The following is a 144179-nucleotide window of genomic DNA, read 5'->3' on the forward strand; positions in this document are numbered from 1 at the left end:
ATGACTTTCTTTGTTCCTGGTGACCATAGAACCATATCCGGTCTGAGGTTGGTGGGAACAATATCCGGAAAAGTTAATCTCTGGTTGAGATCTACCTCCAGCCTCCAGTCTCCTGCCTGGCCGATAATTCCGGATGACCTCTCAGATCTGGATGTCCTTGTTTCACCTTCCCTCACAAACCTAATCTGCGTATGCTTGGACCTTGGTTGACTTGACCTGACGCTCTTCCGTTCATTCTCCAAAATATCAGCCAGCTCCCTAAGGACTTGGTTGTGGCGCCACGTATGATTAATGTGATAAGGCCACATGACAGGAGGTGAGTATGTGCTGGAGAGTTCCTCTCTGTCCACACAGAGGGCAGTCTGGTGTTTCCACAAGGTCCTATCTATGGAGATTTGCTGGTGTTGGTAGCACATCATACACAGATCGGAGGAGAAAATACAGTTGGAACTGCGGGTACTTCCAGATTTCTGGAAATGTACTATGACCTTTCGATATTATCACCAAGTGTTGTTAGGAAGCGACCGGAAATTGATGTTTGTTATCTATCAATTTATTCTTTGTTCTCAATTATATGTAATTACTATTGTTACTTGAAATGTGAAAAAAATCAAATAATGTAAACGTATCAATACTTTAACATTTTCTTGTATCCATATTTCGACTTTCATGAAGTCGCCATTTTAAAAATACCAGAAATGGAATCAAATGATTAATATAATTTACACTTATATGTAAGTTGTGTCTGATAAAAACGACACATGATTTTTATGAAAATGCCGTCTTAAACGAATCATATGCGTTTTTGTAATGACTACTGTACTGTTCAACTGTAAATAAGGCATCCATCTTGAAATTACCGGAAGTAGGTACTTTTTCAGTGGCTACCGGTTTAAATCTAATTTTGAATGTCGTGGCTAGTCTACTCAAATGACAATTTTTACGTTTTTATCAAAACTATCAGACTGTTATTCTGTTATTTCTCTAAGTTTCGCCTACAAAAAAATGGCGGCCATCTTAAAAAAACGGAAGTAGGCATATTTTGCAATGGCTCCCAATTTTAATGTTATTTTGGTAGTCTTGGCTAAAAACATGCCAAGCTCAATGCGTTCATTAAAATGTTCAGCGTTCTTTTCCATTACTTTTCATATTTTCGCCTATTCAATCGGCGTCCATCTTTGAATTACCGGAAGTAGGTTCATTTTTCAATGGCTCCCGCTTTTAATATTATTTTGATAGTAATGGCTACTAACATGCAAAATTTCATGTTTTTATTGAGATGTGCAGCATGTTATTTCATAACTTTGTTAAGTTTTACCTATGAAAATGACGGCCATCTTGAAAAACAATCAGAAGTAGACACAATTCGCGATGTCTCCCGATTTTAATCTGATTTTGGTATTCTTTTGGTAGATTTTGCTGTGAAACAGCAATCATAGGTACGCTAAGCAAGCCTTAGCACATCAAAATAATAATAATAATCCGCAACGAAAATAAAATGCTGTTTTATTAGCTCACCTGGCCCGAAGGGCCGGTGAGCTTATGTCATGGCGCGGCGTCCGTCGTCCGTCCGTCGTCCGTTCGTCCGTCTGTCCGTCAACATTTCCTTTAAATCGCTACTAGTCATAGAGTTCTGCATGGATTGTAACCAAATTTGGCCACAAGCATCCTTGGGGGAAGGGGAACAGAACTTATATAAATTTTGGCTCTGACCCCCAGGGGGCAGGAGGGGCGGGGCCCAATAGGGGAAATAGAGGTAAATCCTATAAATCGCTACTTGTCCTAGAGTTCTGCATGGATTGTAACCAAATTTGGCCACAAGCATCCTTGGGGGAGGGGGAACAGAACTTGTATAAATTTTGGCTCTGACCCCCAGGGGGCAGGAGGGGCGGGGCCCAATAGGGGAAATAGAGGTAAATCCTATAAATCGCTACATGTCCTAGAGTTCTGCATGGATTGTAACCAAATTTGGCCCCAAGCATCCTTGGGGGAGGGGGAACAGAACTTGTATAAATTTTGGCTCTGACCCCCGGGGGCAGGAGGGGCGGCGCCCAATAGGGGAAATAGAGGTGAATCCTTTAAAACGCTACTTGTCCTAGAGTTCTGCATGGATTGTAGCCAAAATTAGCCACAAACAACCTTGGGGGAAGGGGAACAGAACTTGTATAAATTTTGGCTCTGATCCCCCAGGGGCAAGAGGGGCGGGGCCCAATAGGGGAAATAGAGGTGAATCCTTTAAAACGCTACTTGTCCTAGAGTTCTGCATGGATTGTAACCAAAATTAGCCACAAACATCCTTGGGGGAAGAGGAACAGAACTTGTATAAATTTTGGCTCTGATCCACCAGGGGCAAGAGGGGCGGGGCCCAATAGTGGAAATAGAGGTAAATCCTTTAAATCGCTACTAGTCTTAGAGTTCTGCATGGAATGTAACCAAATTTGGCCAGAAACATCTTTGGGGTATAAGAACTGTGTTTGTATAAATTTTGGCTCTGGTTCCGGGGGGCAGGAGGGGCGGGGCCCAATAGGGGAATTATAGGTAATTCCTATAAATCGGTACTTGTCCTAGAGTTCTGCATGGATTGTAACCAAATTTGGTCAGAAACATTCTTTGGGGTAGGAGAACAGAACTTGTATAAATTTTGGCTCTGACCCTCCGGGGGCAGGAGGGGGGGGGGGGGGGGGTGGCGCCCAATAGGGGAAATAGAGGTGAATCCTTTAAATCGCTACTAGTCTTAGAGTTCTGCATGGAATGTAACCAAATTTGGCCAGAAACATCCTTGGGAGAATAAGAACTGTGTTTGTATAAATTTTGGCTCTGGTTCCGGGGGGCAGGAGGGGCGGGGCCCAATAGGTGAATTATAGGTAATTCCTATAAATCGGTACTTGTCCTAGAGTTTGGCATGGAATGTAACCAAATTTGGCCACAAACATCTTTTTTGAAAGGGGAACAGAACTTGTATAAATTTTGGCTCTGGCCCCCCTGGGGGCAGAACGGGTGGGGCCCAATAGGGGAAATAGAGGTAAATCCTATAAATCGCTACTTGTCCTAGAGTTTTGCTTGGATTGTGACCAAATTTGGCCATAAACATCCTTGGGGGAAGGGGAACAGAACTTGTATAAATTTTGGCTCTGACCCCCTGGGGGCAGGAGGGGTGGGGCCCAATAGGGGATTTAGAGGTTAATATTAAAATTCCTTCAGAAAAGAAACAATGAACCTGTATTCAGAAAATTACTTGGCATTACAAACCAGGTGAGCGATACAGGCCCTCTGGGCCTCTTGTTACGTTCACACCCTTATTGAAGTTATAAAATAATAAAACACACATGTGCAATAATTGTCACAACGATGATAGATGTTAACAATTGCGCAATCAGCGATGCTTTCCAATTTTTATTGAGAACAATTTCGTTCTGATCTTGGTTCAGATGTTGTGGTTTCCCGAAAATCACACACAACGCCTTCTTAATTTATTCCTCCGTAGTAGATTTTCTTAGTTTATCTATCTAGTTGAATGGTACAAAATTGATGCTATAAATGATGATTTATTATATTTGTTTTAATGATCTATACAAAAATATTATTTAAATGTGTTTGCAAATTTTTTTATTTGGGTGATCTAGAGATGAACATCATTGCTATTTGGCCTTTCATTCCAGAAATTTTTTATTTATAGCTATTGCTAGCTACCTTTTAATTAGTATCAAACAATTGCATATAGAAATTATACATGAGGTGTCAATCTCTAGTCAACAATAATTCCATCTTTCTTTTTTTTCTGAAAACATGTACGGCTGTAACACTGCTATATTACAGTAATAAACAGAAACTATAGATGTGAAAGCTCGAGTTGCCTCCCTTCAAACATCATTACTATTTATATACATTACCGTAGTGAATGTGCACTGCATAGCACTTGCTGGTCGACTTGTTCAAGCCGTTGTTTAAACAAACATACACAACATATTTGCAGCAATGTTTCATAACATCAAAGGATTGTTGTAATAGGTAACCAAATTATGACTTTATATTTGACAAAAGTATCTGGCCATGATTTATAAGTCGCATGCAAGCAGCCATGTTAGCCTTTTTAACAAGGAAATTACGACATAATCAGAAAACCGTAAAATTTCTTTCGTTATTAAATGGATATTAATTAACTTATTTTCTATTCTTTTAAAGAGACATTGATGGAATTGATAATTTCAGTAATTAATTTGTGTACGTGTATATAGAATTGATTAATTACTGACATGTATTAAACGAAAGTGGCACTCATATTTTTACCAGATTTGTTGATTTAATAAATCTACTTATTTCAGAAATAAGAAATTTTGATATATAAAATACATTACACTCATTTCAGGAAAAAAATAATTTATGGTGGTTGATCTTTTTTACGGAGGCATGTGTAATACACGCCTGCCATCATGGACAGTGGCGTAGGAAGATGAAACGTCATGGGGGGGCAAAGGTCCTCAATATTTTGTAACTCCCCCCCCCCCCCCGCCACACCTACAGGAGGAGATCAATTCAACTCCCAACCATATAATATATGCTTTATGTACATTTTTCATGTATCACTAAATTTAATCCTTGTACACATTTATAGACAGTGGGGTCGCTAAAAGGAAATTAACGAATACGCAAATTGGCCGAATTAGCGTGTGAGCGTCGAAGGCGCGAGATTTTGGTGTTTTATTAGGGGTCTGAGGGTGCCCCCCGGGATGAGTTTTATGTATATATATATTTTGATGATTTTGCGATCGCCCGACAGCGCGAGATTTTGGTGTTTGGGGGGTCCGGGGGTCTCCCCCGGGAAAAAATTACGATTTAGAATGGCTGAGATGAGTTTTACGATGCATTTTGATGAATTTGCGAGCGCCCAAAGGCGTGAGAATTTGGTGTTAGGGGGGGTCGGGGGTCTCCCCCGGCAAAAAAAATACGATTTAGAATGGCTGAGATGAGTTTTACGATAAAGTTTAATGATTATAAAGCATTCTTAACATGGTAATTTTTCGATTTAAAGCTACCTGCACTTAGAAATGATAATTGTGTCGTCATAACATTATGCAACCCTACTCGATCTGAAATATACCGGCTTCACACCATCGGCACATTGTTGTGTAACATAAAAAAATGAATTAATTGTCTCGCTAAGACATATAAACAAATTGATCTTTTAAGAGACATATTTTTTTAATAGCACATAGAATCCCTTGATGGACATTATCAGTCTAGTTTGTGTGTATTGAATTTCACTATTTAAGGTTTGACATTATGCGCTTGAACGTTTTAGGAAATGCGCCGCGCAGCGGAAAATTTTCTAGAATGAAGTACGAAAAATGCGTAGGAGGACCCTTTTTTCTTTCAAATAAACATTTTTAGAAAATTTCAGTCGGCGAAAATGGGGGGGGGGGGGGGGGGGCAAAAAGACATGTTTGCCCCCCGCTTCCTACGCCCCTGATGGAATCACTCTGGTTTTCTTTGATCACCGGAACACTATACCTTGGTAATCCTATCGACAGTTTCCGGAACTACGGGAGATAACTTTACACTGTATTGCAACGTACGTTGTGCATTATACAGCAGTCAGAGGTTCTCCGTTTATCACATGTTTCAGTCACATTCATGTTTCAGTCACATTATAATTTCCCACTTAATTACTTCAGACTTATTTTTAATGTTACAATAAGGTATTAATTATTCTCACCGAAAGTGTGTCTCAATATCGGTACTTATACTAGTGAATACGCTGCACCTGTTAGCGTTACTTACCTACGGCAGACTAACCGCGAATCTAACAGTAATTGCATATAAACTTGTTTGTAATTAAAAACAATTCAACTGACAATAAATGCCTTTTCAATTACAGGTATTTAATCGAATATTGCTAGGCCTATCCACTTATATTTTATAAAAATGAACTAGAATTCCCCCAAACTGATGAACATGTCAACAAGAACAGTCCATACAAAGGGAGACAACTGTTACAAACTCTGTCGACGCACTATAATGCAAAGTGTTACTATATAAAACTCCGAATAAATTACCGAGAAGATCACACATGGGATCACTGCTTCACTCATGTCACAGGGCCATGTATAGTCTCTATATGAAAAAATAGTCAGAAATACGTATAATTAACACAAGGGATTCATCGATCGCTTGCCAGAAATCTGACCTATTTTTTTCTAACTCGGTAACTTCACAGTCAATCGTCACCTACCTACGTATCTACATGTATAACACCGATACCTTCATAAAGGTTCAATCTTTTCATCCATACCAGTATTCACACGTTTCTCTACAATTTTTCTCTACAATTTGTAATACTACTTTAATCGGGACGTGCATTGCTCATTTCGTGCCATTTTGATTCGGGTCGCCAGCGACCTTGACACTTTTCGGAGCTTGTGGCGCCACAGGAGCATACCCTAATAGCGTCACAGGAGCATACCCTAATGCAATATATCCCAGAGTTCATTGCGGTCCCCACATTCATCTCTGTAAACGGCCGTCTGTTGACCTCGGATCACAGAATATTACGTCATTGCATTGCGCCCCCTGTATGTATGACGGTCATAATGATTTTTTTGAAACAGCGGATGTCGTATGCAAATCGTGACTATTTACTTACGAGTAAATCTAGTGCATCCGCAAAATAATCCATTCTTGTTTGGCTTGCTATTGAATGGTCAAATTATATTATGTAAGAACTGACAGTCGTTCACAGGAAAATGGTACAAAACTTACTTACAATTATATTAAAGAATCTAGTATGAGTCCGAAATACGTTTTTCAAGAATCTTGAAATTTCGCTGGACCATTTACAGAGGTGAAATTGTGGGGACCGCAATGCACCCTGGGAGCTATTGACCCTAATGGCGCCACAGGAGCATATCCTAATGGCGCCACAGGAGCATACCCTAATGACAACACAGGAGCATACCCTAATGGCACCACAGGAGCATACCCTAATAGCACCACAGGAGCATACTCTAATAGCGCCACAGGAGCATACCCTAATGGCGCCACAGGAGCATACCCTAATGGCGCCACAGGAGCATACCCTAATGGCGCCACAGGAGCATACCCTAATGGCGCAACAGGAGCATACCCTTATGGCACCACAGGAGCATACCCTAATGGCGCCACATGAGCATACCCTAATGGCGCCACATGAGCATACCCTAATGGCGCCACAGAAGCATACCCTAATGGCGCCACAGGGGCATACTCTAATGGCACCACAGGAGCATGCCCTAATGGCGCCATCGGAGCATACCCTTATGGCGCCAAAGGAGCATACCCTAATGGCGCCACAGGAACATACCCTAATGGCTCCACAGGAGCCTACCCTAGTGGCGCCTAGTGAACATATCCTAATGGCGTCACATGAGCATACCCTAATAGCGCCACAGGAACATACCCTAATGGCACCACAGGAGCATACCCTAATGGCGCCACAGGAGCGTACCCTAATGGCACCACAGGAGGGTATCCTAATGGCGCCAGTAGAGGGTATCCAAATGGCACCAGAAGGGTACCCTTAAAATTTACTAGGACGGAACCCAAGTAACTATGGATCTACGATAAATACGAATTACCTCAATTAGGAGGAAGGCGTTAGGGCTAACCTTGTACTTAATATATTTTTGTACATAAATATTCATTAAAAATGTCATTTGAAATATACATATGTATGAATTATTTAATCTTAGAAATGTGGTTGAGGTATTCGAACAAGTATTTATAACTACTTACAAAGTTGATCTGGATCAATTTGATGGTGTTTTATTTTATTTGTAATAATTACTGTGTGCCACTACTAAATCGATTCAATAAGAATCGTATAAACCTAGAATTACATTTTCCTATTCCACAATAACAAGCAGAAACAGCTATTTCATTTTTTTCTGACAGAAGGAAGGATTGAAAAGAGGAAAAAAACTAACAGGAGATAAAGAAAATCAATAAAATACATAAGATACGTGATGGTGCTGACAAAAGGATACATCTTTATTGGAGATATAGTAATACATTGATTAATGTACATTATTGGTGGGTGAGATATAGTAATACATTAATTAATGTACATTATTTGTGGGGGAGATATAGAAATACATTAATTAATGTACTTTATTGGTGGGTGAGATATAGTAATACATTGATAAATGAACATTATTGATGGGTGAGATATAGTAATACATTGATTAATGTACATTATTGGTGGGTGAGATATAGTAATACACTATTAATGTACATTATTGGTGGGTGAGATATAATAATACATTGATTGATGTACAATATTGATGGGTGAGATATAGTAATACATTGATTAATGTACTTTATTGAACCTAGTCGAGATATAGTAATACATTGATTAATGTACAATATTGATGGGTGAGATATAGTAATACATTGATTAATGTACAATATTGGTGGGTGAGATATAGTAATACATTGATTAATGTACAATATTGATGGGTGAGATATAGTAATACATTGATTAATGTACAATATTGATGGGTGAGATATAGTAATACATTGATTAATGTACATTATTGGTGGGTGAGATATAGTAATACATTGATTAATGTACAATATTGATGGGTGAGATATAGTAATACATTGATTAATGTACAATATTGGTGGGTGAGATATAGTAATACATAAAAAATGTACACTATTGGTGGGTGAGATATAGTAATACATTGATTAATGTACATTATTGGTGGGTGAGATATAGTAATACACTATTAATGTACATTATCGGTGGGTGAGATATAGTAATACATTGATTAATATACATTATTGGTGGGTGAGATATAGTAATACATCGATTAATATACATTATTGGTCGGTGAGATATAGTAATACACTATTAATGTACACTATTGGTGGGTGAGATATAGTAATACATAAAAAATGTACACTATTGGTGGGTGAGATATAGTAATACATTGATTAATGTACATTATTGGTGGGTGAGATATAGCAATACATCGATTAATATACATTATTGGTCGGTGAGATATAGTAATACATTGATAAATAAACATTATTGATGGGTGAGATATAGTAATACATTGATTAATGTACATTATTGGTGGGTGAGATATAGTAATACATTAATTAATGTACATTATTGGTGGGTGAGATATAGTAATACACTATTAATGTACATTATTGGTGGGTGAGATATAGTAATACATTGATTAATGTAACTTATTGGTCGGTGAGGTATAGTAATACATTGATTATGTACATTATTGGTGGGTGAGATATAGTAATACACTATTAATGTACATTATTGGTCGGTGAAATATAGTAATACACTATTAATGTACATTATTGGTGGGTAAGATATAGTAATACACTATTAATGTACAATATTGGTGGGTGAGATATAGTAATACATAAAAAATGTACACTATTGGTGGGTGAGATATAGTAATACATTGATTAATGTACAATATTGATGGGTGAGATATAGTAATACATTGATTAATGTACATTATTGATGGGTGAGAAATAGTTATACATTGATTAATGTACTTTATTGGTAGTCGAGATATAGTAATACATTAATCAATGTACATTATTGATGGGTGAGATATAAGAATACATTGATTAATGAACATTATTGATGGGTGAGATATAAGAATACATTGATTAATGAACATTATTGCTCGGGAGATATAGTAATACATTGATTAATGTACTTTATTGGTAGTCGAGATATAGTAATACATTAATCAATGTACATTATTGATGGGTGAGATATAAGAATACATTGATTAATGAACATTATTGCTCGGGAGATATAGTAATACATTTAAGCAATGATGTCACTAATTTTTTAACTTCATCTGGGTATGAAAGAATTTTTTTTTGCAAACTCTGTGAATCCGCGTGCAGACTACCTGATAATATCAGATGTGTTTAAACGTACGATTCCATTGATTTTCCGATGTACGCAACGTTGACGTCTTATACATTTATATATGTACATTGATTAGTGTACATTATTCACTGAATTATTTACTGAATAAAGAACCATGTAGTTGTAAGTGGCATTCATACTGAATTGCTTGTAGTCTGTTTAAAGTTTGCAAACTTGCGTCCAATCCCACCACATATATAACATACATATAAATGTAAAATAAAATATGTTAGAATAAAAATATTGTTTTCTTCTCCATTTTCTAATTGTGTAAATTTATAAACCCTTTGTGATAAACTTGATATGTTTGTTTGATATGTTTCCTATTAACACCTAGGGTCATGTAAGGAAGACATTCCATGTATGTGGTGTGTAGCGTGTATAAAGTACGTGTTGCGTGTTTTGAGAGACTGCGGTATATTCAGGATATGTCTTCTTGTATACAGGAACTCTTGCCTTTTTTACAGTGCTTTATCGCTGACGCATGCCAACGAGGACACCAAGCAACACATCCCACCCAGTCACATTATACTGACAACCAGTCGTCCCACTCCCTTAACTGAAACTACCACTTTTATAGACTTTGGTGTGTCTCGGTCAGGGGACAGAACCCAGAGCCTACCCCCAAAGAGGAGAACGTTCATACTAAAGGCCAAAATGAGGTAAGTCAAGGGAGACGTTAGGAAGAAGAGATACGATGATATACTAATTTAGTCGCTGGTATGTATATACCTTCTCCCGGTTAGGTTTACGTTGTTTAGGTTTAACCGAGTTGTTTTATGTACATCGCTATGCGTGTAATTCAGAGACTTCCGGGTTTATTTTGTTAGCCGCCGTGGTATTTCATTATAACACTTCGAAAATATAATGCATGTAATTCATAGCTTTCAAAAACCATCAAAGCTTTCAAAAACCATCAAAGATATTTTCTGTGTTGATTATGTTGTGAATGAAAGCTTTTACAACCTCACGATGAATATCAGGTTACCTATAACTGCGCACGCGCAGAAACGATTTATTTTTAATATAACACTATGCAACTGCGTAAATTGTAAGTTGCGGGCCAGTCTACAGTACCTGAAGAGTGTTCTGAAGGGTATTTTTCTCCACATTTGGGAATTAACATGGCATCGAATGTTAACACTGGAATTGGCATATTGGCCTTAATACTACTAGCTTTACACGCATTATCTATAGGAACACCAAGCTGGTTTGTTCTTTATTCTGATGGGAATATCCTCCTGCGAGTTGGACTGTTCGCTGTCTGTCTAACGGATGAGGGGGAATGCTTGTCCTACTTCTCCGTTGTGTTTAAGGAGGGTAGCGCATCGTGTAAGTACACCTGTACCCGCTCTTAAATAATGATATATTTAAAAGCCGAACAAAAATATTTAAATCGTCATTTACCATACTCAACAATAGAAAAAAAATATTAAAATACATGAATTTATAAATAAAAAATTGTAATCGCTGTGTTTGAAATAAATGATTTGGCAGCATCCCATCAAACAAGTGACATGTACATCATGGCTACCCGTACTTTATTTCAAATGCCGTCCCAGTATTCATATACATTTAGCTTTGCTATGTTTTTAGGACTTATTGACAGCTCCTTGTGAAAGCAGCAATTAGATTGGCCAGAACGTGACCCCAAATGGAATGCAGTTAAATGCTTCTGTATTTTGATAAGACCGAAAAACACATGTATTTATCAAAACAAAATACTTATATCACAAAAAGCTTAGACTAGGGTTAATTGAAAATTCTCAACTCATTTTGGGACATTCATTAGCTTGATAATGAACTTAATCCATCATGCCAAACAAACGAATAACACACTTTTTCGAAGGCTTTCATATAAATGTTAATGATTCAATCCAATTTAATTTTCGTACGTTACTTTGGCGATATTCGATCATAATTGTTGGTTTATTTCTGTTCCAGTTGAATACTTTGCCTATATTGGATTAAACATCATAGCTGGGATCTGTAACCTGGTATTTTTCATCCGGTGTATCTATCACGAATGCTCTACTCCACCGCGTTATGAACGTCAGTTCATCACTCGTCAGGCCACTATTTGGTTTTTCGCTGGTAACTATCTTATTTTATCACATAATCCGAGCGATATTCAGTGATTTCGCCCATGTAATATTTTTGCAGAAGTCACTAGTATAATATGTCCTTACCATAGATTTCATTGCAGCATGCCACTGAAGACACCAAACAAGTACACCCACTGAGTCACATTATATTGACAACGGCCGAACTAGTCGATCCACTTTCTTTAACGGCCATGGACCATAACCAGAAGCCTTCCACACATGGATGAGCTCTCAACTAAAGTGAGGAGGTGTCAAAGAAGCTTTATGAAAAGACAAAATACTATTTAGTTGTGTTTTTCGATCACACAATGGCGCAACAGTTACAATTATAATGCCCTACCTGCATGGCCATTGTGTTAAAGATCTGAAAGACATTGCATCATATTCGACCACACTAATTTTTGCAAAGCATTCAGTAACATTTCATTATTTATCAAAGACAATTACCAAGTGTAATGTGTCTCTACTTTTTTTTTTTAACAGCCGGGTTGCTCATCGCTGCAGTGGTTTGGACTTTTATATCGCTGGTAGCTGGTGACGAAAAACTGAAATCAGTCGACACACCTTCTTCCATGTCATTTGAGCCCGGATATTCTTTCCATATCGCATGGGTTACCGGAAGTGGTTATTTTATTTTCGCCATCTTCCTTGTCACCTATGCCAGGCGTTTGGCTGCTTCCGAGACACCGGATTTTCTGGTAACTGGCACCACCCGGGGTATTGTGCTGCAGACTGGAAATCAACCATTCAACAATACAGGAAACCCTCAGACCGCCGCATTGGGACACCCCATCCCTCCACCGGAGTACCCTAAAACCCTCACTGGAGGGTATCCTAGTGGCGCCACAGAAGGGTATCCTAATGGCGCCACAGGAGGATACACTCAACATGCATCAAAAGCGCGCTCAAACGATTACAGATTGCCACAAGACGATCCTTCATACACGTACAACCAATAGGCAGGTCATATCACTGGTCTGTTGTTTTGGTTATATATAACATCCAAAGATATATTTGATGCAAGTGTTCGAACAACTTACAATTATTTACAAAATTTTGTTGAACCTTGCATACATTGTGGATGAAATAATCAACATATTATAGTTCTTTTACAGTAGTTCATAGTACTGTTTTTTTAAGTAAACAGGAGAGACTTTGCGGAGAGCTCCTTAACCCTTATACAATCATAACCAGGCAAAATATATATATATAGTAGGACTTTTTTTACCAGTTACCGATACCATTCTCTGATATCACACAGATGCATGAATTTCACTAAAGCGATGGTGACTCTTTATTAAAGTTTGAAACCAGAATGCAATGTACAAATAATAATAAAAATAATAATAATTGACTTTATTTTCATTCGATTCCACATTGAGTCAAAGACTCTTTTCACATGTGGTCGAACATATAAAATGTACAGTATTTAAAAATTGAGTTTCAATAAATGTTTTCCCGTAAATGTTGTTATTGTATCACTTGGCTGATATGACTTTGAAACAACTGGATACGGTATCTGAAGTCTGCCTTTGTCGAGGTAGAGCAACGCTTCTTTGTTCAAAACTTTTAAAATAATGGTTAGCGATCTGTTATGCAGAATATACTGTTTATAAATAACTTGAACTGATATATTTGTATAATGGATATTAATCTTGTAGGTTATGGGACTCAATATATACCACTGTAAGGACAGTAGCGGGTGTATTCAGTCAATAGATATCGCGACTGTGACATCTGGCATGGAGTACATCACTAAAATTTATGTGATCAAAGCTGGGCCCACTTGTTCAAACGGTGATTAGGCTAATCACAGTTTAACGATAATTTTCAAATCGAGATAAAATAATTTCTGGTTATACAAATTTTACGAAATTTTATAGGAATCTCAAGAACTCCATCCTTTACTTGCTTGCTGAGTTTAGTTAATCACAAATGTTGCAGTAAATGAAACATGAACATTTCTCTAATCATGTGATTAAGCTAATCATGCTTTGAACAACTGTACAATTGTAATGTAAGGCGTTACGTGGGGTGAAATGTAAGCTTTGGGTGTAAACCTAACGACACGGTCCATGTCCTCCAAGGCTAGGAAACCAGGAAGTTCGGGTGAAATGGAAAACCCCTACCATCCCAAAAATTGTATCTGTCTGTGACGATATCATGAACAAAAGAAACAAAAAAGGTATTTTAGCTGTGCTGAATTATTTCAAAATAACCCATCATGAATGTCTTTTAAAAGAGATAAACATATCGTCTCATGCCATAGATACGTACAAAAGCGTCATAGGAAAACATTGTAGAATCTGTTCAAAAAAAGGCAATTACTTTTTTTGGTAAGACACATGTTTTAAAATGTTTATAACTCCTCTCTAATATATTCCATGTCACATCCATAAGATTGCGCTATAATTTGATGTTCGTTCCTCAACTCAGTTCAGATTGGTTGTCTATAGCGCCTTTGCTAGGGGCTGCGGTGGCCGAGTGGTTAAGATGTCTCGGCATATTACCACAAGCCCTCCACCTCTGGGATGCGGGTTCGAATCCCATGTGGGGCAGTTGCCAGGCACTGACCGCTGGTTTTTCTCCGGGTTCTCCGGCTTTCCTCCACCAACAAACCTGGCTCGTCCTTATATGACCCTGGCTGTTAATAGGACGTTAAACTAATAAAACCACGCGTTCAAAGAGCTACTGAAAATATATCGCAACATCCCCAAACCGCAATTCCATCGCATTTAAAGTGGAAACCATTGTCTACCGATCGTGTAAAAGGTAAACTCCTCACTACATCATAGTCTAGGAAAGCTATATTTTAAGGGAGTGGGACGACTTGTTCGCCAGTTACAAGTATAAAGTGACTGATGGACTATGCTTTAGTGAGATGGCACTACAAAAAGATCAAGAGTTCTATCTTCCCGCTGTAATGCATTGCATTTTTGTGACATGTATGTGAATATACCCCGACATTGAGCAGGTTTTGATACGCTTTTTAACTTTTTTCATTTTTTTTTTTTTTTTTTTAATTTTATGTAAATTACTTCTCTCCAATTGTCTTCCATTCTGGCATTTTCCTCTCTCAAACACTAGAAATTATAGAGCTTTTTATTCTTATTAATGAGAAGGGGTAAGAAAAGAAGAAGAAAGAATGAGAAAGGTGAAGGAGGTAAAGAGAAATAAGTGTATGTTGAGGAAAGGTGGCTTAAGAGGTAAAGAGAAATAAGTGTATGTTGAGGAATGGTGGCTTAAGAGGTAAAGAGAAATAAGTGTATGTTGAGGAATGGTGGCTTAAGAGGTAAAGAGAAATAAGTGTATGTTGAGGAAAGGTGGCTTAAGAGGTAAAGAGAAATAAGTGTATGTTGAGGAATGGTGGCTTAAGAGGTAAAGAGAAATAAGTGTATGTTGAGGAAAGGTGGCTTAAGAGGTAAAGAGAAATAAGTGTCTGTTGAGGAATGGTGGCTTAAGAGGTAAAGAGAAATAAGTGTATGTTGAGGAAAGGTGGCTTAAGAGGTAAAGAGAAATAAGTGTATGTTGAGGAAAGGTGGCTTAAGAGGTAAAGAGAAATAAGTGTATGTTGAGGAAAGGTGGCTTAAGAGGTAAAGAGAAATAAGTGTATGTTGAGGAAAGGTGGCTTAAGAGGTAAAGAGAAATAAGTGTATGTTGAGGAAAGGTGGCTTAAGAGGTAAAGAGAAATAAGTGTATGTTGAGGAAAGGTGGCTTAAGAGGTAAAGAGAAATAAGTGTATGTTGAGGAAGGTGGCTTAAGAGGTAAAGAGAAATAAGTGTATGTTGAGGAAAGGTGGCTTAAGAGGTAAAGAGAAATAAGTGTATGTTGAGGAAAGGTGGCTTAAGAGGTAAAGAGAAATAAGTGTATGTTGAGGAAAGGTGGCTTAAGAGGTAAAGAGAAATAAGTGTATGTTGAGGAAAGGTGGCTTAAGAGGTAAAGAGAAATAAGTGTATGTTGAGGAAAGGTGGCTTAAGAGGTAAAGAGAAATAAGTGTATGTTGAGGAATGGTGGCTTAAGAGGTAAAGAGAAATAAGTGTATGTTGAGGAAAGGTGGCTTAAGAGGTAAAGAGAAATAAGTGTATGTTGAGGAATGGTGGCTTAAGAGGTAAAGAGAAATAAGTGTATGTAGAGGAATGGTGGCTTAAGAGGTAAAGAGAAATAAGTGTATGTTGAGGAAAGGTGGCTTAAGAGGTAAAGAGAAATAAGTGTATGTTGAGGAAAGGTGGCTTAAGAGGTAAAGAGAAATAAGTGTATGTTGAGGAAAGGTGGCTTAAGAGGTAAAGAGAAATAAGTGTATGTTGAGGAAAGGTGGCTTAAGAGGTAAAGAGAAATAAGTGTATGTTGAGGAATGGTGGCTTAAGAGGTTAAGAGAAATAAGTGTATGTTGAGGAAAGGTGGCTTAAGAGGTAAAGAGAAATAAGTGTATGTTGAGGAAAGGTGGCTTAAGAGGTAAAGAGAAATAAGTGTATGTTGAGGAAAGGTGGCTTAAGAGGTAAAGAGAAATAAGTGTATGTTGAGGAAAGGTGGCTTAAGAGGTAAAGAGAAATAAGTGTATGTTGAGGAATGGTGGCTTAAGAGGTAAAGAGAAATAAGTGTATGTTGAGGAAAGGTGGCTTAAGAGGTAAAGAGAAATAAGTGTATGTTGAGGAAAGGTGGCTTAAGAGGTAAAGAGAAATAAGTGTATGTTGAGGAAAGGTGGCTTAAGAGGTAAAGAGAAATAAGTGTATGTAGAGGAAAGGTGGCTTAAGAGGAACAATTAAACACATTCTAACCCGACTACTGCTTCAGTATACATTTCTACAATGAATTCCAGTTGAATCAATTTTTAAAAGAAAACTTGTATTTTTTTTCTTTGCTATAAGTGTTTGTTTGATTAATAACATGAAATGAAAGTACATCTGAGACATGCATGGATAATCCTTAAATGACATGCCAAACCAACCAATCAACAGCTTAGTTTCCCTACCGACTATAAGGGCACCGCCTGACTACACCGCAGCTTATAAACATGGTGATGTCTACTTCTGTTTAGCGTTTCACATTCATGAAGTGGAACGCCTTGTTTGGCTATTGTCAGTATAATGTGAAACGCGGGGTATGCTTCATACTGTGTGCATGTACATCACAAACCATCGACATGCGTGCCATATTCTAGAGTGAAGTCCGTCATCAAAGGACTATACCTGTTAGTACGTTAAACCAAATTAGCCATTAACCAGAACCAAGCTACTTCATCCCGTGGCGTTAACCACTAGACCATTGTATCATTGAATACTGGAAAAATCCGAACCAAACTATCCCGTCACGTAAACCACTAGACCATTGTATCAGTGAATACTAGAAAAATCCGAACCAAACTATCCAGTCACGTTAACCACTAGGCCATTGTATCAGTGAATACTGGAAACATCCGAACCAAACTAACCAGTCACGTTAACCACTACACCATTGTATCAGTGAATACTGGAAAAATCCGAACCAAATTATCCCGTCATGTTAACCACTACACCATTGTATCAGTGAATACTGGAAAAATCCGAACCAAACTATCCCGTCACGTTAACCACTACACCATTGTATCAGTGAATACTGGAAAAATCCTAACCAAACTATCCTGTCACGTTAACCACTAGACCATTGTATCAGTGAATACTGGAAAAAACCGCACCAAATTATCCAGTCACGTTAACCACTACACCAGTGTATCAGTGAATACTGGAAAAATCCGAACCAAACTATCCCGTCACGTTAACCACTAGACCATTATATCAGTGAATACCGGAAAAATCTTAACCAAACTATCCCGTCACGTTAACCACTACACCAGTGTATCAGTGAATACTGGAAAAATCCGAACCAAACTATCCCGTCACGTTAACCACTAGACCATTATATCAGTGAATACCGGAAAAATCTTAACCAAACTATCCCGTCACGTTAACCACTACACCAGTGTATCAGTGAATACTGGAAAAATCCGAACCAAACTATCCCGTCACGTTAACCACTAGACCATTATATCAGTGAATACCGGAAAAATCTTAACCAAACTATCCCGTCACGTTAACCACTAGACCATTGTATCAGTGAATACTGGAAAAATCCGAACCAAACTATCCCGTCACGTTAACCACTAGACCATTATATCAGTGAATACCGGAAAAATCTTAACCAAACTATCCCGTCACGTTAACCACTAGACCATTGTATCAGTGAATACTGGAAAAATCCGAACCAAACTATCCCGTCACGTTAACCACTAGACCATTGTATCAGTGAATACTGGAAAAATCCGAACTTAACTATCCCGTCACGTGAACCACTAGACCATTGTATCAGTGAATACTGGAAAAATCCGAACCAAACTATCCCGTCACGTTAACCACTAGACCATTATATCAGTGAATACTGGAAAAATCCGAACCAAACTATCCCGTCACGTTAACCACTAGACCATTATATCAGTGAATACTGGAAAAAACCGAACCAAACTATCCCCTCACGTTAACCACTAGACCATTATATCAGTGAATACTGGAAAAATCCGAACCAAACTATCCAGTCATGTTCACCACTAGACCATTGTATCAGTGAATACTGGAAAAATCCGAACCAAACTATCCCGTCACGTTAACCACTACACCATTGTATCAGTGAATACTGGAAAAACAGATACGATCATTTAGGATAATAATGCTAATCTGCATGCATTGCTGTATAGAGATTGAATAGTGTTTTGATTGCGTTAAAGGTGGTATGAACGCAATGGGATACAGACATATTCAATGTAGCGCGTTAGCGCTACATGTAGAATATGTCTGTATCCAATTGCGTTCATACCATCTTTAACACAATCAAAATACTGTTCAATCTATATTTTTACATAAATAAATCCACTTTTACGTCAAATTTAAAACGGTGATGGTTGCTAAGTTGGGTAACTACGGTAGTCAGGATGACCGAAGATATAGTTCCTATTGTTGAATGTTATAGCTGCAGTTTGGTTTGAAATACAAAAATGACACTTTTCAATTATTTTCAAAATACATCTTTTTTTTCAATTTGATAATATATCAATAATGTCCAATTCGAATAAAAATTGAGATAACCAATGCGGAACGACTACCGGTATGCATCGTTGTCAAGGTAGTGAGGCGGTTCGGAGTGGAGCGAGCCGCCATATTTGATTTTCAACCGAGGAAAGTTACTGTGATATAGCCAATTGATGGTATGACCGTTGAGCTGCTGAATGCTTGTCATGTATGTATCGGTCTAAGAACGCGATTTAGACTAAATTCTTCATAGTCATTACTTTTATTTTATTGTACGGAGGATAGACAAGTGTTTGCCTGTGTGTAGGCCTATTTTGAATGCAAAGACGGGGCTATTTAAAACTGATGATACTGTTTCGGATAGGTTACCTGTAATGTTTTTGTTTTGGAAACGTATACACTGTATATGATCTGTTCACCTATTGTTCGCTTAGACGCTCCCAGAATTGTTCACCGACAATCAGATGTTCTGTACACACATACATGTAGGCCTACATCTGACGTAACTATGGGATTCCCCGAACATTCCTGAGGAAAGCCCCCCGGTTGTAGCCCCGACCAGCGATTCATTTTGTAGTTTATTACCGTTACAATGCTTGATCACATCTTTTGTTTTGATGTAAAATACATATTTAATTGGATCTAATAAAAACTCCTTATTGTTCTTTTGAAATCCGTCAACTTATTACGCAAAAATCTTATCGAAGCGTGAACTAGAAGTAGTCCGAACCTGCACTGCGTTTGTATTCATACGTAGTTTCGATTACGCTAATATATTTACATATGCCCCTATATAGTCAATGGGAGGGGAGTTGCGTTCAAATTAGCGTAAACGCAACGACGTATGAATACAAACCCAGAGTAGGATCGGACTACTTCTAGTTCACGCTTCGGTAAGATTTTGCGTCATATGATAATCTAAATAAACTTTAATTACTTAATATACATTTTACCTTTTCATAGATGACAGATTTGCCTTGAATTAATAATAAACTAAAAAACGATTTCGGTCTTCTATTTGTCTCGAGACTGATCCTTAGGCGGTACAGACAATATCATGCTCGTCATTAGCCTACTCGGTTGGCCTACTGCATGAAGTGTAAACAAAGTTTCCTCGTTGTCGGATTCAAAATAATATTAAAGAGTTGTTATTAGATCCAATTAAAATGTATTTGACATCAAAACAGAATAGATTCTATGTGTTCAAGCATTGTAACGGTAATAGACAACAAAATGAATCGCTGGTCGAGGCTACAACCGGGGGCTTTCCTCAGGAATGTTTGAGGGATTCCACAGTTACGTCAGTCACACACCATGCAAACACTTGCCTGTCATCCGTACAATAAAATAAAAGTCGTGACAATGAAGAATTTAGTCTATATCGCGTACGTAGACCGATACATACATTACAAACATTCAGCAGCTCAACAGTCATACCATTTGATCAAAAGGCTATTTCACAGATACTTTCCTCGGTTGAAAATCAAATATGGCGGCTCGCTCCACTTCGGGCCGCATCACTACCCTGACAACGATACCGGTAGTCGTTCCGCCTCGGTTATCTCAATTTTTATTCGAAATGGACATTATTGATACATTATCAAATTAAAAAAAAATATATATTAAAAAATAATTCAAGGTGTCATTGTTATATTTCAAATCAAACTGCACCTATAACATTCAACAATCGGAACTATATCTTCGGTCATCCTGACTACCGTAGTTACCCAACTTAGCAACCATCGCCGTTTTAAATTTGACGTAAAAGTAGACGTATTTATGTAAATATAAAGATTGAACAGTGTTTTGATTGCGTTAAAGGTGTGGTATGAACGCAATGGGATACAGACATATTCTACATGTAGCGCTAACGCGCTACATTGAATATGTCTGTATCCCATTGCGTTCATACCACCTTTAACGCAATCAAAACACTGTTCAATCTCTATTTGAACGCAACTCCCCTCCCGTTGACTATACAGGGGCATATGTAAATATATAAATGTAAACACTAGTAGTCGGGGCAGACCCGGATACGGTTAATGATGCATAAAATGTTTGTTTACGTCGGCTGGTTACTCCGTACTTTAATGTATTCAGTCAAAGATCGAACATGTTATTTTAGTCGAGTTGTTCACTTCCTTGTAGACCAGCTTTACTTCGTTTTACAGAAATTGTATTTATGTTGAGATCTGTAATCATCCCACGAAGAAGGTCAATCCTACGTGTAACCTAAACCACATTAGGTGATTTAAATCGTCTATAAGAAAACGCATCCTAAAATTGAAGAGATGCTATGTTAGATTGGATTTTAAAACTTACTTGAATATAGATCATTTATTTCTGGTTGACCTGACTAGTTTAATTAGTGTGCACTTTAGTATATATGTTAGATATATAAATCTATATCGGTGAATCCTTAAGTTCGTCCTCATATACATTTAGTCCTAATATACTCTCAAGTATTCCGATTTTTTGGGTGTGAGTATGAAGTTAATAAGTATCACACATATAGCATAGGTCAGTTTGTTGGAATGGATCTAATAGAGTTGCTTCCCTTGTAACAGCAATAAAATATTATTTCGTGCATGGAATCATTACAACCATAAACGATATTAGTTATAACGAAATAGGTCTAAAAATGGCTTCATACAATTATTTTCTGTTTCATTTTGATGCAAAATTGCGAAACCAAGTGACTCTTGTTCAACTGCAGTGCGATATTTTGTTAAACTATTTAATAAGATATGATTATAGATTTAATAAGATATGATTATAGATTTAATAAGATATGATTATAGATTTAATAAGATATAGGATTATAGATTTAATAAGATATGATTATAGATTTAATAAGATATATGATTATAGATTTAATAAGATATGATTATAGATTTAATAAGATATGATTATAGATTTAATAAGATATATGATTATAGATTTAATAAGATATGATTATAGATTTAATAAGATATGATTATAGAAAACTTGTTCACTTTTACAGTAGATACTAAATAACACTCATACGTTGTTTCTCATACCTTTTACAAAGTAGACCGTATGTCAGCCTAGTTTACATTGGTGTTTTAGGTTTATCGTCTTTTAACATATGATCATACCTACCTGTTGTAGACGTTATTTCAGACAGTGGATTTTTTCTTTCAATTCACTTATGTATCTAAATCAAATTTACAAACAGCCAGCATATTTGGTCGGTATAGTCAAGTTTCCGCATTAAACAGAGTTGTCTTACAAGAAGGAAATTACTATTACGACTGAATATGTATAAGAATCCTATTTAGATAAGCTGTGCTCCATTGTGAATCGAAAATATTTGCTCGGCCAATCAGGTCTAATATACGAAAGTCCGTGTACGTTGGTCAACAATAGTCACCAGATAAAACAAATCAGATATAGGAGAAAATTACTTACCTCGTCCAGAACTCAAAACCTTTCTCCAAATGTGAGGCATGTTAAGGGAGACGTTATGGAAAAAAGGAAAGATAAAATTCTACATACAGACGCCTTTCTGTTTGTGAAGCTTCAAACTTACATAATAATGATTCAAATTCGACTTGTTCCCTGTTTGGTAATGATCCTAAATGTATACTGTAGTTTTTCAATTGAGCGAAATGTTATAAATACTGACAACAATTTAATATGAGATAATAATTATAAGTACTAAAGGAAAAATGTGTGTATTAACAAGGTTTTCGAGAAGTATTGTGCCGAACTCAGATTGTAACTCGGTAAATCAAAGTATACATGTATACATCAAATCCATGGAGCATACAACGGTTTTTTGTTGTATGAAACATTAATGAAGTTTCAGACAGAAGTCAGAGATCGAAGCTCTCATTAGTACGGAGTACTATTGGCGATCGATTGTATCGTGCTAGTCAGCAATACACTCGTCGGTATTAATAAACCGGGTGAACTGTTGGAAGTAGGTTAACAAAACTAAACGAATTATTACTATTTTAACAAGAGGCCCATGGGCCTTAACGGTCACCTGAGTTAAAATATATAATGAAACAAATAATGAAACAAATTAAAGACATAAACACTATAAGCTGGGCCATGAAGTTGGTCAGTGATTTATAAATTTGACCTTTTTAGACTATGAAGAGTATTTGCTTCCATCAAACCTGTGAACTTAGAGGCATTTTTTGAAATTTAAATCAATTTGACCCTGTTTGGTCCTGCCCCTCTGGTCCCCCAGGGGGTCATCGAGGACGGATATGGATGTTAAAATGCTATATCTTAGGCTAATAATTCTAATCAAGTTTGAATAATTTCCTATGAAAATTGGGCAAATAATGTTCACAAATATGTTTTTCCTATATAAACTAAAGTAAACTTGACCCCTCCCCAGGGGGTAACGTGAGACCCCAAGGTCATATAATTCACAGTTTTTTATAAAACACCTGAAGACCTTTCCATCTATAATTATTTGATTCTACTATATCCAGAATTTTAGAAGATTTTTGAAGTTTTAGCCTATTTGACCCTTTTTTAGCCCCGCCCCTCTGCCCCCAGGGGGTCGGCCAGGACCAATGTGGATATGATATTAAAATGCTATCTCAGGCTAATGATTCTAACCAAGTTTGACTAATTTCCTATGAAAATTGAGCAAAAAATGCTCATTAATGTGTTTTTCCTATATAAACTATAGTAAACTTGACCCCCTCCCCAAGGGTAAACAGGAGACCCCAGGGTCATATAGTTTACAATTTTTATAAACAAACTTTAAGACCTTTTCATCTATAAAGTGTATTTGATTATACCATTTCCAGAATTTTAAAAGAATATTTTTGAAGTTTTAACCTATTTGACCTTTTTTGGCCCCACCCCTCTGCCTCCAGGGGGTCGGCCTGGACGAATATGGATATGATATTAAAATGCTACCTCAGGCTAATAATTCTAACCAAGCTTGACTCGTTTCCAATGAAAATTGACCAAATAATGCGCAAAAATGTGTTTTCTCAATATAAAGTATAGTAAACTTAACCCCCTCCCCAGGGGGAAACTAGAGACCCCAGGGTCATATAATTCACATTTTTTGTAAAGGACCTTAAGACCTTTCTATCTATGAAGAGTATTTGATTCTACCACATCTGTGAGTAGAGAAGAAGATTTTTGAAATTTTATTCAATTTTACCTCTTTTGGCCCCTCCCACAGCCCCCTGGGGTGTGGGGACCATATAATTCACAATTTTGATTGGCCTTATGCCTTAGAAGGTTTGCGCAAAATTTCATTGAAATTGCTTCAGCAGTTTTGGAGAAGAAGTCGAACATGTAAATTGTTTACGGACATACGACGGACGACGCACGACGACGGACAAAAGGCGATTAGAATAGGTCACTTGAGACTTCGTCTCAGGTGACCTAATAACCGATGAAGTTTTGCTTTTTTCCGTCTTTGCAAAGTACATAGTTAGCTCCCTTGCGGGTAGGTATCGATTGTTACATAATTATTTCGTGACCATAGTTCGCGTCGTTTTCTCTTTACGAATGTCGTTACGTCATATAATGGGTAGCGGAGGTGTTAGTAGACCGCTGTTAAGTTCTCTCAAGTGTCGAAATAGAATTCTGTATATTAAGCCCATTGCATGATCGTAGTTTTCTCTTCTTACCGTCTCATATTGACAATGTAAATGTTTCAGCCGAAGTGATCGTCCCCCCTGTAAGACCCGACACTTATACGAGACACGTCAGTATTAGTGTGTTTTGTTTGTTTGTTTGATTGATTAATTAACGTCCTATTATATATATATATAACAGCTATTGTCATGTAAGGACGGCCTCCTATGTATGCGGTGTGTTGCGTGTATGTTGTGCGAGGTGCATGTTTTGGGAGACTGCGGTATATTCCTGTTGTGTCTTCTTGTATAGTGGAACTATACTTGCCCTTTTTATAGTGCTATATCACTGAAGCATGCCGCCGAAGACACCAAGCAACACACTCCACCCAGTCACATTATACTGACAACGGGCGAACCAGTCGTCCCACTCCCTGTATGCTGAGCGCTAAGCAGGAGCAGAAACTACCATTTATATAGACTTTGTTGTGTCTCGGCCAGGGGACAGAACCCCGAGCCTTCCTCACAGAGGCGAACGCTCAACTCAAGGCCAAAAGTGAGGCGGTGCCAAGGGAGGCATTAGGAAAGATGAAGTCCCTTATGAAAGAAGAGAAAAGATAATATTCTAAATTTAGTCGCCTTTTACGATCATGCAATAGGGGCAGCAGGTACAATGCTAACGCCCTACCTGTGAGGTTGCCTTGAAGATAAGACGTTAGAATTGAAACTGCTACCCCATTGTATTCGTAAAGGGCGATTAAATCTGATAGGCCTATCTTATCTTTTCTTTCTTCCTTACGTCTCCTTTGGCACCAACTCATTTTGGCCTTCTGTTAAGCACTTAGTCCGCTAAACCTGCCTATATTATTAGGCTTTTTTATTTATTGTTTTTTTGCCTAATATATATTAGGCAAAAAAAAAAAAATAAAAAAAATAAATAAAAAAGCCTAATAATATAGACAGGTTTAGCGGACTATTTAGCACTATGAGGAAGACTATGAGCTCTGTCCCCTGGCCGAGATACACTATAGTCTTTACAAGTGGTAGTTTCTGTGAAGCGCTCAACAAGTGAGTTGGACGACTTGTTCGCCCGTTGTCAGAATACTGTAAGCGGGTAATATGTGTTGCTTCGTGTCTTCGGCGACATGCCTCCGTGATTTAGCATTAGAAAATGACAATAATCTTCTATTGATGGTGGCATGGTTAAGTGGGAAATACAGAGGGTAACTGGTTTCCTTAGCACAGCCTCATACAACACAGGGGTGAGCGAAGGCCAAGTGTGAGATGGTGTCAAGGAACACGTTAGTAAAATAGGGAAAAAAAGAAATGATAGGATCCCAAATTTAGTCCCCTTTTACGATCATGCAAGAAGGACAGCAGTTTCAGTTCTAACACTTAATACTGTAGTTATTAATAAATTGGCATTCGCGCTGAAGTGAAGCATAATCAAACCATTTAGTACACATTTTTCGTATTTATTTTATATAATGCTTTATAATATAGGTTATAGATAATTATTAAAAATAATCTAGCACACATATATAATATATATTTTTCTGACACTCTTCTGTTTAACTCTAAGGCAGTGGTTTGGAGCCCAATATAATTGTTCCAGGAGGACAGTTAGTTAATAAGATCAAAAGGTAAAACGTATACAGTTATACATTTTGTCTGACTGTAGGTAGGGCGTTAGAATTGTACCTTCTGCCCCTATGGCTCGTAAAAGGCGATTAAATTTAGGATCTTATCTTTTCTCTTCTTCCTTATTATCCCCCGCCCAACGAAGTTGGCGGGGGATATACAAATGGGTTCCGTCCGTCCGTCTCTCCGTCCGTCCGTACGAATGGTTTCCGGAGCATAACTCTAAAACCAGTAGAGATATTTCCATGAAACTTCATAGACATATTGTTCTTATGGTCTGGTAGTGCCTTTTGCTATTTTTAGGTTTTCATTTTTTGCACTTTTTCCGTAACCATGGAAACATTGCTGAATATATCATATTTTTGTACCAGGTTCATTTCCGCAGCATAACTGGAAAACCGGTTGAGATATATGCACGGAACTCCATAGGCACATCAGTCTTATGGTCTTATAGTGCCTTTTGCTATTTTTAGGTTTTCACTTTTTGTACTTTTTTCTGTAACCATGGAAACATTGCTGAAAATGGCAGATTTTTGCGTAAGAATCGTTTCCGGAGCACAACTCTAAAACCAGCAGAAATATTTCCTTGAAATTTCATAGACACATTGTTCTTATGGTCTAGTAGTGCCTTTTGCTATTTTTAGGTTTTCACTTTTTGTGGGTTTTTTTCTGTAACCATAGAAACATTGCTGAAAATATCATATTTTTGTCGCAGGTTCCTTTCCGGAGCATTGGCCCTGCAGGTAGGGCGTTAGAATTGTACCTGCTGCCCCTATTGCATGATCGTAAAAGGCGACTAAATTTAGGATCTTATCTTTTCTCTTCTTCCTAAACTGACTTTATCTTTCCTAATGCCTCCCTTGGCACCGCCTCACTTTTGGCCTTGAGTTGAGCGTTCGCCCCTGTGAGGAAGGCTCTGGGTTCTGTCCCCTGGCCGAGACACACCAAAGTCTTTAAAAGTGGTAGTTTCTGCTCCTGCTTAGCGTTCAGCATACAGGGAGTGGGACGACTGGTTCGCCCGTTGTCAGTATAATGTGACCGGGTGGGGTGTGTTGCTTGGTGTCTTCGGCGGCATGCTTCAGTGATATAGCACTATAAAAAAGGGCAACAGTTCCACTATACAAGAAGACACAACACGAACATACCGCAGTCTCCCAGTACACTCACCTCGCACAACATACACGCAACACACCGCATACATGGGAGGCCGTCCTTACATGACCATAGCTGTTAATAGGACGTTAATTAATCAAACAAACAAACAAACAATTTCCGGAGCATAACTCTAAAACCAGGCTATTTCCACTTCATAGACACATTCATTTTATGGTCTAGTAGTACCTTTTGCTATTTTTAGGTTTTCATTTTTTGTACTTTTTCCTGTTTTTTTTTTCATACACATAAGTCTCCACAATCAAACTTACTTCAGCTTTGATATCTCCATTGGCGGGGGATCTGAATGACTATGTCCTTGTTGACTTTAGTCTTCCTAACGTCTCCCTTGACACCGTCTCACTTTTTGCCTTCTGTTGAGTGCTCGCACTGTGAGGAAGGCTCTGGGTTTCTTTCCCCTGGCTGAGACACACCATAGTCTTTAAAAGTGGTAGTTTCTGCCACTGCTTAGCACTCAGCATACCGGGAGCTCGAGTATGACGGCTATTTCGCCCGTTGTCAGTATAATGTGACCGGGTGGGGTGTGTTGCTTGGTGTCACCGGCAGCATGCTTCAGTGATATAGCACTATAAAGAGGGTAAGAGTTTTACTATACAAGAAGACACATACCACAGTCTCCCAAAACATGCACCTCGCACTACACACACGCTACACACCGCATACATGTGAGGCCGTCCTTACATGACCCTGGCTGTTGATAGGGCGTTAAAATTCATCAATTAAAAGTATACATTTTGTCTTCTCACTGTGTATGGAAAATAATGTGGGAATAAATAGCATATATGTAATCCATTTTGTTTTTTCTCCCTTCTACCATTTTGTTTCGATCTTTTCTCGGATCGAAAAAGGATTTATCATTAAGAATAAAAAAAGTAACAAAAGTGATATACCTAAAGACGATATTTTCGTATCAAGGAGGACAAATGATGATCGGAGGATACCGGTGTTTTGCTGTAGATCCTTATACATGGATTGGATTAGGTTCTGGAGGCTATTCACTCTGATTGGACACTCTGGTACATAGGTATGATCTCAGTCGGTCACTTATATCATCACCATGAATTATTCAATGGTAAGGGACACTGATGAATGACCCCCTAAAGGTATGCTATTGGAAATCATAACATCCAAATTGTAAACACAGCATCCACACTGACCATTCCCGGCATTACTGACCGAATGTTTATATTAAGTGAAAACCTGTATATCTGGAGGGCCCACTGTAATTCATCAAGATTTGGTGTAGTAATATCTACATAAATGGATGTGAGTCTTGTTTTTGACACCATGTTAGTTCGCGCGAGAAAATTAACATTGTAGTTGAATGAACCATTTTGGTTATGAAACTTATGAAAAAAAACTTATAAATGTCTGGATAATTGAAAATAAACTGAAAAAAAGCTATTGAAAAACATTAAAATTTTGTTATCTTTTCAATTTTTATTGGGACTATTTTTATCACTTTGGACTTGGCTGTTGAGGTTAAATGGTCGAAGCGGGAAATGTTCACTCGCGTCTAAATTATGTTTTACTTTGAACTAGAAAGTAAAATGTAAATATAACAATTAAAGGATTGTTAGATTGCATTTATTGGAGATGTAAATGCAGTGGCCCTGCAGGTAGGGCGTTAGAATTGTACCTGCTGCCCCTATTGCATGATCGTAAAAGGCGACTAAATTTAGGATCTTATCTTTTCTCTTCTTCCTAACTGACTTTATCTTTCCTAATGCCTCCCTTGACACCACCTCACTTTTGGCCTTGAGTTGAGCGTTCGCCCCTGTGAGGAAAGCTCTGGGTTCTGTCCCCTGGCCGAGACACACCAAAGTCTATAAAAGTGGTAGTTTCTGCTCCTGCTTAGCGTTCAGCATACAGGGAGTGGGACGACTGGTTCGCCCGTTGTCAGTATAATGTGACCGGGTGGGGTGTGTTGCTTGGTGTCTTCGGCGGCATGCTTCAGTGATATAGCACTATAAAAAGGGCAACAGTTCCACTATACAAGAAGACACAACACGAACATACCGCAGTCTCCCAGTACACTCACCTCGCACAACATACACGTAACACACCGCATACATGGGAGGCCGTCCTTACATGACCATAGCTGTTAATAGGACGTTAATAAATCAAACAAACAAACAAAAAATGTAAATGCAGTCTAACAATCCTTTAATTGTTAAATGAGTAGGAATGCTAACTGGACAGCGCCAAATTTAATGAAGCCGCTCGTTAATTATTTGGCTTTTAATGCCACTTTTAAGACGTTCAATGTTTATTTATACATTCGATTACAATTTCTAATGAAATCCCGAGAGAGTATCAATCTATAAGAATTCAAACCGTTGAGACGAAACAGCCATCTTCCTTGATCACTGGCATAATAATAGTGACGTAACAATGATAATGACGTCATAATAAGCGTATGTAAGTTCACAAAAATGAAAGCCAACTGTGCTAGGTAATATCTCACAGTGGGACTGCTATGGAAATGTAGATGTAGAGGGTGATTATAAAGTCTGTGTTTGTTCATCGTGTCTTTAGATTTATTATGCGCTATACTTATATTTGAAACTGTAAATGTCATTTGCCCAAAACTAAAAAAAAAAAAAAAAAAAAAAAAAAAAATACCATGTGAAAGGAGCTCTTACTGACGATGACAGTGTAATTTGTCTCTGACATGTATCTGCTTTAATTGTCTTAAACGTGTTGTCGCATGATGACAGAATTTGAAAATATTTCACGAATATAAAATGGACATGCTTTTCAGATTTGTTTTTCTCTCAGAATTTTCGCGCTGTACCTTGTGCTTGAGTAACAGGAAAATTACCTTTGTAGCACTTGTCGAGTATTTGATTGTGAATTTGCTGATCGATCTTAGGAATCAGAGTCATTCCGTAACAAAGATTCAAACTGATCCAAACATCAGTGACGAAGGAATGCTGGTTATCGTTGTTGTGTACCCGTTTTATCGAGATTTGAAGTTGGTCAACACAGCACTTATCCGAAGGGGAAGGGGCGTAATACAAATCGTTAGGGACACCAGTAAACACCCTCTAACATCCTGACGGCCCTTTACCCGTGACCGGTACACCACGTTATCAGTAGTGTTCTCCTATATCCCGGGGAATATCACACGTACCTTACCTATATACTTAGCAATATACATGTACTTACAGTTCATAAAACGGGTTCAAGGTCAAAGATGCATTGTCTATTATACATGACATGATGACTATAAATACAACGTTATGATTGCGAACAATCAGATTATATTCTGGTAATATCTATATTTCTTTCTTATGCTTCAATTCACTATAATTCAATTTTGCTTGTTACGAGCATTTTCATTGGCTTAAAAATTTACTTTATCAGCCCATAAAGGAAAAAATGGCGTCGCCGTTTGTAACGTCGCTTCTGATTGGCTGATGAGATGACGGCGTAATAATTTCATAGACAAAAGAGTCCCAAAATAAATTTTAAATGTTGAAGAGATTAGCTTTAGTAAATTGAATTATAAGGATTAATTTGAATAGATTTTTTATGTTATGGTTTATTAGAGTACACTAAGATTTTTGTGTTATATCTCCATAACATAAAAAATCTATTCAAGTTAATCCTTAAATAAACTGATTATTTCCGACGTGGTCTATACTTTTGTTAAAATCCTAATCTTATTCGTTGCTTCTAATGGATGAAGACAAGAATCGAAACTTAACCATGTACGTGGTATTACCTGTGCAATATCCATGTATAACATTTTGCTGGAATTAAATTATTCCATAAAGATAGGACATGAGGGCACTCATTAAAAAACACACATTTTATTATTTTGTTCCTGGGCTAACAATTAAACCAAGACATTTATGCTGTGATAGTTGGACATATGTAACACCTGTCGGTGTACGTTGTAGACATGTGGTGGTATGTAATCTATGTAAGACATATACCTACCCATCAGGTCCGATATCTAATTAACTTTCCTATCTCAAATGTACATATTAACCTACAGAGGTCATCACGGAGCCAGGTCATGCCGGATATGATAGTAATAAAAGCCCCTCTCGGGTACACTTCGTATATAATTAGTAGAACCTGAATACACCGGACTAACTCGGAACATGACGATACACTGTTACACCGATAATCTGAAAAGCTAACTTACACAATGACACTTGGCAAAGATACTTTATTAACTACTCTCTAATCTGATGTAATATAGAATTTAACAGTTTCATGATCTGAACTCTGATCCAGACACAGGGGAAACCCGATCAGTGTCGAATCCTATATGTAATGTATACAGTTATATATGCAATAATATATAATAAATTAAGTTTAAGTCGTCACCTAGGCACTGTCTTATGTTTGTGTCGGAGATGCATTTGCCTATGTAAAGCATATAGTACAGCGTTACCGTTTATTACGCCATGCTAGGCATGTGCTGCAGTATTTCATTGAAGGAGCACTATGTTACAAATCTGAATTGCCACGAATGCTAATAACGTGAATGCACCGTACATAAAAACTAGCTATTGCTATTTCAATAGCTATGAAAATTGGCGTAAAAAGGAGCCTATATGCTGTTGCTGAAAAAAACCCATTAATTTTGAAATTAATTTATTTTCTGATAATTACATGTATGTATATTTTGAAATATTCTATAAACATGATTTTATTGTGAAATATAAAAAGGTCTTCATACATTAACTATTAACGTCAAGCTGTAAGAGCAATATTGTAATAATATTCAATATACTCGACATAATATGGACAATACAGAATAAGAAGGGTAATAAATATCCGCATAGATCTCCCGTTCAACATGTAAGGTAGCAGGTAGCTCTGAAATTGAGATATACCTAGGTAAGGGCTGTCAAAATATTCTACATTCCCTATCAGAGTCGTAAATCTGCTGTATCTGCCAACACAATTTAAGGCCCGGGGCTAGTGTCTACATTTTAACAGTTACCTAGTCGTTACTGCAGGCCAATTCGTCACCTGTGTTTTATCACATTTTCCGCTCAGACAATAGACAAAGTTTTGTATAGTTTATGCATTACGTTGTGAACTTATACTATATAACGATAACATCACCCTAAGGAGTATACTTAGCTAGGACATATGCATATCGCAGAAATTTTAGGATTAGAATCACGATGTTCAACATTCCATAACATGTCATGTACTTTGATGCAAAATCCTAATTAACATAGGAAACGAATATTTCACATGTGGACAATATAAGGTTGTAAAGCTATGAAACACAATTTAAAATGCAAAGAATGTTTAAAAATGTGACGTACAAATATTTGAACAATGAAACTTTGTTTTGTGATGCAACATACATGTACCAATATTTCATTTGAATTTGGAACATGTCATATAAAGTGATGTAGAAATATAATCTCCAAAACACCAGTTTAGATGAAATCTTAGTATTTTTAGAAATTCGTTATTTATTGCAGGACAGACATAAATGTTTTATACCATCAATAAATTATTTGTCTCTTTCCCCATTCATTCATTGTTCAGTGGTCCAATGTATTGGGTCCCAGCTATATACGACACGGAGGAATGACATCAATCATATAGAAGTCATTACCTTCACCACACATTCCTATTATTATTCATTAATTATTAATAGGTTTGAATAGCTTGTTAATGAGCAAAGGTTATAAGTCGTTGTGGTATGGAAATATGTCTATAGTGATGACAACGCTAAACTAACGACATGCCTCAATTGTTGGGATAATAGAAAACATTTACGATCCCAAATACATGTGACATAATGGCGAAGATGTATGTGTACATTTCAGGAGATCAAAAAGAAGTTAAAATTTGATTTTCGTTTTTTTTTTTATTCGTGAACAAGTTCTAGATATCTTTCGGGATCCCACATGATTTCCCGACAATGTTCCCGTAATTTAAACGATGCTGTCACTAGTTTGATTATACTTTTTATAGGAGATTGTAGGAGTCTGTAACCGTAAGGTTTATAATTGTTATATATTTACGATTTACCTATTGTTACACACACGGTACACCTATTTACTTCCGTTAGACACAGAATCTGGTTCGTCTCCTTCTATTACAGCTTGAACGGAAATATCTTTCGAAAGTTCGTTTTCAATATCTGGATCCAATATGGCTGCATTTCCGGAGAAAGGTCCGTTGAGTTCAGATGAATCTGATCTGTCGCGAACGTCTTTCGGAACCTCATATATGGAGTCATTGTTTGTATTGGAATGTTCACTTATTGGCAATTGTTCTGTTTGACATTCGGAATCCCTTCTGACGTCCGAACTTCCGGTAGATCCGTTCGAACTTGCAATACTACTTGTAGATGAAATAGTTTTACGATTGTTGTTGGTCGAATTATAGTTTTTGTATTGTTTCTTAGGAATAGACGATTCTGCAGCTTTCTCGATATCTTTTGTTTGCTGTTTTCTGCTTTCTCTTGAGACTTTAGTTTTACTCATCTGCCACTCTTTGTACGCGATCTGAAAAGCACGTGACAAAACTAACGCCATAGCCTTGGCCTTTTCCTTACTACTACACAGCACAGCGTGGCAGATGAGACTCGGCGAGGAATCATCCTTACATATCCACGTAAAGATCCGCTCATTTAAAACACAATCCGCGTTACAGAACGAGATGTTTTCAATGTCGAATAACCTATCATGTGCCCCCTTACCCTTTTTGTCCAGATCTGCCATGACGATACCACTCGTGTTTATCTGTATTGTAGTACGTTTTAGAGACTTCTCCTCCCCGGCATTGTCCCATAGTTTCTGTACAGGTATATTTGTGCATCCTTTCCCTGTAGCCACGAATGTTTCTGTACACCCGATGTACCGCACCTTGAACACAGGATCTTTCTCCGTTATTTTAGCCCTCACCTTTAAAGAGCTAAACATTGTGGCACATTTAGTATGCACGACTTCTCTCCCAACACTGTGAAGCTTGGTGAATCTCACTGTGTGTTTGTTAACGCACCGTAACACAAACTAAATCCATCACATATGTCTCCCAACCTCTGCTGTTAAACCGTTACAAATACAATATGTTATTGGCTGCATCCAATACTAATATACCTCTTAGAAATCATTTTCCATCCTTTGTCGGTACTGTAATGTGTATGAAAAATAGTAAGATTTTACCATAAACAACACGTTGTCTGTATAAATCCTATGACCAGAGCCGGACTCAGCGGAAAGTGTTGTAGTTATTCCATGACTAGGTACCAGGTTTTAGCACCCACTCTTCGGAACTGTGCAGATAAGATAATATTAAAGCCACCAGAGGATAACAGAATGTGATACAATGACAGACCACGGTCCATATATCTACACACACTTCACTCATCACAGCCAGAGGAAATCGATTTCAAGTCAGCAGTATGTCACGTGACATGTTATCTCGCTCTCCGTCCATACCTGTAGGTCTTAACAGGTAAGACCTATACTTATACAGGTGAGACAATATGAGCCTTGGTCTAACTTAATTGCACTTTAGGGGAGGGCAATGGTGTAGAAGGCTTTACACAGGCGTATACTTTATTGGCCCTGACCTACCATGTTAAAGGGAATACTTTTCCACCAGCTTAGATCAATATATCATTTAGATTATTTTTAAACCTTTTGCCTCTAATTAAATCTTAAGATAAATCGAGTTTTCATCTCGATTTTATGTACAGTATTTTGGTGTGGCTTGTTTTCTTTCTACAAAACACCAAATCAGACGAGGGATGATTGAAAAAATCAACAGCATCATGATCATGCATGGAGACTACATTTTAGGTCTCAGACTCCTTGGCGACACCGGTACCGTCCTACCCTAGGCGCAATCAGATGGCGCTACTAGACATATATATATCAGAAGCATTGCAGTCGTTTATAGAAACCAACTTTTATGTTTATAAATATATATGTATAAGTGCATGCTATGTTTTAAAAGTTATCATAACATTTATTCAAATTAATACCTATAATTTTATTTTATTCTGTTACAAAGACTGATTTTACTGATCGACTGACTTGTCGATGAGCTAATCTGAGAATAAGCAATTCATCATTATGATATTACTTACATCGACTATTCTGTATATTGATCAGTTAAACACAATATTTCATTACATATCTTTTTATAATTTAAATGTATTTCAGTACAAAAATATTTGTTGTTAACATACTTATGAAAACTTGATGATTAATGACAATTTGTTTTGACAACAAGCCAAGGTTGTTATTAATTGGTTTTCTGATTGGTATAGCGTAGGTAGGTGACTTCTACACGTTTGTGATCTTAAACAAACCTACATGTCACAGTGACAACCTCCACCACAATGACGCAGGTTCACATTGACGTAACTATATGTTTCTAGTAGGCGGTGCTTAACCACAAGAGTGTTTAGACATCAATGACAAATAAATAAAAATGAAAATAAAAACACAGGGAATAAGCAGTTGGAAACTAAAAAACGATATACACAATCATTGATCCGTATTAAGAATTCGATAAAAGTATCGGATAGTTCTCCGGGACAGAAAATAACCGACAACTGCATTCACCTTTAGATTATTGTATTATCACTACATCTCTTGAAACTTTTACTACCCAAGAAAAACAATGAGTGTGGAGACATTACACGTTCAATAATATTATCTAATTTACCTTTACTTAAGATGAACCACAATGACTAAGTGGTTTAAAACTTAACATGTACTTTCATATTGTCACATGCCATTATCTGTAGGTTGCTAGTTCGAAACCCTCATTGGGTAATTTCCATACGCTGAACATATTTTTTTCTCTGGGAACTCCGGAATTCATCAACTTAAACTAAAACGTCCATAAATAATACTGACTGTAACAAGGACGCAAAACCAAATAAACAAAAATCCTAATGCTCTAATATTGGTATTATTCCCCTAGTCCTGTTTATCTATGGAAATGACCATAAAATAGTTCCTTATGAGCCTTACCCATACGACTAATCAGCTATTGACACTTAACAAAACCTACAGCAGCTCTAGAGCCTCTAATACAGCTTTACTGTCTAGTGACGTTATAAGAGGCTGATTGTGTATAAAAATAGAAACGAAGGATCCTATTAGTCCTTGTTAAGGCCGATGTTACTATAAATAACCAGGTGACTTATAAATCATCGTCACTGGTATTGTGCGATGATTAGTTTTATTTTGACGAATAAACCTTTATATTATGATCACAAAGAGACAATACAGCAAAGATAGACATAGGGTAAACTAAGTGATATTCTGCATGTCTATTAAAATCAATGTAATGATGCAGTGCAACGGAAGTCATTTAATCGATTGTTAGTTAGCGCATTTCTACATATATATACGTCTAACTGCTTGAAACACAATTTGCAATGTTGCTTAGAGCAGCAAGATATGCAAAAATATCGCCTTCTTCGGAAACACATATTAAATATAATGCATCATTACCACCACCTCCCGAAACTAAAAGGAAATCATTTTATAACTACAAACGTATCCATAACCAGAGTTCTGCATGGCCTATATATACTTATAGTTTTTCAAATGGAGGCTATTGCCTGCCATAATCCGATAATCAAAAACACCGACATTTGAGACATCATCTTTTTCTTACCGGGTTTTCATTCTTTCTGAAATGCTCCAAACTGCTGACAATGAAGGCTCTGGGAAAACGTCCTCTGGTTGAGACACATTCATAGTAATTGTATTTACTGGTCTTACGTTATAAGAATTAAAAGAGTGGAACGACTAGTTTGTCCATGTCTTTGTCAATATGTTTCAGTGAGTTAGTTTTATAAAATATTCAGTTTGATGAATTATGTTTACGTCTTATCAAAAGCCAGGGTCATTTCTTCCATGTGTTGTGTGTGTGACGTGCGCATTATACAGACAACTGACAAACCACTCCCGTGTATGCTGAGAGCTATGACAGAGCAAAATATTAATACCTGTTTACCTTTTCAGATTATAGTATGTCTCGGCCAGGGGGGCAGAAAAGAGTCTTCTTCACGATAGTTCAACTGAAGGCCAAAATGACTGGAAGAAGAGAAACGTTAAGATCCTACGAATCGGTATCGATTGCTGCAGTAGGCAAAGCATTCATCTTCAAATTAATTTAGAATACTCCCATTCTTAATGGTTTCAGTGATATATCACTATACAAATGGTACACATTTCACTATACAAGAAGACAACACGAATATACCGCAGTCTCCCAAAGTATGCATTACACACTTCAATACACACCGCATACAATGCAGGCCGTTCTTATATGAGTCTGACTTAGTAGAACGTAATTTTTAATCAATCAAACAAACAATGCTGGAATCTGTTTAAAGAAATAGAGACATATCCATGGATTGTTTGGTGAGTGCTAAACTATTCATCAACAAACTGTTTCCAAGTACCCTGACTATCATACTAAAACAGTGCAATGTATTTGTGAATACGGTTATTTTATCAATATGTCTGTTTTCTTATTTCTATATACACATGAGATCGTGCATGAGAAATGCTAATAAAACACAGTTTTATTGACGGTCTGGGTCGTTATTGTATCATATAGACAGTGTTGTATGCATATACAAATGGGACAAACTGATGGATTTGTTCAGAAAACGGGTATCACGATCTATAACTCATGGCCATTCAAATATCATATCAGACTTACTACAAAGTTCAAATATGTTTTCAACAAATTATGCTATGGGTTGTGATTTTTGTAGCAAATCGGGGTTTATCCCTAATTAAGATAGTATTCCCTGTTTAAACCAGTGATATTTTGTAAGCCTAAAACACTTCTTTGATAGATTACACAGAACGAAATCGTTAGCAAAAGTGTGTATTATTGTATAATTTGCAAAATATGCGAAATAATGACCACTTCAGGAAAAAAGGTCCATAGAATTTGGAATATATTTCTGATAACACATAATCAACAGGGAACAATACCGTAACAGCTATGGAATAATGTTGCTGATCTGGATGATGTTTTACAAAAGTAGTGATAAAATAATATTGGTTACTACATAAAATACTTGCCCAAGATCGATGACGTGCCGGGATAACGTTTTCATATATATGGACAGTAACCACAGACTTAAAGAAACTACGCTAGTAAAAAAAATTATATTAAAATATAGCTGATTTATAGTGAAATATCAAAAACCCAGAGATAGATGATATCGAACCGACAGAGATTATTAGTTTGACAGTAGATACGTTCTGTACGTACACATATATAATTAGTTTGAGGCTATGGCAGTAGATACGTTCTGTACGTACACACCTGTCACATGGGATATCTTGTTGGTTATTCTTCATGAGACGTGTGATCGATAAGGTGCGTGTTTGATTACTCAGTAGAACATCTTTATCTTTATAAACACAAGGTCACGTATCAACATTAGTCTTTGGGCATTGTTCCTTTTTTCTCAAGAATAATTCAATAATTGATTCACTCGATATACACAATTACTTAGTATCTGTAAAAAGATACTTTGTTGAAACAGATGTAAAGTTATATATAAATATCTATCATATCTATGTAATTTATAATTTAATATTCGCTTAACAAAGAAAATCCTTATACCATTGTATAATCTTTAGTAGATTATTTGACTTGTGTTGTTCTCGTTATTTAATATTGGAATGAGAAAATCAGCCACATTCTGCCTTATTTATTAGAAATTGATTGAGATGTTCCATAACAAAGTGACAGCAAAGAACTAATTGCCACAACCATTAATTTTAAGTATTACTGAATATCAATATCACGGGGTGTGACTATTAATTGTATTTGATACTTGCATATATTTCTTCGTATCAGTTGTGTGTGTTAATTAAACCCCTTTATCGTAAATCATCATCCAATAGCATTAAAAGCAGATTAGTACTTTTATTTGTCTTCCTGTTCATGCGTGTAAAGATAAATTAGACTTTTCATGAAACTATTATACCCTTTTTTGAATCAAAAGTGAAATACACTGTGACATAGCTTCACAAACTTAACATGCTTTTTATCAACGAAAAATAGAAACATATTTGACAAATTACAAGATATTATCTATCGATAGTGGGATTATTTACAACGCATACAATGAAGTAGAATACAAAATTCAATATCATTTACCTTCGATATCCCAATACATTGAGTCTAGCTAGTCTAAAAAACCCTTAAGCAGATAGTCTTTATTTAGCAGCATCAACAACTTTTTCATGACATTTTGATGATGCTCATAATGCCTGGAGTAAATGTTAACCTGTGGCCTTCACACAATGCATATTGTACATAGACATAGTTAGCTTACAAAACCCAGACTATCATACTTCGCGGCCTATAAGCATATCAGAACTTATTTGTTTTATTTGTTTTATTTATTACATTGTACAAGCTTAGCTTAATAACATCTCGTGAGTAACACGCTGGACCTTGTTAAGTTCATGGTTTATTTTCCATTTCGTTACTAAACATGTTAAAGTAAAAGTTTGATTGCAGCTAACGTCCTGACCGTTTCTTTGACTGAATATGATCATTTGAATGTACGAGTAAATCGTAGAATGTGATCGCTATTGATCTGTTTGTTTCACTGAACTGATACCATCCCCGGTATGAATAATTGTTTATCGTACATGTGATAATTATACTTCTATGGAGATATCAGTCATTTGGACGAACGTCAGGGGATATAAATCACCTCTCTATCGTATATGTATACATGGCGTATTTATATATACAAGTGTCCAACGCGCAGGGCACTTCGATATTCCTGTTATTTAAAAAAAAGATCAATAAAGCCTACATGATAAATGATAATATTCAAACGCATTTCCTCTTAATAACGGGAATAAATGTTTTCAACTACATGGTAAAATCATATTATGAAAATATATAATAATCATTCCCACATTACCTAAATAAGGAGATATATCCTTCCCAGTATAGCTCCACTATAATATTATAACACATTACATAAATAAAAAGATACATCCTTCCCAGTATAGCTCCACTATGATAATGTACCACATTACATAAATAAGAAGATACATCCTTCCAAGTATAGCTCCACTATAATATTATAACACATTACATAAATAAAGAGATACATCCTTCCCAGTATAGCTCCACTATAATATTGTGCCACATTACATAAATAAAGAGATACATCCTTTCCAGTATAGCTCCACTATAATATTGTGCCACATTACATAAATAAAGAGATACATCCTTTCCAGTATAGCTCCACTATAACAATGTACCACATTATATAAATAAGGAGATACAACCTTCCCAGTGTACATGTAGCTCCACTATAATAATGTACCACATTACATAAATTAAGAGATTTATCATTCCTAGTATAGCTCCACTATCATATTGTACCACATTACATAAATAAAAAGATACATCCTTCCTATTATAGCTCCACTATAATAATGTACCACATTACCTAAATAAGAAGATATATCCTTCCTGGTATAGCACAACTATAATAATGTTCCACCCTACATAAATAAATAGATACATTCTTCCTAGTATAGTTGCACTATAATAATGTACCCCATTACATAAATAAGGAGATATATCCTTCCTAGTATAGCTCCACTATAATAATGCACCACATTACATAAATAAGGAGATATATCATTCCCAGTATAGCTCCACTATAATAATGTACCACATTACATAAATAAGGAGATATATCCTTCCCAGTATAGCTCCACTATAATAATGCACCACATTACATAAATAAGGAGATATATCCTTCCTAGTATAGCTCCACTATAATAATGTACCACATTACATAAATAAGGAGATATATCATTCTTAGTATAGCTCCACTATAAAAATGTAGTGTAATGTAGAAAAAAAGCCGATCCGATGTCGAGATTAGATATGCTGACCACCATCGTCTTAATTTTGCTTTTTCCAACTTTGAAAGAACAAAATCTTATAAGAATTGCTGAAAATACTGGTTCATTTAAATTTATATAGATTTAGGCTACCTTTCCATAAATATTTATATGTTTTGCTTCAAAAAGTTTTTCTGTTTAAGGAACTTAGCATATTTGACGAATTATTTTTTTATTTTGCTGTTATTGGTCAAACAGTTCCACAATTTTAAAAATGTTAATCAAACTTTTTGAAAAAATATTTGTGACTTTATGGTTTATATTCGAATAAATGAGAACGTTGTCACTACACTAAACCGGTTCAACGCTATTTCTCACCTTAACGTTAGGTTACCAATGTCAAATGGTGTTTGATTGAAATTTTTCTTTCGCTTTCTTCATATAATCACTAGTTTTAAGTAAGATTTGCAATTGTATTAAAGTGTAAGATAAAGTGACCGAAACATACAAAAAATGTATAATATATGTTTAAATATATATAATCAGCATAATTTCGTTTCTCTAAATATAGATTCTAATGACAGCGAGGTTTCATTTATAAATACTATAGAAATATTCCAAGTAGTCAGATGACGTTAACTAGGTCAACATACCCTACGATAATAAACGTTTAGCATAAAAGAACATCATGTTTACTGTAGATACTAAAGCTGCTCCTGTAAATATCTTATCATCTCACAAAGAACTTTATTGGAGAAGGGTTTAAAACTATGTTTACACACGATCGCTTGTTGCTATACAAAATAAAGCGGAATGTTGTAACAGCACGTCCGCTGTAGTCACAGTGAGACCTTAAATCTTGAATAACCGTCGTCATTTTATTAACAGATGACAATGCTGTTTAGCTTGAAGACAAAGGGAATAAGAGGAACATACTTATACATGGATGTTGTTACATGAACGAATAACAGAAAGGAGAAACCAGCAGCTAAATTCAAAACACAATTTAATTATATATACAATATTATACAGAGATGGTTTACAATATCTAGAGTAATTGGTGGTGGTACAAGAGTAATACGATGATTTAAAGTGTTACTTATCTGTATGCGAATGTCCTGGTATAATCCTTGATCCTTCTAGGTTTCAAATTAACAATAATCACAAATCCACAAGGAAATTGAATGTCCACCGATGATTTGTAAAGTTCCAGGCAATATGAATAAATCCACACAAAGTGTTGTAATAATCCACAGATAAAGTCACAATAGCTCTCCCAATAGAATCTTATATGGCGCTGTACAATTCTTGATATGTCTTATTACAGGTCTCATTACAGTTCTGATTAGCCTTGGACAGCTGGAGTATATATAGCTAAACCGTAATTCAAGAATATTGGAGAACCTTCTACTTCTAGAAATATCTAACTAAAAACAGTAAACAAGTAAACACACATAACTTTCTGGAAATAGATCATTCTAGATATCTACTTAAAATCAACATGTTTACAAACATATTTGTTTATACATGATTATATTCTAGAAAGTTCTATAACCTAAATCAATGATATGACCTTCATAGGATGTATTGATAAAAAAAAGCTATAGGAGTTATCTCCCTTATCTCATAACTACATGTATTTAGTGTCATACATAACACACCCCTCCTTAAAGAAAAGAAAGTTTTCTTGAAAAGGAAACTTTCTTGACATATCAAGTAATATTTAAATCCTTGATAAAGCATCAGCTAGAATATTGTCTTTCCCTTTGATATGTTTGATGTCAAGATTGTATTCTTGCAAAGTCAAACTCCACCTGAGAATTCTTTGGTTTTTGTTTTTCATTTTCCCAATGAATGTCAAAGGGTTGTGGTCGGTGAAGACCAACACAGGCACAACTGTAGTGCAGAGATACACATCAAATTGGTTCAAGGCCAAAATCAACGCTAAACATTCTTTCTCAATGGTGGAATAATTTCTCTGGTGTTTGTCAAACTTTTTCGAGAAATAACAAATTGGATGGTCAATTTTTTCAGCACCTTCTTGCATCAAAACAGCACCAACACCTACATCACTGGCGTCAACAAACAGTTTAAACTGTTTATTAAAATCTGGAGCAGTCAGAACTGGTGAGTTTGATAATATGGCTTTCAATTTCTCAAAGGCAGACTTACATTCGTCTGACCAGACAAATTTGACATTTTTCTTTAACAAAGCAGTAAGTGGAGCTGCTATAACAGAGAAATTTTGACAAAAATTTTCTGTAGTATCCAGCCATACCAAGAAATCTCATCAGCTCTCTCTTGCCTCCAGGAGTTGGAAAATCTATAATTGATTCTACTTTGGCCTGAACAGGTTTAACCTGCCCCTGTCCTACAACATGGCCTAAAAATTCAACAGTTGCATGACAAAATTCACATTTCAATAAGTTTACAGTCAATTTCATGGTAGTGAGTCTTTCGAAGAATTCACGAATCCCGCGTAGATGGTCTTCCCACGTGTCGTGGTAGTTGATGACGTCATCGATGTATCCATCACAGCCTTCCAGGTCTGATATCACGCTGTTAAGAAGACGTTGAAATGTTGCCGGGGCATTCTTCATACCAAACGGCATAACTTTATACTGGTACAAACCTTGTGAGGTTACAAATGCCGACACTTCTTTAGCTCTTTCTGTTAATGGCACCTGCCAATACCCTTTCAACAGGTCAAACTTGCTTACGTACTTGGCTTTGCCAACTTTGTCAATACACGAGTCAATCCTTGGAATTGGATAAGAGTCTGTTTTACTGACAGAGTTTACTTTTCTGAAGTCAGTACAGAACCGGTATGTCTTGTCTGGCTTTGGTACCAGAACACATGGAGAGCTCCATTCACTTTTGCTTGGTTCAATAATATCATTGTCCAACATGTATTGAATTTCTTTCTTTAAGTGTTCTTCTTTCAAAGGATTGACACGGTAAGGATGTTGCTTGACAGGTGGCGCATCACCTACATCCACGTCATGATAGATAGCATCTGTTTTGCCTGGTGTATCCGGAAACAAATGTTTAAACTCAAGTATCAAATCTTTCAGTTCATTGCGTTCCTTTTCTGATAGATGACATAGTTTCTTGTCCAAGTTCGCGAGCACATCTGAGTTCCGTAACTTAACACCACAGTCTAAACCTACATCTTGTACACCACCATCTAAGTCTAATTTACAAATATCAGCTGTACTTTCACTTTGTGATGGTACAGAGGCCAAAGTAGCAATAGGTTGAGAGGTCTTGCTCTCTTCTCTATCTACATATTTCTTAAGCATATTAACATGACATAATTGAGTTTTCTTGCGCCTCCCTGGAGTTTGTACAATGTAGTTAACATCATCGACCTTTTTCTCAACAACATAAGGTCCAAAATATCTAGCTTGCAAAGGCTGACCCGGTATGGGTAATAGAGCCAAAATTTTGTCACCTGGATCAAAACTCCTTGCACGGGCATCTTTATCATACCATGTTTTCATTTTGGTTTGAGTAAGGGCCAAATTTTCTTTTGCCAGTTCACATGCCCTTGTCAACCTTTGCTTAAAGTTAGACACATACTCTAAGAGATTCACTTTAGAATCTTCGTCCAAAATTTTGTCTTTCAAAATTTTCAAAGGACCACGTACAGTATGTCCAAACACAAGTTCAAATGGACTGAAACCAAGAGATTCTTGTACAGATTCTCTAACGCCAAACAACAACATGTGTATGCCTTCGTCCCAATCTCTTTTGTTTTCAAAACAATAAGATCTCATCATATTCTTCAATGTCTGATGAAAACGTTCTAAAGCACCCTGAGACTCTGGATGATAAGCACTAGACTTATACTGCTTGATCTGGAGCTGGTACATGACTTGTTGAAAAATACCAGACATGAAATTTGAACCTTGGTCCGATTGGACAGCTTTTGGAAGACCAACCAATGTAAAGAATTTAACCAAAGCCTTGACTATGTTAGGGGCTTTAATATTCCTGAGTGGAATGGCTTCAGGAAAGCGTGTGGAAGCACACATAATAGTTAAAAGATACTCATTCCCAGACTTAGTTTTGGGTAGAGGACCTACACAGTCTATAATGACTCTACTAAATGGTTCCTCAAATGCTGGAATGGGGTGCAAAGGTGCAACAGGGATTTTCTGATTAGGTTTCCCTACCACCTGACAAGTATGACAAGACCTACAAAAATCAGCCACATCCCGTTTCAACTTGGGCCAAAAGAAGTGATCTAAGATCCTGTTATAAGTCTTGGTCACACCTAGATGCCCTGCCATAGGTACGTCATGAGACAAACTTAGAATATCTTGCCTATACCTCGGTGGGACAACTATTTGATTGACAACCTTCCAGTCTTCCTCGGGGGAGACACATCAGGGGGGCGCCACTTGCGCATCAACACACCTGACTGACGGAAGTAACAAACCGGGACTTTCTCAGCCTCTTCCTCACTCAAAGCCCGATTACACAATAAGGAGATTTCAGGATCTTTCTCCTGTTCTACTATAAGCTCCTCTCTAGACAAAGATGATTTACTCATCATGTCAGACAAAGAAGTACCCTTGTTAGGAACAACTCTATTACTATCAAAGTCTACAGGATTGCTCAAAAGATCACACTTGCTCCCGACATCCTCTATATCATGAGCCAAGAAAGTGTCACCTAACCCTGGACTATAATGATCCTCAACTACTGCAACATCAGAAACCTTCTTACTCATTGAACGAGTTACAGCACAAGAAGGGAAAATACCAGGAAATTCCTGTTGAATAGACTCAGCATCATCTGTTTTATCAAGGATACTGGACACTAAGGGATCTACCCTAACTTTCTCTCCAGCCAAGTCATTGCCTAAAATGAGCGACACGCCCTCTATGGGAAGTTCCGGTCTAACACCAATGGTGACAGGCCCAGTAACCAAGTCTGACTTTAAATAAACACAATGGAGAGGCACATTAACAAAACCTAACTCTACACCTTGAAGCAAAACACTACTACCAGATGAGGTCTCCTCAGACAAAGGCACTACGCCATCTAATATCAAAGAATGAGAAGCCCCAGTATCTCGCAAAATCTTCACAGGTTTCAAGTTGGTAATATCACTAGTAAGTGAAAAAAAAACCTTCAGAAATGAAGGGAGAGTACTTCTCCAAGACACTATCAGACTCTGAGCTCTTAATCTCAACAGACACTTTAGAATCTTCCACAATATCACTAAGTTTCTGACTAGGCTTTGACATAGCTAACACAGAAGGAACTGACTGTTTACGCCTTTGCTCCTTACGCTGGAGAGAATAACATTCAGACATAGTATGCCCTACTTTCTTGCAGTAATTACAAACAGGACCAGAAGGAGACCCCACACCTGCCCTATGATCTGTTTTAGAATCAGACTTAGTCTTATCACCTAATTTAGGTTTGTCGTTAGAAGGGCCACTAAAGGTTGGGTTCCTAGGCTGACCAAATTTACTAGTACCTGTGGTACTGTTTTTGTCTTGAGAACTGTTTTTTAACAAATGAGCCTTTGTGGGTGAGAGCGTAATCATCAGCCATTGTAGCTGCTTCACTAAGTGTTTCAACTTTTCTCTCATCTAAATGAGTTTTTATGTTTGTGTGGACACAACGTTTAAACTCCTCTATCAACAATAATTGCCTCAATTTACCGAAATCGTCATCAATTTCTTTAGAATCACACCACCTATTAAATAATTGTTCCTTTTCTCTGGCAAATTCTACATGAGTTTGTTCATCTCTCTTTCTTGAGTTTCGAAATTTCTGGCGGTAAGCCTCAGGAACTAACTCATAAGCTTTCAAAATAGCTTTCTTGACTACTTGGTAATTTGAAATATCATCAACAGATAAAGAAGAATAAATGTCTCTAGCTTTACCAATCAAGACACTCTGAAGAAGCATTGTAAGCTTATCTTCAGGCCATTTCATACTATCAGCTATTTTCTCAAAATGTAGAAAATACTTGTCAACTTCTTTCTCTTGAAAAGGAGGAACTAACCTAATATTTCTACTGACATCAAAACCTCTGTTTCCTTGTAAACCCCTAAAAGTTGGATTACTTGAACCGTCTTGAGAAGCTAGCTCTAATTCTTTAATTCTAAGTTCTGTTTCAGCTTGAATTTTCTGCTTCTCTAGTTCTAACATCTGATCTCTCTCGATCTCTTTTTCTTTTAATTTTCTTTCCATTTCTTTTTCTCTTAACTCTCTTTCTTTGTCTATTTCTTTTTCTCTTAACTCCTTTTCTATTTCTCTTTCTCTCATTTCTTTCTCTATTTGTTTCATTTTCATTTCATTCTCTATTTGTTTCATTTTCATTTCATGTTCAAGTTCCATTTGTCTAATTTGGATTTCTGAAGTGACTGTTTCCTCTATACTATCTAATGCACTAGAGTCAAATTTGCCATTGTCAACAAAATATCTTATAATTACATTCCTAATTTCAGCTTTCCTCAAATTAGTTTTGATAGTAAGGCCTAAATGTTTACCCAATAATAGTAAATCCTTCTTACTAACTTGCAAAAGAACTTCCAGGGATGGCGCTTTAACAAACTGTTCTACCTGCATAGTAGTCATATTTATCTAGCTGTTGGTTTCAAATGTAAACTCAAAGTTTGTACACAAATTTTGAAAATTTCTTAATTAATTTTTCAAAGTTAGATTTCACAAATTGAATATCGATCCCGGACACGAGCCCCCAATTTCTGTTACATGAACGAATAACAGAAAGGAGAAACCAGCAGCTAAATTCAAAACACAATTTAATTATATATACAATATTATACAGAGATGGTTTACAATATCTAGAGTAATTGGTGGTGGTACAAGAGTAATACGATGATTTAAAGTGTTACTTATCTGTATGCGAATGTCCTGGTATAATCCTTGATCCTTCTAGGTTTCAAATTAACAATAATCACAAATCCACAAGGAAATTGAATGTCCACCGATGATTTGTAAAGTTCCAGGCAATATGAATAAATCCACACAAAGTGTTGTAATAATCCACAGATAAAGTCACAATAGCTCTCCCAATAGAATCTTATATGGCGCTGTACAATTCTTGATATGTCTTATTACAGGTCTCATTACAGTTCTGATTAGCCTTGGACAGCTGGAGTATATATAGCTAAACCCTAATTCAAGAATATTGGAGAACCTTCTACTTCTAGAAATATCTAACTAAAAACAGTAAACAAGTAAACACACATAACTTTCTGGAAATAGATCATTCTAGATCTCTACTTAAAATCAACATGTTTACAAACATATTTGTTTATACATGATTATATTCTAGAAAGTTCTATAACCTAAATCAATGATATGACCTTCATAGGATGTATTGATAAAAAAAGCTATAGGAGTTATCTCCCTTATCTCATAACTACATGTATTTAGTGTCATACATAACAATGTTGGTTTTGATTTTCCTGTTTTTTTTCTTTTTTTGTGTGTGTTTGTTTTATTTCATGCCACTATGTTAAAGCTAGAATATGTCGTATTTATAAAGCTTGTATAAGTTATGTTATTGGTATTCAACTGTGCTTCATATTTTGAATTTATTTTATAAATATTATCTTAAGTTTAAACACTACAAAATATCTTGAAAACATATGTATGTGCAATGCTGAGTATATCATATTCCGTCTCATTATATTACAGAGATAGTTGTGTTGGTTGTGATTGTGACACCATGTGATTGCGAGCGTAGATAACGACATGAATTTCGCTCTCAAAATAAATGGTCAGAATGAATACCTAGCTACCCGCAAGAGAAGTAAATCGGTACTATGCAAAGACCGAAGAGCTGCTTCGTTCAAACATATCGTGTGAAACATAGACCCATTCAATGATTTTAACAACTGTAAAATTCATGGAATGGAAAAACAATTGAATAAAAAAGTTATCAAATCGTCCAATAGTGCTCATAACTCATATTAACGTCGCTCTTTCTGTGGAATATTGCACACTCCCAACAAACGTGCATGCAGACGATTTCAAGGCAACGTTATTTTACATTTCATTAAACTTTTCTCAATTCACTATCATACAGTTATACCAAACATAATGTCGAAAACATTTCGAGACAAATTCTTACCGAACATGAAATACAAGAAATTAAATTGTGTCTCATGCATGAATAAGTTGTTTGAAAGATGTATCTTTTATTGCGTGCGTCAATCACAACGGCTACATCTGAATAAATATGAACATATTAGGACTAGGTTACAGTTATTCCCTTACAATGCAGATTATGATTATCATTGGAGAAATGGGATTCTTTATTACAAACTTTGAAATGTATAATGTGTAATCAGAACAATAACTTAAACTGGACTGGTCAAAATGTACACACTGTATAAAGTTAAAAGTATTAAGTATTATCATAACGATAGAATTTGAGATTTCGCTCACAGTTCTGTCTTAAAATATACAAAACACAAGGTAAGACGCGCTGTGATTATCTCTTAAGGATCTGCTCTAGTGAGGTTTCAGTCTCATTGAAGCCTCGTTTCAACATTAATCAAACAGTTTTTGTCTCAATTTGTAGCAAGATGTCATAAAGAAAATTTGTCAAAAATTAATCTTCTATTGCGAGTAGATTTTTTATTCACAAAAATTAAAACATGACCAATTTGACTGCCATTTTAAAAAGGTACATTTCTTACGCTTTGCATGGAAATGAAATTTCACCTATTTTCATTTGAATATTTTGTTGCGATATTTAGCTAAATTTAGCTAAAAATTATTTTTGAAGTTAATAAGATAAAAATGAAGCAAGCCTTCAGTGTGGAATTATTACCATTTTTTTACATTGAGTGAAGATGCTGAAAAATAACAAATTTTGTCATGGGACAAGCACACTGACCCTCTATGTTTATGACGATTTTAGAAACAGCAACTGTGTTTCCTTTAAAATGCAAAAATTTAGAAAAAGTAAGTCATCAGAATTTTTTCTGTTAAGTGTTGAATCGGTCAAAAAATGTGAAAAACAAGGTATTTTCTTTTTCAGAATTCATGGGGTAGGGGTAACATATACAGCTGTTCTGAGCAAAAATATTGGGTTGACTGTATGATATTATTATTTCCTTAAAGGAACAACTGATTTTGTCAATACTCATACGTATTAGACAACCAATTTTGTAAAATATTGCTGTAATTTGTCGTGTTTGTGGTCAAAACAGTGAAATTCCATTGAAATCACAATTTACGTCAAATAACTATCTTTGAATTATAATAGTCAAAATCAAGCAGATAGCATAACAAACTCTTTTCTAAATTAAAAGGAAAGTTGAAGGATTTTTCTAACAGATGGTTCATTTTGGTTTTGAATAGTTACACAGAAGATCAAATCATAAACGTTATATGTGCCAGAACTAGGTGAACATTTTAATATGTTATTTTTATCCCTACAAAACAATACGTATCCCTTGGGTACATTGTTAATGAGTTGAATACTCCTTACAAATATTATATCGGTTCATTGTAGATATTTCAGTGACAGTTCGGTGATAACCACAATAGTTCTCAAAGGGGATTAGACAACCGGTACTTTAGTTTGTACGTCGACTTTATCAGACACAACAGTTGGAGTTGGCTGACTTGTGTTTCTACTTGACATCCCACCCTCCCAACCATGTAATATAATTTGTCTTATAAAGAAAATGTGTTGCTTGACAATGGTAAAGCTCATTTACATATAATGTAATGTATCATCAAACGTATGCTTAACGTTTTAGGAAGAGAGATAACTCGAACGGAAACACAATACAGTTCGAGTTCGAATCGCAGTGGCGATTTTCTTTCTTTCTTTCTTTTTAATTATAAATAGGAAATCAATGATTTTTTCAAGTATTTACAATTGTTTGCTAGTAATAAAAATATTTTTTAATGAATTTTGATTATTTTCTCATTGTGTTTATCGATTTATTAATGAATTATGACAATAGCTGGGTGGGTTTTTGCAGAAACTGTTTTTAAATCTACTTAAAAAATCAACACTTTAAGGTAGCAATCTCAAGTGAAAAAAAAAGGAAATTTGAATTATTTTTTTTCAAAGCAGCCTGTAATTTTGGTTTCTTACAGTGACACTAAAGATCGCATCTTCAACGTTATATTTTTTTATTTAATTTTATATATTTAACGAGGATTACAACTTTATACTTCAACGTTATGTGCCGTAATTAGATGAGAATGTTGATATGTTATTTTCTTCTACAGTAATTTATTGAAATTGAAATATGCTAAGAAAACCATTCACAATCACAGACAAAAATGCATCATGTCTGATAAACATTATTTACAACACATATTTCTATTTGTTTTCTTTCCTTGTTTCATGATAGATATTAACGCAATTTACCTCGTGCTGCATTGGGTTTATCATCTAAGCCAAGTAAGAGGTTAATCCTTATATTTACAATATTTTCATTCAACAATAAAATCAACGAAAACTTCAGATACAATCATTTACCTGTGTTATTCGCCGTCAAAATTATACTTCCGTCATGTTGATCCATGCACAACAGCAATTTAAAAAGTGCGCCGTTGACTGACAACTTAATCCCGCCCTTTTTCCATAACATCACAAAAATAGTTATCATATTTCAGTTATTTTATTCATGTCAAATAGAAATAATTCATTAAATAAATGTATTTTATTGTATGTAACTGATTGTCTCGTACATGTGTTATTTGTAAAGATTGGTAAGTGATTTTGTAGAATGTCAAAGGTAGTCCGCAAATGTTTACATGTATTTATACCCACCGAATCTGGTCGCGTTTTGCACTAAAGTTATTGGGAAATAAATAGATTTCCACCAACATAGTTTATCGATACAGAAACAGTGGTAATTGTAAGTATTATCATTTGAATTACAGGAATTATGCATTTTTTTCTGAAAACTTTTCGCAACAAATACATATATATACTTATGTACACATCCAACGCCTACGTCTTTGGCATACGTTCTCGCATTCCCCCATGGTCGGATGAGTAGTCTCCCTTACCTCGCCCAATTTTACTACATTGCGTACATTAATCAGACTATAAATCATCATGTATCTAAATGGTTACAAAATTAAAGATATTAACAACAACAAAAAAATAAAAAAAATAATGAAAACATTTCTCTGTATCTTTGATCCTTCTTATGTAGAAAACAACACTCTTTTTTCAATGACAATAGCTGGTGTTAATTCATGGATATTTCAGCAATGTTTAATAATTAACTGTCCAGGTAATTGCATGACTCTGTGCCAACGGGATGTTAAGATCAACGATCTCGATTACCTGAAAAAAGAAATAGATTAAGGAAGATAAAAACACGGTTGTCAGCTCTGTTCAGAGTCGTGTTAATGTGTTAGGATCATTAACTACTATAGTAACTTTACACATAATTATTGTCGCGCGTTATCTCCCCTCTCAATTTAGGGGTTAGATCAATCCTAAAAGCTTGTCCAAACCGATTATTGTCTTATCCGATCCCGGTCTATTCCGGTATGATTTTTATGTCATTATCCATCGAAATTGATAGTAAGAAAAATTGTCTTTGGAAGTCTGGCTTTACCGGGTATATTCTGAATTTGCATATTACAGAGTTATCTGCACTTGCGGGTAGGTACTGATTGTGACGTCATGTGTTTAAGAGCATACCGTCATATGTTTCAGAGAAATCAATACCTACCCGCAAGGGAGCTAACTCTGTAATATGTAAAGACAGAATATGCTGGTCCCGGTAACAACCGGTTTAGACATGTTACACTGTTTATTATAAAGGTTATCGCTAAAATATACACGTGTACTGTATTAAAGTTATACCGATGTTTATAGTCCCTGTTCTTACCGTATTTCCAGAACAACGGCTTATAGGATTAAAATTGATAATTCAGACTTATCGAAGTGTTAGGATTGAACTTTAAAATTTGCACGAATCACCTTAAAACTTGATTTTGTGAAAATTGAAATGTTCAGAACCCTTCACAGGTGAATTACTTTTTACAGAAATACAGTGATGATAATAGCACATTCATACATAAATATGAAATCGTATTCATGTTTTTTATAAATGATCGTTAGGGATTTGGAATTCTTAATGATTCTCTTCGCTGGTACACTTGGGAATGAATTCCGAGGATATGATACTTTTTTGTATTTTCTAGTTTTCACTGGTGATTTTTAGAGTGAGTATTAAAAATACGCACAGATAACTTCTAATTCTCCGATAAGTATTACCCATCAAATACTTTCAAAAATGCTCACAAAACTGTACTTACGGGCAACCTAAACCTGACTTGACCCGCCGGAAGTTTTGTTCCGTCGATATAAAAATCTCCGGGGATGGAAAATAAACCATACAGTTCTATTGTACCAATCCGCAGGGTTCGAGCCGCTGGGTATCCATTATGTACCACATTCATATTAAGACGTTCTCCCTATAGAAAAGACAAATATATATATTTCATTTATATATCCATTATTTTATATGTATTTAATTACGCACACAAGTATGCAAACAAGCAATTCTTTATACCCCGATGAAATTCAAATGCTCAGACATCAATAGTTATATAATAATTAATGTTTAAGACCTCTTAATTAGATCAATATTGTTTATTTTATTACAAAGGGTAGTAATTTAATGTTTGTTAGATGTACATAACTTAGATGAAGAAACTACAACAAGGCCATGGGTTTCGTTATAGAGAATTATATTTAAATAGCGATTTTATTTCTGGATGTGTATACAGTAATACAGAAAATAAGAAATATAAATATTGGATACCTTACTAGCGTTGAAATGTACCATAAGGTACTCTCCTTTATTGAATGTATCTGTAAAATAATGATATCTGTATTAGCAATAATAGAATTATGAATGTATTTCATTGGTTAAACAACCTTGATGTTGATAGCTTTAAATATTTTTGTTATATTCCAGAGTTCCATAATCGTGAAACTGCGATAGTTAGCACTTCATATAGAATTTTAGAACATTTAAAATTCTAACAATTTTGTTTTTAGTTAAGACGATATTTTATAGTACATTTGGTGGGTGATTGTTCATTCACTGGCTTACAGTTCTAGTTCTGTTTCCTTCCCTAATTGAAGTGATTGTCTGGTATATATACTGGGGGTGGGGGTGTTAGTCAACCATTGGCTTACAGTCCAGCTTCTAGTTCTGTTTACCTCCCATTTGTCAGTATAACATACGAAACAATACATAACGTGACTATTACTGTAATGCGTTTTTAATTAGCGGGGTCCATATGCCGCAGTTTTAGAAACGGAACCGGTTCGCGGGAACCTAATATAGCGTACACTAATTCATCTGATGAAGTATTTACAAAACAATAAAGTTGTAATGGTGGAAATATCATAATCACTATCTTTGCAATCCAATTTGAGTAACACCGCGAATAGAATATACATTTAACAAAGCCTTGACAATGGTATATCGCGTTAATGTTCTTTTGCTTGTATAGCAAATATAACAGCGAATATAGCAAAAATAAACCACCCGCTACATTTAGTTTAATTAACTGATATGATACTTTAAACCTTTACATACAGATCTCTGCTATCTGATTTGTATATCGCTTCTACCTTCTGATTCCCCGTCGTCCCAGAACAGTTGTCCGTCAGCTCTCAGGGCATTGTCAAAATACACAGCTAACACAAAGTCATTACGGCGGCTGAAAATGGCAGGGATAAATATTTATGAAAGTATTTTTTATGATTGACATCATATTGACTCTGAGTTCATATCTTTTTATTTCTTTTTAGATATCATTTAATAGCAATTCTCTATAACAAATAGACATTTGCACTATATACGTTCTCATCCAAACAGTCACAAATAAGTTTTGTAAATGGAAAGCATAGCCCTTTAAAAATAAGACAATAACATAATTTTTTATTGGTGCTTTGTCGGGATGAGATTTCCGATTGATGATGATACTGTATTGAAATAACTATAATATAATTTTTATTGTCTTAATTAAAAGTTTGAAATTGAGTTGTAACAGAAAAAAACATACCTGTAAAACGTTGAGTTGGCCGGTTCCTGCATAGGGATCACGTGACCTCCTCTCATATGGAGATTGATGGTATTGAGAGGGGCATCAAGTGTATTAATCGCTCCAGGACTACCTATCTCTTCTCCCTGGTAAACCAGATACAATGTAGATGTAATACTGATTCTCGCTGATAAGTCAAATAGATGTAAAACTGATTCTCGCTGATAAGTCAGAAAGACGTAAAACTGATTCTCCCTGATAAGTCAGATAGATGTTAAACTGAATTTCGCAATTCATAAGTCAGATAAGATAGATTTATTACTGATTCTCGCTGATAAGTCAGATAGATGTAAAACTGATTCTCCCTGATAAGTCAGATAGATGTAAAACTGATTCTCGCTGATAAGTCAGATAGATGTAAAACTGATTCTCCCTGATAAGTCAGATAGATGTAATATTGATTCTCCCTGATAAGTCAGATAGATGTAATACTGATTCTCCCTGATACGTCAGATAGATGTAAACCTGATTCTCCCTGATAAGTCAGATAGATGTAAAACTGATTCTCCCTGATAAGTCAGATAGATGTAAAACTGATTCTCCCTGATAAGTCAGATAGATGTAATACTGATTCTCCCTGATAAGTCAGATAGATGTAAAACTGATTCTCCCTGATAAGTCAGATAGATGTAAAACTGATTCTTCCTGATAAGTCAGATAGATGTTAAACTGATTCTCGCTGATAAGTCAGATAAATGTAAAACTAATTTTCGCTGATACGTCAGATAGAGGTAAAACTGATTATCCCTGATAAGTCAGATAAATGTAAAACTAATTTTCGCTGATACGTCAGATAGATGTAAAACTGATTCTCCCTGATAAGTCAGATAGATGTAATACTGATTCTCCCCGATAAGTCAGATAGATGTAAAACTGATTCTCCCGTAGAGTCAGATAGATGTAATATTGATTCTCCCTGATAAGTCAGATAGATGTAAAACTGATTCTCCCTGATAAGTCAGATAGATGTAATACTGATTCTCGCTGATAAGTCAGATATATGTAATACTGATTCTTCCTGATAAGTCGGATAGATGTAAAACTGATTCTACCTGATAAGTCAGATAGATGTAAAACTGATTCTCTCTGATAAGGCATATAGATGTAATACTGATTCTCGCTGATAGGTTACATAGATGTAATACTGAGTGGTGCTGCGCTTATTCTAGTACAACGCTTTCATATAGTTCTACCCCTTTAAAGTTCCAACAATCATAATGAATGTAACCGTACTTTCTTTTAACTTTATACTACATTGAGGAAAGTGTAGAAGGAAGACATTCATAACTTGATGAAATAGAATATAGGGAGGTCGTTCATAGGTACTAGTAATGAGTGGTTTGTCGACAATTTACTTACGTTCTGATAAGAGAACCATCGTCCCTCAGGAAAATAACCATCTACAGTGGTTTTACTCTGCAAATATAAGCATAATGTATATACATTCAACATTATCTATCTCGTGATTATTTAACAATGATAAAAAGCATAGCATATTAAATGTTGTTAATAAGCAAATAAGAATTTAGCATTTAGTGTGACAAAATAAACATAATTCATGTACATGGAGTAATTCATAGTCTATAAGTTAACCTATACCTCCTCCATCACGGGGGTCACCATAAAGGCAGGTCCTATCAAAAACTGGCGGTCAATGGTCCAAGTATTCCTGTCTTCTGGAAACCTGCAAAATTAGGAAAGGCAACTACATTAAAATTAAATGGTGGTTTGCTTATACAGTTGAACTTGAATAACACACATAACCCATAATAACACATTTTGCCCTTCCAAAAAGAAACATTCAATAACATTTTTATGTGATCCTTTGAACATTTTTTTTTTACTTACCAGATCAGTTTTGGCCCTGCTGGTAGGGCGTTAGAATTGTACCTGCTGCCCCTATTGCATGACCGTAAAAGGCGACTAAATTTAGGATCTTATCTTTTCTCTTCTTCCTAATAACTTTATCTTTCCTAATGCCTCCCTTGGCACCGCCTCACTTTTTGGCCTAGAGTTGAGCGTTCGCCCATGTGAGGAAGGCTATTGGTTCTTTCCCCTGGCGGCCGAGACACACCAAAGTCTATAAAAGTGGTAGTTTCTGCTCCTGCTTAGCGCTCAGCAAACAGGGAGTGGGACGACTGGTTCGCCCGTTGTCAGTATAATGTGACCGGGTGGGGTGTGTTGCTTGGTATCTTCGGCGGCATACTTCAGTGATATAGCACTATAAAAAGGGCAACAGTTCCACTATACAAGAAGACACAACATGAATATACCCAGTCTCCCAAAACATGCACCACGCACATGGGAGGCCGTCCTTACATGACCATAGCTGTTAATAGGACGTTAATTAATCAAACAAACAAACAAACAAAAAACCAGATCAGTTCAATAAAGTTGCATAACAGAAAGCTAAAACTCTTTCGGAATTAAGGATTTTTCCGATAATTAATCTCCTGGACACACGCATAAATATTTCTATTTGTTTTACAGTAACATAATGCGTACTCGAACATTAGAGGTCGTGCCACCATCTTGCCATACTGATTTGCCTCGTGGAACTGTGTGTAGTAATACGGTAGTAACTTGTAACGTATCAACAGAAAGTGACGTGCAATCTGGGCAAAAGCTTCATCAAACGAGGCGGGATCCTGGTCCTGTGATAGGAGGAAAACCAGAAAATTCGTGACCTTCTAATTCAGAACTTTTTGTATAAAATTATTTGTTTATTTATTTTATAATTATAATTGATAAAATCGTCAAATCGCTATTGATCTAATGGAAAGTGCCAAAATTCAGTAAATGTTTTAGACAACTATGAGAAAATATCTTATGATTTCTTCGACTCTGATGATGAACATTATAAGATACTCACACGGAAGAATCTGCCATTATCATCTGCCCGAGCGTTATGGTTTCGGGAAAATGGATAGAACGCTCCTACTTGCATCCAACGAAGACACAACTCGTAATTTGTTTCAAAGTAGAATCCACAAATATCAGCACCGATCTATTTGTTGACAAGTGGTAGATATATATAATGATAAAAAGTTGTTAGATAACAAAATTGAAGTGAGAATAATCAAGGAAAATGATATAATACAAAGTATGTTTTGCACAATGAAAAGCGTAACAAAAATGGTAAATGCTTAATGAGAGACTAAATATTAACACTTAGATATGTTCAGATATTCAAGTATAAAAAATCTAGTGTACATTAATATGCAAAAACAATTCGTTTATAAAATAATGCAATGTTTTGTATTTAAGAGGTATGTTATACCATTACCTACCATTGAGAATCCAAACATGCTGAACTCCAGCATCCCTATAACAGGACAAAATACAAGTTTAAGGAAATGTAATGAACATTGTGATAGTGTTTTATAGAAATAAAATGAACTAGTTAGATAGTTAACCAGTGGTTCATCCTGATATTGCTTTCATTACAGATATCGCCAAAGCGTACAGCAAAATAAATTCATGCCTCAACATGCATGTACTCTTTTGAAATGTTAAATGCAACATGAATTCATTTCATATAAACGTCGAAACATTTTCGAATAATAGATTTTGTTCCAAATTAAAATTAGTAGTTTAATTAACCCATATAATAATTTTAATCTTTATATAAATGTAACTGGTGTTTGACGACTTTTATTCCATTCTATTTTATCACATTATTAATCTTTATAAAGGTATGTTGCTTTTCACTTTCAATTACCGTTATCCAAAAAATTAAAACAAAGCAAACATAAATCAACATTCGCAATTTGGATTCATGAAGTAGAAAAAAAGACAGCGGAATCACGCTTAAATCGAAAAAAATACATGCAGTCGAGAAATGGTACAATTACGTCATTTCCATACCTACGATAGACCAGGGGAGTTGTCTCCATTGGCTCTGATTATCCCCCAGCCAGTGCGCCGCGTAGTGAGAGGTCCCCGGGTAGGAGGACCGAGTCACGATAAAGGGGCGTTTACCGGGTAACACGTCTCTCAGGGCACTGTAAATTATATATACATATAAAAATAACGATATTAATGAATATTAATGGTCTAGTGACAGGAACACACTGCCTGGTGCCAAGATATTAATTAAACTAAGCCAGAAAGACAATTAAAACATAATGCCTTGAAATAGGAGTTATCAATAAATAGTGTGTTATATAATCAAAAGTCTTGTAGATATGGATATAATTATTAGAAATCCTAGCATATAATTTTTATTGTCAGATTTAACATTTGATTAAAATGAAGGATACATAGCATAAGCACTAAAGGGCGATGTTTGTTTTATTTACCATCCATATTGTATTTATATCTAAAATAATTGCAATCTAAAACTTTTATTGTTAAATGTATGCAAACGTTTTTTTATCAATTTGAATAAATTATTCAATGACAATCATCTGGGATCCTTTTTTTACCGTTCAAAATTGATTGTCATTAATAATGTGTTCAAATTGATAAAATATCAAGTTTGGCCGTTTTCCTCTTACTTACGCATGCGTAGACATAGCGTGTGAGTGCCCATATAGACTATGGACTTGGTAGTGATCTCCCCAGTATTGTTTGGCGTCCATACACACTGTCTTCCTGTATAGGTCTCCAGTATCTCCTTGTAAAATATCTGTATGACAACGAAGAACATCAAAATAAAATAACTCTTTCGTGTGAATATAACCGGAATCACTGCCTTACACCGTTTTCTAAGCAAAACATAAAATATGTGTATTTATTAATTGATGACATACAGAAATACTAAGATGTCAATGTACATTTTTCTTTAATGCAACATTAGAATCATAGTGTCTATCAGTGGAGAGTGGATCAAAGGAGGATACAAATGTTAACACCTGTTGAGATTGGTATATACATTATATGATAAAAATCATTTTAAAATTAACAGTCTTAGCTTGAGGCTCCAAGTGCCTCAAATCTGTAATTTGTATTGTTCACAACTGGTCTTGCAGGTTTCATAATCCGTTATGTTTATTTCAGAAGGCAATAATCAGCATTTACAAGCTACTAGGAGGTCAAAATAAATACGAAAGATTCCAAATAGATATTGAACAGTGTTTTGATTGCGTTACAGGTGGTATGAACACAATGGGATACAGACATATATACAGATATATATGGGGCTAATGTAAATATATTCATTTGTATCATATCCGTTTTTCTTATGTAATAACTACCCGTAGTGCATTATATAACTTATCATTAATTAAAAACTTACTTGGCATAAATGGAGGGTTGTTCCACTTATTTTGTGCGCATTGCATACTTTCTGGTAGATTTGGATCATCAAAACTGAAGCTTGCTGGTTCATTCATATCCTAGAAAAGACACCGTGATAATAAAACTAAAGTTCGTATAAACACAAATCCACTGAAGTGTTGTAGCAATTGTAATTAAGCTCTTTAAAAGAAACAGTGTAGAAAATTTTAGGCCATAATATTTTGGAAAATCAATTTAATCTATTAAACTAAATTTTATTTAATGATGAAGGCTAGCGTTGAAACCCTACATAAAATCACAATGATACTCACAATCCAAAGACCGTCTACCGATACGCTTTCGTTGTTCCGGAAATATCGAATCCATTTGGCATACCAAGATGCTGTATTCGGATTTGTGAAGTCTGGGAATACTGTTCTACCAGGCCAGACCTGAAATTACCAAATATGGATGTTAAGTTGTCATTAGCTGTCGTTATTTGAATAACATATACATATTTTATAATTAATTGCCGTTGACAATAGAACAAATAGCAGGTTCGTTGAAACAACATAGTTACCTAGTTGGTCCGCCTCTGTATGTCAGGGGATAAAAATGCACATGTATTATAACAATGTAAACCACAATATGGACAATATGGTCATGAAGACAGGACATGTTCTATTAAAAAATGGAGAAAACCCGCTCCGTACATGAAAATGGCGTGATATGTTAAACACATATCCCGTTGCTTGTTTTCTGCGTAGTAAGGCCAGCATAGTCTCTGAAAATACCTCTGAAATGCAAGTCTTACAGAAATTGATGACGTCACGAGGTTACATTGGTTTGTAGCCAACTAATACAGACTCAGTCGACATAAGTGTATAGGAATCAGATGAACATTTTTGCACACGTAGAGAAAACACTTTACACTACCTCTCCCTCGAAGTCCTGTTGTCCGTCCGATTTCTTGACGTATATACCAGCTGCCTTCCCGTCCTCGTACATGTTATAGGCTTTGCTATTATTAGCGGCCTCAGCGACGATCTGTTCGTCATTCCCTATACCAGGATCCTATATAACACATTGGTAATCTGACATGATAATAAATTACAAACGAATTATTCCTTTACATTTTTCTTTCGTTAATACGTAGAATGACAATAGCATCAAAAATTATTATTTGGAACTTTTGTATAATATGGCTTTAGGAGGAATACAGCATAAATCCGTTCTGAGGTTTCAGTTTACCATAGTGGTAAACACTATATTTTTGAAAATATGACATATTCATGTCAACTCTTCATCGTCTTTATTTCATCTGATTAAGATTAACATAATTATCTTATATTGTTTCTTTAGATGATAAAGCTAATTCAGTGCTAACCACGATGACGATATATTTCTTCCCTATCGAGTGGAGATAATCCACAAAACTCGGCAGCTCTTTGAAGGTCGCCTTGTCTACTGTGAAGACAAATTTCTTGTACATATAGTCGATATCTCCCCACTGTACGTCCTGTAGGGAAAACCAAAGCAAACAAGGATGTCATTTTCCTATGGGTTCTGTTTGTTAAAAAGATACATACAAATAATATACAATAACTAAACATTGATTCCGCCTTCGGCCCTCGCTGAAGGTTTTTGCGGTAAATTTTAGTTAATATTTTTGTTCTTTACCTTCCATATTTTTTTTATTAACTCTATGTCATGTGGCTACGTTTTTTACCTATTTCTTGATAAAGGTACAGATTTGTTTGGCAATCTATTTTGTCTTTATGGTTAGGAATATTTCACTGCCCGTCACTGATATATAATAGTCACTTTCCTGTAGAATGCCTGCTAGGAAGTCCCTAATGACTACGCTCTCCACCTATATCATTATATCAGTATTTATTGGAAATATGAAACCAGGTGTTTCCGAAGAATACGCCCAAGCTACATTTATGTCTCAATTTCAAATAAAATCACACATGAGTAGTTACTTACTTGGGGAATGCCTGCTAATAGATTCCTACTGACCACGTTCTCCACCTCGGTAAGATTCTTGTAGCCCCACCTACACAAGTGGAACCCTAGTGACCAATAAGGGGGCATTATTGGTCTCCCCACAGCCTGAAATACCGGAGTTACATTACTGAAACATGGTACTTTTATTGACATTGACATCAATATTGGTTCCACGACAATTTAGACTGAAATGTTAAAATGATTCCACTGAACTCAGTGAACATTAGATAATCAAAAGTGAACCACGCCACTAAGAATAGGTTGAACTTGAGCTGTACGCTTACCATTTAAATGCTTGAATTGAACAAAACCGCTCAAGACTATATCTTCATAATAACCATTGCCCATTTACGATGACGTCCAATACTCCCTTTACCTCTGTATACTGCTGAACGGCTTGTTGGGGTGACGGGCCCATGAACACGTAGAAATCCAGACTCCCGCCGAGTGTTTTGTAGGTTACGGCAGGGAACGGTTCAGGCTGGAGTACCACATCTAAAGCACAGGAACAGTGATGTATACAGACAATAGATTACAAATTTAAAAAGCAAAACCTAACACATGAATTGATTCTTCTAGCAGTTTATGTGACTAAACATCTTACCTCCTTTTTGACTTCGGTTTGTAATTCATGTGTTGCTTTCTGAAAGATTTGGTTTTCAATGGACGCAACCATATGTGATACCTATTTTTGAGTTCCAATTTTCACGCTAACAAGCTTCACTTGTGTTGCGATTTGAGTCAAATAACATTAAATTGGTAAATAACAGTTACCTACCCATCCCGTGACTATTCCTCAGGAACACCATGGAGGCCTTGCTGTCGTCCTCCAGGTTCATGTAAACAGGGTAGGCGCCGTACATGTTTATTCCTTCGTCCTAGAAAAAAACCCCATCATGATATCACTGATGACTTAAACAATCCATCTATTGCCAATACGGCATCAATCAATGTAACAGAAAATGGTTACTGTGTTGATGAGAATGAGCACAGTCGCTGATACATGGACAATGCAACACAATGTTGTTATGTAAATATATGTTAAGTCTTTTTAAGCATCATTCCCAATTGTTGGGTTTATGGAGTCGTAAACAGAAACGGAAGGACAAACAAAAATGACCGTCCGTTTTTTGTCTGTGACTAAATACACGCAAAATATATTGAGAATAATACAGTTGGTTTAATTTGATTAACTCAGTGAGGTACTAAATTTACTTTTCGTGTTTTTACTTATTTCTACAATAAAACAAATCCAGTTGTGGCGCATTCAAAGCGAATAATTTAGTTTTGCCAACCTAAAACTACTAACTAATAGAAATTGATGTAACAAATAAAATGAAATATTCAATTATAAATATTGGTGGTAAAAACGACACAAGAAAGAATATGTAATTAAGAACGCGTAGAGAATTAACATTTCTACGTCCCAAAACATGTTTTTCAATCCACTGCAGTAAATGCTAAAATGAGTTTTGCATACGTAGTTTAAGCGTCCAACTGGTACGATATATCTTTACTAAGGTGCTCTACTATAGACTTACGACAGGAGCTACATCTCTAGTAAATATCGGCCACGTCCTCCAGTTCATATCATGTTTAAATCGTCTGTGTTGATGTTCACCGAATCCGTACACATTGGCGGAAGGAAGGCGGGTAGAAATCTGTACAAACTGATCTGTGAAGATCAGACCCGGAACGGAAGTATCAAATCTGAAATTTAAAAAAAAACCACACAAATACTGACTGCAATATATTTTTTGATAGCAAGAAGTCAATTAAATCCTTGCTGCCTTTACCGTTGTGAATTTGAATATATTGCATCTTACCAGTATGGGAAATACGTACACTACAGCACCAGTCGACTTTCGGGTCACAACTACTCCGAAGACCGGTGACGTCACAAATTTTACGTCATATTGTTTGCTGTTACTTCCGGTCGGCATGTTTATATGGACAGCTTCATCTGGTATTTCCCAGGAATCGTTGGCGGCGAACTGTGGAGAGACAGAGCATGCATATAACACAATAAACGTCAAGGTACCTTCACATTTTGATAATAGGTTGGAAACGCGGTTTGAATATATATACACAACCCGAAACTTAACACTGCTTCAGACGACATAGTCCATTGTTATCTAATATACTTTCAATTAGACTTGGTCAATTTAATTTTACGTTACAATCAGTTGGTCATCAACAGGGACGATTTGACTTATGCGTTTTATAAAAATGATTAATATTTTAGGTTTGATGGCATATTAGTTAAGTCAAGTGTTAGATTATAGCTTTTTTACGGTTGATGCTTGCTAATTTCCAACAATTTCAAATTAACAGATTAGCGTATGGTCGTCGTCACCTAGTTATCCGGATTTAGATTGCGGTAGGTTTTTTTTAAAATGTATATTGTTGTCTGCAGCAACGACGAAATGTAGTTGGCAAAATGAAAAAACCGCAAGTCGTTAATAAAACTAATATTACTTACACTGACAACTTTCCATGATGATGATATGTCTAAAACTTAATCTAAATACATAAACAATGCGCTTCTTTACACTACTTAATGTGAAATGTACATCGACAATTATTCATAATAAATGTATTAAATTGTTTTTGTTTTTTAAAGTTAAACCACCTCAGATTTTTCATTGTGTTCAATTTCGTATTTTAATGAACTTTTGACAAAATCCCGGCATATGAGAAAGAATGGTCAGAGATCTCCTGGCCAATCACGTGATTTTGGTCAGGTTCTCCAGTTTTATCAAAACTTATCAACCTTTGTTCCGATTTTGTTTCTTGTCAAGTTGCTTTCACGAGTATAAAATTGTATCGTAAGAGCCTTTACATATTTTGATAGATGTGGTAAGAAATCAATGTTGTTTTTTATTTTGGATTATTGTCTGTAACAACGAATAAATGTAGCTGTCAGTATAATGAAATCGGACTCCTGTAGTAAATTGTATACACGAGTATGGAAGCAACCTTGTTACATGGCAACACAAACATATACAAACACAACGGTTATAAGCTTGAAGATACTTATATTTGGAACACCGCAATATATTTGTCAAACTTCGTTTTCAGCGTTTCACACAATGTTTATACCTTATCTACAGAAAAAACGCGGTTACTGCGTAAAAGCAAATGCTGTGTATCAGCATCGCAATTCAAGTTCATAGGAACATTTGTGTCTTTTGTGAGACTCTTGGATTTGTGTTTTTAATTGGGGAATAAATGTCACTTCATTGTATTTATATGCTGTATGTGATCTTTTCTGGTCGATATCTATGATAATATAAACAAACTCCACTTTTACCTTTACACATGTTTGTTTTAATTTCAACTAAAAGTTGTTTTCGTCTTATATGGGTCTTAAGACTTATCCCTAGGCGGAACAGACAATATCATGCTCGTCAAAAAATTTCTAAAGAACAATTAAGCATTGTTGTTATTAGATCTTACTTAAAAGTGTATTTGAAAATTAGAGCAGAATATTTTTTTCAAGTATTAATAAGCAATCAACTATGGGTGTTACCGAGAATGTTGGTGAATTCAATTCCGTATTCACCTTCGGCGAAACATAAACTCAGTGGTGGAGGGATTCCCAACGATTGAGAGAATTATTTGACATGTAAGCGTTATCTGAAAGTTACAGTATAGTTGTTATATTTTTAATCAAACGCCAGCAATAGCGTTCAGTAAGTCGAAATATATCTTCTTCGTCATCCTGGCTAACGCTGTTACACGACTCCCGTTTTTTTGAAAGTCGAACATGACAGACAGACAGACAGACATTGTTTTTAATGCGTTAAATGTGTTATGACAACAATTGGATACAGATGTATAAACAATGAAATCAATCCATACATATGATTATACTTACATGTATTCTCAGCATGTTATCCCCTGACATGTACACATTCACTTTGATTTGTTGACGGACCTCCATCCCATACATGTGAGTTATTCTTCCCGCCCTTTGAAGAGTAGCAGATCGCTGACTGGCTGACTGTGTATCGTTACTTACTAACATGTATCCAGTATTACGACCAAACACACAAGACGGCACGCGCGGTTGGCCAGATTCTAACCACGCACAACTGAAAAAATGAAACAATGAAATCAGCTCCCTTTCTTAAGCTAACTTTATGATGTTAAAATTTTATTGCTAGTTCATTATGATCACAATATTTAATGTTAATTTGGCGAATAAACAGATCAAGTCAACATCAAATTGCTGTCCAAACAAGTCATAAAGTGACAATATAAATGTTAAAATAGACATATTATACGTAGGGATTTATAAGACTTTATCATCGATGGAAATAATCACAGAAATAATTATATGACGTGGGTTATCTGTTAAATACATATTTTCAAAGTCTTTCTTCCACCAGTTAACTAGTAATTAACTTACCCATTACTTTCGCATTCCGAGCGGCCGTACTTCCTCTCGGGGTAGCACGCCACGACAGCTTCTGTCCGCGGATCTGACACCGGCAACGCCGTCGATGATGGTCTCATTACATTTTTAGTAGGTTCATTTGACGTCACATCTATTACGTCATTATCAATGTCGTTTGTTTGTTTCACATACGTTACAATTGAGACAACCAATCCGGCGATTGCTATGACACCAACAATAAACACTGCGCATGACAGACATCGACTGGAACCATGTGACTTCTGCTTACTCTCTGCCGGCATTTTGTTGTTGAAGCGTTAACTAGAGACAATAAAGAGAAGAATAGGCCGATACAATATCACACAAGTCACACAAACATATATTAGAATAATATAATACAATTATGAAAGCAGTTTCATAAAAAGTAATGTTCTTCTCATTCGAAAGTCCAGTCCTAAATTTTTAGCATACGGTAATTTAACATAGGAATTTAGACATAATTTCTGTATTTCTTCCATTGTTTTCAGGAAGATCAATACAAAATGTGAAACGTCTTATAAGCTTTCTGAATGAATATTATTATCATTTGAGTGATAACCTATATGGACAGTATGAAATCAAAACAAAATCATGATGTTTTCGATGATCGAAACATTTTCCCCCACATAAGGAATGCATTAAAATAATCTGTAGTTTCTTTTTTTTCAAACCAAATATTTACTTTTCTATACATATGTTTATCATAGACAATACTTAGATTATATTTTATATCTACTGATAACAAATAGAAAATTCGGATTAGAAATTTCAAATCTTCTTTAATTCTAAGATGATTTTATTTTGTATTTTCATATTCTATACTCAGATGCAATTGCAGAATTAAAAACACACTTACCTTAGTACAAACGTCATGCTACCACTCTTGGTCGACCCAAACTGCCGTTATAATGCGTTTGTCACATGACGCTTTCACGGGATTCCTGTGACTCCAATGTCTTAGAAATGTCTGAGAGATACCCTGGTCACAGAGGTAGTATAAACCAGTCAGTATATTTACCCTTGGTAAACGGGGACAGTACGTACCGTCATACTATCCCCTAGATAGATTTCCCTCAGATCTGCTCCACATAGATCTACCTTATGTAATATGTGATAAAGCCGGTATTAGGGATGTAACATCAATTCAACTCTTGATGGAATGAGCATATACATTATGATTTATGGCTGTAACTCCCGCCATGAGATTAGCTTATTTGCGTATCACCATGGTGCACTTTTACATTGTAGCTAGTTACAAAATATTACATAGCCTGCCACCAAACATCCAAGAAATAATTTATGACTGCGATTTAAATATGTTTACTTTCCTGGACAAACAAAAACCACACAGGTTATACAAAACATAGAACTGCAAATATTATACAGTTAGATGTCTAATAATACATGTAAAATATGCTGGGAACCAACACAGTACCGACTCCTCACCCTGACTTGGGCAGACCAGTGGATGAAGTCATCATTCTACTAGCGTAACATACATAGATGCATAGCCAATACTGAACACGTCGCTATTTTATGTTGCTCGCTTTTAAAAAACACTGATTGAAAGTAAATTAAATTAAAACTTGATGCAAGGCAGCATATGTTAGAGACATTGTATAAAATAACTCACACCACTAATGGTTATATACAGCTGCCACAAACACACAGGTGTACGTGTTACTGTGCACGGTAAATCGCTAGCTTTTTTTATTAGAAGATAATTTATATCCAATGTTTAATAAATCCTTTAGGATGACAAGCAAAAAATAATACAACTAAAGCGGAATATCTTGAGAACGTTAAATTCTCGTTTTATTGATCAAAATGCAACTGATAGTAGAGAAAGTTGTATTGGGAAATCAATGTATCATCGTGTTGTTCTTCATGCGTATAGGAACATTTATTTACGCCACACACAACATTCAGGAAGACTGCCCTTAAATAACTGTGACTGTTTACACGACGCTAAGCTCAAATCTTAGGGTCCATCTATTTACTTGTAGTGTCTGACGTGCTCTTTCTGTACTAAAACTATGTTCATTAAGGTCGACAGTGACATTTGTGGGATTCCATAACTATCCAGGCCTAACTATCCTTACTCAGTTAGATATTACGTAATTGATTTTGATGTGTAGGTATTGTAACTGTTAAGATTTTACCTTTACTAGTTCCAGTTAAAATTCTCAAGTATATTACGACAAACAGATGTGGTTGATTTTGACGAACCTAACCGTATTGTTACACAGTTAGATACCACATAAATGTTCTGTACATCAATACGACATGCATTTGAAGTCATAAATTGAAGCGACTTACACTAATTAGAAAAGTATCTCTAGTCATAACTATTTTCTATCAGAAATGCTTACTGTTTACTTACAACATATTGTGTAATTGTCTGGTTTAGTTTGGTAACATTTTAACGTCCTAGTTACAGTCAGGGTCATTCAAGGACGACCTCCTGTATGTACAATGGTTTGAGTTCTGTTAATGCTCTGCTTTGGATGTTGTGTCTCCACGTAAAGGTGGAACTTTTGCCTCTTTTATAGCCTGAAGTGTCCACAAAGATGTCCACTTTGATTGCAATAGACACATTGAAAGATGACTTCCCACGTATTTGTGCTTAATTTTGTTTTATTTTTCTATCCATAGGGTCTCTATAAACAACCAATAATGTAACTAAAGTTACTCTTTTGGTATCTGCACAACTGTAATAATGTACGCAAGGAAACACATTTGAATTATTTGAATAGATAAAGTTTCAGGATAACTAGCATGTACTTTGCGAGGACAAATCTTGAAGATTGATTTGTAAATGAATACTAGTTTTGTAATCTGGAGATCCACTGTTGAGGGTATTAGTAAGTACATGTGTTTATACAAGACAAGTTACGCCTACAACTATGACATGTCCAAATCCAAGTTAAAGAAATCGATAATAAACCGATGGATTATCTTCAGATATGCAGACTTTATAACTTTTTAGAAAACTGACCCTTACGAAAATATAAGAATTTACTAATTAATTTTGCTGGTGCACCTTTGATTTTTAAACCCGTGCTTAATACATGTATTGAGTACGTCCAGTTAATGAAGTTATCTCCCTTAGCCCGTATGTTTGTAATATACAGTCTAAATTCGATACGTTTACATTGGTTTTCAATAAACACACCATACATTAATATCACATCAAACGTGGTTGGAATTGAAATGATGTAATACTTGAAACACATGCCCCCACCTGGGGTCGATGAGGTAACATACGTGCATTCCTGAATAATATTAATAGTGCATACACACGGATATATTAATGAAGAAATGTATGTATACCAGTTGGGGGTAAACATTCTTAGGAAACAAAGTCTGTGTTGAAATTTCACCAGGTGTGGTGACATACCTGTATAGCGTGATTCAGTCCATCAGGTAGATCGCTAAACAGGATGGCTTTACATTAAATCGTCCATACACAACTATAGAAGTAACACTCGCTTAACAATCAATATTAACTCTAATATTCTTATTTTACTCATTTTTGACAAACATATCAAAATAGACTTAACAATCAATATTAACTCTAATATTCGTATTATACTCATTTTTGACAAACATATCAACATAGACTTAACAATCAATATTAACTCTAATATTCGTATTATACTCATTTTTGACAAACATATCAAAATAGACTTAACAATCAATATTAACTCTAATATTCGTATTATACTCATTTTTGACAAACAAACATGAATCAAAATAGCACTCGCTTAAATAACATTATCAACTCTAATATTCGTATCTTACCCAAAAGCATATTAAGATAGTACTCATTTAAATATCAACTTTGATAACTGTTAAATGCTACTACCTGTTTGTCAAACCAATGTAGGTTAGAAAGTCTTTATTATCACATATGATGCAATCCTTACTCATTCAGATTGTAGTCTAAACTAAATGTTACAGAGACCAACATATTTAACCGTTGTACCCAGATACCCGGATTCAACTGCTATAAATCAAGAAGGAAAGTTTCATATAACTACACCGGGATACACATCATCCGTATTAGACAAGTTCTGTCTTTGACAAGTTATGCTGAATACCGTTACAGTATGAGTTTATTCAGGTTCACCTAAATATTAAATACCACATGATACATGGTGTTAAAGTTTCATCAAGTTTGCTTGATAATCGTGTAACTAAAATATTTTACAGACGCTCATGAAATATATTTACCACAAGACCAACAGTTTGCACGCTGAACTAACAGGGTATGTACATGTACATATGTAGGTACACATCGCAGTCATATGGACTTACAACACACTGGTTTTCCTTGAACATTTTCATAACTAGTTTGTTAAAGAATTTAACTACATATTAATGCTATTGGAAATGCAGTGTAATGTGGTTGTGTATGATCGTGTAGGATTGTGTATGATCTTGTTAGCATGCGGTGTCCAGATAATATGACCATCTCATTGTGTGACCAGCAGTAAGCTTCAGTTAACACTAAGACATAGACAATGGCGTTCCACGCTGTTACGACCAGAAAATCGTCAATCACGCTATCGAAAACAGGTTGTCAGTACTGTTAACAACGTAAAAATACTGTCAATTTAAGCCCCCATCCAATTGATTGTAAAAGACAACTAAAGGATTTGGGATTTAAGTTTTTTCTCTTCCTAACTGAATATACCACAAAACACACTGCAAAAAGGAGATGCCGATTTTAACACGCATGGCTGTTGATATGACTTCAAGACCAATAATTGGACCAATCCACCACGAGTGCAAATGTTACAGTTTTATTTAATTAAAATTGCCGTGTGAATGAATAGAACCAATATATTCAGTTGTATATGGCGACCAAAATCGTCCATTTTATCAAACATGGACGATTTGCTGTCATACTATAAATATACCCACACCTGGTCTTTGTCTTGTTATAAAAGCTCCGTGATATATGTCTGGCCGTCACGAAACGCGTGGTAAAACTCATCACTGAAAACCAGGCAGAAAATTCCCTAATTCAAATTCATTACACCAAGATCATTGCATAATCGATTTTGTCATCCATGAAATCTTTATCTAACCACCTAACCACCAAAGGCACAGTGACTGTGGTCATCTAGGATGCTCCCTACACACATACTGAACGGGATGTATTAGTCTGTGTAATGACTGTGAACGCCAGTGTGTCGTGTGGTGATTGAGTTGCAATTTATGACATATGTTTAAGTATCATCTAACCTTCAGTTAATCATAAACATATTTAAGAACATTCAAGAATTCAACAACATTTTACAAACTAAAGTATTTATATTGGAAAGAATGTATGTACGGTTCTCTTCCAAAAAGTGAAAAACTTTTATTTTTTTTTTCAATTTGATGAAACGGAGTTGAATTATGTTTAAAAATATTTCATTACCTCAACTAAACCGGAACCTTAAGGTGCATTGTAATACAGTTTATACACTATAAATAATACACTACTGCATATGTGAATTGTTCTTATAATAAATCACCTTTGTTCCGAGGGTTTATTATTAAACTCAAACTGATAGTTGTTTAGTATTCTTGTGAACGACACGGAATACATTATGAAGATTATCCAAGCGTATGTTAAACAAAAGAATAATGTTTTCTTTCTTTCATATTTTGCTAATTTCAGTACATGTAACAAATGCTAAACGGAACGTTATTGAAATGATTTAACAACTCTAACGGTATTTTCTATAAGTATTTTATTATAAAATGTACAAAAGATTGCAGTGCGCCTGCGCACTGACAATGATTTATTTACAGGATTACATATAAGAAAAACACAGTTGCACTCGCTTTCATACAAAGTATTTATTTTCATTTGAATTGTTTTACAGCCAAATTATATCCAACTGGCATTCAATAATTAAACGCAAAAAAAACATAAAAAATGAATAGATTTGTTTAACAAAGATTAAGTTAATATAGGTACATGTTCTGTTCATGAAACATAAATATATATATATGTTACAAAATACCCAACATTGATTGGGTATCGACTGGTGGAAAGGAAACATGTATTTACATGTCTATAAACACATATGTCATGCTGTAGATTATATCATATGAACAGCATGAGTTGGACGCTGTAAGTCCTGTTATTCTAATGATAAGATGAGACATTGTTGAGTTGTGGTCTCTGTGTCATCTAATTGATCCAAATGTATACAATTTTCAATGTCATGTTAGGATGACGTGGCTTAAAACCAGAATAAACGACATAAACAATATTGAAGATGACCACTGATTAACTTCCACAGTTATGTTTATAGCACAATGTATAGACTGGAATGCGTAAGTAAACTTCACAAACATCATGCACCCAATTATAAATAATTTTTAAACTTTAAATAAATTTAGACATCACACCATATGAAGCTTAAACCATCCTCAATACTCCAGGGTTTACTATCAAAAAAAGTAATATCCACTTCTAGACTATCTCGCTGTAAAATTGAAGGCACCACCAAAAGACACTTGTAATTTTTATGTACATCAAAGCAACTGTATAGCGGTAAACTTTGGTTGACTGTGTTGCTTTGAAAGAATGTCACAGCAGGCCTTTGATTGGTCAGTTAATTTCTTCTGAACTGCCTCCAGTTTTACTTTGCGATAGTCCAGCGTGCATATAAAGTCAGTGATAGTAACCCCTAGACTATCTAGAATAAACTTAAATTAGCCCTTATGACTTATATGAGTTTGAAAACCGGTGTCAACTGATATCAACCACGAAATAAAATAATCATAAACGATGAGGTTGTATAATGATTTATATCGCTAGGTAAAGTGTGACACATGAAGTCACACAGACAGTTCATCCAATTCATTATCAAATTATAACACAACTATCCCACAGACGTTGGTTGGCACTATATGGATAGACGTGATTGAGCTAGATTTCCTGGGAACGACATGGAAACTTCAATCACACACACACTGATACAACCCCAGCCCTTAAAAATGCTAATCACTTTTTATCATCCATGATAATTCAAAATGAACTATCCTATCTTTACAATAAGGACAGTTCAAATGTGTTTTCAGGGGGTGGATGGATTTTTCAACACGTGATGTGTTATCGTTGTGAAACAACAATGATAGGTCTATGTTAACAATGGTAACAGGTAGAAACCATTCCTCTCTTTAATTCCTGAACTCTCTCCCATACACAATTCCTTAGTACACATCACTCTTTCATATTCGATACGAATAACATTGTATGATTTAATTTATGATGTGATATTTACACATTTACAAGTACAAGATAAAATGATGATAAGAATGAGCTGGTTCTGTATACTCCATATATTACCACAGTATGGTACCTTATTGATATATCTAGTACTATCCGTCCACTTGAAACCTTCATCAAATGCAATCTGGCATCGGCCAGTATAATGCATTATATGCATTGAGCCGAATCTTATAGATAAATTTCCAAATATCTGGAACATCTATTTTATTTAAAAGAAACATAATATTTGCTTTTTCTAATTAATTGTTCTCTTCAAACGGGGGATTCATCAATGGTAGATTTTAACATCATCATAAATAACGTATACCGTATAGCCGATTGTGTTCGCGAAATGACGCAAGAAGTATTGAGAAATGGTTAAATGATATATACATTCAATCGTGCTAAATAGCAATTTTCTCGTGTAGTAAAATAACCGGCTATATGGTAACTTTGATTTATACGATCTACACGACACGCATCGACATAATGCATGCAAATATCCAACATATATCTGAAGTATCTGGGATAGCAATCCCTATTGTTTTGACTCGGTGGAGAGTATATATATGGCACGTTTCTGCAGGACTCCGTCATTCTACTGTCTAAGGAATGATAATCAGTCAATGAAGTACAGGTTTCTATACGATCGGGACGACCTGCATCCAATCTTTAATTAATCCTCAGGATTAGGAGATACACTATCAATTACTCATCTCAAATCTGTAATAACACCACCATGCAGGTATGTGCACCGATCCCACAGGGCCATCCAGGAGACTGGCTGTCAGTGTAGAACTCTATTTGATAGAATCCATTCTACAGCTGAACGAATCTCCTTCCGCAGATCGATTCCAGTCTATTTCCTGTCCATCAGCCTTGGGCTGATCGCGCATTTGGGACTTTTTCGGTCACTGAGGAGACCTTGGCATGACCTCACTCAAGGTCACGTGATTGTCAAAGAGAGGTATACCATTCATGTCAGTATCAATTTCATAAAATTAGGCTAAATATCGTCACCAATACACACGCCAGTACACTTAGTGGTTTAATATTTGATAAATTAGCACTGTTATGGTCTATTTTAGATCCGGTATTGGGATCAATTATGTCTCCATCGCCTTCTATAGTTATCCATTGTTCGTCTCTATTGTTCTCTTCTGTTCTTTGATCCTGACTATACGGATTTTTCACATCGGTTATCTTCCCTTGTTGAGGACACCCTAACCACCAGGTGGCGATAGGTCGGGGATAGGAAGCATCAACCTATAATGTAATGATAACACAATTTTAAAACATTATTTCAATAACTTTTATCATAATACTGGAACATCATATTTTTTTCACATTTTCGCCTAACCAACGAGTTCTTCCATGTGACATTGTCACATTTTTAATAATGGAAATCAAACATAAATACCTTCATACTTTGCCTCGGTAGATAAAATCATTCGATTTTGCCTAAATTTTCATAAGTATTAGTGTGACAAGTAGTGTCTTACTTTCATTACTACTTGACGTGACGTCTTATGTTTCGTTAATAGCATTATACTATCATTTTGTTGTTTTTCCAGTTTAAAAAAAAAACAGAAATATAATTACTTTGCAAACACAGCAAAATATAAAAACGAATATTTTTGAGCAGTGACCTAGGAGTCGATATGTAAGGCGTATATAACGTCATATTTGCCCTGAAGCAGAACTGTCAACTAAGCATTTGTTTACAACCTACATATGTAGAAACACCAGGAAGGTGTCATCTGACCTATCGAGTATGAATCACCTTGTTTAGGGTTCCACATTCTCACAACCGGATGTGAAAGAAGAGTCGTCATTATTTAAAATTTGACAGAGGAACAATGTGTCTTGTCTGGTTCTATTTAGGGTTTATATAGGCCGCTAGACGTCTTAATGTTCCTCTGTATAGTGACAGGCTGTAGACATTCATATTCTGATATATAGGTACAACAGTCATGCTTGAATATGAAATGACAGTGCACCTGCAACTAATTTGCTCATCAGGATGAATATGTTTCACCTGTTTTGCTTTATTAAACGCTAGTGCACAAACCTTACAGCTGTTTGATACTGCATCTATCATCAATCATATCGCATTTAAGTGATGACAAATGAGGTGAAATAAAACTCATATCGGCAGGTATTCCGTACTCAATTGAGTTATAGCTTTAACCGTTAACATTTATCGAAACTTCCTTTTTATCAAAATGCCTGGTTTTGAAAATTGAATCAAAAGTCCGCTTTTCTGACTCACATGTCTGACATGGTGCTACCATTGAAACCACAAGATGGCGATGTGGTTATCGCAGTGGATATTACATAGTGTCTGTTCGTCATTTTCCTACACTTATTTTTAACTGAAGCCACATGTGAGAACCTGTGATATAGTCTAACCTGAATTTACGAGATAATTAATTTCTATTTATCGACACATTTGGTTAAACAGGAGCGGGCGCTTACTCATATGAATTTATCTCAGTAGCTTCATCAAATGCATGTGTTCATTGATGTGTAGCCGAGCGATAAAGATGAGCTTCCGATACCTATTAAGGTATTATGGAATTACAATGACAGGCTAGACCGGGGCCTTTGTGAATCATACGAGTAGGAGGACTAGTTAACGCTTCCATACATTAATCTCTATGCTGTCTGGTTTAAGTGTTTAATGTAACCTGATACTGACGTTTTACACACATTTTAAAATTTAACATATACATGTATGTACATATTTATTGATTTTATAATTATTTATTTTTCAATTTGATCATACGTATTGTTTTTTGTTTAATTTAAATGTTGTTTACATTATTTTGAAGTATTTGCAATTTGAAGAAAATGAAATCAAAACTACAACTTACCGAAAACAATTGATCATTGTATCTGTAGTAATTTTTCCCGTTGAAGAAATATGTTTTTCCATTTTCCCATTTCACTGCTCCCTCTATTCTACTCGGAAGACCTCTCCATTTGACGATAGCGCGTGGATATCCATAGTCAATTTGTCGGCCGGAATATCTCCAATATTGGTCTCCTAAAAAGGAAAATTGAAGCAATCACAATTCAGATCAAATTGTTTTATTTTGATCAACGTTAAAAGAATCGAATTTGGCATTGATATATTATGTATGTTATGTAGGTTATAGTTGAGGTTGTAGTATTCTTTTAGCATTTACTAGACTAGAATATTTCAGACATCGACCATGATTTACCACATTATCCATATTTAGATATTTATGCCACATTTTCCATATTTAGATATCTATTGACTTTCATGAATTACCACATTAACCATAGTTAGATATTTACTGACATCCATGAATTTCCACATTCTCCATACTAGATATTTATTGACACCCATGAATTACCACATTATCCATTATAGATATTTAATATACATAACTAATATAATTTTACTAACCCGCTAATATCATTGCAAATGTATGCTCATCAATAAAGAACGCTTCGTATTGACATTCTGAAAACTTTTTTAATCTTAAAGACACGAATGATGCCTACTCCACGATCATCCTTTAATTTTGGATTTGCAGTATTGACAAATGACACTACCAGTCGTAAACCATCGTGACGCCAGCCTTATTTTCGTCAATACTCTATTTGTGACCTTGAACTTGCCCGTTCTAAAGGTAACACCATAATTCAGAAAGGTTGTAAAAGGACAGTACATCTCAATACCGTTACGATCAAATGCATTTGAATTATTTCACGTTTTACTGTCCCTTTCGTGTACGCATACATAATATAAATTATCTATTGTAATTAGCATTGTCTCCTGCTAAGTACGAGACATTCAGTGCTTAATTGATTTTTACAAAATTGATAACCGATGACGAACGTATCGGGTGTCTGGGAGACTATCACTTATTAATATCACGTTTGAGACACTGTTGGATCCTAGTCCTGGCGATAAGTGTATACAGAGTTGGCCGTATCCAGTTGAATAAACAGGCGCGTGATATTGTTAATTGGTTTGGTTTAAATATTTACTACGTGCAACACAATAGGTTAATTTTGACGGCTCTATATTTCTATTTGGTGTATCCTATTTTAAATATTTTGCTTGACGTGGTACATTTCGTCCAATCGTTAATTATAAATTTCTTCCATATCTATTTTTGGATATATCATTTTTGAAAGCAACAGCACAAAAGCTTTTGTCGACAAATCAAGAAAGAAAGGTTTGTTAGCTGGCTAATTGATTATGCTTTTCTTTTACTAATATCAAGCAAGAATTGCCTTCCTTATGTACAATGAGGTGCCCGTAATGCTATATCAGTTATGCAGACCCACGTTTGTGTTGTACTTCCTTGTAATAGTGACAATTCACGCCCTTTTGTAGTGTAATCTTACTGAAACTTACTGCAATACACCATGAAGCAGAACGCGCCCAGGAAGGGCACCTTCTGTTATACTAAAAGTTAGTCGTTTTATCCGTGCGTAGTGAATACGGTTTCAATGACATAAGAAAATTACTTTTAAAGTTAGTCGTTTTATCCGTTCGTAGTGATTACGGTTTTAAAGACATAATAATAATACCTTTAAAGAAGTATGTCTTGCCGTTTCCTCCCCAAACCATTGCTGCGTCCAGATTATTCGGAACTCCTCTGAAGCCAAACACAATCCGTTTGGGTCCGTATACTAACTTTCTGTTCTCAAATTTCCAGTAGTATTTCCCCTGTAATATGGATCAATTTTATAAATAGATTAGATAAGATCTTCATAAATAATACACTATTTTATAAAACCTTTGTCTTTACATTATACCGATCGCAAGTATTTAAACAGCAAACATGGAGAATTATCTGATGATTTGACAAATGCCTTTATGATAAGTCTAGAATCCAAGAAATAAAGATACAAAAGAACGAAAACATTAGATCATCTATGTACCTTAAAGATATAGGTATAGCCATTTTCCCAAGTCAGAGCTGCGTCTACGGGCCCTGACACGCCCTTCCAGTCCGTAGAGATTTTGCGAGGATATCCTTTTTCTATTCCAAGTTTATTAAGGCGATAATGATATATTCCTACAACGAAAAGACACGGCTTTATTTTCCGGGCGAGTTCATACAAAACATTTTAATTGTGTACGATTTACACTGTTTGATAAATAAATTTTTTTCCTCAAACTATATGACTGTATTACAAATATATATCTTTAATGATATAGCACTGTTAAAACTGACAATGCAAGCTAAAAGTATTCAACGAAACAGAGGTTTTCAAAAATCGTTTCCTCTGAACAATGGTTTCCAAGCAGAGTAAAACAAAATGGCTACTCGCTTCTTTTGAAACGGCACTGGTATACCAGTGGCTGTTTTAGAATTGTTTTGAAACATGAAACTTCATTACATCTAATTTAATAAAAATCCATACTTTTTAACTTGCATTGTGAGTTTTAAATGATTTTGATCCTAACAAATAAGATGAAACATACATGAAACAAATGTCAAACAATCCAAATAATTCCAATTATTCTTCAGAATTGGCCGTGTACCTTTAAACACGTATGTGGATCCATCCTTTGTACGAGTCATGGCATCTATCGTCGGGTTCCGACAGATTTCGGGGATGTTGACCACGGATGGACGTCTCGTGACTTGCGGGCGGGTTGGCCTTGGGGTCGGAGCTGGGGTATACGGTCTGCGTGTTGGGGGTGGGCGGAACGGTCGTTGTGTGGTTTTTAAATGGCTGTTCGGTGTACCTGTAATTACATATATAAGGACAGATTGTCTTAAGTTGACTCAGTAGACCTCATGATAAAGCAAGTTCTTACTTTACATAATAAAACCTGGATTTTTGTTAAATGATATATACTTTTTTCACCTGACAGGATAAATAAGCATTGTCTCAGTAGACCCATTCTCGACATTCTTTTGAAGGTTATAAATCTACTCTGACGTCATCGAATAAGACATGGCACGGTTGCTATACCAACAGGCTCTTTTATTTCTACAGACAGTAGTAAGGCTTCACGTTTTATCAATCCTCTTGATTATCTAATGCCAGTACCTGACGTAAGTGTATGTAAAAGTATAGAGTGTCTGTAAGTTAAGTACAAAGCAGTCAAATTAACAAAATCTAAATCTACATTTTGTAAACAGTCATTATTAAGTCATATATTAGTGTGAAAACACTTAATATCTCCTTATTCTTCAGTCAGCTAACTAGAGGAGTATATACTGATGTTTCTCAATTTTATCAGACTTTCACACTTAAACTGCATATAATGAAAAAACATTGCATCCCTTTAAAACACAGATCAGTCAAGGTTTGTCATAACTAACCGTATAATGCCTGCACGGCCTCTACGTCATCCGTGCCCAGGCGGAAGTTCTTCTGGTAACCTTTGTAGAAAGGGGCCATAAGGGCTGAGTATACATCGGAGTGGGCAAGACCTAAGGAGTGGCCGATTTCATGGACGGCTACTTGGAAAAAGTTTACCCCTGAAACAGAAAACGACAATCGTTATTCTACTATTACTGTGGTCGGAGTACGCAGAGAAATATCACAGACATGATACTAAACAGTAGACCATACACAATACAAGGCATTTATTTAGAGCATTAAGTTGATTGCATCATTCATTCTAATGTAATAATTTAACATCTGAAATATGACAATATCGCAGTAAATTAGGATAAGCGTGTACCGACATACCATCAGAAACATTGATTGTCCAGGGTTCATCCTCGTCGAAGTGAGCATCCCCGCCGTACTGGGGAAAGAAGGCGTGTGCTAACGTTTGACCTTTCCCATCAAACGGATTATTATCCCCGTGCCAGGAGCGGGCAAACTTGATGTCAATATCAACGGCCCCTGATTTCTTCCATATGAACGTTAGCGGTGTTACAGACTGCCACGCCTGTCAAAAACACATAATAGTTCAGGTATTCATATTTAAAATAAAATTCGTTGATACATTCAATATCAAATGCGATTTATATTTATAATACTTAATTACCACTTCACTAATGGTAAAGACAAAACTGTATAAGGGTTGAATCAGTTGAGTTAAATCCTTGTTTGCCTGCTTTGAAAGTTAGACTATGTTTGAGTATATTAACAACAATGAACCGTCCGTGTAATAGTCGCAAAGCATAGGTTGATACATTAAGCAATTCTATGAGATGATCTTTCTCTTTCTTACAACGTTGGTCCAATATATTCCATCATACTATTTTCAATGTAGAATAGTTAATATAAGTGAAGTGTCATCATAGTAACATGTGACATACAGTACCACCGGAAGTGTCTAAATTACAAAACACCTGCGACTTACATCAAACGCTCTCCGGATCTCTGAATCCACGTCCGTTTTAGAAATCTTCTTACTGTATTCTGATATCGTGTATGTGATATCGTATTTAGACCACTTACTCCCTACAATAGAGAATGGATCATATATAACAATATACAGTCATGGTACGTAAATCAAGGCAACACTTTTTACAAAGTAGGTGGTAATTTTGTAAATACTTGCTCTAGATATTAGTCCATTGTGCTCGCTCTATTATCCGTTGTGATGAACAACCAAGAAATTTATTAAAAAGTGAATCGCAGGATATGGTTATATATAATAAATGGATAAAATATATTTTTGAAGTCCACTTACCGTGTAAAGCATATCGTTTTTTCCTGGCTCTATCTGAAAAACCCATCTCGTCTGAATTTCCACATCGAGGCATCTTCATCATTCGTATCGTTTCCGAATCCACTACACCTACAAATCGACACAAGATGTATACCAAATGGAACATGGCAGAATTTTTTTTTCTGCTGAAATGTTTAATAATAATTATCTACGATGTAAAGTTGATATATGAGTATTTAAACAAGAATCTCTGGGAGGTAAGTGTAAAAATATTGAGAAACCCATTTGTTTGTATGGGTGTCCCTAATCAACACAAACTGCGTATATGTAAATAGGCATCATCGGTAAGTGTAAGAAAGTTGTTAGATGTTGAAAGACGCATCGTATTTTGTCACAAACATCTTGTGACTGAAGTATTTAATTTTAAAAAGATGTTTGGTTAGGTTTACAACACTTATGACATAACGACATTACGCTGTATGGATCTCCTTATACCATGCGGATATGGTGGTGGCTTAACACCCGACGTCTACTCAAACTTCAGTCTTGTTATAATGGGGAGGAGACAACAATACAATAATACATCGCTCTAATTGAATCTTGTCCTTTTATCATTACACGCTATAAATTATCCGTTGTTAAAAGGGCTCCTTTTGTATGTGCTGAGCATTAGATATATGCCTAATACCTATATCAAAAGAATGCACAGCAGTGGTGCGTTCACAAGACTCCTTTGAGGAAACTACCTACTCTTCCCATTACTAGTACACTGGATAAATACGGAAGCTACAATTTCTAAGGTCACTGACAACTAGAAACTGAGTTTAGAACATTTTAGCTGAATGTGTACATACTGTTATTGATATTTTACGTGTGACGTTCTATTTTCTTGTTGCTTCTAGTCAGCACAAACTCTCAAATGTATATGTCTGTGTGTAATCTTCCTCGGATACAAGACATATATACTTGGTATATTCCCTCGAGGCATATATATCTCCACCTTTTGTTCTGTACAGAATGTATAGACGTGTTTTTCACGTATCACACCGCTCTAGTTATCATGACATTATCTACATCAGTGGTTCCTTTTCTACTAACAATTTCAGACATGCTACATTATGTATAACTATGATCATATAAAACTGTTATACACCTGGCAATTGGGAGATGAGAAATTCATTGGGAACCAGGCTATAGGTATGTAAATAGTAGGTTTTGTTTTTTCACATCCAGGTGGCTTTTGTACATGTTGTCTGTAATGCAAGATATATCTTTACCAATGCATGGGATAAAAAGCATACATATCTTAAATATCCGTATCATTCCTTTTTTAACAAGACGGATGTAGATAAATGTAAGATGGGTCACCATGTCATCAATATTAAACAACCTGATGTGGCATTTGTTTAAAATACCTTTAATTTTAATTGATATCTGGTTGAAATGTATATAAATCAATGCATTATAAATCATCAAAGAAGTCAATTGCATGATTTATGATATTGGTTGTAATTATATTTACATGAGATATGACTATAAGAAAATTAACATAGCTGTTATACATTCCAAAACCTATCTTACATTGCTATATATCATATGAGAACGTGGTTGAAAAACACAGGGAAATGGGAGAACGAGTTGCGAAAAGCCGAAAACAAAAAGCACCTTTGATGAATCAGTTATAATTATCATTTACAATCCCATTGTAATGTAAATAGCAACGTAAGTAAGCAGATCATACTATACAGTTAACCACCCGGGGGGTAAGGCACGAGCACGTGCCTTCCATTTTTATCGGCAGTATTATGGCCTAATTGGCACTGGAACCGACCCGTGTTCTGACAGGCTGCCACGAGGCCAGATACCAGGCAAGGATAAGTCTTCACATCTTCACAAAACAATGGCAGCTTTATTTTCTGTTCCATTTGATAGAGCTGAGCACAACGTGTGGATGTGTCGATTCCAAATATACAGTTTCACAATGAACGTTTGTGTTAACACTATATTACAAGTACTTCATGTGTTTTTAACCTTTCTCACAAAGAACATCTGTGTTTACTGTGTGTTACGTCTATTCATTTGTCCTGATGAAATTAGAAGATCGTCATTCTGAACGTCATTAGCTTATGGCTGCTTGATAAAATCTATGTTATAACTAAAACATCAGAGCTTCGTTCTTGTTTTTCAGACAATAAGTTATCAGTTGTCCTTGACCTTCGATAGTCCGCATTTTAGTGTTATTTTACATTCAACGAGAGTATTGCATATTTCAGACCAGAAAATTTAAATAAATTTGCAAATATTCAAATTACACATGACACTCTAACCATGGTGGCCTATATACTGCATATCTAACAAACCAGATCTACCAGTCTCCTAAATCCTTCTAAAGAGACACATCACACATTTTGACATCTAAATGGCATCAGTAAAATAAATGTACCAGGTACGTAATGTTATGTAACTCATATATTCACGTCTTGAGCACAGTTTAACTTCAATATATATTCAAATCGGCCTTCAAAGAGAGGCGGATAACCCAACGCCTTTGATGCATTGCCAATATCATACTCTCGTTTCTGCTACACCTTATTTGATGATCTTATGGGTAATTAACAAGTAAGATATAAATACGAAAAGGTAATACAACTACTGCAAATGAGTTATGTAATTAAACACAGTCCTGATATGAAAAGAGCAACTCGTCTAGATCTAATGTCTCTGAAGAGGGATATTTTTCTGAGTATGGATCCGACTTTATCTTCCCAACATGGCTACTTGACGAAATGAGAGATACCTATAAATCAAAGGCTAATTTCTAAGTATCAATTGTAATTTGTCGGCAGTATCTGATACAAAGGGGTCTGGCTATGCACCTGTATATTGTCTAGGGACTGGGAAGATCCCACAAAGGGTCATAACTACATCCGATTACTTTGATAGATATGTGTCATGGCCCACAAAGTAGCACGTGATTTCAAACATAAATCATCATCTTTATCATCCAAGCGTTTCATTACATTATCGGGGGTCCCTCGGTACACATAGGTTCAAATATCGGACAAAGTTAGCCGGACGCGTGATCACATCAACCACATCTATCAGCGTCTGCTGCTCAATCGAATGTTTCAAATAAATTGCTGCCTTATTCATAAGAAAACTTAAAATGATAAGTTATGAGACACTCAAGAGTGAGTTTAATATGTTTGCACTTTCAAACTAACTTGTACAAGGAATGATATGTATCGTGCCACCTCTTAACGAGGATATTGCGATCTTATCCATTTTTACACAGAGTACATGTTATAGTCTTGTTCGACAGGAATAGTAACTGTAATTCCAAATATGGTCTTTGGTAGGGTATTTGTTGGTATCACCATATGGAATGCACTTGAATCTATGACTTAAAGCGAGATATGTAACTACTAAAATTTAATACATACTCAAAATTAATGGATATACATACATACCCCGGAGATATAAACTATTGAATCATTTTCCAAACAGAAATTACGTAACGGCATCATTGGTAAAAACCAAAGTTTGTATACTAGATGGCGTTGTTAAACGGCTACATTAGGACTTAACACATAAAAGTATAAGTAAATTGTATAGATATGTTTGGTTTACCCCTAGAGTCAGTAACATTGTGAGTATCGATTCCCTCTACAAAGATCTGTCTACATTTGTTGCTGTCCCAAACTAAACTCACGTTTGAAGGCATGCCTCGGCCGATTGTGGCCCAGAGCTGAGATAATGACATAACAATCGATCGGGGACGGCTTTGATAGACTCCAATCTGGTTTAATTAGGATATGTCCACAAAAGGCGATAATTAGAGGTGTTGAACGTATCCAGAACTACACATTTCAATTACGTCATTTATGTAACCAATAAAATAGTTTGTTTTATACACAGTACCAATAAATACCTTGTATGTGGTTTAATGTTAATTACTAGTTAGTACGATCAAGTGGATTTCATGCAAATAAGTGTTTTATGACCTACTTTCATTCCATATTAAGATCCAATGTTGATAACCTGATGTTGCTGCTACATAATGTATAGTGGTCAATATTACATTATTGGTTGTGTATATACGCGAACACCAAGAATTCTAGTTGATGTCAGCGTTGCATTATATGGTACATCGAGCATTTACAAGATAGCCATTGAAAATTATTAAAACCTCCTAGTCTCTGAAACAATGCTTAATAGACCAATCTTATCATTTCAGCTAGCCAAGATAAGTTGGCTGGATAGTCAGGGGAATACTATCAATAATTTATAAATAGCTTCCTAGTTATTTTTGAAGTAGGACGTATGTTTTATATGTGTTTTCCTCCGTGTCAAATGGTCTCCCCATGTCAGTTTCTATTTCCTATATTTCACCGTTTGACATAATCCATTTCGAAACCAGACGAAAACACAATCTACAGTATTAGCCTTCCAAAACATAATTACTGTTTTAGTTTTGCGATCGAACAACCAACTCCACCACTGCCGGGTCTATTGTCAACAGCACGATTGAAAAACGTCTGGTCCAATATAGTTTTAATGATTAAAGCCTCCAGAACAACGCTTTTGTCCAGCTTTTGTTCTTCTCAATTCGCTATTGAATTACAAATCCAGGATGCTTGTTTGCTTGATTACTTTAACGTCCTATTTACAGCTAAGGTCATGTAAGGACAGCCTCCCATGCTTGCAGTGTGTAGCGTGTGTGAAGTGCGAGGTGCGTGTTTTGGGAGACTTCGGTATGTCCGCGTTGTGTCTTCTTGTATAGTGGAACTGTTGCCCTTTTCATAGTGCTTTATCACTGGAGCATGCCGCCGAAGACACCAAAAGAAAAGATCCTAAATTTAGTCGCCTTTACACAACGTCAACACAACTTTGCACAATTGGTTCTTAAAGCTTCAAGTCACAAATATGATTAATATGAAATAAGGTAATATTTTAACTGTATTCATTATTGAAGATAACAATTCTTGGATACTTTGTTGTTTAATTGGTAGATTAGCCCCAGGAGATATTCATGGTTAGCTTGATACTTACCAGTAATTGGTAGACCGGCCATGCGTTGGAACTGCGCTATCCCATTGCTGACGACTTCCTGTGAACGTAAAGATCCACTATGTGTCCCGTCATTGGATAGGTAGCCATACTTCATTAAATAACTCTGAAACAAAGAGAAACAATAATGTATAGTTATTCCAGAAAATATTCAGACACAAAATTTAAATTATAATTAACTTTCATTAAACAGACGTTGATAAATGCTGAATATATTTCTATATGTCGTGAACTCTTAGCATAAATACCAGTCTAGTGTGAAATAAAAAAAGTGTATAAAAATGAGAACTCTATCATCACATTGTCATAAACAGGAATAAAGTAATGTAATATTTAATATATTCACGAATACAATAATAGGATAATAAACGCAATTGCATTAACTTTGTGTCGGCTGGTCCTGATAACGGCATGATAGAAACAAGTGTTATAGAAACAAAACCCTTCTTCAAAGACAAACCCTGGTATCGGTCAGTCAATGCGGTTCGATTTTGTTTAGATATCTTAAAAGGCATATTACATGGATCTGTAACATATATCTGGAACTAAAACTTATTCATTTTGTTTAGACTTTGTATCCTCTTCAACCTAGTGTGGCTATTCACTCTGTGATTCACACGTTGAACTTCAATGATGGGCCTAATTGAAGGTTTCTGTTTCAGATTTGAACGCCTCCTAAACATTTATTCGTGTCAAAGTGCATTTTTATTACTTGTATCTCTTTTAAGTGTTCTTTGAATAGCCCACATTGTGAAGAAGGTTCAAATAAATTAACCTTTCTAATGCCATATCTTGTGAAAATATCGAAAATCGTTAATGAGGCTTATTGGTGGTAGCGGTAGGTAACTTTAGTAGTCTGGATGAGATGCGTGCCCTGGTATGCAGGCCGCCATCTCTTCACAGGTGATGCAAGGTATACAATAGTCGGTCTAGGGGTCTGCCTTTGATCTCTGTTGGCAATCCGAATGAGACATTCTTCATAGCTATAATGCCAATGGTAAGGAGGATATCGTTCGCCGGATGACGACACGATCTCTTAGAGTGATTAAACCAGAAGAGGGTAGCAGCTTCTATGGTCTGATGTTGGTGGTTGTTGTGGTACGGTATTATGAGTTAGGGAGTTCTGTCTTAATGTACCTTTATGTAGAGGTGAGCCAATGCGAAGTACGGCTTTCTTCCCTTGTGTACTTCAGGAGATGTAAAGTAAGGTGGAATGTTTTCAAGCTCTCATACGCTTATCCATATGCATATTCCATACAGAATGTGTCTATGCACGGGGACATTAATGATATGAAATAAACACATTGTCTTCAAGATTAAGTATTCAAACAGAAAAAGTCCCCATACATGGTGATTAATATCGTATAAGACGCTTTACAATTTTAAAAAATAGAAGTGCAACTAAATAAATAAAAATAATTTGTTTCGTTAATAATATGATAAAGTACTCTTGAACAAAATTGAATACGTATTTCGAATCGTAAGAAGTCTCCCGATAAGGTCACCACCTTAATCAGACCAGACGTTCACCTAGAACAAACGTTTCTGCTCCGTTGATTAAAGTCACAATATCATACACACATTAGTCACTGGGGTCGAATCTAAACTCAAACGTAAAACACGTTTGAAGAGTACGTATGGGTTTTACCAGTGGTTACTGAGTTATAAAATTCGTTGTATTGCTGTATTATTCGCTAAATACTTTAATTTATTTTCATTATCCGTTAATACAAGAAGATACATTTTAAAACTGATCAAAACAAATTAAATTACGATTTTCATAATAAATTGAATCTTTTTTACAATAATCCTGACAAACGTGTCGATAGCATGACTATGTGATAAGGCTGGAATTACATCGTATGCTTTAGCCCAACTTTGAGATAATCCACCAGGTGTGCAATGCTATGTCACTGGGTGACAAATGATCAGGATGCATGACTTTTTATCGGCGAGGTTATTTCAGGGTGGTGAAAAGCAGAAGTACCAGGAATACCAACAGTCAGTATCAAACAAATGTCCTAAATATGTCTGAATTGGCAAAAAAATATAAATATCTTGACAATGCATGACTAGTTATTTCACACACAAAAATCTATATAGCCATCTTTAACTCCAAATGACAAAAAAGTATATATATAACTATAAAACAGGTAACGACTAACAGGCCTTAGACTCATCAATGTAGGTAACACACAAGTACATGACAGTTCAAGATCTAATAAGCCGTTGAGTCAAAGTCTAGATCGTGATGCAGTGAAAAGTTATATTTCATGCTCACATCCCAAACTCTAACTGTAGGCATATTCTATTTACTCTTTCTTAAAAGTATATCAATCGTCACTAGGATTCATGATCAATTATACGCAATACGTCTGCATGTAGCAAATTTTCTGATTTCTCTGTTTCAGTTAATGTAAATGACTTTTTCATACGTTAATTACAACAGGGGTTTGGCCGTTGTAGGAACAATAGTGCTACTAGGCGATAAGGAAACACTACAGGTATCATTAAATGACCGCAGTCTCCCAAAGCATATAGATATTCATATACGCAAAACATCATACAGGGAAGTTACCTTGAAATGCCCTTAATTGTTCATAGGATGTTAAGCATTATCAATATACCAACACGAAGTAGAATGTCCAGTAAGGGAACCTAGTGATTTTACGTTCAAGTTACGATCGGCCCTGCAGGTAGGGCGTTAGAATTGTACCTGCTGCCCCTATTGCATGATCGTAAGAGGCGACTAAATTTAGGATCTTATCTTTTCTCTTCTTCCTAACTGACTTTATCTTTCCTAGTGCCTTCCTTGGCATCGCCTCACTTTTGGCCTTGAGTTGAGCGTTCGCCCCTGTGAGGAAGGCTCTGGGTTCTGTCCCCTGGCCGAGACACACCAAAGTCTATAAAAGTGGTAGTTTCTGCTCCTGCTTAGCGCTCAGCATACAGGGAGTGGGACGACTGGTTCGCCCGTTGTCAGTATAATGTGACCGGGTGAGGTGTGTTGCCTGGTGTCTTCGGCAGCATGCTTCAGTGATATAGCACTATAAAAAGGGCAATAGTTCCACTATACAAGAAGACACAACACGAATATACCGCAGTCTCCCAAAACACGCACCTCGCACAACATACACGCAACACTACGCATACATGGGAGGCCGTCCTTACATGACCATAGCTGTAAATAGGACGTTAATAAATCAAACAAACAAACAAAGATCGTTACATAGTCGGTAAAACAAACAATAACATTGTGTAGTCTCGTACTACTAATTAATGATCAATGTAGCAAAAGACAATGCTGTTACCAACGTACAGGTAGGACTTGATTCACCGACATTCGATCATAACAATGGTCGATTGATCTCTTTGGCAATATCTAAACAAACTATGAATCTGACATGGGTAATCATCCTAATATCAAGACTAGAACGACCTTGCATTTTTGTCCACAAAACTTTATTCAGAAGCGAATTATATGTCATTTAAATATAGTTTTTACTAGGATAAAGCTGTTCATACTTTACGTCACGGTATGCTTTATATAGGGCAATTATTGGAATAGTGCACAAAGGCATAAAGCATTGTCGTATGCATAGATAACTACATCACAGTGGTGAATAAACACTGGCTAAATACAAAATTAAACTGTGTGTGTTATGTTAAGACTGAAATATATTTCCCTTACCCCATGCCGGGACTATAGCGTACACCAGATATGTGGATCTGTCAGGAACAGAAATAAGTTTTATGCAGTAAAAGATACGTTTATATATAAGTGGTCTCTGGGTAAAAACATGTCTAGCTCACTTATACACACACTAACACAGATACCATCGCGAAAACCTGGGTATATATTGTACAGCGACAAAGGGGGTACTCCTATGTACAACTATATTAATTATGGGTGAGTTAGTACTGGGTATGTAAAATATCACTTGGTAACTGTCATTAGAAAGGTCTCTGACGACAGTTACTGAATAATGACAGAATTCTAAAAATAGGGTTAAAGTGAAATATTCCAGTATATTATTTACAACCGAATTACAGGCACAAATAGCTGTAATTGCCCTGCGACAAATATTGGGCGCTGTATATACAGTAAAGCAATAATTTGGCGACACAACAAAGTACGCAGACATATTCCAGGTAACTCGTCAAACAAAAAAGATTGAGCAAATGCCTCTTTGAATATTTTACAGAGATTTAAAAAAAGGAGTAATTATCCTCTGAATATACAGATGACTCAAATGGTTGTATAATGCAGTGACATGCTATGGAAAAAACGACAAAGAAACGATTTACTCACCACACTCTCGCTTGAGAATTCCTTTTTAGCAAAACACTGATTTGTTACTAAGGTAACAATCACAGCCAGTATTACAATAGAATCCATAGTAAATACTTGAAATGCTGCAATAATCCCAGACTACACTGCACTACACATGTATAAACACACACACCACTATAACGATACTACAATGATTGGGGAACTGTTATCGCGCTAAACTATCTTCCCTGTTCTGTTTTATCACTGGCTCGAACTGTATTTTAATATGTATTTCCCCACTGTTGTCTCTATCTGACTCCGACTACGAAAACATTGTTGAAAGACACCGGTATGGTTAGCTGCCTTGTACGAGCTCCTCACTGTAGTGGCTTGGATACCTCTATACTATATAATGCACCTCCGTTTACACAGCCACCACCGACTTGTCTGTGTGCTCTCTGACATATAAACCTAAAGCTTGGCGTTACAGTATATATAGGCTCTACCACGCATTCAACACTACGCTACATACCTGATACACAGCCCTCTCTGATTGGACTGTAACACGGGGTATAGTTACTTTGTTTAACCTCTAGAGATCGATGATTGAGGAGAGGATGAGAAAGGAGGGGTAAAGCAGGGACGGACGGGAGGGTCAGGTGATCAGAGTACAGTGAAAGGTCATAAACCTACAAAATAAGGACGGCTGATCCTGAGTTACCCTCCCGAAGGCTTAGTTGGGTATTGAACATTATTTCTTTAGTTCAATGTCCACATCAAGGATGATGGGTAATACGAAGCCTAAACGTAATATCAGACTATATGTCTACATTGTATACATCATATTTTCATAATCAAGGTCAAATTATTCCCCATGAACTGTTATCTACACATTTGTATAATATGATAATTCCTCTGATTACATAACTATTATAATTTCCCGCCAAAGGTAATTATCCCTTATTAGTCTTCATTTAACCCTTACCATCACTGTTACTTAACGATCAGCTAATAAAGTCTCATTACTTTTAATCTTGATCCTGTCAAAGTGTGACTACTGTCATTTTATCACAGTGTATTATGGTGTTTTTGCTAAAATATTATATAGTATTTAAACATTGATGTCACTATTTTTTACATTTCATTGGGGCATGGGTTTTTGTTTTGCTTGCACACTGGATTTGTGGAACAAAAAATTGCAAACAAAATGTATTTCCTTACCCGATGAAAATAATAAATAGTGATATCAATTCTTAAAATTAATTTTCTGTACTACTTGTTAAAATACAATACGTTGAAACGAATGATTCCATTGATTTTACAAGGAATTATTTTTTCCAAATCCAATACGCAAAGTCAATGTTTCTATTGTGACGTCATGATACGTCGGGATTTCGCGCCATCTCGATTTTCTTTGTTCATAGTGATATGATAAAAAAGAGTAGGCCAATCAGAAAGCCAGATTTAGTAGGAAAACAAAGAAACATAATTATTATATAATAGATATTAATTTAATTATGATATTTGTACGTTGTGTTTTTCTTGCTTTGTTTGAAATCGTTGCCAACGCAGAATAAAGGTAAGTCATTAAATTATTATACTATAATAGATATTCACTTATGCATTTAACCATTGTACCTCTCACCGAGTCTTTGTAATAATCTTCTTTGAATTTGGGGTAAGGATTTGAATTAATGCCGATAATAGTTTACTCTTACGAAGTAACGTCAAATACGACAAATTCTCCAGTGTAGTGGACATACTAAAGTGGTGGGTGATTAGATGAAAGAGCAAGTATCTTTTCGCCGTTTTCTGAACCTGTTTTGGATTTATCGGGTTAGAAACAATACAGAGACGAAGACAATCCTTTCTGACAAAAGAAAATGAAAAAAAAAGATCCGCACTAAGAGATATTTGCATGGATCTCAAAGCTAACAGAAGACGCGGAGCCTTCTAGAGATCAAGTTTGTTTCTGGTTTTTTTCGCCCTTTCAGACGTCTTGGTACATAACGTTACCTTTTGTATATAGCCTTTGTAAAATCGATAAAAGTGAGTGATTTTGTACTCCCGATATTGTTACTAGTATGTTAATTGATTTGTAGAATTATCAAATATCTGACGGTTCATACGATGACACTATCCGTCTTAACACATCGATTACACCGATTATACCAGTACCCACTGCCCTGGTTGTGTGACCATAACAAACGCCACGGGGAGCTGCTGACGAGGCCATTATAATGACAGACGACCATTACACAACAGTCTTCTGAGCCAGACTATCGTCAAGTGTAGACGTCCTGGAAGCTTCGTCAATGGTACACGTAACACAGTTGATAAAGGTTTTACCAAGTGTCGTCATAATCAATTTTTCTGTCCTATCAGTGCAAGTGCAACATCTGTTTTAAATCCAAAAAAAATCGAAATGACTTGATTTGTTTGTTTGTTAGTTTGATTTATTAACGTCCTATTAACAGCTATGGTCATGTAAGGACGACCTCCCATTTATGAAGATAGGGTCAGTCGGCCCATAAATCATGTGCAACTCTCCCGATAAAAATGCTATAATTAATAGGATTTACAAGTAATAATCATCTGCTTTTAATATGAAAACAATTACGTGCCCTCAACGGTCCATCACATATTGAAACTACTACACTATTGACGTAAGCATTCTTATTAATTTATAAAGATCATCGCTTTGCTCTTAACTTTACATATAACAATATGATTAGACGTCCTTAGTACCCTATCTGATATCGGACATTTTACGCAAGTCTCCTTAATCATTTTGTTTACGACATCCAGCGTTAACGGTGTGTTTTATAACATTTTATTATTTATTCACGGATCATTACGTTTCTGTGTAAGTGGTATGGTTTGACGATTTCTGATTGTATCTCCAATCCCACATATATGCTCTGTATAATTTTACCGGTACAATTTCTCACTCCAGTATATATTCGGTGCAAACGTTTTCCTTAGGGGTTCATGAATAAAAGATATTAAGAGGCAACTTAAGGAGTATTTCACAAATATTTAGTCTAAGAATGCTATCCGATAACATTGATAAAGATGCAAATGTCGACTCTATATTACTTGAGTTCGACAATGCATCGAAAATATTAGCGTGCATGTTATCTATGTACGACTTTCAGTAGTGTTAAGTAATTTTCATGGGCTATTGTGTTTCAGACAGAATCGTTTATAGGATTAGGAATTCACTTTGTGTAAGCTTGCTCACCAACGATATTTTAAAGAAATAATAGTACGACATTAACAGACTATATATATGTGTGTATTCCGTTATGACCGAATAACGCTTCTGCTGTTCGGTGTTGCTAGAAGTATGCGTCATTGAGATAGCCCTATATAATGGACAGGAATTTCACTGAGATCATTAAGCGAAATAATACCTCATAAACCAAAACAGATCATCAACTTGAAAAGAGCCGAAATTCAAACTAAACATTGGCAAAAAAATATTACAGAAATTATTCTTCGTATACAAACTGAAATAATACCTTATTCATTGATTTAAAGAACGAACTAAGACTATATGGAGTCTCTTATAATCATTATGAACAGAACAAGCTGTCCTAGAAACAATGTCATTCATTGATAATTGAAATCAGGTATCAATAACAAAGTAATATAATAATATTTTAATAACGAAAGGTTTAATGATAAACATCTTGGTCATTCCCATGACAATAAAGGGAGGAGCGAAAATTACCATACCTTACAACCTCAGTAAAGTGATTAATTATAGAAAAATACCATCCTAAATGTACATATGTATGCCCTCTAATACATTACCAACACAAGATTACACAACAGTCTTCTGAGCCAGACTATCGTCAAGTGTAGACGTCCTGGAAGCTTCGTCAATGGTACACGTAACACAGTTGATAAAGGTTTTACCAAGTGTCGTCATAATCAATTTTTCTGTCCTATCAGTGCAAGTGCAACATCTGTTTTAAATCCAAAAAAAATCGAAATGACTTGATTTGTTTGTTTGTTAGTTTGATTTATTAACGTCCTATTAACAGCTATGGTCATGTAAGGACGACCTCCCATTTATGAAGATAGGGTCAGTCGGCCCATAAATCATGTGCAACTCTCCCGATAAAAATGCTATAATTAATAGGATTTACAAGTAATAATCATCTGCTTTTAATATGAAAACAATTACGTGCCCTCAACGGTCCATCACATATTGAAACTACTACACTATTGACGTAAGCATTCTTATTAATTTATAAAGATCATCGCTTTGCTCTTAACTTTACATATATCAATATGATTAGACGTCCTTAGTACCCTATCTGATATCGGACATTTTACGCAAGTCTCCTTAATCATTTTGTTTACGACATCCAGCGTTAACGGTGTGTTTTATAACATTTTATTATTTATTCACGGATCATTACGTTTCTGTGTAAGTGGTATGGTTTGACGATTTCTGATTGTATCTCCAATCCCACATATATGCTCTGTATAATTTTACCGGTACAATTTCTCACTCCAGTATATATTCGGTGCAAACGTTTTCCTTAGGGGTTCATGAATAAAAGATATTAAGAGGCAACTTAAGGAGTATTTCACAAATATTTAGTCTAAGAATGCTATCCGATAACATTGATAAAGATGCAAATGTCGACTCTATATTACTTGAGTTCGACAATGCATCGAAAATATTAGCGTGCATGTTATCTATGTACGACTTTCAGTAGTGTTGAGTAATTTTCATGGGCTATTGTGTTTCAGACAGAATCGTCTATAGGATTAGGAATTCACTTTGTGTAAGCTTGCTCACCAACGATATTTTAAAGAAATAATAGTACGACATTAACAGACTATATATATGTGTGTATTCCGTTATGACCGAATAACGCTTCTGCTGTTCGGTGTTGCTAGAAGTATGCGTCATTGAGATAGCCCTATATAATGGACAGGAATTTCACTGAGATCATTAAGCGAAATAATACCTCATAAACCAAAACAGATCATCAACTTGAAAAGAGCCGAAATTCAAACTAAACATTGGCAAAATAATATTACAGAAATTATTCTTCGTATACAAACTGAAATAATACCTTATTCATTGATTTAAAGAACGAACTAAGACTATATGGAGTCTCTTATAATCATTATGAACAGAACAAGCTGTCCTAGAAACAATGTCATTCATTGATAATTGAAATCAGTTATCAATAACAAAGTAATATAATAATATTTTAATAACGAAAGGTTTAATGATAAACATCATGGTCATTCCCATGACAATAAAGGGAGGAGCGAAAATTACCATACCTTACAACCTCAGTAAAGTGATTAATTATAGAAAAATACCATCCTAAATGTATGTATGCCCTCTAATACATTACCAACAGAGGTTTATGAATCGACTCTCCTTTCATCAAGTTAGTTTTGGATGAGTGTGTTCCTATGGAACCTAGGTACAACTGTACACGCTATATATATTATGTGACTCTTAGCCTGGTGGGACTTTGAGACACACATAATCGGTACACGGAATGACGTCTTATCACCCTATTGTCATATTTTTGGACTAGGATGGATACCATTCATAATTTCACTCCGTGAGAAAAACGAGGTGTCAATCATATATAAACTATATTGTGTAGTGTAGGTGTTGTTTTGTAAGTGTCAAGAACTATCCTAAACTAGACATGTGTCGAATCGAAAACACTACAACATGCATGTGGTTTCCAAAGAACCGCTGGAAATTGTATATAACGCTCCCCGGAAAGTGTCCAGAAAATTGTCTAAGACCGCACATGCTTTTCCGGTATAACAGTTGGTGCTAGATACTATTTTGATACACATGTGAATCGTCTTAAACACCCCGTTAATTGTTCAACTGGGCTAGCCTATGTTTTACACAAACTGAAACAGCCAACTCATGTTGTTAAAGGTGATCCGGGTAAAAAACAAATGTTTCTTTCGAGATGATTTTAACTTTGATGTCTTCGTTGTTTCCTTTTGTGATTATGTACATCCTTATTACATATGGTGATGTAAGATTATCATTAGAGCAATTGTGCACATTCATACAAGTGCAAAGCCAAGCATTTAAAACGGAGCAACAAAAATCCAAGAATATAATCTTTTTAAAGAATATTATAGCACAATCAAAATACAAACTTGATCTTAGCGACTACTTATCAAACGTTTTTCTTCGTTTTAACACAAACGTAATCTTCCATGTCTAAATTTCTGACGCTTTAGTGTACATATTAATGTACAACGTTAAGAGCTATACCACTATACATCTTACATAATTTGAAAAAACTATGAGTTTCATCGATAATGTATTCATCTCTAAATTATCCAAACGGACAAATGATGTGTATGCAAGTGAATAAGGTACACATTTAGTAATAATTTGGTACGAATGACGTTTAAAAGGGAAAAAAACTTTGTGAAAAATGTACGACGTCCATGCTATTCTTGTGTGAAATATAATTAACATAAGATTTTAACGAAAGTTGTTTTTCTACACGTGTAACCAATTACAGCAAGACTGATTAAAATTAATTAAACATTTTCAAACAGATTTCAGTTATGACATTCAAAATAATTTTTAAAGCATACAAAAACTTGATTGAAAGATGTTTGTGCATGAAAATGGGGCACAGAACAGGAACAGTAACCTGGCTGCTAATTAATGACTTGCTTAAACACATAATATGGAGAACATTCAAATCTACTTAACATATAAAATTAGCTAAACATCCATGACAGTGCCATTGGCGTTAAAAGTTAAATACAATAAATATGTTATCAAACTACAAAAAGCATACTCAGATTATCCTAACCATAGGTTTCCTTTTTTTACAGTTTCCGTAATACAAACAATGTATTTACCAGAAAAATATAGTTAACCTTTGGGGAGCCCCAGCGAGACTGTAACAGTGCTAACGACATGTTTTGGAGGCATTACGTAACAAAAATGTTACACGATTCCACTGTGTACAACAATGCTTTGTTCACAAGTTGAATGAATACCCAGAAACACTTCACAAAAAGCAAAGACGTAGTTCCACAACCAAATTGCGCTTCTGATGATGTTAAAGTGTTTCTCTTTCTGTGTTCTCGCTGTCTCGAGTGCAATAAGTACAACCAGGTCACACGCCCTACCGTGCTATACAGTGCAAACATGGAGGTCTGTTACTGTGTTTGGTAGGGCCTGTAGGTAAACATCTTTAATATTTCACACACGTCAATCAACTATGAAAGATGATTTCTTCAAAAAATACATTTTTTTTTCAAAAAGACGACTGATCATCCTTCGACGATCTAGATCATTTCCGATCATTTCCAGTTCAGTATTTTCCGGAGTGGTTACATCACTTCCGGTTGTAACTTTCGATTATTGATAGATATCGTCTTTTTGTATCTTTTGGAGCTGTAGACATAGTCTACCGTTTCTCTGTGATGCGGTATGCCACACACAATATCGTAACATCTTTACATCCATTAATTTATCAGTAGGAAAACCCTATTCGACACAAGAGGGTGCAGTAAAGGCGAATGACACTTCCTTCTGACTATACATGTATCTAACTGTCTTTGAAAAGGTTTTTCTTTAACTGCACTCCTTAATAACACATGGTCCATATCCAAGCCCCAAATGCTTAATTTATTATCAAAATAATTATTGGGTATTTAACTTGTATTAGCATATTTTGATATCCTTTGTTAGGACATTATCACACAAACCGTGATTCTCTATCATTTGTCGATGTGTACGATGTTTGCATTGTTACCTCCAGATACAAATTACCTGGTAGCATATAGGTTTGATATCCTTTCCTTAAAAATCAATAAATTTCATTGGGATCATCGTGCTTAAGTTAAGAGATTTCAGGGATAGCGATACAAAGTATTACAAAGTCTGAAGAGATGAACTTAAACAGCTAGTATATGGACGTGTAGACGGTGAACATGTATATATATTGCACAGACTAAAACGAAGTAATTTCTTGGTGACAATATTTAGTGAAATGAATTGCTATTTTATTTCATTTCGCCATTTGACAGTGAGAATCCCTGATGACCTATCGAGACGAGAAATTATAATAAAAAGATTAAACTGTATAACACACTCCACCCACGAACCGCTCTGCTCGCTCACGTTTTATGCGATGTGACGAACACAATCGATAATTTGCCATATTTTTTACGTATGTCTAAGACGGTCTCATAGCAACTACAGTCGTCAGGTGTCGCGGGTGTCCTTCGATGGTCTTATATTCTTAAAGGTATTTATGATATAATATTATTTCAGTGTCTTTCATATCTGTACTAAAGTTATGATCCATTGTTGCGAATTTTATTCGTGAGCTCGAATTTTATGATAGCTTTCGACAAGAAATAAATGTATACAATGTAAAAGCAAACGAAATCTAACTAAAACTTTTCTCAAGAAGGTGTATTTAAAGATGCTCCACCGATGACAGATTATTTCTTTTTCTCTATCATAAAACAGGAGTAGACGATTTAGTAATTTTATTAGTTACAAATGCTACTTACTTTACACCATTACCCCATTGAAAAGTTTTTGCTTCTAATTTTACGTCAAGATAAAAATATTGAAAATAATCAATTGCATCCCGAAAAAAATCGGTGGCACTATGTCTTATACGTAATGAAGTACTGATTGCGCGTGCACCAAATGCAAAATGAATTATTTTATAATATTTTTGTGTTAATTAGGCAAATATATGCACGATTAAAAACCCATTATTGTTCAAATGACGAGTACCGTTTATGCTCTGTTGGAGGGGGAGCATCTTTAATTTAAAGACTGAGGTTGATTTCAAATGAGATTCAATAAACGAGTCTGATTTTTTTTTATTTCTCCGGCATTCCGATGTTCTCCTAGCATGTCCATATATGACCTTGGCTTTGTTAATATAACGTAAAACTAAACTAACATACATACTGCCGTACAGTTGATCTTTGCAATCTGTCTGAAAAACACTTCGTCTGCGCTTTGCCTCTTTTTTATAACGTTTGATTGCTAGATATCAATTGTATATTCTGTTGCAATAAGAAAGTCCCTTTATTGTGAAAAGTGCATTTGTATGCGTTGTATGTAACAGTATATGATAGATTTAAACCTTATCTGTTGTAATGAGATTTCCTGCTGTAATCTGAGACCAGCAGACGACATTTTGAGGCCGGAGAAAAAGTGTGTTACATTTTGAGGTGTTGTATCTGCGACAAATTCTAATTAAAAATTTATTGTTGTGATCTAATATTTAAGTTTACTATGTAAAATGTATGGCAACTTTACTCCAAATAGGGAACTTCTATGGGTAATTTTCTGGACTGGATTCAAAGATAATTTTCAATTTCTATCACTCAGTATGTTCTAGTTACCCTGACAGGAGGATCCTTGCTTGCATTGCTTACATGTCATTGTTAGACAGGCAATGTGATGCACGGGGAAAAAGGCATTTTTCATCATTTTTTGCTCGAGAAATTTGATACATTTGCCAATACTGTAATTATTTTTACTCTCTGCAATTGCTTATCACTTCATTTATAATAAATATAAACTAACCATATGCTCATTACATTCAATATTTAACTAAAACACAAGAAATAGATTATAACGAAGAAAAACAAAGATACCACAACTTTAACTGGCACAAAAAGGTAGCAAAACAGAGAAATGACCATTGGTGAAGACATCAGTCAAAACCAGAGTCGATAACAAAATGAATGAATCATAGTGAGAACTTTAAGAGTTTTACTACCTTCATGACAAATCTTTTACTGGGACGAGCTATAGTCAGAAATCGATGTAAAGTTTACATAGAGTTAAGATAATAAAAAATGTTTTGTAAGTATATATGATAGGGAATGTATACCCAAAATACAATACTTTGAACTCACCAAAATCAATCAAAATTAAAGATAGTTCATGTAATCCAATATCGAAAAAAGTATGAAGAAGATTTAATTGAGTAATGGATGTTAGAATATTGAAGAAATCGATGAATAAAACACTTTTAAATCTAAATAAGAGAAGCGGGATTAAAGGTTTATGTGACTTACTGAACTGCACTGACCGGTGCAGATTGTCTCACTCTAAATGACTGAATCATACAGTATGACTGATACTGTATCCGGGTTTACATTATCGTTGGACACAAACAGAAAGTCTGAATGAATCAAAGCGTCAGATGAAACAGACACGCTAGGCGCACTAGAGGCTATCGGGAATTAACGACCTGAACACAGGCCGAAAAAGCTACAACAATCTAGGTGACAAATTAAATATGGAAAACCAGGTCATCATCACCATGTGTCATTGATTACTCATAAAATAATACAACAAAAAACCAGCACAATGCCCAATCACACATTTATTTCTTTTTCCACCTTTTGTAGTAGACCCGTTAACCCTATGTAGGATGGTTCGAAATGAGAACACAACATGCTATATCAAATACAAATTACATTGATATTGTTCTAAAGGTCATATTAAATTACAGGCTTAGCATTGGCCCATTCTCCTTTTGCATTGTATTATTGAATCAGACAGAGAATCTCATCCTTAGGATTTTATGCATATTATTATAACCCTGTTCACTTAAAACTCTTTTGTGTCGCCCTTTTTATCTGTCCAAATTGCTATGTGTCCATTGTTGCTTGTGGCGTTAATGAATTTGAACCATTGACTTCTGTGGGATCGCAAATGAAATAGACTGCAAAATCAGTCAGTCTCTTGTATATTCAAACCAGGAAAATAGGCACAGTTTATTAGCCTCGTCGATCTTTACGGTGTTGATAAAGCATTCCATTCACAGGAGCAAACTCTAATAATAAAAATACGAAATGAAATAGATCCTATTTAAGTAGGTAAACGGAAGAAGAAATGAATGGCGTCAGCAAACACAACTTTGTTTTAAAATTCGCTCTAGTGGAACTCCTTCGGTAATAAACTGTTAAATGAACAGATAGAAATAAAAGGTAATCAAAAGTCAGTAGTTATATTGTTGTTTTAATCATAAGATCAAGACATGTCATGGTATTTTAAAAGTGTAAAAGTGCCATCCTTTTATGTCGTTTAGTTGAACACATCCTGGTATAACGAGATACCGACCCTCTTTAAAACTACGGCGCAATATCATACTACCATAACTGAGATAACGGCGACCTTGAGCGGTGGCCATAGATAACAGACTTAAAAATGTCGATAAAACTGAATTCGTTTATCGTTGTGATGTTGTCTTTACAACCTTGAACTATTGTAGAAAACATTTAATATGCATATGTGATGTTCGTTCATATTTTTTTTTATAAAATTAACATATCAATTATAAAAAATGTAACGTCACGAGCAGGGTTCGAACCTGCGCGGGAAGATCCCATTGGATTTCAAGTCCAACGCCTTAACCACTCGGCCATCGTGACTGATGAGTAATCAGATATCAAGGCAGCTGGCAATATGGATTTGTGTGGCTCATATACTCGATATAAATATGTGTTGTTAACTCAATGATCACTAATTTGGTGTAATTAGACAATGGAAGATAGTTCATTTCTTGATTCAGCTTTTCTGTTTAACGACTTCTTCTCAGAACCAAAAAGGCGCATAGACCTAATATTGGACCTGTATCATACTGGAATGAGATATATAAAGTTTGGTTATATGGATGACCATAACATTCATTCAAGGTCACAAGGTGAAATATTAAAATAACCTTTTTCTGAAAAGCTAATATACCGTATATTGGACGTTTAGCTTTCTAGGATGAGGGGCTATCATATTTGCTAAAATGGATGACCTTGACCCTAAATGAAGGTCAAAGGAGGCACAAAAGTTTAAACAATTCCTTCGCAAGACCTAAAAGGTGCAAAGAACTGATATTGTGCATGACACATGCTGCAATGTAGGGATTTAAAGATTACTTAATAATGACTAAATAATGGTGACTCTCATTTAATATCAAAGGGGTCAAATATGTTAATTCGTTAATCATTGTGATCAAATTTTAACTTCGAATATATGATTAAATATTTGCAGGCATCACCAAAACGTATTGTATGATAGGCGAACACGTTGTCTGGCAACTAAGATACGTGATTTACGCCACTGGTATACACGTTTTAATGCTGATCACTTTTTCACAAAAGCAGCAAATAAAATTAAAAATGACGTCACGAGCAGGGTTCGAACCTGCGCGGGAAGATCCCATTGGATTTCAAGTCCAACGCCTTAACCACTCGGCCATCGTGACAGATATTTCATAACATGCTATTATAACTACACTGTATACACCTAGACACGTGTATAATATTTGATAATCAAACAACCAGCTATTTAACATATAATGTATATCTCTCAATGTTATGTGTATTGCTAGGTTCTTTTATTGCTTGTTTCATTTCACTTAATTTTTATCCACTGTAATGTAACAAAACTCAAATTGAAATCAATAAGACGTATTCATATTTTATGCTATAAATTGGAAAAAGTATTAAAATAAGACCTTAAGGTACTGTAAAAAACAACATAGTAAATAGCAGAAATACTGCAATTTTGCTAATGACAAATCAAGGAAATAACACTTTTACCGCCAGGTAAATTATTATATATAAATTCTGATCCAATGTCCTCTAAAACACTAGTCTTTTCTGTACTTGAAGAACATAAATCTGGTGAATCATTAACAAATCAGCACAGTCTAACTACGTCTTCTACAGGTGAGAGAGGTGATGACATCATAACATACTATCAATCATACACAAATACACTTACCTGTAGCGATTTACATTGACGTTAAATTTACCTGAGGCTCGCGACTACCTCGCGCGCGTTTACCTGCCCTCTTATGTGTCTTGGCCACTGTGATGACCAATGATGCGTCATTGGACGTAGGTGGATGTAGTTTGTACGTTACATACCGAAAGAAGACATGGTCTAATAAGGTCAGTTGTCACATTGTGGCGATAGATTTTCTTCAAAATATGTATATGCAAGTTGTTATGATTATACCTAAAATATTATCCTAATCTTGGTTAGAATGAAAACCCCAAATACATGAAAATATCAAAAAATAAACCGCACACAAATCATGGTCTGGCTGATTGTGAAGAGGATACTGCGTGACTATTTAAAACACAACAAAAACTGAGATCGTTAAAAACAAATTAAATATTGACGGTATGTTTTCAAAGTACATTATAGAAAAAAGATACATGTAAAAAGTAGGAAGTAATTTGAACAGTTAAGAGCCTGACATAAATAATTGAAAATGTCAGTGTTATCATTCCCTACCGCGATAAGGCCTGGGGTATCGAGGATCCAGTATCTCGAAGTGTTGCTGTAGGGTTGAATGTCTTCCTGGTCAAAGTTAAATGTACTCATTTTTTAATTTTCTTGCCATGTCTCGGTCAGATGTGATGGGTATTGAATTATGTGTTTGTATATATTTTATGGACGAAATTGACGTGATATATTGATTTTGTTTTTTATTGCTTCATATATCAACTGAGTAAGAGGGGTAACAATGCATGTTTACATTGCAAAGAATAACAGAATACCAATATAATAAACACTATGATGTTCACAGGGAATACATAATGGGGCGGAACAATAGCCCATTGACAACGAAACGTAATCCAATAAGGACTAAAAACAATGTAATGTATTAAGTACATAACAGTTCGTTGGCACGTTAAGAGTAGCAACCGAGAGCCTTTTTAACTGATATCCACAATGAAACAGATCAAGAGCAATCACTGTAATATAAGTCGTTAATGCCAAGGGAATATAATGATCGGTAGCTATCTGATACAAGTGATGTCATCTTTATGTAAGATAGATAATAACATTTCTATATTTGAAAGCCATCATTGATCTGGTAGAAGGTCGATGGTTACTCCCATTCATGTGATATTTTACCCTCTCCTTCGGTTTTATTATGACGAGATTGTCTGCCGTATTGACTTACAGCATATATATACACGTTAGAAATCAGGTCAGTAAACTGCAGTCCTTCACCTCAGGATACTGCTAGTGTATATATCTTCATCTGCAGTATAGAGGTAAACAGGGACGATATGCTGAATAATACTCTCCGTTCTTATTAATTTCATATATGAGGTTTGTATGATAACGTTTCTATTTTAGAGCGCCTGTCAAGCGGAATTGATTTGGCTTGGTTTGGTTGATTGGATCTGTTTGTTTGATTGATTGATTATTAATGTCCTATTAACAGCTATGATCATGTCAGGACGGTTCTCATGAATGCAATGTGTAGCGTGTGTATAGCGCGAGATATTTGTGCTGTGTCTTCTTGTATATTAGAACTGTTGCCCTTTTTATAGAGCTACAGTTGTATATCACCGAAGCAAACCAACAACGACACCAAGCAACACACCCAACTCGGTAGCATTATACTGACAACAGGCGAACCAGTCGTCCCACTCCCTGTATGCTTAGCGCCAAGCAGGCGCAGAAAACACCACTTTTAAAGACTATGGTGTGTCCATGCCATTGGACAGAACCCAAATCATACCTCACATGGACGAGCGTTGAATAAAAGTCCAAAAGTGAGGCGGTGTCAAGGGAGATGTAAGGAAGATCAAAATCAGGTAGGAAGAGATGAAAATATTAGATCTTGAATTTAGTCGGCTTTTACGATCATGCAATAAGGGCAACAGGTTGATTGGATCAACGCCTATTAACAGCCAGGGTCATTTAAGAATGGGCTGTCATGTGCACAGGGACCTGGCACGAACATTTTTAACCAATAGTATACATATATGTAATATTGTATCAAGGGTATGAACTCGGCGATCGAGAAAAACGGACCTATTTTTTTAAAACCGTGATTATTTTAATAAATGGGTAATATACAACATTGACTGATATCTTACCTTAAAGAGAAATATTTATCTTTCCAGTGAGTGCTTGATGAACAAAATTGGCCAAGTATTGACGAAGTTATGGCTTGATGAATCGGGAAATTTACAAAAAATATGCTAGGTAGACATTTCCCTGTCCGGTCGAAATGTCGTCTCGGCTCTAATGGGTACCTCAAAAATCACCAAAATCACAAAATCTACGCTTGTGGTGGTAAACAGTACCCATAACTGTGTTCATCCACAATCTCCTTTGGAGGTGTCATGACCCGTACTTTGTAGAAACATTGTGTAGCTCACTTACTTTAACCGTCACCGCCATGTTCTTTTTTCTTTCAGAACGCTTCTCGACTTTACATATCGTGACTACATTATGCAAATTATGTAATGTTGTGCTTATGTGTAAACTCGAGAAGCGTTCCGAAGAACAAATGAACATAGCGGTGACGGTTAAAGTAAGTGAGCTACACGATGTTTCTACAAAGTACGGGTCATGACACCTCCAAAGGAGATTGTGGATGAACACAGTTATGAGTACTGTTTACCACCACAAGCGTAGATTTTGTGATTTTGGCTTGGTTTTTGAGGTGCCCATTAGAGCCGAGACGGCATTTAGACCTGACAGGGAAATGTCTCCCTGGCATATTTTTCGTAAATTTCCCGATTCATCAAGCCATAACTTCGTCAATACTTGGCCAATTCTGTTCATCAAGCACTCAATGGAAAGATAAATTATTTCTCTTTAAGGTAAGATATCAGTCAATGTTGTATATTACCCATTTATTGAAATAATCACGGTTTTAAAAAAAAATAGGTCCGTTTTTTTCTACTGCCGAGTTCATACCCTTGATACTATAATATTATATTTATATGTATACTGTTAGTTTAAAAAAATCGTGCCAGGTCCCTGTGGACATGTGTACATTGTGTCAAGAGCGTCAAAGGGACATGAAACTTAAATCAGGTGTTCTGTGAGCCTAGATATGGTCAGATGTTTATTGAATATTTTATTACAATGATTGGTTATCTAAAACGACACGAAAACGTGGAAAATACCGACACAAAAAATGATAAAAATAGACCGTCATATTCTATTTTTGGAGCACAAAGCTGGTCGAAAGCGAGGTTATAATAAACAACAAACTTGCTGACATGACAAGAATGTTACTTTTCCACATTTTAAGATTGAAGTTCAAGCCATATTTGTCAATATTTGTTATAAAACAATTTGTATTTAGCGTCACAATAACTGATATATATTACTTAGTAAGGTATCTGACACATCTTAAATATGTACTTTGCTCAAATTCACATGGTTTATTTAGATTCTAAAAGTAAAACATCAGTTTAATTATGTTTATGACTCATACATGTTTTATTTCAAATACTTCAAAAGAATTCTTCAATGCTATCTGCATAAGAAAGTTAGAAAGCAAAAACCGGTTTAGAGTTAAAAATCTCAAATGAAACTATGCATCCGTTTCATATGATTAAGAGTCTGAATGATAGTTACTATCCATGTGTGGTGTTTAAAGTTAATGTTCAATTTTAAATTTTTCGAAAAGCATGGCTGCCGGAGATGTTTGTCACGATGTCATAAAACAATGAATCAGTTCTGTACGAAATCGTGAGAATGATATTTTGTTAACTCTGTTCTATTGCCATTCCAGTGGATTAGTGGCGGGGCATGTCCTCGTTACTACACACAAGGGGACTATACAACTGTGATGTAATATCAGTGGATGACTACGGGTTTAATGATAGGTAGACTTGTAAGTACAACATAGGATGGTGTAGTCGATACATTGTCAACTCTACTACAGATGGAAACGATGTAACGTCGGAACACAACATATGTGTCCAAATAAATAACTTCAGTACATTTCACATTAATCCACAACGACAACAAAACATATAGGGAGTGGTGGGATGACTGCTTTGTCCGCTTTTGTTTTTAGTTTAATGTCACCGGGTGGGTGACCTGTCATGGGCACAACGCTAACAAGAGAGCACTGCAGCATATAACCAAATCGTATTATACTGACAAAGGCGAATCTAACATCCCACTGCCGCTGAGCGCTAAGTAGGAACAAAAACTACCTCTTTTATAGACTATTATGTGCCTCGGTATTCCTCACCGTGAGGCAGTGTCAGTAGAACCTAATACGGGGGGATCCGTACGTACCTGTCAATAGGGCGTTAAGCAAATATTTTGTACCTATGTATTTACCGCCAGGTGATTAAATCTTGCTTGTAACAACCATTTTGATTGTTTTCTAAGCAATCACGTCACAGTTTGTAACATCGCCTCTGATTGGTTGATTCAACGGCGTAGTGATACTGGTATCTAAAAGGGGGAAATCGAAGTTCATGAGATCAGACTGAATTATACGCTATAACTTGAAATTGGTATGCTTTGTCGCGATTACAAAAATCAGAGTGTATTTTCACCATTACATCCAGAGTAACGTTTGATTGTTGTGTAATATTCCTATCCCCATTACATAAAAGCGATATCTCAATATTCAAGCTGGCAGGTTGATTAAGCATAATGTCCTGTTCACATCTAGGCTAATTTAAAGATGGCCTTCTCAGTATACAATACGTTGTTGCCTGTGTGGAAGTTTCAGTTTAGTGCTGTGTCTCTTTGTAAACGCTCTTGCCCTTTTGACAGTACTAGCATTCTGCCAACACACCAGAAGCTACCACTTATATAAACTATGGTGTGTCTCAGATCTTCACGACTCGAGGGTGAACGATAATGTAATGTCAATAGAGACGGCAGGAGGAAGAAGACGAAAATATAATATACCAAATTTAGTTGCCTTTTTCTATCATGACATGGGGACAGCACACCATTGAAAAGTTTGAGCTTCTAATTTTACTTCACGTTAAAAATATAAAAAAAAACAATTAATTGCATCCCGAAAAAATTCCATGCCACTATATCCTATATGGAATGAAGTACTGATTGCGCATGCCACAAAGGCGAAGTAAATTATTTTATATTATTTTTGTGTTAATTATATAGATATATATATATATACCCGATTTTACACCAATTATTGTTCAAATGATGAATATCATTTAAGCTCTGTCGGCGGTGGAGCACCTTTAAATTAATCTTAAACTAGGGTTATAAAATCATAAATATGCAAAGTAGTTCAGTTCAGTTCTTTATTACTTCGAACCGTTTGGTTCAACACTGGTGCAAATACATTAAGTACAGTGCAGAGATTGACAATTACACACACCTTACGTAGTGTAGAGAGACATCTCACGTGGTTACTATAAATAATGCTTAATAAATTCAATTACATATACATATATTAAACGCAGAAACTATATACCATCAAACTTTTCCTTTTCATTGTCACCTCAAACTATTCACAGTACATAATCACATCAAGAGCATTCATCGAACACTATAAATTCAAAATATTCAAAATTCAATATAAATTCAAGATAACGTTCTCATATAATGTATTTCTAGATATCTAAAAAAAGATATTATTTGGTCATTTCTGAAAGATAATATATATGCTTATTTCCTCAAACACATTCTGACATTCTCACAAATATTATCATGTTATGGCTCTACAAATAGGGCGTTAGAATTGAACCTGCTGTCCCTACTGCATGATCGTAAAAGGCGATTACATCCTAACTTACTTTAACTGTCCTAATGTCTCCCTTGGTACCGCCTCATTCTTGGCCTTGAATTCAGCGATCCCCCCTGTGATGTAGGCTCTGGGTTCTGTCCACTGGCCGAGGCACGCCAAAGTCTTTAAAAATGGTAGTTTCTGCTCCTGCTTAGCGCTCAGCATACATGGAATGGGACGACTGGTTCGCCTGTTGTCAGTATAATGTGACCTGGTGGGGTGTGTTGCTTGGTGTCTTCGGCGGCATGATTCTGTGATATAGCATATAAAAAGGACAACAGTTACTCTATACCAGAAGACAAAACACGAACATTCCGCAGTTTCCAAAAACACGCATTTAGCACCTTACACACGCTACTCTCTGCATACATGGGAGGGCGTCCTTACATGCCCCTGGCTGTTAATAGGACGTTAATTAATCAAACCCTCAAACAAGCTCACTATCATGTTGTTTTAATATCAGTGATTAAGGTAATAAAAAACATATACTATTATCTAATAAATCATTTACACATGTACCGTTAGTGATCAAAATTCTACGAACGTTAACCAATTAGAACAAATTAAAATTGGCAATTTGGCAAACATAAAATACCCAACTACAATGTCTTATATACTTTGATAAGTTTGCTAAAAAAAGTATCAGTAGTTGTCATTAATTGTAAAAATTAAACATACGTTTTTTAGTATAATTCTATCACTTAATAATTGTTTTTCTAATATCTTTAAATTGTTCGCATTTAATAACGAAATGAAATTCATCCTCAACCTTTGCATGACTGACATATTCTAAAACAACGTTCAGTATTATTATAACGACCAACCTCAATATTCAACTTAAGTGACAACAAACGCAACTTTCTTATTTTTTTCTCTTAATTTTGGAAGCCAATAGTATAACAATAATATATGGTAATATGAAAAGGACAGAAAACATGTTCTACTAGAAACTGTAAACTAGAAAATAATTGACAAAGAAAATATATAAAATAACCAGACATAGGTGGATTGGTTGTTAACGTTTGAAATCATTTAAAGACCTTTTATAGTATTAAGAGACTGTGGTATGTTCGTCTTGTGTCAGTTCCTAATAGTGAAATATCCTGTTCATATATACTATTACCTCAATAGAAAAATTCTAAAATTGAAACAAGCATTTGTATGTTTCAAACAGAAATTTTTCCAGATATTCAGAAAAGCAATAAATAGTGAATCATACAATTATTTAACATACACATTTTATAATATTCAACTACATCTTCATGATCATACTTAAAACTGATAATATATATCAACAAGTGTTTCGTTACAGTACTTGGGAATTTGTAAAAATAAAGTATTAGACACTTATGAATCAGTATAGAGAATTATTAGTAATATTTACGATTATGTAACACATACACAAATGTTTCATAGACACTTATAGCGCGACTAGTGCTAACGGCGATAAGGTCAGGATCTTATCTGACGACGGGACTTGTTTTGTCTGGATGTCAAACGGAGTGGAAAATATACCTAGTATGTCTATTTTGCAGATTTTAAAAACAAATTAGAAACAATGAATAACATATAGCTATATTTATTAACGATGATGATGATGATGATGATGAGGAAATTGAATTTAATGGAACCTTTATTTGTTTGCTTTATTACGTCTAACGTCCTATTAACAGAAAGGGTTATGTAAAGACGTTCTCCCATGTATACGGTGTTTTCAGGGTCATGTAAAGACGTTCTCCCATGTATACGGTGTTTTCAGGGTCATGTAAAGACGTTCTCCCATGTATACGGTGTTTTCAGGGTCATGTAAAGACGTTCTCCCATGTATACGGTGTTTTCAGGGTCATGTAAAGACGTTCTCCCATGTATACGGTGTTTTAAGGGTCATGTAAAGACGTTCTCCCATGTATACGGTGTTTTCAGGGTCATGTAAAGACGTTCTCCCATGTATACGGTGTATTCAGGGTCGTGTAAAGACGTTCTCCCATGTATACGGTGTATTCAGGGTCGTGTAAAGACGTTCTCCCATGTATACGGTGTTTTCAGGGTCATGTAAAGACGTTCTCCCATGTATACGGTGTTTTCAGGGTCATGTAAAGACGTTCTCCCATGTATACGGTGTTTTCAGGGTCATGTAAAGACGTTCTCCCATGTATACGGTGTTTTCAGGGTCGTGTAAAGACGTTCTCCCATGTATACGGTGTTTTCAGGGTCATGTAAAGACGTTCTCCCATGTATACGGTGTTTTCAGGGTCATGTAAAGACGTTCTCCCATGTATACGGTGTTCTCAGGGTCATGTAAAGACGTTCTCCCATGTATACGGTGTTTTCAGGGTCATGTAAAGACGTTCTCCCATGTATACGGTGTTTTCAGGGTCGTGTAAAGACGTTCTCCCATGTATACGGTGTTTTCAGGGTCATGTAAAGACGTTCTCCCATGTATACGGTGTTTTCAGGGTCATGTAAAGACGTTCTCCCATGTATACGGTGTATTCAGGGTCGTGTTAAGACGTTCTCCCATGTATACGGTGTATTCAGGGTCGTGTAAAGACGTTCTCCCATGTATACGGTGTTTTCAGGGTCATGTAAAGACGTTCTCCCATGTATACGGTGTTTTCAGGGTCATGTAAAGACGTTCTCCCATGTATACGGTGTTTTCAGGGTCATGTAAAGACGTTCTCCCATGTATACGGTGTATTCAGGGTCGTGTAAAGACGTTCTCCCATGTATACGGTGTATTCAGGGTCATGTAAAGACGTTCTCCCATGTATACGGTGTTTTCAGGGTCATGTAAAGACGTTCTCCCATGTATACGGTGTTTTCAGGGTCATGTAAAGACGTTCTCCCATGTATACGGTGTTTTCAGGGTCATGTAAAGACGTTCTCCCATGTATACGGTGTTTTCAGGGTCATGTAAAGACGTTCTCCTATGTATACGGTGTTTTCAGGGTCATGTAAAGACGTTCTCCCATGTATACGGTGTTTTCAGGGTCATGTAAAGACGTTCTCCCATGTATACGGTGTTTTCAGGGTCATGTAAAGACGTTCTCCCATGTATACGGTGTATTCAGGGTCGTGTAAAGACGTTCTCCCATGTATACGGTGTTTTCAGGGTCATGTAAAGACGTTCTCCCATGTATACGGTGTTTTCAGGGTCATGTAAAGACGTTCTCCCATGTATACGGTGTTTTCAGGGTCATGTAAAGACGTTCTCCCATGTATACGGTGTTTTCAGGGTCATGTAAAGACGTTCTCCCATGTATACGGTGTTTTCAGGGTCATGTAAAGACGTTCTCCCATGTATACGGTGTTTTCAGGGTCATGTAAAGACGTTCTCCCATGTATACGGTGTTTTCAGGGTCATGTAAAGACGTTCTCTCATGTATACGGTGTTTTCAGGGTCATGTAAAGACGTTCTCCCATGTATACGGTGTTTTCAGGGTCATGTAAAGACGTTCTCCCATGTATACGGTGTTTTCAGGGTCGTGTAAAGACGTTCTCCCATGTATACGGTGTTTTCAGGGTCATGTAAAGACGTTCTCCCATGTATACGGTGTTTTCAGGGTCATGTAAAGACGTTCTCCCATGTATACGGTGTTCTCAGGGTCATGTAAAGACGTTCTCCCATGTATACGGTGTTTTTCAGGGTCATGTAAAGACGTTCTCCCATGTATACGGTGTTTTCAGGGTCGTGTAAAGACGTTCTCCCATGTATACGGTGTTTTCAGGGTCATGTAAAGACGTTCTCCCATGTATACGGTGTTTTCAGGGTCATGTAAAGACGTTCTCCCATGTATACGGTGTTTTCAGGGTCGTGTAAAGACGTTCTCCCATGTATACGGTGTTTTCAGGGTCATGTAAAGACGTTCTCCCATGTATACGGTGTTTTCAGGGTCATGTAAAGACGTTCTCCCATGTATACGGTGTTCTCAGGGTCATGTAAAGACGTTCTCCCATGTATACGGTGTTTTCAGGGTCATGTAAAGACGTTCTCCCATGTATACGGTGTTTTCAGGGTCGTGTAAAGACGTTCTCCCATGTATACGGTGTTTTCAGGGTCATGTAAAGACGTTCTCCCATGTATACGGTGTTTTCAGGGTCATGTAAAGACGTTCTCCCATGTATACGGTGTTTTCAGGGTCATGTAAAGACGTTCTCCCATGTATACGGTGTTTTCAGGGTCATGTAAAGACGTTCTCCCATGTATACGGTGTTTTCAGGGTCATGTAAAGACGTTCTCCCATGTATACGGTGTTCTCAGGGTCATGTAAAGACGTTCTCCCATGTATACGGTGTTTTCAGGGTCATGTAAAGACGTTCTCCCATGTATACGGTGTTTTCAGGGTCATGTAAAGACGTTCTCCCATGTATACGGTGTTTTCAGGGTCGTGTAAAGACGTTCTCCCATGTATACGGTGTTTTCAGGGTCATGTAAAGACGTTCTCCCATGTATACGGTGTTTTCAGGGTCATGTAAAGACGTTCTCCCATGTATACGGTGTTTTCAGGGTCATGTAAAGACGTTCTCCCATGTATACGGTGTTTTCAGGGTCATGTAAAGACGTTCTCCCATGTATACGGTGTTTTCATGGTCATGTAAAGACGTTCTCCCATGTATACGGTGTTTTCAGGGTCATGTAAAGACGTTCTCCCATGTATACGGTGTATTCAGGGTCGTGTAAAGACGTTCTCCCATGTATACGGTGTATTCAGGGTCGTGTAAAGACGTTCTCCCATGTATACGGTGTTTTCAGGGTCATGTAAAGACGTTCTCCCATGTATACGGTGTATTCAGGGTCATGTAAAGACGTTCTCCCATGTATACGGTGTTTTCAGGGTCATGTAAAGACGTTCTCCTATGTATACGGTGTTTTCAGGGTCATGTAAAGACGTTCTCCCATGCATACGGTGTTTTCAGGGTCATGTAAAGACGTTCTCCCATGTATACGGTGTTTTGTGTGTATGTACTATGACGTCGGTGGAGCGTGTTTTGGGATTCGTGTTAAGTCTTCTTGTGTATATGGAATTATTGTCCTATTTATAGTGCTATATCACTGAAGCATGTCGTCAAAGACTTAAAGCCACATACCCCACCTAATTTCATTATACTGACAACGCGCGAACCAGTCGTCCCACTCCCTTTATGCTGAGCGCTAAGAATGAACAGAAAGGAACACGTTCATAGACTTTGGTGTCTCTACGCCAGTAGACAGAGCCTACCTCAGGAGCGCTCAACGGAAACGTTAGGAATATGAAGAAGAGAAAAAATAATATTCTAAATTTAGTCGGTAAGCCCTATCTGCAGAGCAATTATGGAACTAGCATTTCTTGATAAAAAAAGGTGATGTGAACTGCCATGTGCATTAGTATCTTCATAACAATGACAATGGAAAACTGTCGTGTAAGAGAAATAATGATTATTCACGATACACCATACCCAATACAAGTAAGATTCTGGAATATCTTCGAATCTTCAGTGCAGTTCAGTCAAGGGCGGGAAAGGCTCGATACGACTTCGTTATTTGCGAACTATTATCCAATGGTCGTACATCACGAGATACATGTAGATCTGACATTTTGACGAGACCTCAGTGAGGGGCAGCCATCGGTAACAATGTCTAATAAAAGATAACTTACTGCCATTCAAGATTTTCTTATTCCTATTGAAATATTGATCATGGTGTTGGCAGCCAATGCTGACTGTCAGAGACAGAGGATGTCTTATGAATGAAGATAGTCTAAACAGAGTCAAAACCTCACAATGGAAAAGCTAAAAACCTTTTTTGGACGACTAGTATTTCACAGGCATTTACAAAGGCAAATATATCTAGATGATACGAGGATATTGTACGATGCTATCGACGCTATACATGTACATATATACTATAATGCGGTTATTTGAATTCTTTATTCAATGACGACATTCTTTTGCAGTATGATTCATGCAATAAGTGAATGAAAGAATTGCACCATGCACTCCAATTGAATGGTAAGGAATAATCTAGTATCATTTTGTCATATCTTCATAATCTGTTAACAGGAAAAAACACTGATGGGGTTAGGTTTAAACATTTGATATACCTCACTGCCATAAACGGCGACGAAATTTGGATAAATGATCATCGATTATAATATTGAAAAGATTTAAGCGACTGTCGCTTAGATCATTACAGATAAAGATGTGCATTGTCGAGTCAGGCTTGCGAAAATGTCATTATTAAGTACTCAAAAGTTGTTTCGGAGTGGCATTGATTAGACTAGTCTTTAGTATAATACGCTACCTTTACAACTGACATTACAGCAAAAGGTATCTAAACAATTATCTAAATGGACCGTCGATTGGACGATCGACTCATTTAGAAAATATATTTAAAAGACTGGTTGTACCATTTATAAATTGTGTCTGTAAATGTGATATCAATGCAGTCGGTTAAGCTTGGCGTCCGTGTCAAAGATTAATCTTTATTTTATAATTCATGAGTACCAAATACCTGTGGAATACATGTGTTGTTTTCGCTGAACATGTATTTGATGGTCTCGTTCATGAAGAACTTGGGTTAGGGTGACGTTTTATTACCGAATAAGGTCAAATAAGGTCTATCTTCTATAGTGCAATCCCAATGACACACCAGACACTTTCAAATGCATAGCTTAAGGGCAGCAGCGTCATCCTAACGCCAAATTTACAGCGGTTAGATAAGAATTTAAGTCCAAAATTCTTTAAAGCAACGTGAGTTTGGTTGTATTGGTGATTGTATCCAACATATCATTTATACATGTACACATATATCAAAGCTACATAGTGAGATGCTTCAAAGTATAGTCATTTCATGTAGAGAAGTTAGTATTTGCTTTGAATCATCCCTATATCAAAAAAAGATACTACCATTCCCATGCAAATTATGGGACTATGGAAACTAAACCACCAATGGAACTGAACCTGTTTTACATATATCGGACCTATATATAAATCTTACCTCAGTGGAATTCCCCACCAGGCTACACTGTAACAGTTGCGGATGTTGCGGTTTTGTCCTATATTGTAATGCAGGTGAAGAATCGTACTTCATAACGAACACGTTTACCATTAATAACAGCTGATTTAGAACCTTCTCACGTTAACATAGTAACACTTTCATCTTCGTGGTGAGTCAACATAGCCTTTACAAATTTCGGTATGACCCTTTGAATCTTAAAAAGGTATTCTGGTCTTTGCCGTTTTCATGCTTAACATCCGCATACGTAACTAGCATGCACCAAAAGCCAACGAAAGTTACTACAAGAATTAATAACAAAATCAATGTTTTATAAATAGAACATATCAAATTATATGAATCTGTATATGATATGTTGGAAGGTATTAGCTCTAAGCAAATTCGCTCGAAAAGAAGCACACTTATATGATAAAAACTGAAATTGAACAATAAAACTCTAATTTTTATTCATATTTCTGAAATAAAACTATACAGAGAGAACACAAACAGTCGTCCGGGAGGAATGACCGCTTACAAAGCTAGCCAAATACACGTTTCGATGTAGTTATCAAAGGAAGAAATCATCTATACTACAGCGACATATAGTCTGATTAGTGAAATCATTTTCATGACTTAAGGTGCAGCTATCAAGGAAAGACATCATTTTAAATAAAGCAACATTATTTGGGGAAATGATTTCTTTCACTTCTGCGCCGAGTCATCAATTGAATATTGTAAAAATAGGAAGTTTATATAGCTTCAAGTTTCCTTCTGAAATATAGATTTTGTTTATATAAGGAGATTCGTCACAATAGTATGACGTTATAATCATTATTCGGGCGACACAATCAGACCGGTATGACACACGTCCGTCTCAGGGATAAGGACATTGACCACTGTCCTTGTAAAGTGGTTATTGTTACAATGGTCGGGTGAATGTTCGACAGCTACAGACGTTATAATTTCAGGGTTACTGGATCACATTAAGTGCCAATGAACTCGTACATTAGTAGAAAATGAAATACAAAACGTACCTCTATATGGATTTGCCTTACAAAGTTAGCTTTGCATAGGATCTAAAGAATAGTTTTGTATTTTCAATGTGTTGATTTAAACTGTCACAGCTACTTTTATTACTAGGTAAACATGTTAGACAAATACGTAAATCAAAGCTTGACTTGAAGTTGATGTGTCTCTTTGTTGCTTATGATAATCACTTAAGCTTTCCATTCTTTAGATAACAGACCACAGCCAGCGCTGATCCTGTAAGATAGCATGTAACACACGAATGTTAAACAATGGAAATGCATTAGACCGCGTACGTACAACCCTCATTGACCACTTATTGTTATCATCTTTCAAACTGACCGGTATACTGACCTGTAATAGAGTGACCGGCCTTAAACGACCTTAGTCGTTAAACAAATTCCTCTAATCCACCAAAATCTGACTTGTCGCCAGAATGTCAAATTTATACCCCTGATCGGGCAAATAAGGCCTTTTAATTAGTAATAACTCCATTAATAGGGGACTTTGAACGTCCGTAAAGCCCCTATATAGTTTACACAACTCCACATTATGGGTTCTGTGTACAGAATTTTATCAAAATCTGTCTGGTAGTTTAGGAGGAGTTTGCCAGGGTTTGGCTGTAAAATCTTAGACCCCGGAACCATAAATTCTTGTATTGGCAATATATCATTGTAGATGGGAATGGTAGTCTATATTGTTACGACAACTAGTAAATGATCTCGGTGTTTGTATCACGATATCTCGTAAATCACGTATTTGTGGACTTGATAATGGCCAGTTTGTGTATTGGACCCACTCCATCCGTGACAGAGTGTAAATGTCAAAGTCAGCCGATCTTTACAATTGAACCTTGGGGATAATACACTTACGGAACTCAAGTTTATCATCGTATTCCAGCGCAATTTATTGTATAAATATGTTTTCGGGAAGTGACTTTCATGTACGGGCAGTTATTTGAAATTTCTTTTCTTACAAATAAACTCATTAATGGTATCTTTATTGACTTATTTTTCCAAGACGTTTTTGCTCCCTTGTTTTTTTGAGATTGTATCGACATACGGCGGTGTATCAAATATATCTCAAGGATTCGTGATGTACGTTAAAAAGATAAACGATGAAATAGTTTGTCTCCACTATAATACATACTGTTGAGATGGACAATATTGTATGCAGAAAAGTTCCATTGCATCACTTTGGTTTGATGAAAAAATGAAAAATAAAGATAACAAAGGAAAAGAATATTGATTGCATGTTTGTAGATTTTCTGTGTGGAGACTCATGAGTCCAATGCCTCTATTACATGAGACATAATGAAGCCATTTTTCAGCTTTCAAGCTGTCACTTGTCCAACAACAAAAAGAAAACAATACGTTTCTATTAAAACTTTCATTTAAGCAGTATAACCATGGCGATAATAAATGTATTTTACCATCACAAAGTTAAAAATGAATATAAATTTCGGTCGATTCCGACTAGACATACAGGGAGGAGGACGACGACTGGTTCGCCCGTTGTCAGTGTAATGTGACCGAGTGGGGTGTGTTGCTTGGTGTCTTCGGCAGCATGCTTCAGTGATATAGCACTATAAAAAGTGCAAGAGATCCACTATACAAGAAGACGCAACACGAACAAACCGCAGTCTCCCAAAAATCGAACCTCGCACTACACACGCTACACACTGGATACATGGGAGGCCGTCCTTGCATGACCCTGGCTGTTAATAGGACCTTAATTGATTAATCAAACAAAAAACACCTTGATAGATCAACTCTTTTTATGGTATTCATAGCTTAGGTTGGGTTTGGTTAGTTTAATGTCTTATGAGAAGTTTGTGTCAATTAAGGACGTGCCAATTTTTGATGGAAGAAAGGACATCCTTAGAAAACTCACTGGCAAGCAAGTAGTATCTGGTAACTACGCCATCTGAGATTCGAAAACGAACGCGACTACGAGATTCAAGGCTAATAGAAATGTATGGGATATCTTAACCACTCCGCCATCGCGACCCCTTTCGAAAAGTTCACACCTTTGTAGTACGTCACAATTATATAACCTAAGCAATAGTACCATACCAGGTGGCACTGTCTAGAGTACAGCCATATTGCTATGTTCAACGTGACGGATACACTCAAGACCTGACATGGAGACACTCCAGACCTGACACGGAGACACTCAATGCCCGACATGGAGACACTCCAGACCATGCACGGAGACATTCCAGACCTGACACGGAGACACTCCAGGCCCGACATGGAGACACTCTAGGCCCGGCACGGATACACTCCAGACCTGACACGGAGACACTCCAGGCCCGACATGGAGACACTCTAGGCCCGGCATGGAGACACTCCAGACCTAACACGGAGACACTCCAGACCTGACACGAAGACACTCCAGACCCGGCACGGAGACACTCCAGGCCTGGCACAAAAATACTCCAGACCTGACATGGAGACACTCCAGACCCGGCACGGAGACACTCCAGACCTGACATGGAGACACTCCAGGTCTGGCACAAAGACACTCCAGACCTAACACGAAGACACTCCATACCTGGCACGGAAACACTCCAAACCTGGCACGGAGACACTACAGAACCGACACAGAGACAATCCATGCCTGGCATGAAGACGGCACGGAGACACTCTAGACCTGACATATAGACACTTCAGACCTGACATGAAGACAACCCCGGCCTGGCACGGAGACACTCCAAGCCTGGCACGAAGACACTCCAGGCCTGGCACGGAGACACTCCAGGCCTGGCACGGAGACACTCTAGGCCTGGCACTGAGACACTCCAGACCTGCCTGTAACGGAGTATGGAGACATGCCCTTGCACAGGAGATACTCCAGACCTGACCACAGATACCAGTCATACACTCCAAGCCCAGGACAATGGAGACATTCCAGACCATACGAGACTCCAGACTGACACGGAGACACCCAGACCTGACCGGAAGGACACTCCACTGGACGGACCAGACCACGGAGACACTCCAGAACCCTGGAGACACTCCCAGATCTGACATGACTCCACTGCATCCTCCCCCCCCCGCCCCACCCCCCGCCCCCCCCGTGCATCCCCTCCCGCCCCCCTACCCCAAGACACTCCAAACCTGGCACGGAAGACATTCCAGACCCGACAATTGAGACACTCCAGACACAGACACGCCCTCCACCCACCCCCCCCCCCCCCCTTCACCCCCCCCATACACCCTGAGACATGCACCCCCCCGGCCACACTGATACCGCACCTCGGCGCCGCCCATCCCTCTCCCCCCCCCGACCCCCACCCCCTCCCCCAGACCCGACATGAGACACCGCCCCCCGGCGCATCCCCCCCCCCCCCCCCCGAAGTCCGCCCCCCCCCCCTTAATTTTGTCCAGACTCCTGACTGACATGAAAACACTCCAGACCTCGGCACGGAGACATTCCACTCCGACCCGACACGAAGACACTCCAGACCTGACATGGAGACACTCCAGACCTGACATGGAGACACTCCAGACCTGACACGGAGACACCCCAGACCTGACACGGAGACACTCCAGACCTGACAAGGAGACATTCCAGACCCGACATTGAGACACTCCAGACCAGACACGAGACACTCCAGACCCGACATGGAGACACTCCAGATCTGACATGAAAACACTCCAGACTCGGCACGGAGAAATTCCATGCCTGGTACAGAGACACTCGAGGCCTGACACGGAGACACTCCAGACCTGACATGGAGACACTCCAGACCCGGCACGAAGACACTCCAGACCTGACACGGAGACACTCCAGACCTGACAAGGAGACGATCCAGACCTGTCACGGTGACACTCCAGACCTGGTGTTTGTTGTGACAGACAACTTCGTTATAGTCAAGGATGGGTCCTGATACTTGTGTTTGGCGACTGTCAGCGACAGCTTCAAAATGTTCGTGTATGAGAGTCTTTAGGACAGATCTCAGGTCCGGGAGGGACAATAAAACTGGAGTATACGACCTCGGAATAAGTGGGATTGGACTGGGAAACGGAATCGTTATCACAAAAAACGATTGTGTGTAAAAGACTTATCGCCCAGATCTAGCATTCTTATGGTTTCTCATCCTTTGTAATCATGGCATGTCACTGAATAACCGACATGGAAATCAATTGCAGTTTTTAAGAGATCACAGTACATGTCAGCAAAACAGGTTAATATGATCAGGCAATAGGAAACTTTCATTTCATTTAGTCTTAATTTCAATAATGGTTGCGTTGACAAATAGTGATTTCCAATATCTTCTTAATGTACTAGTTTATACTCCTTTTGTATTAAAGTTGAAGACTTGAATTATGTGGTAATTACTTGGTTGTTTTAAATGTTCACTAAGTTCACTTGTGTAATTAAATATTATTAGTATTTGTTATGTTTGCTGTCTAAATGACATTTTGACACATTTAATGACGGCCACATGTTTAAAGAGCACCCATCTGTCCTCTAAGCATATGCTATTTTCCATATTTTAAGTAGGATTTCAAATTATTTAGACTTGATCCATTACCTTAATTTCAAGCAACGCCGCACTGAGGTACATGTAGGATGTTAGAATTATGCCTGCTGCCCACTGCATAATCGTAAAAGGCGACATCTTTTAGTTATAGTCTCTAACTGTGCTTATGCATTCTTTGTTTATATTTGTCAGTGTCCATTAGCTACTGGTTCGATATTGGAAGATTTATTTTTTCTTGAGTGGCTCCATGAAATCCAGTATCACCTAGGACATGTGGTCAACATATTAAAACTATTCAATATAGATTGAATCCATATCAAATGCTGACAAACAATTTCAGTCGTAGCCACGGAGACTACCAGATGACGTCATCAACCCATATAATATGTATATAGTGTGCCGAACAAATATTAAGTTAGACTTCGTCTGACTTTAAAACCATTTGTAAATATTGTATAAGACCATTAATTCTTTAGCTCTGTTTCGTAATAGTAAACCTCTAGGGACATGAAGTCGGCCTGTTAGCATTATAGTTTTACATAGACAACGTTTTGATATGTATTTCTTGAACATGCATTAATATATTACTTGCATGAGCAGTCTTCAATAAATTAATAGATCTGTGCGTGCAGTATCGGTAACAAGAAATATCTGAAGATTTGTTTCGCACGACCGTATCATATCTTACATCTGATTGATTGGATACATATAATGTATGACAAGTTCTGTTTGTCGTCAGATTGCCGGCCGTGATACAGACATCCGCCACTAGACGGCGCTTCCTTTTCTCTCATCAGTACACGCAAAAGATTATATATAATCAATCCCAATCCGGAATTGTACATTTAGGAAGTAACGAATCGCAATTTGCTTAATTGACAGAGAGTTCAAAATGAACAAACTTTTTTTACACATGCATACATAGGAAGCCTTCCTTACATGTCCTTGGCTGTTAATATGACGTTCATTAATTATAATCAAACAAGCAAAAAATCATTCTGTACACATGCAGATAGTGAGATGAGATGGTTATGCGAATTTGAGATTGCGTTAATGTGTCAATACTTCCATCATAGTGCTAATCCACGTACACGTACAGCAATCATAGGGTTATAAATATTATAGTAATGGTTAGAAATGTAATGATACGTATTGTGTATTGCTTGAAACATTTGGTATGTGGAACTTTGCAGCGCTTCAATATTGATTGAATCCGATTAAAGGGAATACATATCGCCTAAATGACGACAATGATTGCAAGAGTCGATAATACGCTGTACATAATAAACAGATGCATGAACGAAGTGTTGTTTTTATTTATCTTTCAAATCGATCACACAAGTACGGGGTGTATTTTTTTTTATTTCAATATCATTGTGTACGACATACGTCAAATGTAGACCACACAGGATGGCAATAGAGAAAACATTTTATCGTCTTAGATTTGATGAAGTACTAATCACATGAAATTCTCTTTGTGTTTACGCTGCGTGTTACAAATTTCTTTTTGTTTACATATTGATGGAATCAAAAACAAGATCTCTGATAATCAGATTACGTTCATGTGAATTAATTCCTATCAAGCCAAGGAAACAGATTCACTGTCGATACTTATTGGTGTTTCTTGTTTACTCCTGATTTCATCTCGTGAGAAAAGTTACGCATCACGCTAGGGGTGACGTCATACTCAAAACAAGACTGATTCGGTATGAATCATGACCGATATCGATGCTGTGTCACTGATAAAGATTCAACGCCCATAGTAGAGCTGTTATGTCGATGTCTAGAACTATGTTGGGGTTTTTTTCTTTTGAATATAGGGAGTAATAACACTATCCGGAAAAAATCATAAGATCTACATGTAAATTTCCATAATCGTCTTTAGGACAATATTGTCAATAGCCAATTATTTGTCAGTACATAACATGAGGAAGTCTTCTCGACCTCTTTTATAATGAAAAAACAAATCAGAAATCGAGTTTCAGAAATAAAACGGACCCATTCAACATTGTCTGAAGACCATTTGGTATCGCCAAATTGTGTCACCGTTCGACACAGTACAACTCTTAAAGTCTTCTGTATAGTTCAACAGAAATCAAAAGTTACACACCAATAAAAATCAGTGAGGTTTAGAACTAGAAACAGAACAGTGTAGATGGGACAATAGAACAAGGGCAAGGCCATTAACAAAACAAGACTCGCCTTTCTGAAATATTGATGACTTAGTCAGAAGATTACCTTCGTGTTACCACTAGGTCAATGTTCTGTTGTAAGCTGTTTATCACTAAAGGAAACAAAATTGATTTTAAATTGTATTACCGTGTATATCAAATTCTAGAGCAACGCCAGGCTAACAACGAAAATCTTATATATACATAGCTCAATATCAAAACTAACAAGCTACTGTGACTGCAATACTTGGCGGTAGTACTGTGACTGCAATACTAGGCAGTAGTATATAACTCCATGTGGTTTGGTTATATGGTATAACTTCTGAATGAAGACCTAATATATCTACAGTATGTTGGGGTATGGTTTGGGAGGCTGCGGTATATTCGTGTTTGATCTCCTTGTAATACTCTTGTCCTTTTTGTAGTGCTAACTCTCTGAAGACATGGAACAAAAAGAAACTCACTAAGTCACATTTCAGATGTTCATGTTGTCGCTCGTTCAATGCCTACTAAAGTCAAAACTATCCACTAAACCTGCATACTTCGAAGCACAAGCACATTTAAAGGACGACAGAAAATAATCGGTTGATGGAAAAGCATGTTGTTATTTCATAAAACGATCAATAACCGCAGACTGCAATGTGATAAGTTTACACAGCACACTAATATTGAGACTGTCTAGCAATACCCAGGCTCGTGGCCATGTTGGACGACGGCCATCGATCTGTCCCGACTTTGGTGGCTCGCTGTACATTTACATAGATACTAGTGGCTAAGTTAATAACACTGGCGTGTTTACACTAGTAAAAAAGAACGTCTTTTCGTTACTTCCATACCTACTGACAAAGGAAAGTGCTAAAGCGTTTTACGGCATCCTAACAATGTCTGTGTTGTGATGGAGTTTGCGGGACGGCCGATAAGTAATCAAACTTGATAATCGATACGGCAGCAGGAATGTACGTGAACTGATACCAGTAACGCCGGATGGAAATTAGCACGCCTGGTCGCCACAAACTTGCGATGTTCTTTTCAAACGTTCTGTGGCGTGCTGATGCTGGTTCTCACTAATGCCTATGTTCCAAATGTATCCTTGGCATTACGTTAGTTCGGTCAAAGAGGGAATGGTTCCTGTCCAGGGACTAATATTTTCCATATAAAGACCGATATCGTTCCCACCACGTACCCATTCACCGGCTATTGATGCAAATGTACTGACGCAAGGTCGAGGTAATGACCGAATGATTTTATATAACTCAAGGTCATTGCAAGATAATCGCATTGGCCCAAATACAGTGACGAAACCTAGGGATAATACTGATGCCTTATTAACACTGCGGTATTTAAGAAGTCCGTGAAATGATGCCTAGAGCCCATGTGCACAATTGTAATGTGCTTAGATCAATCATTATATTGTTTTCTTTCCTCGAACCAAATGTCTGGATCCAAATATGTTTCTTTTTTACCTCATGGCTTTTTTTTTGTTCAAAGTATCTTTATTTGTTTCGTGACACCTTACGTAGTAATAAGACTATGTGAGTTTGGGTCTCTTCTGGTGTTCCGTTCTTGTGGGTATACTTTGCGTGTGGTTTTGGAGATAATGGCGTAATTGTGTATTATAGAATACTTTTCACTTTTAACTGCTAACAGATTGAATATTACCGGAGACTGCGCAGGCTTGACATTTTACTGACAATTGGTTATGCAATCGTCCACACTCTCAAAGATTGCCAATATAGACATGGTTAAGTCATATAACAAGACTCAAAGGATTTATACTAGAGGCGGTACGATCGAATGGGAAAGTAATAAATAGCCATGTTTTATCACCAGTTAAAGAGACAAATGCAAAGGGGTACCCTACACAATGTAACACACAAGGAGTAAAATGAGAGGATTCTGTATGCAGAAATTTGATGTTGTACTATATCAACATTCAATAAGAAACAGTAGATACAACCACAGGTGTTCGTTTCTAATATAAGTATAAGTATAATACTGTGTCAAGGTCTATAACTCGGCCGGCCATATAACACTACCCAATTTCAGAAAAAAGTATGATTATTTAACAACTGTGTAGAATATGAGGAATACTCTCAATCAACAGCAAGATAATTTATCTTTAATTTGGTATATGATATAATATATATCATGCCGTATAAATGTCACTAGGTATCCAGAAACATCGGAAAACAGCCTGATTTCAACAGGTCGGACACTGTGGTGTCCTCCGATAAACACGCCAGGGCTCCAATGGGTAGCTCAAAAACCACTGCATGTCAACATTTCAGCTTCATAGGAATTAAAGTTTGGTAAAAAACAGTGTTCGACCAGTTGAAATCTGGCTGTTTTCCGATGTTTCTGGATACCTAGTGACATTTATACGGCATGATATATATTGTATCATATACCAAATTATAAATGAATTATCTGGCTGTCGATTGATAGTATTCCTATTGCCATATACTATCAATAATAATCAAACTTTTTCTGAAATTGGGTAGTGTTATATGGCCAGCCGAGTTATAGACCTTGACCCAGTATTATACTATTACTTATATTAGAAACGAACACCTGTGATACAACTAAAGGAAGGACAACATGAAGGAATACACAATATATACTACCAACAAATTTGGTATGCTTATACCTTGAGTGTGAGATAAGAGAAATGCTTTGATGAAGCGTGAATACTACCTCTAAGTTTTAATGAAAGCTGGATAAGCGACAATACCCACATCATGAAAAGTTCTACGTGTATGATGAACATTAATCTGGGAGCAAACGTAAGGAACTGTAGTGTGCAATACCCTAGTGTCCGTAGCCCAGGTCACCTTTACACTAGAAAGTGATCTCCTCCTATGACTTATATATACACTACCCCGCGATCTCTATGTACAGATGCAACACTCTGTGGTACCGCATCTAGTTACCAAGTGCTCTCTCCCTAGGAGATACAGATATGCTCCCCTGGCCACGTACCTGATGCCCCTTGTGAAGAAGACTTTGGCCAGACCACAAGCTCCGCCTGATTTCCCCAGGTGACGGAACCGAACTGACTTACCACTACCTTACAAACATGAAATATATATGAACTTGACCATCAAAGCCTACACCGACATCCCATGTAATGTATATGTGTTTGTACTATCACGTATACGTATAAGATACACTGCACTTTAGTTTTAAAAGTACAACTATACTATAAAATCATAAGTCTACGGTCGATTTAACTTTTGTAATAAACCTTCAATAATAAACCAATGCGTGAAGACCATCTGTTCTAATGGGATTTTTCACGCACCGACTGCGGTCTTCCTGTGCTGATTTATGTGTAAAAGTACCTTCGTACGATTTTTAGAAGCACTAGTTCGCACTATACGTGTATGCAATGTGACTATTTTTTCTCCTCCGAAAATCAATGAGGCACCATTTCTGTAGACAAAGTAATCAGACGGCGAAAACCGCCACTGCAGAAATTGGACGAAAACGTTCATTACATACTACCTCGTAACTTTACAATAGAATGTAGCCGTATACGTCAGAAGGCGAAAATAAATATCCGAAGTATCCTAACATTAGCACCAGAAATCTTCAAAAGGTCCTGTACGCAGAAACAATACTTCTGTCATAATTTTCTATATTTAACTTCGTTGTATTTTCCTGGACTCGCGACTTTTCTGTCGGTTGTATGAATAATGAATCCTTACCTCAAAACCAAAACTGATTAAAATCACGCTAAAACTTAAATGGGTACACCTGGTGTTAAATCGTAGTTACAGCTTGGTTCCCTAGCGACATCGACAATACGATTAGATAAGGTCAGATCTTGGGGAAGACAAAGTCAGCTTAGAAGATATCTCGGTAAATCCCAGAACACAATAAAAGGACTCGGAGACAAGTAAACAAGAGGTCCTGCAATACAAGTGATGTAATACAAGACAAAGATTTACTAAGACCATTGCTATGTTTACCTTTTTATGTGTTGTTATGTTTAAGAAGCAGGGTCATTTCAGGATAGCCTTCTATATGTGTGTTTGGCTGCTGTGTGTTAATGTCTTTGCATTTGACAAATCTATGTTGGTGGTGGTTTTAATACGTTGACCACATGTACAAAGTGATACTGATGGGTCTATGGCATGAAAGCATTACACACTTGCAAAAGGAATATTAATTGTTTTGAAGTTTTGGGTACTGTACAATCGTTTCATTCCGCAAGAAGAAACTACAAACTGTAATGTAAAACTTAATATGTATTATCAGGAAGATGTGCTAGCACACTTATACATTTCTAGTTGTTAAAAGTTTTAGCTTCTTTTACACATCATACGTTCCTTTTTATTCGTGGAAATGAATTTGACCGCAAGCATAGCGAAATAGCATCAGCTATACAGTACTTTACAAACGCGAAGGGGGTATATTACCACAAATATAGCATATTTATACATGCAAATTGCAACTTTACAGCTTTTTACATGAAATATTAACAACTTTTTCATGCCTAAATGTAGACAATGTTTTTCCACATTGTGTACATCTAGCTGTTTAAGGATTAAAGCATTTTGTACGAGTCGTGCCAACAAGCACACATGTATTATATCAAAATTATAGCTTACGGAGACTTTATCTTAGTAACAATGTTATATAACAGATATGTAGCCCGACCTTAGGACTTACGGGTCGACATATTAACAGCCTTGTTACAGACAACGTGGGGAGTCCTGACTAGCTGACAGGGCGATAATTCACTGAGAATGAATGAATGAATGAATAAATGAATGAATGAATGAATGAATGAATGAATATATCATAATAAATGAAGAAAAATTGAGCTGATATATTCACATTTACATCGCACGAATAAAACACAAAGCGAAATATTGATTTTAATCATTTTAATCAATAGTGATATTCCAATTTCAATGTCATTTTCTCGTTAAACGATTTTTGTCTGCGAAATTGATGATATTTGTTTTACCTTGAGGAACTTCATTTCTATTGTTGGTGTATGTATATTTTCATTAATACTGTATACACAAAATACATTTGCTATATTTTCCTGACAAAGTTTTATATTGAAATAACCCATATAGTTGCATCTCGAATTTTGAATGAAAAACATGCATTTCCATTCACCTGGTATTGCATTTTTTAAAAGTACGTGGAGTTGTGAAATAGAAAGCATTTAGTTACAATATGTAAACTCTATTTTTGGTGTGATCGACTTACTGACACATTCAACTTCTCTATCTCCTTATTAGTGTACGGTTTCTGGAACCTAATTACGTTATTTGCTCGACTGACGGAAAAGTAAGACAGCATTTGCTTGAATGCGGAAAATGTAAAACCTTTTACAAATACAACATACCTTTCGGTTCCTCAGAAGATGTCAAGTATTTCAGTAATGAGGACAGATAAAATTGATCCCCTATATACCAACAGATGACAGTCCATCGCAGGACTATACATAGGCACAAAGGGGATATATCTATAACTAATACTTCTACGGAACTATGTGTGTGTAATCATACATAGAAAAAAAAGGTCTGTTGCCAGTCGTAATTGTGCAGAATATGTTTCTCTTCATCATCATAACAACCCGATTGAAGTAAATAGTCAGTAACAACATTTGAGGATAACTGATTTGAAGAAATTTAGTTCATAATGACTCCTAGTCTGCTTAAACAGCCTATATTATTAGACTTTTAGAAAAGAATTGCCTAAGATAATAATATTGATAGTAAATAAAAAAGCCTAATTACATAAGCAGGATTAGCGGAATAAATGACTCTAATATAAAAGCCACTTATCAACCAAAAGCTTCCCACTACAGTTGTAACACCGATATTCAGATTTCCTCCCAATTTCTTAAACTTCTTTTACATGGCGATCGGAAATTCTCCTGATAAAATATTTGAAAAAAATATAAGACAAACGTTCTGTATAAACCCTGAAGGAGCCCCCGACCGTCATTCGCGTGACATGCCAGAATCCTGTGGATACCTCGTATTCAAACTGGCCTCCTCGAATTACCTGATTTCTACTAGAATGCGCCCAATCCATACAGGTGTGAACCAGATGGACAGGTAGATCTTGTTATAGTTCTCATTCAGTCTTATGGCTTACTTCTATTGCAGTATATCAACAATGTACATAATAAACAATTATTATTCATTACCTCCGCCAGGGATCGAACCAGGACCCCTGGTTTAACCGCCCAAAAAATGGATGTAGAAACATGTGTTTCATATTTTCGTTTGTTTCAGCCACCCGTTAAAGAATTAAGATAGTCTATGCCTTATGGCCAATCCTTTTGATATTTATCTTTTTGTCAATGAAATATCTTGAAATGCAAAATTAGGAACGATTTCTATATGGTAAGGTTAATAGAAAAAAATCACCCATTTTCGTCTACAGTTTCGTGTATGATGGGATTTCTATTATCATGTTAGACTGGTGAATATTAATTATGGTATTAAAATGATTGCGATCGGTGAGTGATAAAGAGCGAGTCTTCTTCAAAATTTGTCTATGTATTAATAAAAATGATGAAAATTCAAATTATAAAAAACAACACCAAACTCATTTTATTCGTCATTACATGATTAAACAAGTTCCGTGCCTTGAAAATTTGTACCTTTGCCAGAGAAAATGAAATGGGAAGCTGCTGTTGAATTAGGATATGTAACGATTTCATGTTAGAAGAAATTCAGAGCGAAATAGTTATGCTTAAATTGTCACGTTTTTAGCGTGATACCCGTTTCAGAATTCTCAAATGATAGGTTCGTTGGCGTTTTGACACTAAATTGACCTTGAGAGATCTTAACACGGAAATGGCTTTGTTCTTTGACCAGAACGGTCGTGATCTAGATCTGTCTCCTCGTAGTACAGGGAGGGAACAACATCTCTATATCTCTGTACTTACATAGCGAGGTTAACGTGCAAACTCAAACTCATAACCTATAGCATTCAGCTGATATAGCTTTGACTTTTCTTTTCCATAGTTTAAGTATAGTTAGTCTTCTACTTGTAATTTGAAATATCAATATTTCATGCTTCTTTTCAGTTATTTCACATAGAGTTAGGATAAGTCAACATTACACGTGAATATTAAATGGTATAAAACGTCCCTTGGGGATAACAATATGTTTCTAATGACTTACAAATACTGATATACAGTAAACCCTTCTATATACAACACCTCTATATAACCCCCACATTTGGTGCAGTTAACGATATTAGTTGACCCTGTATAATAAACCTGTCTATAGAGGACATTTTTGCTATGCCATTTAAGTATACTTATAGAGTTTCTATATACATATAATATATAAAAATCAAATTTTTCTTATACAAGAATAAAGCTGGCTATTTTTGAGTCTAGGGCGTTTTAAACACTACATAGTGATATAAAGGAGGCGTAGAGAGGCATGAAGGAGCATGAGAATGATGTCTTGACTCCGTTTCGGTATAGATATCAATTCTGTATCTTATATCACTAACAGGCTGCTAAGGCGAGGGCTACTTCTCTAGGCACGATGATGGTATTCCACTATGATGTCATAACCTGTGACATGGAAACCAGTTTTAACTTTTGTTTTTCTTGTGGGAAACGGTAAATTAATCGTGAATAAAGGAATATTTAAAGTTGTAACTTTTTAAATAAAACTAACAAAACGTTATGAAAATACTGACTCCCGCCAATGCGTCTGTGTAATTCATTATCGCCTATCACTTACTAGATATGTAGTTTTGTATTTCATTTGATTTCTCATTTTTATTTTTTTTTCACTTTGTTTTGAGTGGATATACACATGTAAGTAACAAACCGTTTGCGGACTTTTTTAGAACATATAGTATCAATTTGACCTTGATTTGAAACAAAAACAACAGCGGAGCAGAAGGTGGCGATTCTTGCGGAACACGTGGAAGTTATTTACGTTTCATGTTAATAAATCATATGTAAATATCACCTTTGTCTTTGTTTTAATTTGCCTTTGTGTAACTGATGCATTGCTCACGCTATAGAAATTTCCTTTGATTTTTTTTGTTTTTTTTTTTATTATTATTATTTTGTTTTAATTTTTGTGTTCTTTTTTCAGAGAAAAGGACGAAAACTGGGACAGAGTATCAAGTTCTTTCATGACCAGTCTATCCAAACCAAACGTTATTGGATACATTACCAAATCGACAAATTTGCCCAATTGTCTGTTTTAAAAATGATCTGGTATAGGATATCCACCCGTTGTCTGTATAATGGGACCAGGTGGGGTGTGTTGCTTGGTGTCTTCGGCGGCATGTTCCAGTAATATAACACTATAAAAAGGGCAACGGTTTCACTATACAAGAAAACACAACATGAATATACCGCAGTCTCCCACATACGTGTTACAGATTTAAACAAACATCCACATACGTGTTACAGATTTACGTAAGTGAAGTATAAATCTACGTTATCTTCCAGTGCACGTAATTTAAAGGCGTAAAAAATATCACTAGTTTATATGGCGGGTAATGCATATAGGATTCCTATTCGGTTAAGGAATATTGATGAAATTGGAGCCAGAATTTAACACTTATCAACGATCCGTAAAACCAAACGAAATCATACTGCAGTTATTTCCTAATTTGCACATTTGCACGATTATTGATAATCCACAATGTTGTACAGTATTACGTCAGTGAACTACATCTATATGGTCATTATATGTATTTATTACTACATCTGAGTCGGTATCATGATGTCGACACTAAGGTCAGTCGACAGTCTTGTTAGCTTTATTATGGTAGAAATTCAATTTAATTATGGTTAACTACAAGTTAAAACATAAATTTTAATGTGTAACGCCCTGTTAGTTTTATTTTCACACGAACGAAGACTATATCATTAATGTTAGAAAAATTACACAATTTATTCCATTGACACTGACATTGCTTACTTTTAAATCATGACTCTATAAAGTCTTTAAAATTTCCAACTAAGTGTGAGTCACTCTCTGCAGAGTCTCCGATGGGCGTTATGATATCTCTGACCGTTTTTTCTATAACATGTAATCCTAAACTTATATTAATTGTGGGCAGTGATTTACCGTGAATTACCTGTGAGTCAGAGACATAGGATAATATACACTTAAATGTTTGGGTGGTAATTTGAATCACAGATAAATCCGACATTAAATACATTTGACGAGTTGAAGTCATTAGGTTTTATTATCGGCACCTTTTATACACATGATACAACTTATGTATGTATATTATAGACGTTGTATCACCGTCAGTGACTGACAGATATTAAATGAATTTAAGTGTAGCACTTTAAACGGATTACACGAAAAGTAGGACAAAGACAAAAAAAAACAGCCTCAAGACCAATAACATTTAAAGTAACAAAATAGGAATTGCATCACAAACACACACATGTAAGAGAAACGTGAATAAATGGTAATAAAATTAACAAAATTACTACAAATTAATAGCAAATGATTAAAAGAATAATCAAAAGGGAACTAAAAAACAAATCGGGAACACAACAAGATAAAGGATCTCAATAAAAAAAAGAAATTGAAGTTGCAATTGGCAGGCGCAAACTTCATCCAAAGGAGATTATTAAACAAGAAAGTATTTTTAATGTCGTGCATGTTTCAAAAGCGAGTGTACCTAACAAGAAAATTAACCATCACGGGAGCATGAGGGATGATAATAAAACGTGACCAACAATATGACGTGGAAATGTATCATTAGGACTAGAAGGAATTAATTGTCGTAAAGGAAGACAAACAGGGGTGTTGGTACGTCGAGGCCGGGTGGTGTTCACTGGGTGGGTGTGTTTCTAGACAGATCTCCCACAATGTATATCAACTATATCAATGCTTCATAAATGGTAGTGATATGGCAATTAGCGATATGGAATTCGGGTGTACATTGGATTTCTTCTTCTTCAAAACACCGCCGCCTCACATTGTTGCCAATATCAAATCGCGTGCAGTCGGCCATTATTCATTATTTTTTATGTATAAAAATACTTTTAATTGTGAGGCCATACGAACCACACATTCGTTGTATGCTTGTCATGATGATGTTAAAGTTATAGTACGTGGGAGACCTTTTCAATTAAATTTCAATTAAAAATAATTTTCAATTAATTGACGTCACTAAGTCGGTCCCAAACATTCCATAGTAAGTTCGTTCACCCAAAGTCTCCATGTTGTGACTTAATTTTACATACTGGTGACATCCTTCCCCGGTACTGATTGTACCCTCCGTCCGTATGGTCTACATATTCTTCAACATATTCGGACAAGTTTCCAGTCTGGCGTCCACTCAAGAGAAAACTTGGACAACATCTACCAATTTTGACATGTCAACCGTTCATAAAGTATACATGTTTGTTAATTTTTGTCCTAAGAATACATTGAACTTAACAGGACTAATTGGTATTTGAAATGAAAAGTGACATTAAATCTAATGAACGAAACATTTAACGTTTGTGTAGGTTTATAAAAGGCTTTACACATTTGAATTTAAAATAAACAACCTGTCACATTTGAAATTGATATATTGGCCACACGTCAACACAAGGCTTGGTATGTGATGGACCACACCTGTTATTATAGAAACAGGTGAAACAATATATGATTTCATTGCCAGATGAAAGAGTCGATGTTTATAGTAAACAAAACGGTATTGACTAAAAAAAGTAGAATGAAAGTACACAAAAACTAGAAAACACGCATTCGGGTGATTCTTATTGGAAGGATTCGAATGGAAAGAAAATTCCGGAAATTTGTTTGAGCAATACATTATTTTAAGAAAAGAATGCAGTAGCAAATTAGTCATAATCTGCGTGGAAATTGTCTGGTTTAATCATGGGTAATTTAGAGAGAGGTGAGCAGCTGAATTCCGGGTATAACCTAAAACCGAACATATTCTGTTTGTAACCTAAAACCGGACATATTCTGTTTGTAACCTAAAACCGGACATATTCTGTTTGTAACCTAAAACCGAACATATTCTGTTTGGGTTATATTGGCCCCCAACAGCGCTCAATAGAAGGTTGAAAGTGAGGCGGTATTAAGTAAAGGGAAATGATAGAAAGAAGCGAAAAGATGATATCCGAAAGAAAAAGAAGTAGCAGGCACAAATTCTTACGCAGTATATCGGATACAGGTACTGTTGTATCCAAACCTCATTAGTTATAACCACATTTATAATAGGTACGACCTTAACATCAAACCGTTAGCTCCATCTGGTGGGTTTGTTTAGTAGACTTGTGGATAGCGCCCCCTGTATGTTTTGGAGGCATATTCCTTTTGTATCTCCTTATAACAATGAATCCTCAGCTATTTGGGCAGTATCTGTCAGCAGTAAATTACTCCTTTTGTAATACAGAATAGGAAAACAAAACTAACACTACTGGTACTGAATATTAATTTATCATTATTCATAATCATGATAGATACCGATTGACGGAAACACAGCGTAGCCTTTGTATAGTTATTCATTCTACAAAAGGTGAGAAACATCAATGATCGTGCTGGTTACACACAACAAAGCTGGCTTACATATGAACGTCAGATATTAGCGTTATCATTGATACAGTCTGATCGTGTAGTACATTATCATGTTAGTACGTAATGACCTCTTATCTATAACATTCCATATACAATGTAGATGGTTATTTTTACAGGACCGTATTAAAGTACAGACTCTGAGACTTTAAAATACCCATAACATGTTTTGAAGTAAGCTTACGTCTCACAAAATTAGTGTTGTTGGGGATATATCGCATACATGTACAAAAATAAGGAACTGATTTTAATTCGATCAATAAGAGCAGTATGTTAAAATAAATAATTCAACAAAACAGGTACAAGCCCTTCGCGGTGCCTCTGATAGTAAAAGTTTTACTACAGACTGTACCCTGGTAAACTTAATAAAAACGGGTCATGCAGGTAAAATATTTACAGGTAAGTAAAAACATAATCAAGGGAGGAGACATAAACATCAACAACATTCTGGTGGCGGGCTTAACTCTCCCGTCGAACAAAAAAACTCAAACCGCAAAATCGGGTCAAAACCACACGACTCAAGTGTGTTTATTTTTTATTCTATTAGAACGTGTTGCTCGTTTCCGATACTTTAAAGTGAGACTAATCATTAGTCTGTCTCTGTAGTAATTTTACTATGTATTATATTAGGGTCTATTAAACATGGTATCGTGGAGAAGTGATGTGTAAAGTGGAAGTTGTATGAATGTAAAACCTTAACCGGAAGTCTGGACGTGTGAATAACCTTACTCGCAGTCAGAAGTAAAGCACTGTGGTTATTGATACAGCCAAAATATATACAAATGTTTGTATTTTAATCTTGATTTAAAGACGTTAAGGTTTTAAAATCAATTGATGAATTTCAATAAAATATTTTAATATCTTAAGTATAAATTCAAATATATTTAGTACATTCAATAAAAAAAATAAAAAGTATATCTGTAACCAATATTACAATAGATAACAAGAGTAGATTCCTTTTCGACATTGTGTGTACCAACGTAATTTGTAAATGTTTTTTTTTAATATAGTCTGTAACTGTTCCATTATTAATTAAATGAACATAATATAAAGTTCCGAAATGTAAAACCAATCGTATCACATATCCATATCCTTATACGGAATTAATTTTGTTCGAAAATACGGCCGAATTAATTGTGTTCGAAAATACGGCCAAACCTCGAAGCCAGAGAAACGCTGAATGTTTGAGATAAATAAGATTTTGTTTTCAATTTCTAACACAAAATTAATTTAGAACAGGTTAGCGGGGTGACGTATTTATAATACAATTGTGATACTTATGAAGTACAGAGGCGATGGCTGGAATGTTAACGACAAAAACCTTGGGAGCCGTTATTGTATTTTACACTGGACGAACCTCTCACAGGTTTCGTATTATATGTTTACTTTTGTTTGACCAGTCCTGCTACTGGGTCATAAATAATCCATACCTCGCCGGATCGTCTCGACCAACATTTTACAACACCCATACGGATATAAACACGGCCTGTTGGGACGCGAACCTGATATAAGTACAGATTTTAGACCGACTTTTATCGATTCTGTGTATTTGGCTATTGTAGATATTGCTTTGTATGTCGATATTATAACAACTATAGGTAAGAAAGGTATTTTACCTACAGCTACACCCCACTAGACACTCGCATCCTCTACAGACTGTCGTAAGCACTCACTCCAAGAATTATTCAAGACTGGAACGCACTTTCTCCAGATCTTGCAAGTTCAAAATTTATCACGTCTTTCATCTTACGATTATTGTTGCTTCAATCGGTATTCCCTGTATATAGCAACATCTTTTCAATATCGACAATACGATGAGAAAGGTGTTTTACTAGGTACATGTAACAGTTATAGCTATTGTTTGTTTAACTATGTTACAATTACAGAATAACCGTTATCATATACGATTCTACATTATGTCTTATTTTACTTGGTTCAATAACCTACCTTTCATGGATGAATCAGGGACAAATAAAAACAGACAATTTTTAAACTTGTACTGTGTTCTGAAAAATAAAAACTTTAAAATACTTCCTCTTTGCAGATTAAAACTAAATAAATAGATTACGTTCCATGCCTCCAGGCAAGCGGACTGCATCTTTGATTCCTGACGACAAAATCAAATCTACTTCTAGCACTTGGTCTGTAAACATCATACTGAGCGCCACACCCAGTGCATCCTTTACTAACACCTGTGATTTGTTGTATTTGTCAAGGTGACGCTGAAATCTCTCTTTTATGTGTATCTTCTATTTTTAAAAGATTCTCTTAAGTCATTTGTGCCTTATATAATGCGATAAAGGGTTGATACTAGGTTTCCTTAATTCCTCTAATATCTGAGGTCATTGTCATAACGCTATTTATTATTATCCATAACAGATTGGCACGTCTTCTAAAGGATTTCAACTTGCCACTCCGTAGACCGTTAGACATCTTATTATTCTATTTGATATCCTGCTATTGTGTGGCATTATACATTGAGCTGCGTTAATCACTTTGATTTTGCTATTTTGTGTTGCTCGGACATTTCCTAGCTGCCTGTGGAAATATAGTATTTAGGTATCTCTCTATTCTGCCATTGGTATGTGCTATATATACAGGTAACTAACATTTGGTACATTGATCATCCGCCTCCTTCTAAGTACAGATACTGGGTGAGCAGTCGAGGAACAACGTAAACACCGTGTCAGACCGACCAATGGTCAAGAGGTCATTCGTGTCCAGTGACCCCAACATTAGGTGAGGATATCGATGTATAAAGGAAAGACTTGTTGATGATTTGGAACAAAAAAATTACAAATATTTCATGGATTAACTCCATCGAGGGGTAAATATTATGACCAAGAACATTTATATTGACCCATGGAATATTTGTTTTAATTCACAATCGAAAATTTCAGCGATTTCGATATCATATCGCCAACACAATGGCATCGACCGTCATGGTCGCTATTGTGTCACATAGAGCGGTGACGATGATGTCTGGCGCGAATCATTTATTACCATTACGCGTGGGTTCTTCGTTCTTTTCTTCAAAACCAGACAACAGCCGCGAGGTGTTCCTTAAGCCATGCAATATAACATCTCAAACCGTGGAATATAACATCTCGAACCGTGCAATATAACATCTCGAACAGTGCAATATAACATCTCGAACCGTGCATTATAACATCTCGAACCGTGCATTATAACATCTCGAACCGTGCATTATAACATCTCGAACCGTGCAATATAACATCTCGAACCATATCGAACCGTGCATTATAACATCTCGAACCGTGCAATATAACATCTCGAAACGTGCAATATAACATCTCGAACCGTGCAATATAACATCTCGAACCGTCTAATATAACATCTCGAACCGTGCATTATAACATCTCGAACCGTGCATTATAACATCTCGAACAGTGCAATATAACATCTCAAACCGTGCATTATAACATCTCGAACAGTGCAATATAACATCTCGAACCGTGCATTATAACATCTCGAACCGTGCATTATAACATCTCGAACCGTGCATTATAACATCTCGAACCGTGCATTATAACATCTCGAACCGTGCATTATAACATCTCGAACCGTGCATTATAACATCTCGAACCATGCAATATAACTTTTCCATGGGATTGTTCAATATGACTTCGAATTGTGCAATATTATTTCATTATAAAATTGGTATACTAGGTGAAATAGTATATTTCTTCATACAGATAAACAATAACAATGCTGCTGGCGAAGTGATAAAAATTCAAACAAAGATTTAGAAATGCGACTCTGTATTACATGTATTATGTAATGGTAAATGGAAGTTACTGTTTTATCATTGCAGCTGAAGTATGTCGTCAGTCTCGCCGGTACTAATATCTATGTAGATCTCTACAGGGGGATAGGTCTATTTAACATTGAACCACAGACTTAGATTATGGAACACGTGGACGTGTACTACACTGGAATAGAGTTGGTTAAATTTAAGTTGATGTTTCAGCCGAAGTCATATTTTCTAAAATGTCACTACCAATGTTTTATTTTGAGCAATAACGTATGTTCAAAACAATTATATTGTTTTAGGTCATTTTACCCGAAGGGTCAGGATGAGCGTTAGTCATCATGTTTCGTCCATCGTCGTCCGCCATCAGCCGTGCGCCGTCCGTAAACTTTTCATATTTTGAACTTCTCAAGTTCTACTATTACGATTTGGCTGGCACTTGCCTGAAATGATCCTGACATGGTCCTGACCATGTTTTGTCACTTTTCGGGTCGATCCGAAATCCAAGATGGCCGCCACAGTCGTCATCTTGAATACACATTTTGAACTTTTTAAGTTCTACCGACGCAATTTGGCTTAAACTTGCCTGAAATGATCCTGATTTTATCTTGAAAAATGTTGGTACATCTTTGGTTGATCCCAACTCGAAGATGGTTCGAAGTAATGTTTACACTGTCATGCTCAAAAAATGAAAACCTAAAAATAGCAAAAGTGTACACTGACAGCTTTCATGACTATGATTTCGTGGAAATATGTGTACACTGTCAGAGTTATGACCTTCTCAGACAGATGAACTAGTACAAAAATATGTACACTGTCAGCAATTTTCAGACAGAAAACTAGTATAATGTGTAAAACCTAAAAATAGCAAAAGGCATACTAGACCATAAGAACAATGTGTCTATGACTAGTTTCATGGAAATACACTGTCAGCTTCATCAGACAGTTGTGACTAGATAATATGTACACTGTCTGCCATTCATCAGCAATGTTTCCAGACAATAGAAAAAAATGTCATGTACAAAAGTAAATACTGAAAATGTGTAAACTGTTAGCTTCAATAGACTAAAGTATTCATCAGACACCATAAGATAATGTGTATTCACGTGCATATATCTCAACAGATTTTAGAGTTATGCTGCGGAAACGAACCTGGTACAAAAGTGACTTTTCAGCACATGTTTCAGCTTCATCAGACAGATGACAAGAAAAAAAAAACCATAAAAATGTACAAGGCACTACAGACTTCATCAGACAGATGACTAGTATATGTGTGTACACTGTCAGTTTCATCAGACAGATGACTAGTATAATGTGTACACTGTCACTTCATCAGACAGATGACTAGATAATGACACTGTCACCTTCATCAGACAGATGACTGTATAATGTGTACACTGTCAGCTTCATCAGACAGATGACTAGTATAATAGTATAATCAGACAGATGGACACTGTACACTGTCAGCTTCATCAGACAGATGACTAGGATAATGTGCAACTGTCAGAAGACAGATGACTAGTATAATGGACACTGTCATTTCATCAGACAGATGACTATAATGTGTACACTGTCAGCTTCATCAGACAGATGACTAGTATAATGTGTATGGTAACTGTCACTTCATCAGACAGATGACTAGTATAATGTGTACACTGTCAGATTCATCAGACAGATAACTATATAATGTGTACAGTGTGCTATGACAGATGACGATAATGTGTACACTGTCAATTCATCAGACAGATGACTAGAGTAATGTGTAACTGTCACTTCATCAGACAGATGACTAGTATAATGTGTACACTGTCAGCTTCATCAGACAGATGACTAGTACTGTGTACACTGTCATCAGACAGATGACTAGTATATGTGTACACTGTCAGCTTCATCAGACAGATGACATAACAGATGACTAGTATAAGACAGATGTCATTACCGTGTACAGCTTCATCAGACAGATGACTATATAATGTGTACACTGTCAGCTTCATCAGACAGTATGTGTACACTAGTTCATCAGACAGATGACTAGTATAATGTGTACACTGTACATTTCATCAAGCATTCCCCAGACAGATGACTAGTATCACCTTCATCAGACAGACAGATGACTAGTTACATGTGTACACTGTCAGCTTTATCAGACAGATATGACTAGTATAAATGTGTACACTGTCATCAGACAGATGACTAGTATGTTACACTGTCATGACTGTCAGATCAGACAGATGAGTAGTATAATGTGTACACTGTCAGCTCTCATCAGATGACTAGATGTACACTGGTAAAAATGTGTACACTGACAGCTTCATCAGATCAGGATGACTAGTATATATAGTGTACACGGGTAACAGATTCATCAGACAGGACGGACTAGTATAATGTGTACTCACTGTCAGCTCATCAGACAGGATGACTAGTATAATGTGTTCCATGTCAGGTTCATCAGACAGATGACTACTAGTACACTGTTCTTCACAGACTGACTAGTATAATACGTTACTGTTACATCGAACAGATTCATCAGGACAAATGAACTCAGACAGTACTAGTAATGTGTTACACATGTCAGCTTCATCAGACAGGATGACTAGTATAATGTGTACACTGTCAGCTTTCATCAGACAGATGACTAGTATAATGTGTACAACTGTCAGCTGTTCATCAGAGACAGATGACTAGTATAATGTGTACACTGTCAGCTTCATCAGACAGATGGACTAGTATAATGTGAATTACACTGTCAGCTTCATCAGACAGATGACTCGGTATAATGTGTACACTAGACACGCTTCATCAGATGACATAGTATAATGTTGCACACTGTCAGCCATTCATCACCGATGACTGTATAATGTGTATCACTGTCAGCTTCACCAGACAGATGACTAGTTTTTTTAAACTTAAATGTGTACACTGTCAGCTTCATCAGACAGATGACTAGTATAATGTGTATACTGACAGTTCATCAGACAGTTGACTATATTAATGTGTATACTGTCAGCTTCATCAGAGGACTGATGACTAGTATAATGTCGTTTACTGACAGCTTCATCAGACAGTTGACTAGTAAAAATGTGTAACTGTCAGCCTTCATCAGACAGATGGACTAGTATAATGTGTACACACTGTCAGCTTCATCAGACAGATGACTAGTATAATGTGTACACTGTCAGCTTCATCAGACAGATGACTAGTATAAATGTGTACACTGTCAGCTTCATCAGGACAGATGACAAGTATATCATGTGTATACTGTGTACACTGTCAGCTTCATCAGACAGATGACTAGTATAATGTGTACACTGTCAGCTTCATCAGACAGATGACTAGTATAATGTGTACACTGTCAGCTTCATCAGACAGATGACTAGTATAATGTGTACCTGTCAGCTTCATCAGTCAGATGACTAGTATAATGTGTACACTGTCAGCTTCATCAGACAGATGACTAGTATAATGTGTACACTGTCAGCTTCATCAGACAGATAATACTAGTATAATGTGTACACTGTCAGCTTCATCAGACAGATGACTAGTATAAGATGTGTACACTGACAGCTTCATCAGACAGATGACTAGTATATTGTGGTACACTGTCAGCTTCAATCAGACAGATGACTAGTATATGTGTACACTGTCAGCTTCATCAGACAGATGACTAGTATAATGTGATACACTGTGACAGCTTCATCAGCTTGACTAGTATAATGTGTACACTGTCAGCTTCATCAGACAGATGACAAGTATAATGTGTACACTGTCAGCTTCATCAGACAGATGACTAGTATATAATGTTGGGGGGGGTATACTGTGCTTATCTGAACACTGTCAGCTTCATCAGACAGATGACAAGTATAATGTGTACACTGTCAGCTTCATCAGACAGATGACTAGTATAATGTGTACACTGTCAGCTTCATCAGACAGATGACAAGTATAATGTGTACACTGTCAGCTTCATCAGACAGATGACTAGTATAATGTGTACACTGTCAGCTTCATCAGGACAGATGACATAGTATAATGTGTACACTGTCAGCTTCATCAGACAGATGATCTGGAGTACAAACCTGTCAGCTTCATATGTGTATAATGTGTACACTGTCAGCTTCATCAGACACTCTATGACTATAATGTGTACACTGTCAGCTTCATCAGACAGAACTAGTATTATGTGTGTACACTGTCAGCTTCATCA

The 144179-nt window shown here is 36.2% G+C and overlaps 5 protein-coding genes and 2 non-coding genes across 7 annotated transcripts; 2 read left to right on the top strand and 5 right to left on the bottom strand.

Annotated features, from left to right (window-relative positions):
- The first annotated feature begins 6884 nt into the window (after positions 1-6884).
- LOC138307014 (RNA-binding protein 12B-like) lies at positions 6885-7556 on the top strand. Its single transcript, XM_069247640.1, has one exon. The coding sequence runs from the start codon at positions 6885-6887 to the stop codon at positions 7554-7556; it is 672 nt and encodes a 223-aa protein (XP_069103741.1).
- Positions 7557-10981: 3425 nt separating this feature from the next.
- On the top strand, positions 10982-13519 carry LOC138306822 (uncharacterized). Its single transcript, XM_069247299.1, has 3 exons — positions 10982-11281; positions 11894-12043; positions 12538-13519. The coding sequence occupies exons 1-3, from the start codon at positions 11074-11076 to the stop codon at positions 13011-13013; spliced, it is 834 nt and encodes a 277-aa protein (XP_069103400.1). The 5' UTR covers positions 10982-11073; the 3' UTR covers positions 13014-13519.
- An 18639-nt stretch (positions 13520-32158) lies between these two features.
- LOC138307728 (protein FAM43A-like) lies at positions 32159-34905 on the bottom strand. Its single transcript, XM_069248582.1, has one exon. The coding sequence runs from the start codon at positions 34417-34419 to the stop codon at positions 33547-33549; it is 873 nt and encodes a 290-aa protein (XP_069104683.1). The 5' UTR covers positions 34420-34905; the 3' UTR covers positions 32159-33546.
- Positions 34906-48147: 13242 nt separating this feature from the next.
- LOC138308261 (sucrase-isomaltase, intestinal-like) lies at positions 48148-68425 on the bottom strand. The gene is made up of 24 exons (XM_069249257.1): positions 68010-68425; positions 67127-67435; positions 66593-66809; positions 64558-64706; positions 64254-64422; positions 63491-63590; positions 63089-63207; positions 62692-62817; positions 62090-62221; positions 61639-61776; positions 61035-61154; positions 60722-60821; positions 59986-60112; positions 59350-59486; positions 58773-58807; positions 58355-58489; positions 57988-58136; positions 57082-57166; positions 56842-56898; positions 55444-55568; positions 55010-55098; positions 54189-54238; positions 53680-53838; positions 48148-52696 (listed from the first exon to the last, which is right to left on the bottom strand). The coding sequence occupies exons 2-24, from the start codon at positions 67414-67416 to the stop codon at positions 52625-52627; spliced, it is 2880 nt and encodes a 959-aa protein (XP_069105358.1). The 5' UTR covers positions 67417-67435; positions 68010-68425; the 3' UTR covers positions 48148-52624.
- Positions 68426-72883: 4458 nt separating this feature from the next.
- On the bottom strand, positions 72884-91880 carry LOC138308339 (matrix metalloproteinase-24-like). The gene is made up of 11 exons (XM_069249333.1): positions 91442-91880; positions 87115-87238; positions 82084-82191; positions 81751-81851; positions 81129-81333; positions 80756-80914; positions 79966-80172; positions 79359-79495; positions 79005-79143; positions 77309-77481; positions 72884-75698 (listed from the first exon to the last, which is right to left on the bottom strand). The coding sequence occupies exons 1-11, from the start codon at positions 91526-91528 to the stop codon at positions 75426-75428; spliced, it is 1713 nt and encodes a 570-aa protein (XP_069105434.1). The 5' UTR covers positions 91529-91880; the 3' UTR covers positions 72884-75425.
- Positions 91881-102777: 10897 nt separating this feature from the next.
- Positions 102778-102859, bottom strand: Trnas-uga (transfer RNA serine (anticodon UGA)). The gene has a single exon. It is a non-coding gene; the product is annotated as a tRNA-Ser (tRNA).
- A 745-nt stretch (positions 102860-103604) lies between these two features.
- On the bottom strand, positions 103605-103686 carry Trnas-uga (transfer RNA serine (anticodon UGA)). Its single transcript has one exon. It is a non-coding gene; the product is annotated as a tRNA-Ser (tRNA).
- Between the last annotated feature and the right edge of the window lie 40493 nt (positions 103687-144179).

Source organism: Argopecten irradians, chromosome 14, assembly GCF_041381155.1.
Source record: "Argopecten irradians isolate NY chromosome 14, Ai_NY, whole genome shotgun sequence".
Taxonomy (NCBI): domain Eukaryota; kingdom Metazoa; phylum Mollusca; class Bivalvia; order Pectinida; family Pectinidae; genus Argopecten; species Argopecten irradians.

Excerpts from the sequence above, each read along its gene's own strand:
- LOC138307014 (XM_069247640.1), top strand. The coding sequence starts at position 6,885 with ATGGCGCCACAGGAGCATATCCTAATGGCGCCACAGGAGCATACCCTA.
- LOC138307728 (XM_069248582.1), bottom strand. The coding sequence starts at position 34,419 with ATGTTTAGCTCTTTAAAGGTGAGGGCTAAAATAACGGAGAAAGATCCT.
- LOC138306822 (XM_069247299.1), top strand. The coding sequence starts at position 11,074 with ATGGCATCGAATGTTAACACTGGAATTGGCATATTGGCCTTAATACTA. Across the intron at positions 11,282-11,893 it reads TAAGGAGGGTAGCGCATCGT|TTGAATACTTTGCCTATATT; the intron begins GTAAGTACACCT and ends TTTCTGTTCCAG. Across the intron at positions 12,044-12,537 it reads CACTATTTGGTTTTTCGCTG|CCGGGTTGCTCATCGCTGCA; the intron begins GTAACTATCTTA and ends TTTTTTTAACAG.
- LOC138308261 (XM_069249257.1), bottom strand. The coding sequence starts at position 67,416 with ATGCCGGCAGAGAGTAAGCAGAAGTCACATGGTTCCAGTCGATGTCTG. Across the intron at positions 61,777-62,089 it reads AGAAATATATCGTCATCGTG|GATCCTGGTATAGGGAATGA; the intron begins GTTAGCACTGAA and ends TGTGTTATATAG. Across the intron at positions 56,899-57,081 it reads TGACCCCCGTGATGGAGGAG|AGTAAAACCACTGTAGATGG; the intron begins GTATAGGTTAAC and ends TTATATTTGCAG.
- LOC138308339 (XM_069249333.1), bottom strand. The coding sequence starts at position 91,528 with ATGGATTCTATTGTAATACTGGCTGTGATTGTTACCTTAGTAACAAAT. Across the intron at positions 81,334-81,750 it reads AGATCCGGAGAGCGTTTGAT|GCGTGGCAGTCTGTAACACC; the intron begins GTAAGTCGCAGG and ends TGTTTTTGACAG. Across the intron at positions 80,173-80,755 it reads GGCCGTGCAGGCATTATACG|GTACACCGAACAGCCATTTA; the intron begins GTTAGTTATGAC and ends ATGTAATTACAG.